A 144,179-nucleotide genomic window follows, 5' to 3' on the forward strand; every position below is an offset into this window, starting at 1 on the left:
ACTTTGTATGAATGACAATGATACATAAAATGAAAAAGGGTATCTTTGAAAGACAAAGAGGAGGTCCCGCACACTGTCAGACACTTGTCAAAAACATGTTGCTCTTTATTAGGTCGACGTTTCGGCCGCTAGACCTTCATCAGGACAGACAATCTGTCTAAAGTGACCGAAACGTGGACCTAATGAAGAGCATCATTTTTTGTGTCTGACAGTGTGCGGGACCTCTTCTTTGTCTTTCAAAGATAGCCTTTGTCATAATATGCTCTATTGCCCTACACACCTGTCACCAGCCTTTTGAAGTGTGCATCGGCCTTTTGCTATAATGATACATAAAATATCATCACTTCTGGTGGAAAGTAACTATAAGTGCATTTAATCAAGTACTGTACTTAAGTACAATATTGAGGTATTCTTACTTTACTGGATTTTCAGTACTTTTCTTCTACTCCACTACATCTCAGTGGCAAATATTGTAGTTTTACTCCACTAGGCAATTATTTGAAAACATTAGTTACTATACTTACTTTGAAGATTTTGATTGTTATTATTACAAAACATACACAGTGATGCAAATAGCCTGCATCCTTAGACGCAATCATGTCACCCTCCCCCTCCAGGGGTCCTGGGATGCAATACTGTACTCAGTACTGTACTAGTAGGACTCATAAAATGTCCCTGGGACCCATCTCTATAAGACCGCCCCTAAGCTGCCGTCCCAGCCAGGACCCATTAGGCTACATTGAAAACCTATTTACATCACTGGCCATTAGCCACTCCAACCTTTTATATAGCCTACATACATATTCAGTAGTCATTTGAAAATAGCCGGTCTACTAGCTCACAGTAATTTTCAAAAGATTGTAATACATTCGAAAAGTTGTGAAATGGGACATTCTGCATAATGAGTACTTTCTGCTTGTAGTACTATAAGTACACGTTTTGAATTGATACCAATATACTTTTGCCACATTTACTCAAAGCCTAAACTCAATGCATCCACATTGCAGCATTGATACTTTTACGTGAGTACTTTCCCCCACCAACCACCACCACCACCACTGATACAATATCATCATTCACTTCTTCATGTTTATAATAAACATCATGGCGGCGGAGGTTTCTTTACAACAACAACAACCACGCCATGTCCACGTATAGGCCTCGAACCAAACCTCCGTGATATCATAAATAACAAAAAAGGGAGTTCATTCATAGAAGTTCTGGACGTGTTTTATATGACAGAACTGGAGTGCTCGCTCCACCGTCCTGTCCTCCTGATATATGTAGACTCACCTATTTTTTCCCCATGCTTTAAACGGGAGACTGATCCTGGAACAGTGTGTCTGCAGAGCTACGACATTTTCTCCCCCTCTCCGCCGCTGCTTCGGCGGGTTGCAAATCAGCTGCTGCCCCCGGTCTGCTTGAAGACCACCAGGGGTCGCTGCTGCGCCCCACCGGTCTGCTGCCGGCATGGCTTAGACCACCAACCAGGGTCCGTTCGCTCCGCGAGCGATGCGCATCCGGTCCGGAGCGGATACGGAAACGGGTCCGTGCGCATGTGTTTATGGAGGATGACTGGCGGATGTGGAAGGCGGGCTCTAGAACCGGATCTGACCGCTGAGAGGTATACCGTGGTGGTGGTGGACCTGGACTATACTAACGCGAGAGGTGTGTAATCCCCCGCCGCTCATTGGTTCCTGGAATGATTCTCGCACGTCGATCTCTTTCCCTGGCGCCGCGTTTTCATTGGACAAAAATGGTGTCCGTCAAGGAAGACTCATTTGTGGAAAAAGAACATTTAATGTCAAATTGTCTAGTCCCCGATTATAATATGACCCCGTTTTTTAGGATATTTCCATTGGATAAAAAGGTAGTCTTATATATTCACTATTCAGGCCAATAATCTTATTTCAGTTTTATAGTATGACCGTATTAGTTAGGAATAGTTTGTTTGGAATGAGAACTATAGCCAAACCATTGTATGTCAATTTGATTGCATTTGTATTGTCTGGGGTGAGTGCGAGGGTGTGATGATTGATTGATTGATTGATTGATTGATTGATTGATTGATTGATTTATGTATTAACAGTTTGCAGAATTACAGTACAATTCAAGTACAACTCAATACAAAAACTGTTAACTGTGAGTGGACGACACCATAAAGCATTACACTTGTTTACAATAGGGCCCACCATTTTCAATTCATCAAACCAATTTGGCTCAGGGTAGCTGGACAGACCAGTAACTTGGGCCTTAAATGTCTTCAAAACCAGGGCCGTGCAGAGAGCACTGAGGTAAGGGGGCAGGGGCTCAAACCCAAGAAAAGGGCATAGAGCGCCGAAGTCCTGCCGTCACTCGCTCATCCCCTGGTTCACGGAAGTAATTTCTCTATGGAGAATAACATGGGGTCATCTTAAAATTGTCTCATATATAAGCATTGTGGTCCAAAAATAAACAAGCTGTCTCGGCGATATTGTCAGGGAGGTGTCTCTGTATCGTTTACGATAGTCAGTCATATGTCTGTTTCTAGTGAAAATCTAACTAATTCAGCAGCAGTAACATTATAGCGTTTTCTCTCTCTCTCTCAGTTGTTTCTTCATATCCATATGAGTGAAACGGCCGGGATGACTATTATTTTTCAATCACAGTTCTTATATGAGGCGATCTAAAATCCCCCTATGGGGATTACAAATCAAATAAAAAGTAGGCTGCATGAACCTGCATGAGCCCCCCCGGGGCCCCCATTGGCCCCCCACATAACAAAAAATCCAGGATTTTGTCTTCTTTTTGTCTTTTCTTTATTATTATTATTATTATTATTATTATTATTATTATTATTATTATTATTATTATTATTATTATTATTATTATTATTATTATTACTTGCGCAAGCAGAGCATGCAAGTAATAGTTTTCGTCCAGTGCTTCGATGCGTATGTCACCGTTTGATGTGTATGCGCCGTGCCAGCGTATGACGTAATGACTACTTGTGCTTGATATGGCAGTGGTGTCAGATTACATACATGTATACATAGGGGCATTACCTTTAATCCTCCCGACACTAAAACATATCGTCATTACGTCACCATCGAAAACCAATTACACCCTGGCATTGGGTAATTTAATCTTTATTACGTCATCATTGAGAGCTAGTTGTACCAGTTATACCCTGACGTCATATACTGCTACGATACATACGCATCAAACGGGGCATACGCAAAGTAACCACAGTATACCGCTAATCAATTTACAAATTACAGTACATATAGAGGCATTTCCTTTAATCCACCCGACACTGATCGACATATACGTCACCATCGACTTTTACCATACTTCACAGTACTACTTTTTTACCTCCAAAAACTAGGTACGTAGCAAATAGCTAAACCTAATAATATTTCAAACGTTCTTTCACAGAGAAGCTGAGATTTGTAGATTTGTTTGTAGCGGTGACAGTACTTGCGCGCTCTGCTTGCGCACTAGTAGGCCGGCCTACTTGTGTGCAACAAGCAAGTAGAGACAGAGTGCAGTTCTAACTATTATTATTATTATTATTATTATTATTATTATTATTATTATTATTATTATTATTATTATTATTATTATTATTATTATTATTATTATTATTATTATTATTATTATTTTGGTGAGGGAAAGTAACCTGACTCCGCCAGATGGGGCAGCAGAGAGTACACTGGGTTCCCCCCCTCCTGGGGGAACCCCCAGTGTACTCTCTGCTGCCCCCAGTGTACTCTCTGCTCCCCCTCCTGGGGGAACCCCCAGTGTACTCTCTGCTGCCCCATCTGGCGGAGTCAGGTTAGAGGGAAAGGGCACTTTGAGGCAAAAGGGCCTCCCTAGACCCTATACGTGGATGTCCAAGATACACATGCAACGTCTGGGATTTGTATCCGGGTCTCCCGCATGGAAAGCCAAAATCTTTTATTTTATTTTTATATTTACAGACAGTAGGCTGACAGGAAATGGGGGAGAGAGATGGGGGGGTGACATGCAGTAAAGGCCGTCAGGATCGGGAGTCGAACCCGCGGCACACTGCCAGACTTGGGCTACCGGCCAGGGTGCCTGGACCGCTGAGCCATGGCCCAGGCCGGAAAGCCAACATCTTAACCACCAGAGTCTAGACTACAGGGTTATCCTTATAATCCGGCCATCCGGGGGAGATATTAGACTTTTAGACTGACCATGGCTGAGGTTGTGAGCCGCTCTGCTACACTAAGGGGATCAGTACGTGTGCCCATGCATGTACATATCTCTCTCTGTCAAACTACTTCAGTAGAGTGCACTAGAGTGAGAGACGCCCATAGGCGTACCTCATACTTCACCAGAGACTGACTGACATCATCCATTAAAAGATGAGAATCACTGGTTACTTTCAAAGCTGGCCTGAAAAGTCATCTACCATGAGACCACAAGGGGAGGTAAATGTAATTTCCCATAGAAAGGAGGTTTCATTCAGTTTGTCATTTTTCTCCTTTGTACATACTGTAGGCCTATAGTGTTTTGCATTTGTTGATGACATAAATTATTGTGATATTTGTATGCAATGTTGATTAGCAATGGAAACAAGTCCCCAGAACTTTTTTTTGTGTTATTTTGTAACTCTCTGAAACCATATTGCATGCACTGGCTTGTGTGCTTTCTTGTAGAACCACCATACACTTCAAAGCCTGGAAACACACCTATACAAACATAGACATGCAATAAACCACAGTGTTCTTATTTTAGAGATCCCCACTTCACAGCCTTCCTAGAAATGCTGTGGAGTACAAAGTCAAATATTTGTATTTGAAATGTAGTGGTACATTTCTGTAGTACAGTACAGGTACTACAGAAATGTGTACTCAAGTACATTACTCAAGTGAATCTTCTCAGTTTCTGTTGACCAGTGAGGGAATGTTAGCCTGGCTTCCAGCCTGATTTGCTGCGTTCCGCGGGTCTGAAATGAAATGTCACTTTGCAAGTAGCCTCGGAAACCCAGACGTTTTATTTCCTGGAAGAAAGAAACTTTGCAAGTGACTTGCGAGTTGCGAAGAGCGAAGTGACATTTCCAGACCCGCGGAACGCAGCGAATCAGGCTGGAACCCATAGGCTAAAGGAATGTTGTTGCAAAAAAGATAAAGCCAAGGTCATTGTGATTTCTCATCCCATCCCCCCACGGGGCGATGGGATGAGAGCACACTGAGAACAAATGACATGCTGTGTAAAGTGTACTGCATGCTGCATGAGGAAGAAAGATATGCTGTTTCTTCCTCTGTTTATAAGCCGCCGGGCTTTATTTTAATTTTCACCCATTATTAAACCGAAATGGATTGTCTCGCTCACACTCTTGTGTTTTTTCTTCTACTGCTGGACTTCTTAGAAGGTAAGTATACTAATTGTGTTCTTTGGAAGGGGCACTGGTCATGGGACAGACAGACAGACAGACAGACAGACAGACAGACAGACAGACAGATTTAGCTCACACACCATTATAGTCTCCCAATTCCTCCTTCATACTCTCAACCTACACAGTACACATCAAAAGTTAAAATGTTTAGCTTGTTTGGGAATTACAGGCTATAATTTGTTTTACTCTTATTCTTTGGAGATATTTAACTTTTAATGAAAAATAAATAATACCATTGGTGTACGCTTGTTGATACAGTAAAAGTAAATTAAATAAATAAATACAGTAAATTCCATAGGGTGTGTGAATAGGGGAAGAGGATCTATGTCATTGTGTGGGAACTGGGAAATGCAAACAATTAAGGTGCCCTTGTGAAGTGAGTGGTGCAACTCCGTGTGGGGGTGAAGGGTTCCAGACCCACAGGAACGCACCCAGGGTGCCGGCCCGGTTCCGGCGAGCCGCCCCGCGTCCGAAACGGTTGAGAAATGACAGAGTTACCGTGTGCCGGTTCCTCTACTGTACCTTCTACTGTACTGTACTTACTGTCACTGTACTGTACTGGCACACCCGATATCATCATATATACAGTTAATATGTACGTGTGTGTTTGTGTGTGTTAGGTTGCGCACAGGTGGTGAAAAACAGCCATGCTGTTTTCGTGCTCATACCCAGCCAGGCAGGCAGGCAGGCACCCACCGGTAACAAGACAACTCACCCCTTTTGCCTCTTTTGGTGAGGACAACTCACCCCGAACGTGAAGACAACTCACCAGGGGTGAGATGTCTTCACTTTCAGGGGTGAGATGTCTTCACTTTCGGCCACTTTCGGGGTGAGTTGTCTTCACTTTCGGGGTGAGTTGTCTGACTGAATATGTAGCCTTTGAGCTCTTTTATATACTTTACTGAATATTGCACAATAATACTGAATATTAGAACTGTGATTGATTGATCATACATTATTATGATGTTATTTCACACTAGGGTACATTTCAAACAAAAGCAGACCAAAAAGCACTAAGACTTGTTTACATTAGGGTCTTTCGGTTTAAATTTATCAGAACATTTACAGACGTAAAGATATACACTTCTATGAAATGAAAACAGGAACTCATCATATAAAGAACTAAATAAATAAAGGGAAAAATGTATCCAGTAATGGAAAAAAGGCGTGAATTTAGAACTAATGGTGACATAGTTCCTATTGGATATTGAAGTAGTCTATTTTCAGAACTTTACAACAACAACAACAATTTCTACAATAATATACAAGTATAATTAAGTCAAGGCATGATAGCATAATCACAATATAGGCTACAGATGTAAATATATTTATGACACAGTAAAATGTCGAAAATGAGTGCTATTCCCCTTTAAGTATGTCAAGGTCAAATTCATTGTATGTAGGCTACCCAGTAGCCTACCCATATGATTAGATCAATGTGCAACATTGTTTCCATCTTCCAAGCATATTCCTGCCAAAATGGGTGTGTGTGTGTGTGTGTGTGTGTGTGTGTGTGTGTGTGTGTGTGTGTGTGTGTGTGTGTGTGTGTGTGTGTGTGTGTGTGTGTGTGTGTTTTTTAAACTTCTGAAGAAATGTGAACTGAACCCCTCCTAATTTGGTTACTCCAGATGGCTGAATGGTTATATAAGGTCACTTGTAATTTCTCACATGCAAATGTATAACTAGCAGTAGCCATATCATCATCGTTGTTGGGGGGGGTCAATATTGCTTTGCTATTCAGATGTAATTCAGTCAGTATAAGTAGGCCTATTAGAACTGTGATTGATTGATCATGCGTGCGTTGGGAGTGCAGTCTAATTAGCAACTTTGTACAGCCGTGAGACTCTGCCTTTGAAGCGCAAACATTATCCACAAACGACCCCCCCCCAACCTCATTGCTGCATAGAGAGTGAGAGACGCTCTACTCCTTACTTAAAAGTGTTTCACCGGATTTTACTTTTAAATAAATAAATAATTAGCCGTGACTGCGCACGTCTGTAGGAACCGATAGTTAGATCCGAAATTGAATTAGGCCTACCGGGTGCCACGGAAAGTACAGACAACTCACCCCGCAATGTCAGAAAGTGAAGACAACTCACCGGGGTGAGTTGTCTGGACTTTCGGGGTGAGCTGTCCGTACTTTCTCGCCCAACTCGCCCCAGCGGAAAGTACAGACAACTCACCCCGACATGTCAGAAAGTGAAGACAACTCACCGGGGTGAGTTGTCCAGTATTCCACCCACCCACACACATAATGAAAAATAAAATATGCAAAACCTTCTGTAGACACTAATCCTTACTTCAGGTGCCCACTCTTGTGCCCGCAAAGTGCCCACATATATGGGCACCCGGAAGGTGCCCACATGTCCCTAGTAGGCTACCCACTCTACCTACTGCACAGTTTCCCCTGTGCCCTCTTCTCCCCAAAGTGCCCACTTTTCTCCTCCCCAAATTGCCTACTCTTCCAGGTGTCCACATTTCCCTCAGTCATGCCCACTATTCCAATGTCCCCAGTTTTCCCTAGTGCCCAGAATGTTGGTACGTATACCCACCTTTCCTGTTACCAGTAAAACTATGCCTATAACCTTAACCATAACCTCAGTAAAACTATGCCTAAACCAAATGCCTTATAGTAGTTTTGCATGTCTATGTCTCTGCCTAGTAGACTACCCCCCCCCCTCTCTCTCTCTTCCCGGTCCAGGACTTGTCCCAGTTGGTTGTCCCCATTCTCAATAGAAGTCTATGTAGGTAGGAGAACCCGTCAACGGAGTTTCCGTAACTCTGTCGAGCCACCAGAGCCTCTGGTGCAGTCTACCATAGACATATATACATAGACGCCTCATTTGCCGCTGCAGTTCATTGGAGCGACGTGTATCCCAATGAAGGCGGAAGTGCAGTGCTGAAGGCTTTTTTTTTTTTTAACAAATCTTTATAACAGTCATGACAATATACATTACAAAACAAGACAAACAAACACAAACAACAAAGTTATTAACAATACAACATCAGAGCCAGGGGGGATTAGATTACTAACAGAAAACATTAAAAGAGTGAACACAAAGCAACAGTTCTCCGCAGCTTTCTTATTTAGAAGTGCTGAAGGCATTTGCTGAAGGCGTCGCTGCCCGAGTGACGTCACTCATGTGAATCCTCCATGTCTCTCGCTGTCACTCAAGTGACTACTGGCCAATCACAGCGCGTCTTTTCCGGGACTTATGTTACGCACGCGGAAGCTTGACAAGCTTCCGCTTTGCTTCCGCTATTCTTCGCAAGGAATGTCGGGAAAATAGTGCCTTCAATTTTGACACACGCCTCAGAGCCGGAAGGGGCGTCTATGTATATATGTCTATGCAGTCTACCACCATGCAAATTTCAACGATGCGTAATTTGCGTATATAATTTGCGTATGTAACAACCTCGCGTCACCAGGCTTTTTAATGTGTAGGCTACGTAGCTCCAAGTCTTTGCATCGTTTCATCTGCCCGTGTGAACGCACCATATATGCCTGCTCCGAAAAACAAAATGATATGGACCTCCCCGACTTCCATTTAAAAAAAACGAATGGATCATCTCGCTAGCATAATTTTGTTTTTTCTACTAGTGGACTTCTCAGAAGGTAGGTTCATTTAATTCAAATACATGTTTGTTAACATGGGCATAATCAGCTAATTCGGGCTTCAGCAGCGGGCTTCTTTTGTTGCCACGTGCCTATTGTGTGCAGCTGTTATGTTAAATTATATCTGAAATAAACGAATTAATCTGTAGCCTACGTCAGTGTACGAACTGGAGAACATAGACAGACAGACAGACAGACAGACAGACAGACAGACTGTTTTGTAGCAATTGCTTAGATTGCTCCATAGTGTTTTCTTGTCCTGACTTGTACCCAGCTGTGTGTGTGTGTGTGTGTGTGTGTGTGTGTGTGTGTGTGTGTGTGTGTGTGTGTGTGCGTGCGTGTGTAATTATAACTGTCCGAATGGAGTGTCCTAGTAAACACCATGCACCCAGAGAAGGTAAACAAGGCTTAAGCCACCTGACCTGCATAGTCTAAAGTTGAACTTTTTGAGGTGATCACTTCGGTTTTCTGCTGTCTGCCTCTCGTGTGATTTAATTATATATTTCGTTTTTAAATTTTATTATTATTTATTTATTTTAACAAAAATGGTTCATATTCTTCTCACACCGTCACACGTAGCCTACTTGTGTTTTTTCCACCTGGTGGACTTCTCAGGCGGTATAGTAGGAGCGCACAGTTGCACACGTAGGCTATAGCCGAATAAAGTGGCAGCGGTGGCCGAACGGATAGCGGCGCGGTCTAGATACCGGAAGGTTCCCAGTTCGAATCAGCCGTCCGACACGTTCAAATTACCACCGCTGAAATGCCCTTGAACAAGGCATCAACCACTACGATGAAATGTGTTCTATGAGCAGGGCCTGGCTGGAAACAAGTTCTTGAGCTTAGCCCAGATACCCTGGGTAAATATAGATTTCATTTCATTTCATTTCATTTCATTTCATTTCAAAGAATGCGCTGGAGCAACTTGGGTGAGTGTAGCCTTTTTACTTTAATAGCAGGGTGCACGCGCGGTTTAAAAAAAGGATAGAGTGGCACCTTTAGGCTTTTGATGGCTGTTGGTATAGGCGTTCCACAATAGGCTATTTGGTGACAGAAATAGTAAAATGCATGCATTCATGTTTTTCCAAATGTTCTCACAACTCACACCCGTTTCTCACTCTTTTGAAGTAGTCTGACAGGTATGTCCACTGTGGTCCCTTGAGTATCTTGAACCACCGTCCACCAGGCCCAGTGCAAGTTGTGGTCCTCTGTCCCCATCCCACCCTAGAGGAGATCCTAGCCCCTTTCGGCACCCTCGGTGAGTCGGTTACCTTTTCTGAATTTTGGACGGCGGTCCAAAATTCAGAAAAGGTAACCGCGGGTCCCGAAAGGGGCTAGAAGAGATCCAAGAGGAGATCCTGTCCAAACATCTTATTCTTTGGTGGACTGATTTAATCAGTTGCAAGTTTTTTCAGTCAGTGTGCACTGTGCAGGGTGAGCTGCACTTTGTTGTTGTTTAATCCCGAGGGCTGTATTGTATCTTGATGGTGTAGTAAAGCACTTTGTAAATACAGTCATTGCCATATTTTGCTTCCCTCCACCCCAACCGAACCGTCGCTGTGTCAAACTTAAGGAAGTGGCCAACCTGACCACTATCATATGTTCACTCACGCGTGAGTCTGTGTGACCTAGTTCGGCGTGACCAACAGGTCACAATGAGTCATTAGATTGAACTGCATGGGAGAACTGCATGCATGGGTACTATTCTTGGGGAATAAACCATAGCGTGGTACAATATACTACTTCCTCTCTTTAAAATAGAAGCAAAGGCTGTTAATATTCAAGGACGAAAGGTCCGTCATCTCTGTCACCTTATGGAACAATAGTGAAACATTTTACTTTGATCTCTGAGTGCGACGCTCCACGTAACCCGTTATGATTTATGGAACCATTTTTTGCACCAGAGTGGTCAGAGCGAGGTGGTAGAGACAATTTAACTATTTTTGGGAAGGAATTGACACAGAAAAAAATGTTTGCCATGGAAATATACAAAATTAATATAGCCAGAAACACATGAATGACCATAACAGACCTGTAACTATGTGTGTACAAAGTACAAAATGTAACCAAATGGAGTCCTTGCAAATAAAATGTTTGAGGACCACTAGTACTAGACTAGTGAAGTGAACTCATACCATAGTGTTATAGTAAATCAGTGCCATACATATCTTGAAGAAAACCTGGAGAGGCTTCCAAACATGGCTAATATTACCTACGCACGTAGCACCGCTAGCACGCGCTTATACACTTGTTCATATACGTCAATGTTATGTACTTATATCTGTCATCTCCTCCACCTCCAGGTGTATCAGAGATGATCCAAACACAGGATCCTGTGAGGACCATGGTGGGAGAGGATGCCCGTTTCACCTGCCAACTCACACAACCCAAGAACGTCCTTCAAGTTACCTGGCAGAGGATGTTACCGGGAGGAACGGAGGACGTTGCCAGCTACAGCAAACGCTTTGGCACCAAGATCAACCCTCCCTTTCTGGGCAAAGTGGAGTTTGAAGACACGGGACTGCAGAACAGCACCATAGTGGTCAGGAATGTGACCAAATCAGACCAGGGCTGTTACAGGTGTTTATTTAATGCCTACCCTGAAGGAGCCATCTATACGAAAACCTGCCTCGTTGTCGAGGGTAAGGTGTGTGTGTGTGTGTGTGTGTGTGTGTGTGTGTGTGTGTGTGTGTGTGTGTGTGTGTGTGTGTGTGTGTGTGTGTGTGTGTGTGTGTGTGTGTGTGTGTGTGTGTGTGTGTGTGTGTGTGTGTGTGTGTGTGTGTGTGTGTGTGTGTGTGTGTGTGTGTGTGTGTGTGTGTGTGTGTGTGTGTGTGTGTGGGTGGTGCAATAGTCCGACACGGCCTATATCACGGCCTAAACCCTAACCACACGCGGAAGCCACAAGTGAGTCTTAACCGGCCACGTATGTCGGACTGTTGGTATGTCGGACGTATGTCGGACGTATGCCCCCCCCCCCCCCCCCCCCCGTGTGTGTGTGTGTGTGTGTGTGTGTGTGTGTGCGTGTGTGTGTTATCTAAATAAAAATAAATACAGTTTTATTATGTATATGTCCTGAATAGAGGGTATGCGCATGCTTAAAGTGAATGGCAAATCGAGTGGCAAAGCAACCTGCAAAGTGAGTTTAACATTGTTTAACGTTGTTTAATGCAATCAAACAGGACTTTTCTGTTTGGATATATGGGCTGCCAAGGCCAGAAAGTATTTTTTTGCCACTCTAACTTCCGGGTTTGATGATGATGTCACGCGCATACCCTCTAAACAAAATACTGTCAATTCAAGTCATTTAAAAGTGAGAAGGGGGGGATATCCGTCTGTCCGTCCGTCCATCCATCCACCCAGCCAAGTAATTTCTTTCCACAGGGTGTGCAAACACTTTCTGTTCAGTTCCATTGTTGACACAATTACGGTTTGTCTTCCAGAGCAACCAGAGCCCACATTACTCGTCACGCGCCCCAACGGCACAGAGCTGACGGTTGTGTCCTGCTCGGCGGTGTCCCGTCCCGCTCTGACAGTAACTCTGGAGGTTCCGTGCACACATTTAGGCTCTTCAAGCTACAGCAGCGTCCACTCAGTCAACGCCGACGGTACCGTCACAGTGAGCAGCACTGTCACACTGGACGGCTTCTGTAGCAGCAACGCTACACAGGTCCACTGTGTGGTCACTCTCTCCTCTGGCCTGGTGAAGGAGGTGACCCGTGTCATTGTCTCTGACAGACAAGGTGAGAGGTGGACAAAGCAGTGTTGATTTCGCCGACTAATACCAAGACGAAAAATGACCGTCAACTACCTTTTTTCACTGACTAAACTAAATAAACTAAGCTACAATGACTAAAACTAAGACTAAATATATTGACAGTTTCTTCAACAAATATGAAAACTAGACAAAAATGTGAAAAAAGGGACTAGTGTACGAGAGATCCAGTATCAAGTCATTTTACACTTTGTTGCATGCTGAAAATAGCTGATCTACAAGCAAACAACGTGTCGCGATGCGACGCGTTGTGAGCTTGTAGATCGGCTATTTTCAGCAAATGTAAAAGCGGTCATTACGACGCCATCAAAGCCCACCAAAATACATTTTAGTCGACTTCACTAAATCAACTAGATTTAGTCGACTAGAATCTTGTGATATTTAGTTGACTAAAACTAGACTAACACTGAAACATTCCAGGTGACTAAAATGTGACTAAAACCAAATGAAAACTATTCTAGATACTATGACAAAAACTAAAAATCTAAATGTGCCGCCAAAAACAACAGTGGGACAAAGTCACAAACAAAAATGATGATTCTTGGACGACCTTGACCTTCTTGGACATGTACTGTAGGTGGATGGATTGTTGGGTGATCGATAGATGATTCTAATGAATTAGAATTACTCTGTGATGCTTTTTTTTATTTATTCCCAGGTGTATTTGAGACGTGTGAAGCAGATCAGAGTGGTCGCAGTAAGTTCTTCAAACACCTAAAAGACTGTCGCCTGTGCTTAACCGATTTGCACTTCACCAACACACTTTTAATGTGTTTTATTTATTTATTTGGGACTTCCATTCGGACTTTCAAGCAACATGATATTGACATGCACAGAACGCACTGCATGATGTGACTTAGGACCTCTTTAAATGACAAGATACTGATTTTAAGTAACATGCTAACAGCTGCTTCCTCGGGCTATCTGTGCTCATCTTGTTTTCCATTCTCTTTACTGCCAATTATTTTCTTTTTGCTCCCTGAGCTGAAAACGTGGAAGCCTGCATAAACGATAGCTTCACCTGTGTTGACAATAAAGTTGATTGATTGATTGAAAGTACCTGTTTGATGCAGAGGGATTTCATAGGGCCCGCAACCATTTTCCCATCTTCTCCGCACAGTTAGCGTGTACATTTGTGCTGCTGCTGTCATTGGCGTTGCAATCATCACAATCGCCGCAGTTGGATTAGTCGTCAGACTTACAAAAAAAGAAGCGAGGTAACATCCTATAATGACTGTTTTCTCTGAACATATACAGATTGAGGACTGTCCTCCTCAAAGCTGACTGTTGGTGTTTCACCTTCTCCTCTAGGCCAAACAATGACCGTGAAATGAAGGGGATGCCCCAAACAACGATACAAGAGTAAGACAGTCAAACACCAGACAACTCTGTCCAACTGTCTGCCTCTCTGTCCGTATCATTGGCATTGGTGTACCTTAGGCATGCTCCATTTTGAATAATGACGCTTCTTTATTTTTTCTCCTAATTTTTCTATAGGACAAATGAGCAATTAGTCTCTCACAACTGATTCTCTAGGGCGGCGGTGGCTCAGGGGTGGGGAGTGGCTGGATGGTAACCGCAAGGTTGCCAGTTCGAACCCGGGCTCCCCCAGAGTTAGTGTCGAAGTGTCCTTGAGCAAGACACTGAACCCCTAATTGCTCCTGATGTGCTGATGTGCCTTGCATGGTTTCCGCTGCCATCGGTGTATGAATGTGTGTGAATGGGTGAATGTAATAATCTATGTAAAGCGCCTTGGATAAAGGCGCTATATAAATGCACCATTTATTTGTATTTATTTTATTATACAACATTGCACTTAGATGACCAGACCTGACCCGAGTTTGATTCCTGCATTGACAGCTTTAAATGCCCTATGAAGGACTGAATGTCTCAGCAGGATGTAAGAAAAGCATGTCCATGCCTTCATCTTCAGTAGACTTGATAAATGTTTAGCAGTGTCTTTACAGATCTATTGAACAGATGAGACTGCAGTCGATTCTTCTCGGGTCTTTTACCAATATGGAGAAAGTAAAGCTATATCACTCCAGTTCACATATCTTTACACTTCATGGCTTCCTGTGTCAAATACTTGTTTTCAAAGTACTACTGTTGGTTTATGAAGCCTGTTTTGGTTTAGGGCCAAAATGCATTGCTGACTACCTTATGATACCTTCTGGGACAGGTCTGCTTTCTGCCCCTGGAATCATAACAAAAGCAGTGGAGAAGCAGTGTTCAGTTTGTAGTATGCACTACAATGTAGTGACTACATATATATATGCAACAAACGTGATATAATACACTTGCCTTGCAAGGCATTAAGTGGTCATTAAGTGGTTTCAGCATGGACATAAATCATGTTTTTATTTTAGTTTTGATAACTCTGGCAGTGTGTTGTCTTACGAACAATTTATGACTGTTCATGGTTTCCCAGTCCCTTTTAGAGTACAATTCCTTGCTTAATGCTAGTGGGTTATTACAATTGGTAAAATGCCACTTGTCTTACGGTTCTCGGGACACTGCTCAAACATCATTAATGCTGGATGTAATTGGTCTCCTGGACAAAAGATGTAACAACAAACATATCCGTCACGTGATGCATAAAGGAAAGACCATGGGGAATGTTTTATTGGAGGTCATAGAGCAGAGCTTATTATGGACATAGAGCAGAAAAAAAGCATGGCTTCTTCCTCACAAATACTGTATTTCAAACAGAGCCAAAGAGGTACATTTCAACTTCAAGCTGCTGCACAACATTTATCCAACTAACAGGATTATTTCTAAATTTGCAAGTTTGACAACTCATGACTCATGTTCATTTTGTGCTCAAGAAGTAGAAACGCCCCCCCCCCCCCCCCCCTTTTATTCCTGTGAGTTTTATCTATTCCTTTACTCTGAATGATATAATGTGCTATTACAGTAATCCAGAAGATGGTGCACTTGAATTTGTTTTAAATTGTATTATTCTATACGTTAAATTATTTATACACAAAGATTCGCTAAAACTTTTCCCACTTCATTTTGGAATTTAAAATGCTCCTCAGATCCTTAGCTCTAGTAAACAAAAAAAAAGTATGAATCGTCATTCCCCGAACCTTGATGTCAGTTTCATTGTATTGTTTATTACTGTAAGTTTGTCTCGTTTGTTTTTATTTTCATTTTTTTGTTGCTTGTGCTGTACAATTTACCTGAATTGTCTATCATATTTTTCTCAATAAGTAAAAAATACCTACTGTACTAGCTAATTTATTAGGTCTCAAAAAAGTAATTATGATACAAATAAATCTAAGTATGTTATTTTACTGTGCTTTATGACATGACATGTCATATTGGGAAAAAAAGTAAAAGTCATGTCATATTGGACACATGCTGTGTGTGTGTGTGTGTGTGTGTGTGTGTGTGTGTGTGTGTGTGTGTGTGTGTGTGTGTGTGTGTGTGTGTGTGTGTGTGTGTGTGTGTGTGTGTGTGTGTGTGTGTGTGTGTGTGTGTGTGTGTGTGTGTGTATAGCGCCATAGCCTTAATGCAAAAGCGACTTAATGTTTTGTCTCTTGGAAAAATAGGCTGTCCTCATTCACTAGGTACTGGTGGCTGGTATTGGAATCAAACTGCTAAACCAAACATTTATCAAAATGGTCTGTTCTATAGTCTACAATCAGGTAAGCCCTGCAACATGCTGATACAGAACAAAAAGTGGTTCAAGTGCACCACCTAGTGGACAGATGTCAGAACATTAAAACTATTCCTTTGCAAAGGTGCGGGCCTGTTATAAACAACAAGTCATGTTGGTTAAAAACAAAACGTTTGTTCTTTTGCTTCGTAATAATTGATATACTGTTTGTTAAGCATTACTGGGGACGGGTTCCCGTGTCTCTCCAGCTCTTTATAAATAAATGTCCATAGTGTCTTGACAATTTCATACAATCTGATTTTGTCAGCTCATCACTTCCAATTTCACTTGTTTATCCTAAATAAGATCTCTCTCCTGATTGGATAACCAGCCAAACAATTGTTCAAAAACAGCACTAACACGTTTATTTTGCACAGTTAATGCTTACCGGTATATCAGTGGTTTTCAAGCCTCAAGGTCCATTATTTATTTGTCATTTGAGCCACGGACCACCATTTGACGATATTTAGCCTCTTCGGAGTCGGACCCAAGACTTATTTACAAACATTTAAGTAGTCGGCTGGGCACAGGGATAAATAACTGGATGTCCAAGTTCTGCTGTCGGACGAGGTTCACATTTATTATGTGTAACACGAACAGCATAGTTTTGTTGTAAACTTAAATAATTCATATTTTGTACCAATTACATTAAAAACATTTACATTCAACTGACAAACATATAAAGTCACCATACCAACTTTGATGAGGCAGTATTGTGTCGTTTAAATACACATTTGTTCCCTCCCCATCTCTGACTAACACCAAATTACATTACAATTATTTTACTGTAACAAAAACTGATTTAGCAAGATTAACTTCTAGAACGTATTTAGCAAAAATACTGTAGCAGTGGCTATACTACAAACATTTAGCTATTAGGCTGGGCACAGGGAATAATAATTCGATGTCCAAACTGAAACTGCTGTCGGATGAGTTTCACATTTATTATCTGTAACATGAACAGCATAGTTTTGTTGTCAACTTAAATAATTCATAGTCACATTATTTACATTCAACTGAAAAACAAGTCACCATACCTACTTTGATGAGGCACTATTGTTTCCTGAAAAGTTAATATTTTGGACATGAACTCTGGTTTCTGCTGAAAGCAGAGATATATATTTTATATTCATTCCTTTTTCTCACTTTCTTTCAATGTATTTACAAAAGTGCAACTCCCACCTTTTGAGGCAACAAATAAAATGTAAAAAAAACAGCATTGAAATTAAATGTATTAAAAGCTCAACTAAAGACAAGGTTTCAGTCACAAGTGAGATTTAGTGGCTTGTTTAATGCCATCTGGGAGCTTTTTCCAGGTCAGCATAGCATCAAGACTGCCGTTCTTCAGGAGAGGGTTAACGCATTAAGTTTTAGACGCCCTAGATGGGAAAACACCAGACTGGAGCGAACCATGTACTATAAAGCCGTGTTTTCACGACAGCACCAGAATCTCTCCAGCAAACAAATTAGCAAAACTTGCTGGAATGGCAACGGAAGAGACCGCTTTCACACGCCCTCCTTATAGTCCGGTAGATTGAGACGAGATTTTAGGTGAATCGGTCACCTTTTCATAAAAGCATGAAACTTGGTACACAGTTTGGGGCCCTAAACCACAGCCGCCTCCTATGCCAGAGGGCCTTTGAAGGCTTCAACACCCTCCTGTTTGCCTACGGGCAAGCCGGCTCGGGAAAGGTGTAGGAACACCAAGAGGGGCTGTGGCGAACAGACAGGTGTCATCCCCAGGTTCTGCCAAGAACTCTTCTCCAGACCGTCTGCTACACAAAACCCAGAGGCGACGGATCACGTGGACAATGAGCTTCTTCGAGTTTTACAACAAAAAGATCAACGACCTGTTGGTGGCCAGGTATGAAAGCCAGAAGAGGATAGCTTTGAAGGTAATATTCGGTATTATCATGTTTAGTTCAGGAGTTATGATGCAAAATACATAATTTGGTAATGGTGGAAAGTAAAATGTGTACCAAGCTTTGTGCTTTTATGAAAAAGTGAATGATTTTCGTCTCAATCTACCGGACTATTAACAGTAACAAAGTTCTGGTATTGCATGATAAGAGATGACTTTAGTCCATCAAAAGAACCATCATTATCACAAGGCTTAACAGGTAGAGTTGGCACTTGGTAGTGCCAACAGTTTGTATCCTCGTCCAAGATAAGACGACAATCATGAAATGTCAACATTGCTCGTTTTCGTTTTAAACTGCCACGTCAAATCGTACATGTGTGCTGCAGTGTGTTGGAACAATTAAGACCGTTTACAACTGTATAAAAAAATACGACATGTTGAAACTTCAAGGCAACTTGTGAACTATTTAAAATTAAGACAATATCTTCAAGTATTTTGTAACCGATGGGATTGAATTGCATAATTGTACATATACCATGTTGGTTGTGGATGATGATGGTGTTCTGTTTGACTGAGGAGTTAAAACATGCATGATACTGTGAATCTCATCATAAAGGATGTAAAATCACATTTGCTTGTATGAAATAAAATGTTTAAAAAATAAAAACATTGCTTAAAACTTCATTATGATTCTTAATGTGGCACATGTGAAGTTGCCCGAACGGCCAAGGCTCCAAAAACAGTCAGTGATGCTTTGTATGGCTTTTATTTCTCCCACTCCAGCTCCAGTGCAGATATTCACAATAACAAAAATATCAAACAGCAAAAATAATACTGGCCAAAAATCCAAAACAAAGAACTCAAAAATACTTAATGGCAAACTTAGGACAAAGGAAAAATAACAAAACTGAACTAGGCTACGCCCATGAAATGGGCCCTAGCAGCTCTCTCACTGGGCTGTCAGCATGTTGCCTGCCCGAGCATAACTGACTAGCTCTGCCTGCAGTCTCCCTTTTATATGAGAGGAACCTACCACTCACAGAGAAGCAATTACATCTAAACAGCTTATCTACAAGCTCACAGATATCCGCTGAACATGACTACATAACCACATAAATAGATGTTCTATTTTAGTCTAAACATCCTTTGGGTTTGCAATCCTCTCCACCGATAATAGTAATACTTTGCTCATCAACACTGTGGAACACCCCTACTCCTCAACAGTACTTGGCCCCTTCCCCCCTGTCTTAAGCTGACTGGCTGAGCCCTGCTCTGGTTCAGCAGTTCAGAGTCTGACAGAAGAGTGCCAGCACTGGAGAGGCCATACCAGTGCCAATGAGCTAACCACAGGTTTCAATAAACAATAAACATTTGTACATCATTATGACACCTGAATATGTTGTGAATAAATAGTGAAATGCATTCATCAACAGTATTGACATTATATCATCTCCCACAGTCTGTGTGGTGTGTGCGTGCGTGCAATGTCCTTAATCAGAGTGTGTGTGTGTATATAGGGCACGGGCTGCCCCGTGACAGGCACTTTGTAACCTATTTTGTATGAATAAAATGTAAAATGTCATGTTGTCCAAACAGTATGGTAGATTCTCTTAGGCTCCATTAGCTCAATGGTAAAGAAATCCACCACTTGCCCAGGAAACCTGGTGGTAGAAGAGGAAAGCTACATGGTGCAGTTTAAAAAAATATATATATATATTTTAAAAAACACCCTGGGGTTTGGCAGTGTGCTCGTCATCTTCGGTGAAGGACAACATCCTGGTCAAGCTGGGGAAGGTTCTGGGTCATAGACGACTTTATAAAAGATCCTGGCAACACATCTAATAGAGATGTAAAAAAGTGTCAGCGAATCATTGTGGTCTTCAGGTTCACATTGCTATTAGAAATACACGATATTGAAATTATGACAGAGTCCGATTATTTGCATATAATACCGAATCCGATACCTATAAAGCCCAAACCACGCCAATGATTCACCTTGCAACTACACGGTTGAAAGTAGTTGCATGAAACCATTATCCCCAATGGCAGTTGCAAGGAGTTGCATTGGTGTGGTGTCCTTAAAACTGTTCTGTTGTGCCTGGGCCGTGGCCAGGCACCTTGGCTGGTAATACAGTCTGGCACCGTCTGTCCCTCCATAAAAGAAAATGTAAAATGAAGGCGAAAGCCAAAAAAAAAAAAAAAAAAGGTTCTGTTGCAAGGAGTTGCTACTAGTTGCATTGGTGTGTTTTGGGCTTTACGCATTATTATATTTAACTCATTGATGATTCTTTATTTATTTAGCTGGTCAAAGTACATGGTGAGCCCTCCCTCCCCACCAACAGACTAGCTGCTCCGTGACTACAAAGCCATTGACGGTCACATTATTATTGCATCATCAGTATCGAAAATTATCTGGATTTGTTTTTTACGATTTGTTTTTGGCTTTTCTTTTACCATTTTAAAGGACCACTTCAACTTATCTTCATATAATAGGTCCTCACTAATAATCATGATAAAATGATTATTAAAACGTTGGCAGTAAATTAAACACTATAAGATGCCAGATCAATAATGACCTGGCATCCGTCTACATAACATGCTATCCAAATGACACATTTTAGCCTTTGCATAAGCCTGCACGGTTGTCGAGACTAGGGCAATTGCTACAGCAATTCCACTTGTTTATGGTGCGTTCCGACTAAAAATGTTATACAGACATGAAAATAGTCTTGGAGAGACAGACCCCTCTTAAGTCTTTAGCAAGGTTTTTAATTAATATGTGAAATGAATATAGAACACTTTAACACACACACACACAAACAAACAAAAAACATACCCTTTTGCGGATTATTTTTCCAACTGCAACGGATCCATATGCCAACAAGATGAGAGCGCCGACTGCGCAGAGAGAGCCAATAACAATCGCTGTGATGTGTCCTGCATTCAGACCTGTAGGAATCGACAAAAATCAAATCACTCTGGTGAACATCTTTGCATGTATACAGACAGCTACAGTAGCAATAAACTCAACATCATGACTGTAGACCAGTGGTTCGGGGGACCACCAGTGGTCCCTTGAGGGGGGTTCCCTTGAGGGGGGTTCCAGGTGGTCCCCAGCAAAATGATGCAAAAGTTGTTAAGTACCAAATGGACCCTTATTCGATCTTTAACTCTTGTGTGAAATTAAACCATTTTACGCTCTCAAGAGTTACATTATTGTTAAACATCTGCATTATTTAATTTGCAAGAATTACACAATTAGAGAATGTAGAATAATTGTTATTTCAATTAATGTTTGCCTGTCATCCCTCCTATGCACATAATCTTATCCAACAACAACATCATATTAGGGCCTGAGAGGCTAAATCTCACCAAATGGTGGTTCGTGGCTCAAATGCAGAATAAATAATGGACCTAGTTATGAAAAAGGTTGAAAAACTACTGCCGTGTAGACAATCACAATGAACAGAAAGAAATAAACCCAACAAATATATGAATATTAGAGATGGACGACGTAAAACATTCAATACCTGGGATCAGTGGGATGTCATGGTGTGCCTCAGTGGTGTGGTTGATGTGCGCAAGGTGAACTCTGCATGTCAACCTGCCGGTTCCCCTCGCTGTCAAGTTGCTCTGGACAGCATAGCAGTGTTCAGAAGGTGTGTATGTCACCGAGGCTTCAGCATCGAGGACGGTGCCCTCACTGTCCAGCCAAGACATCTCGGGCCGTGGATACCAGCACCCAGAATCACACGTCAAAGACAAGCCGCCATCTTTTGGTCCAGCTGAATAGATCTCTGGCTGAGACACATTCCCTGTAAAACAAAAAAAAATCAACATTATCTACACTCAGCTATCGTATTCTATATATGGTTGGGCGTTTGGTTGATTGCCAATATTATATTTGTGCGACAAAAGCAATTAATGTGAGAACAGACATTGGGAGATTGTAGATCAGATTTCCAGTGTGCGACTGCGACCCCGTCGTACGACAAAGTGTACGGCTGTAACGTGTGTGCAGTGCCAGCACCCGGTCAATGAACAAGATGAGACGACGTGACTGGCTTTATACTGCCATGCCCTTCTCATCACTGACCAAAACGTGTTTGTCTTGGGTATAAAATCCTCTTAGCAGACCTTGTGTATCAAACTGTAGTTTCCTGTGCTTTTTTGAAAACAGTGATACAAATAGCCTGCATTCTTAGACTCACTAAATTGAGAAAGGATGCAATCAATGTCACCTTCCAGGGGTCCTGGTATTAGTGCTGCCAGAATTGGCCAAAAATGATATTCGAATAGTCCTTTTAAAACACCACATGTATTCGAACAATTTTCAAATGATTTTGAATGTCGAATGTATATGATTTTAATATGAAAAAAACGTTTTCTTTATCTATATGGTCCGGTCCTGTGCACTCTTGAGTCTTGTGAGATCAAATGAATGATTCATAATTATCTTAATAGCCTAATTTTTGTATAATGATTTAGTTTACGTGGCACAGTCTCGCCAGAACTCACAGCATTTTTATCGTTATTTTCTTAATTCGAATTAGATTATGCTTTTATTTTTTACATTCGAATATTCATTCGAATATGGAATATTCGTTGGCAGCACTACCTGGTATGCAATACTGTACTCGAACATTTTTTAAGTGGGTCTCATAAAATGTCCCTGGAAAACAGTGGTTCTCAAACTTTTTCATGTCAAGGACCCCCAAATTGACACTCATTAGCCTGCGGACCCCCATTAGAAAATATATGCCAAGGACCCCCATGAGAGAAGATTTGTACGGCTCTAGCAGTGATTCTCAACCATTTTAATTTCAAGGACCCCCGGTTTGAGTGTACAAATGGAACAAATGGTTTGAGTTACAGACCCATTTGGTTCGTAACTATCATTTAGCTGGGGACCCCCTGGAACTCCCTCGAGGACCCCTGGGGGTCCCCAGACCCCACTTTGGGAACCACTGATCTTAACAGACTGGTGGCTGAACTGGCCAGGGAGCGTGAGTAAAGTGTGACATGTCTAGACCGGTGGTTCTGAATCTTTTCAAACTGGGACCCCCACACTAGGGTTTAATATTTTCGTTTTTGTTTAAAACGTTTTATTTGAACGAAATATGAACATATAGCCTACAATAAAAAAATATTTTAAAATATTAATAATGTTATAGGCCTACTACGTTATTCAGAAAAGGTGACACTTAAGGAGTTTGCACTATTGTGACTGTCGAAGCACGGAAAACAAATAAAAGACTTTCACAAAAATTAGCTACGGTCTTTCACCCTTTGAAGGTGAAAGGTTCCCCTTCTCCGCTGCAGAGAATGTGATCATCTCGCCTACGGCTATATGATTGACAGGTGCAGCAGCTTTGTGAGTGTGCCTGAAGATTTATGTTCTGGAGAGAGTGACTCCACGGTGCTTGTCCAGCGCAGACAGGAAATGTCTGTTCTCCTCAGACATTCATATTTTGCTAAAGTGTATATAAGCTCTGTATCTAGTTAATTGCGGGAGGATGCAGGATTCGCGGGGTGCCGCTGATTTTATCTTGACCGCCCGTGCCCACCCGCAGGTATTTAAATATCACCCACGACGCCAACATTTACGTTGGGTCCCGCTGGCTCTCGTTCCCGTTGCAGCCCTCGAGTGTGATCCATAATTCCATATATAAATATCAAACAACATGTTTGAAAATGATGGGAGGGTTCAGATTGGACATTTGACCAGGGGAAATAACGTGCACTGTGTGCAAACTCCTTTAGTGTAAGACAAATCAACAACCTCCGGGACGACGGGTCCCGAAGTCATTTCCCGGGCGGGAAATTGCATGCCCTGTACCCGGGAGGCCCGGAATCCCAGGATTAAACCCTACCCCACACTGAGAAGCACTTGGAATTGTAGGACAGTGAGGTATTATTTAGTTTGATAAGTATTGTGAAAACAGCAATATTGTCGCAATGCGAGGCATTGTGAGCGTTGTGAGGTCCAGGGGTCCCAAAAAACCCCATCTAAAAGACCACCCCTGGGTCCTGGGACCCATTACATCAGTATTCAGTCAATCAAGTGGTGATTCTGTGAACCCTTACCAACGTGGAGATTGGTCGAACAGGATCTGCTGTGCAGGTCTGTGTGCAAGTTTGGAGCATTACACTGGTACGTGCCCTCGTCAGAGAGGTGCAGCCCACGCAGCTCCAACGACAGATCACCGCCGGCCAGCTTCTTTTCAGACACGCTGCACCTCTGTCCGCGGTACCGCTCGTTCAGGTTCGGGTCTCCTTCCGCATAGCCGTTCCGGCGGATGTACACGTACTGGGGTTTGAGGTTCTCGGTTCTACTCCACTCCATGGTCAGATCTGTAGCGCTGACGGGCAGCTCAATGCGACAAGGAAGGACCACCGTGTCCCCCACTATGGCCAGCACGGGTTGAGAAGGGCAGACCACCCGACGATGCTCTCCTTAAAGACAAAGCAAAGAAATGTATAGCGATGTTAATATATAATCTTCATTTGGATGGATGCGGGCTATGCCGGTTGCTAGAGGTGTGAATGTTCACTGGCCTCACAAGTTCGACTTGATTACGATTCAGCCGTCCGTGATTTGATTGTACGGCGCATCATAATTTTGTATATTGCTGCTAATGACAAAACGGTCAATACAAGCAGTGAAATTATAATACACACCGTATGACCGTTTTATTTAAGTGCTTTAATGTGATACGTGTATAATCACACTCTTAATTAATTCAAACACAAATGACTTAACATTTAATTAAGAAAAAGCAATGTGTTGCATTTAAGGTTGGGTGATTGGACAAATATATCGCCAATCGTGGATTGGATGAGTCCATCGATTCGCCAAATATTTTGTATTATTTTGGCAAAATAATACTCAACCTTAACGAAAACCCAACTCTTCAAATGTATCCCAGTAAGCCCTCGAGACTGGCAGACCGCAGTGTTCAAACCCCCCAATAGTTAGTCCGTTGCCTAATAGTTGTCTCTGTTGTAAATATCAAGGCAGATTTACGTTGCTAAACGCCTAACCCTGCTGCCCCGTCCCACCTGTCCCACACAAGCGATACTTCTGTCCCTCAAATGAACAGTTTGGATCTGGTCACCCGGCCTGCATCTTTCTAGACCATCGACTGATTCTACACCTTTACACAGAAATGTTAGGCAGTTACCTGTAGCATCACCCTCCTGGCAAGGAGGGTGATGCTACATGCTACCTGCATGCTACCTACATGCTACATGGCTACTGGTACCCATGCTACCCATCGACAAATGTTATACCCAGGCTTTAATTTAAGATATTTGGTTAACTATATACATATTAGGGTTAAAGTTACCTTTCACACACGCGACGTAGCAGATGATCCAACACATTACGCACAAAGACATTGTGAAAACGTACTGGATATGCATTCTGAACGGTAATATTGACGGCTGTGTGACGGCTGTGTGACGGTTGTGTTTACACTCTTGGGTGACGCATAGAGGTTGGGTGGGAGGGGGGAAGGCCTAGCTGGTATCGCGAGGTTAACCTCACACCGGTATGACAGGACGGTCTAAGAGGCAGTGCTATTCCCCACCACTAGGTGGCGGACTGGCGTTGCACAATGCACAGCGAGTGGAAAACTACTAAGAGCCCATGCATGCATGGGCGATGCAGGGCCGGCATGCACGTCGTGACATGCAGCCTAGACTCGGTCCCAGGCTTACCATCAGTCTCCCCGCGGAGTTGGAAATAAAAACTTCTGGGTTTCCGAGGCTACGGAAGGGAGAGGTTCCACATGGGGCTACAGTGTGGTACATAAATACAAATGAGTGTGCACATCGAAACACAAGAGATCAGAAACCTTGTCTTATTTTCTTCTCCCGAATCGATTATCTAACAAAGGTCGCATTTTTCGTTCATTTATTACTATTAATAATTAAATATTATTACTAGAGCGGTGCCCGTCTTTGCAGATGATAAGATGATAATTAAGACTAAGGTTTTTAATAATAGTCGACGAAGACTTCACTAGACCAAGGCTAAAATAAATTAAGACTAAATCGTGTGTTATTCATAAGAATAACTGCTCGAGTCTCGACTCCACAAAACATTTAAAATGTGTAGGGCAGGCAGCTATATGTGATTGATTGATTTATTAACAGTATGTAGAATACAGTACATTTCAAATGAAAGCACATACAACTCAATACAACATTAAAGCTGTTACTACTCGTGGCAGCGGTGGCCGAACGGATAGCGGCGCGGTCTAGATACCGGAAGGTTCCCAGTTCGAACCAGCCGTCCGACACGTTAAAATTACCACCGCTGAAATGCCCTTGAACAAGGCATCAACCACTACGATGAAATGTGTTCTATGAGCAGGGCCTGGCTGGAAACAAGTTCTTGAGCTTAGCCCAGATACCCTGGGTAAATATAGATTTCATTTCATTTCATTTCATTTCACTACTAGTGGACGACACCATCCAGATAAAGCATTACACTCGTTCCACCATCTTGCCTAGTTCTGGTCTACATTGTGTTTGTAATGTTGTACGTTACCTGATATATTGAAGCAGCTGGTCCATGATGTTACCACTACGAGAGCAACGTTGAGATAAATTAATCCACATCATGATTTCAAAAGTGAAAAATACAGGCGTTGACGGTTGCCCGTACGGTCTTCGCGTCTCGTCTTTAGACAGTCCTTGGTGCTTCAAAACGCCACTGAGCAACTTCCACTGACATGAATAGCTGGGGGGCGGAGCTTCGCGCCAGTTCAGCCACTGAGCAACTTCCACTGACATGAATAGCTGGGGGGCGGAGCTTCGCGCCAGTTCAGTCTCTATTATATATATACTCTATGGTCCCAGGTCCCAGGCTTACGAAACCACAACCCGGGCAGGCGGGGCTTATGGGCGGGGCGAGCAGTGTTGCCATGTCCGTCCGCTCATTATGAACGAGTTTGGGCAAGTAAAGTATAAGGTTGCGTTTTTTGGGGGGCCTATTATTGTGCTTGCTTTAAGTGGTCCCCCAGACATTTTCATGTCAAGGACCTCCTAGTCTCGGTACCCAGGCTTAGATTTTCGTTCGCAATGACTTCCAAATGAACATGTGGACCACTCTGTGCTGTGGACCCCAATCTGGAAATATGATGTTGTGCCATACAATATATACATTTAAATGATTCCAAAACATGAACATTTTTAAGAATTTTTTAAAACAAGGCTGATCTTCAAGCTCATGTAGATGCGCTGCGACGGCGTTATAAGCTTCAGCTTGTTACTAATAATCAGATCAGTTACTTTTGAGCCTGTTTTCGTTAGACCTGGCCGCTTGTTTCTCTGGCAACACTCATACAATAACAACAGCTCTGCACACGGCACCTGCGGTGCTCTCTGTGGCACACGCACACACGCACGCGCGCGCACACACACACACACACACACACACACACACACACACACACACACACACACACACACACACACACACACACACACACACACACACACACACACACACACACACACACACACACACGATAACGTAGTAATAGCAAAAGGAAGGAACCCGTTTAAATGATTCATACAATTTAAATACAGGTTATCTAGCTGCACGTTAGAAAAGTTTAACACGTTGTCGCCACCCTGTGGACGGAGATAAAAGGGCACAGACCTTGGGTAGCAACATCATTGTCATGTGTTTATTTGTACATTCTCAGAGTTGCTTTAAGTGATTTTAAAGCAGCAATATGCAACTTTCATCTTCTACCCCGGATTTGAACCTTTTTTCCTGTGCAAGTGCTGGCTTTTGTTTTTGACTTTATTTATGTATTTGTATTTGTATACAAATACATACATTTATTTATTTATTTATTCATGTATTTATTTATTTTTACCATTGAGCCTGTTTGCTTGCAAAATACAAACACCCCAATTGTATACGTTATTGTATTTACATATTTAAAAACAAAAAGTGTTAAATGGCTCTATATCTGTCTACAGTCTACAGTTTTCAGAAAAATAAAAAAAGGAAAGAAAACATAATCTAAAAATTTCAGATTAAAACTATTACCTTTTGTAATTAATATGTTCTACACGTTAGTGTTTGTTAATTATTATTAGTATAATGTCTTTATTTTTAATAATCTGTTCAGGAAAATAAAAGATTCAGGTTTCCAGTCTAGAGGGCCCAGTCACAACATACACTGCTCTTTATTCATATACTTGTCGTCCACCCGGCTCTCATTGACTTCAACATCCAACTCCAGACAGTTGTCCTCCCCAGTGCCTGATGCACCTGTCAGCTGGAGTTGGCAGGTGACATTCCTGTCTTCATACTTGAGTCAAGGGTGAGTCAGACAAAGGTTTCTGGTATGTTAGAGCCGTGTGCAGAGTAAGTCACGTGTTGTCACACAGCTGGATGTGTGTGCCGTGTGCACTCTATGGTGTGCACGGAGAGCACCGCAGGTGCCGTGTGCAGAGCTGTTATTGTCTGAGTGTTGCCAGATTTGGCCAGAGAAACAAGCGGCCAGGTCTAACGAAAACAGGCTCAAAAGTAACTGATCTGATTATTAGTAATTGAAGCTTATAACGACGTCGCAGCGCATCTACATGAGCTTGAAGATCATCCTTGTTTTAATTTCTTAAAAATGTTTATGTTTTGGAATAATTTAAATGTATATATTGTATGGCACAACATCATATTTCCAGATTGGGGTCCACAGCACAGAGTGGTCCACACATGTTCATTTGGAAGTCTTTGCGAACTGGGTACCGAGACAGTGAGGTCCTTGACATGAAAATGTCTGGGGGACCACTAAGCAAGCACAATAATAGGCCCCCCAAAAAACGCAACCTTATACTTTACTTGCCCGAACTCGTTCATAATGAGCGGACGGACATGGCAACACTGCTAACCACATGGCTACACCCAGATATAGCTATGGCTACACCGCCCTTAGAGTATACTCTAAAGAATGCCTTTCACACCACCTCTATTTAATTGCCAAATGTTACGGAGTTTCATAACAGAACATCTCTCTCTCTTTGCTGTACTAATTGGCCAATCAAGTTTTTTTTGCAACATCTATCCAAAAGCTGCCATTGAATTCTGTATGTTGTTTAAGGTTTTGCACTGCATGAATTGCTTGAGCAATGTGAACATAATTCACATTGTCTTTCCATCTACCATCAAAGTCTTTGCTGCCAACAAAAAATGTTACCAAATCGTGTGATAACATTTATAAAGAAAAAATAGAGTAGGGTAGGCCTACCTCTCTGAGTGAGGGAAGTTCCTTTCTGAAGACATGTATCTAATCCCCATTTGAGCAGAGATTCGGTGGTACGCATTTTTTAGATGCTGCTGGTAATCCAAGCTGATGTCCTTCTCGAAATCACACCAGTAATTACCACTGTAATAGTATGACTTTACCCACTTTACACATGTGGTGTATTTTCACACCTAAAACTCACTAAACCGTAGTAAACTCTAGAGAGATGAACTAGGCTAAAGCAAACTTGTAGAGTAGTGAAAAACCTCGTCAAAAAGCATCAGATCGGATCGGAGAAACACAGGCAGAGAGATGAACTGAAGATCCATGTTGACCATTTATTCAATCAAAGACAGAGTCCAGAATGACAAAAATAGCATAGCTTCCCCGTAGGCCTTGGTCGGCCCACGGGAGCTCCCAGCAGACTGACCGTAGCCAGCCCAGACTAGTGATTTTCACATTGACAACATGACATGATATAGTACAGAATTGAATTCAGAGGTGGAGTTAAATTAACATACAGATCAACAGATGGCCTTTTGGTTAGCAGATGGCTGTCCCACTGTGTGTTTTGATTCACACCTGTGAAGCTTCAAGCAGTATAGAACAAAAGCTTTAGCCACAGGGTACTTCATGAGAACCTCTGATGAAGGAAAGCTCCCAGACTAAGCACTTTTGACCAGACAATGAGTCTCCACTTAACCTGCATCAAATTCGCACAGAGACCAAAGTGTAGTCTAATATTATTGACAGAATATTGCATTATGGCCATATGGACTATATTTACGATTCCACACACATACAATGTCTGTTGTTACATAGCAGGGATTTTTGTCCAGCGTCCACTTTAGTTCACTTTAGTCTGGAAATGGGATATTTTTTTACCTGACCTCATGCCAATTTTTTTTCTTTTACACCTCTGCTGCTTAGCGGACGGTGTGGTGTTGTAGAGGAGGTCTCCCCGGACATGTGCGTATGTCACACTAGTCGATACATAGCAGGGATTTTTGTCCAGCGTCCACTTTAGTCTTATATTTGCTAGCTTATATTTGCAAAAAAACAGTGACGTTTCACATCGCTGTATGGCGTGCCAATTTTTGTTTTACACCTCTGCTGCTTAGCGGACGGTGTGGTGTTGTAGAGGAGGTCTCCCCGGACATGTGCATATGTCACACTAGTCGATACATAGAAGGGATTTTTGTCCAGCATCCACTTTATAAAGTCCATGCACTCCAGTGAATGGACTTGGGCACTCCAGTGCATGGACTTTATCCATTTAGATAATTTTTTACGTTATTTCATTACTTATTTTTACACAGAAACATAATGTGTGTCTTCACAATAACTGTAATGTAATAATAATACTAATAATGTAATGTAATAATTATTTAATTAACCACACTTTTATTCTGAAAGCAACCGGATGTCTTAAATTTGCTAGCTCTCAAACAGGAAGCTCTAGATTTGCCAAAAAGACGGAGCCAAAGAAGTATTATGACGTAAAGTTATTTCCGCTCCGACCGGATCAGAAATCCGGAAATGGTATTTACTTTAGTGTCCATTTAGATAAATGTTAGATAAATGTTATTTATATTATGTTATTTAATTACTTATTTTTACACAGAAACATAATGTGTGTCTTATAGCATCGTTTAAATGCTTAATTTATAGTTTTAATGTGCAAATTAATCTTTTTTCAATACTCTAGAGGATACTCTTATTTTGAAGAGATCGTCCACCGGAAGTCTTAATATTTGACTAGCTAAGCTGTGGGCCTGTGTTGTTGTAGCCAGGAGGACACACCCAGGCAATGCAGGAGTAAAAGTTATCCTGTTAAGGTTTAAAACGTGTAAAAGTGAAAATTGCATTGTTTGACGGAATAATTCCTTTGCTGTTTGTGTCCATCTGTTGTGGAGCACTTGGTTCGACTTTGGATTTGTAGGCAGAACAACGAGGTATGTTTATTTGAGTTGTGTTTTTAGTTTTGTTCATGAGTTTGGCGTTATTGTTGTTGACGTTATGTTTGTATCATATGCTGTTGTTGTGAGAGCTTGTTTACAGGCAGACGTTGGATTGAGGCTGATATAAAAATTGGTGTAACAACTAAACTAAATAGCCTATGTGGAAGAAGCAGTGTGTTGTGTTTTTGCCAGGAGGCATTGAGAATGAGATGCGTGATGTGGAAAGATGGAACGATGACACATATTTGATATATTAAACCTAGCCCCTCTTGGGACCCCCGTTTTAGCTCTTGTCAGCGAAAGACAAGAGCTAAACCGGGGGGTTCCGAGAGGGGCTAATATTAAACCTAGCCCTGGTCCAGTGCTTACAGCGAGTCTCAGACAGGTGGCCGAACGGATTGCGGAGCGGTCTTGATACCGGAAGGTCGCCAGTTCGAATCAGCGGTCCGACACGTTAAAATACCACCGCTGAAGTGCCCTTGAGCAAGGCATTGAACCACTACCATGAAATGTTCTATGAGCAGGGCCTGGCTGGAAACAAGTTCTTGAGCTTAGCCCAGATACCCTGGGTAAATATAGTAACTTTGCTTTGCTTTGCTTTGTCCGTGAAGTTGGCACCCGCTGGCAACTGGGCCAGGGCTATATTAAACCCAACACTCAACGTCTGTTTGAATCCATTCCTCCTCATTCATTATTAGATCATTAATGCTGCTAGTGCTTAGATCATGATTAGATAATACCACTACTTTACTAGTACCTCTCCGCCCACGCACCATCCCGCTCCCTCAGGTCCAGCGTAGCCGCAATTTGCAACTCTAGATTTTTTTATAATGGGATGAATCTAGAGTTGCAATACCCTCCATTGACTCCCCACTCATCATTTTGCGTTTGCGATCTGCTTGTCGTAAACGACGTTAAACTCACCAACATTGCAGCTGTAGTCCAAGCTTGAATTATTCTCTTTCAATCTGCAAAGCTTGTTTTTCATAAAAATCCCCCGTAGACATGTTATGAGCTACTTTCTGTCAAGAAATTCTGTGCAAGTGATTATTTTTCTAAGTGCTGGTGTTTGGAAGCGCTCGTCGTAAGTCACTGAACGTCCCTGCATGCATCTGTTTCGCATTTGCACATAATGCAGGAGGCAGCAGCGCGACCCCTTAATACAAACGAGCGCTTCCAAACTCCAACATTTCTTCTTCTTGACAGAAAGTAGCTCATAACATGTCTACGGGGGATTTTTATGAAAAACAAGCTTTGCAGATTGAAAGAGAATAATTCAAGCTTGGACTACAGCTGCAATGTTGGTGAGTTTAACGTCGTTTAAGACAAGCAGATCGCAAACGCAAAATGATGAGTGGGGAGTCAATGGAGGGTATTGCAACTCTAGTTTCATCCCATTATAAAAAAATCTAGAGTTGCAAATTGCGGCTAGGTCCAGCGATGCCGGCCTCCTTGTGGTCCCCAAGAAGATCAGGCTCAAAACCTGGGGTGACAGGGCCTTCTCTGTGGCCGCCCCTACCCTCTGGAACGCCCTCCCCAAACAGATCCGGGATGCCCCCTCACTCCCCACCTTCAAAACCGCACTAAAAACCCACCTGTTCAGACTAGCATTCCCCAGCTGATGTGTTTTTAACTTGTTACATGTAATGTTTTACTGGTTTATTCTTATTTTCTTTCTTCTAATAAAGTTGTCCTCTTCTCTTGTCCCCCCCCCCCCCCCCCCCCCCGGCCCCCACACATGTAAAGCGTCTTTGGGTATTAGAAAAACGCTATAGAAGTCCCAGATATTATTATTATTATTTGTACAAAACGGGTACAAAGCGGGCTACTCCTGAAAAGTTTAGAAGCCAATCGTAGCCAATGAGGGTGGATTATGAGAAATCAAACAAACCTGTCTTGATCACATGACTATGAAGAGCATGTGTACCGATTTGAGTGAAATTTGGATAAAATCTGAAGGATTAATATTAGAAAATGTATTTTACATATGTCGGCCTCCTGGTGGCGCTATAAAGAGCAGATGTGAAAAATTCCAGGCAAAGGTTTTTCCTTGGCCTCTAGGGTGTTGGCATACAAAGTTATCCACAGATCCGTGCAGTTAGAGGGAAAAACACTTTTCGGCCAGTTATAGCGCCACCATGAGGCTGAGTTGAAAATGTTCATGTGGCACAATTTCACGGAAATCACACGATGTGTTCATGATTTGCAACATTTTGTTTGAAACTGAGCAAAGCGAACTTTGGAAGCCAATCTTATCCAATCAGGATGGAGTCTGAGAAATCTGAAAGACCCGCTTCGTTGAATGGCTCTAGAGAGACTGTGTACCAATTTGCGTGATGTTTGGACAAAATCTGTAGGTGTACTGTCCAAAAACTTGTTTTGCACAAAGCTGCCTCCCGGTGGCGCTATAACCGGCCGTTCTCGAAATGTTGGGGCAGAGGTTCATCGTTGGCATCCAGGGAGTGTGTGTGCAAAATTTGGCATCGACCGGGTTAACGGTGCCGGAGATTAGCTGTTCACAGACGGACACACGGACGGACGGAGTGCAAAACATACTCTCTCCCCATGCCTTCGGCCTGGTGGAGACAATGAAGTGTCTGTTCCATCGCTGTGTGCTCATGGTAGGGCATTAAGCAACTTCGACTAGTCGACTAGGAAATCCACTAGTCGACCTTGTTGGTAGTAGGTACTAGTTGACTAAAAAAAGTTTATTTTTTGATTTTTTTCCCGATTTTGTAGGCCTCAAGATCAGGTAGATTATAGTTATAGTCACCAATGTACACAGTTTTTAAATGTACAAATATATATATTTTTTTACACAATAGGTAGTTAAACTAGGCAACTAGTCTCCTTCTATGGAAGCCTGTCATGTCTTGCACCAAAAATAGGCTACCTACAAGCTTACAGCACGTCGCACTGCGACGTGCTGTAAGCTTGTAGGAACTATAGTGGCCCTCCGGAGTGAGTGTGGAACTATAGTGGCCCTCTGGAGTGAGTGTGGAAATATGGTGGCCCTCTGGAGTGATTGTGGAAATATAGTGGCCCTTTGGAGTGAGTGTGGAAATATGGCGGCCCTCTGGAGTGAGTGTGGAACTATAGTGGCCCTCTGGAGTGAGTGTGGAACTATAGTGGCCCTCTGGAGTGAGTGTGGAACTATAGTGGCCCTCTGGAGTGAGTGTGGAAATATGGTGGCCCTCTGGAGAGATTGTGGAACTATAGTGGCCCTCTGGAGTGAGTGTGGAACTATAGTGGCCCTCCGGAGTGAGTGTGGAACTATAGTGGCCCTCTGGAGTGAGTGTGGAACTATGGTGGCCCTCCGGAGTGAGTGTGGAAATATGGTGGCCCTCTGGAGTGAGTGTGGAAATATGGTGGCCCTCTGGAGTGATTGTGGAAATATAGTGGCCCTTTGGAGTGAGTGTGGAAATATAGGGCGGCCCTCTGGAGTGAGAGTGGAAATATGGTGGCCCCCTGGAGTGAGTGTGGAACTATGGTGGCCCTCTGAAGTGAGTGTGGAAATATGGTGGCCCTCTGGAGTGAGTGTGGAAATATGGTGGCCCTCTGGAGTGAGTGTGGAAATATGGTGGCCCTCTGGAGTGAGTGTGGAACTATAGTGGCCCTCTGGAGTGAGTGTGGTAATATGGTGGCCCTCTCCATTGTCAAAGTTGCCCACCCCTGGTGTGTAAATATCCACATGTCTCTGTTCTGTAGGAGTGAGCAGTGAGCCGGCCAGCGCCACCACCACCATGTCGACGGACAAGAGCGGCTTCCCGTTCATGGGAGATTACAACCCACTCCACAACAACATGTACGGGCCTCCGCAGCCGGGCTTCGCCATGCCCCCTCCCAACTACGGCCCGGGCCCCGGGGGGGCGTACCCCTCGGCCACCGCCTTCGGCCAGCCGACCGCGCCACCCTACGAGCAGCCGCCGGCGCCCGCCTACGGGCAGCCGGGCTACGGGCAGCCGGTCATGGGCTTCCAGCCGGGGCCTTACCCCCAGATGCCTTACCAGCAGGGGCCCATGCAGCCCGGCGGCTACCCTGCAGACCCCACGGGTGAGTCTTAACCCATTTCGATTTTTTTTTTGATGGACGACAAGACAGCTACATTACAAATTTTTTTGCACACAAATTATGCAAAAACTTATGCAAATTATTTCTAGTCGTAATAATCCTTATCAATACGCGAAACTTTGATGTCTATGGCCTGCCGCACGGTTTGCCAAAGCCCCGCAATATATACATCAAAACGTGCGGCTCGGCCGGGAATGGTGTGCTTGTGCTTTTCTTTCCGATTCACGTGCCAACGTAATTCGCAATAAACGACGCTAAAAATGCCCATTCAAAGTCAATGGAGAAACGCGTGGAAAAACAGAAAACGACACGTTACTTTGGAGCCACATTACTCTGGCATACTGTTACGTAGAAACACGATTTAAACATCAAACAGCACACGAGGCCATCGACTTTGTCGTGGTTCAGACGGAATTCGAATACGTTGCACGGTTTGCCCACTATCGCAGTTCAAAGTGTGTGTGGTCTGAGCAATAATCTCGACTCAGAGTGTCGCACGCCCAGAGAGAGACCGGGTCAGAGTGAGAAGCCACTGTGAAATATACCGAAATTCTCAGAACAAATCGTCCTCACGGCCAAAATATTCACTTTACACGCATGGGTTTCGGTGATTTTGTAGCCACACTCGTCCTCTTTCACCCAATGTCACAACCATAGCCCAGATACATACAGTACGTGAACTACAGTCCTGAAAGCGACAGGTGTACCATCATAATGTGTCATAAAACTCCATGTTAACTGCCTGAATGAGTCAGCAATTTTTTCATCACAAACACAATTCTTAACTCGCTCTTATAACCACGTTTTTTATCGTACCAATACCACGATCGCACACGGCGTACCTCAATGTCTCGGGTCACTCACGGCGAAAACAAAAATCGCATTCGACTTTTACTTTTTGCTTTTAACTTTCAATAGAGCGTCGCAGTCCCGCCCCCTACCATGGACCAGGAAATGATTCTCCGTTCATTTTCCTCATAGACATTTCAGAAAGTATTTATTTAAAGACGTTTACGTTTACTCGAGTCGTGACAAATCATGACAACAAACACAATTTTTGGGGCCGAAAAAATAATTAGAAAGAAGAAAAAAACTGCACTTTTTTTGTTGTTTTTCTTCTTTGTAATTATTTGTTTGGTCCAAAATATTGTTTGTGTTGTCACGACTCGAGTTGGCTTTGTCCGCGGCGTAACCGTCTTTAAATAAATACTTTATGAAATGTCTATGGGAAAAATGCATTAGGAATTTCCTGGTCCATGGTAGGGGGCGGGACTGCGACGCTCTATAGTGTTTTCATTTGCATAGTAGCCCAGGTGAAAATGATACTTTGTTAATGATTCAAGGTCAAGTTGACCACCTCTCACACACGCACACACGGATGCACGCACATGCACACACGTGCACGCACACACACACATTGAAAGTCAATGGAGAGAAACGGGGAAACACGTAACTCTGTCATTTCTCAACTGTTTCGGACGTGGGGCGGCTCGCCAGAACCGGGTCGTCCCCCTGGGCACATTCCTGTGGGTAACCAAATGGACCCTTACAGGTCTGTCACTGTGAGAGTGTAACACATGTAACCAAATGGACCCTTACAAGTCTGTCACTGTGAGAGTGTAACATGTCATGTATTTTGGTATAATGTTCTGTTACTCCTTTTTTCTTATAGTGTTTGTGACCTTGTAGGTGGTTGTACTGTTAAGTAACTTGAACAATAACCCTGAAAGAATATTGTGATGATATCATGTATCGTAGATTGAAAAAATATCATATTTTATCTTTTCATATCACCCACCCCTAACATGAAGATGTAAATTTTAAACGGGGTGAGAGAGTAACTCCAATACCCGAGTACCACTTTAACAACCTAATATCACTAATGCTCAGCCTGAGTTGAATTAGAACCCTTGTAACGGTCAGATATTTCTATCACTGCTACTAATTATTTAAATCACGGGTTGTGAATGATCTCCTTTTAGGACACAATTGATAAAGTGGAATGCAATGAAAACAGCCTACATGCAAAAAACACAGTCAGAAACAAAGCTCACGTTAACCTTTTATCTAGTCAACACAAAGTGTCAAAATACAGTTATACAGACAGATTAAACAGCGAGTTGAATGAAATGAATGAATGGTCCGAAATGAGTGTCCGTGTCTCACGCACGCACGGCTTTGTTTAGTATAGTTCCGTGGTTGTTTCCAAACAAAGTGACAGAGTCTGTTTCTCCAGAGTTCCCTCCCCAACATAAAACTCCCTCCAAGCAAAGTAGATGAACGAAACTTAATCCATCCCCGTAGCGAACGTAATCCAGCTGAATGCACTCCAAAAGAAGAGGAAGAACTAAACCTCGGATCCTCGCGGGACGGCAAAATAAATAAATAAAAGACGAACGATCTCACCAGTTGCTGAAGAATGTCTCGAGCCTCCTCGAACCGTGAGCGCAATCGTTCTTGTAGCTATAGCTTTGTCTAACGAGGTATTAAAGAGAAAACGTATCCAGGTCCCTCGTAGGCTCCCTGTTTGTTTGTTTGTCTCTCCCGTCAGGCCGGTAACCTCCGCCTACTTTATGGGCGTCCGTCCAACTCCAGACCCGTGTCACTCAAATTATATCAAATCCTAAACATAGTCTTTTAAACCCCCCAAATAATAACAAAATCACAACGTAGACAGCACAGAATATATAGGACCTTACCCTTGACAGATGGCGTTAATTAGAAATATTAAATAATACAACATGCACTTTTAAATGTTGATATTCAAATAAATTCTTCATAACTTGTGTGGCATCGCTACACCCTCTCTGAGTTAAATGAACACTGAGCATTTCACTGTGTAAGCACATGTAACAGTAATGTTGTGTGTTCTCTCTCCACCACTAACCTCCCCTCAGCCATGGCTGACAACATCCTGGATGCTGCCCGCCAGAGAGAATCCCCACAGTCTGCCAAGTGGATGAGAGAGGACACTGACCGTGTGAGTGACTGTTTCCAAGCATCATTTACCAGATCAGCAACATGACTCACAGATGAATAGTAGTTTATTTGTATGCATTTAAATGTCCCTCTGGATGTTGTTGTCGTTGCACTTCAGGGGGACGGAACCAGTGTACCTCTATCCTCCCCGGATGCTGAGGTGTTTGTGGACCCCCAGCATCCCAAAAAGGTGTTCAAGGGTCTCAACAGGCTGCGTCTCAACAGTGTCTTGTGTGATGTGATTCTGTGCTGTGAGGGACAGGAGGTCCCCTGCCATCGTGCTGTACTGGCCTCCTTCAGCCCTTACTTTGAGGTAAATACACACTTTTATTGACCTGCTGGTGTTAAGGCAAGACATTTCAAGTCTGCCTTCGCTTTCACATGACTCAATTTATCATCTACACCAAATTAATTAATCAATTAACAATGTAAATGAGAAAGAAACTACGGACACTCCAAGCCAACCATTCATCTTTTCACTGTGAACAGGCCACGTTTATATCTGGTATGAGGGAGTCCACACAGGACAGAGTGACCATCAGTGGACTCGAACCTCAGATGATTGGTTTGCTGGTGAACTATGCCTACACTTCTAAGGTGTCCATCTCTGCTGATAATGTACAGGTACTGTATAAACCTTATTCATTGTCTAAATTTGTCATATATATCAGGGGTTCTCAACCCGTGGGTCGCGACCCCTCGGGGGGTCGCCAAATAATTTTAGGGGGTCCCCAAATTATTTTCAAAAAAAAAAAAAAAAAGATTTTTTTTACGATTTTTCAAAAATAGCAGACCTACAAGCTCGTAGCGCGCCACTCGGTGGCGCGCTATGAGCTTGTAGATCTGCTATTTTTCAATAGCTAAATTATAACAATGCTTAAAACACCAAAAGGGGTTCCCGCCCAAAATGGTTTAAGGTTATTGTATTGTTGTCAATTTATATTGGGGGTCGGGAGGGGGCGGGGCGGGGGTCCCGAGACATTGCCAAAGCATTTCCGGGGGTCCCCGGCCAAAAACGTTGAGAACCCCTGATATATATAATCAGTCATATATAATATAATATCAGTGCTTAATAAAGACATCCTGCCACCCTGATAGACAGCGCAACACCCCATCCTTTGTCCGCCTTCTCCTACCAAACCACACCGTTTGCACACATCTCACCATGCACAACACCGATAGCATGCCTGTCCAGACATCAACCACTACTTTGCATCCGTGCAACTGTCATATTTACAGTACAATACCCATTTTTATGGGTATTGTACTGGGTACTGGGTATATAACACATTCTTGCGCAACACCACCAGCCTACGTCAAAATCGTCACCACTTCGCCGAGTTACGCCAACTCCGTTCACTTCATGGGGCCAGTCCAATGGTACGGCCTTCATAGTGACACGCGTTATTTCCGACCCTCAATGTCCAATATCGCTACCTCTTCTCTACACCAGCTCATCTTACCTCCGCCCCCTCCCCCTCTGGCTGCTGTGCCGGCCAGGCGAACACTCCACCACGTCGTGTTGACTAGACTACACTAATAAGGACCCATGACGGCCACCGCCAGCAACAACACGCCGGCAACAACCCGACACACACATCTCTCGCCTATCGCACGGCAAACACCACACAACTACACTACGCTTGGTGAACGCGCCTATCACACGGCAAACGCCACACAGCTGTGTGATATTAGTCTGGCTTATTAGCCAGGCTGAACGCAGCTAAAGCAGCTGCTGCCGTACAACCTGGACCTCGCATCAGTGCAACGGCTTCACAACTTCACAGTACACTGTGTGTGTGTGTGTGTGTGTGTGTGTGTGTGTGTGTGTGTGTGTGTGTGTGCACGCTAGGCATGCCGCGGTTTACCGAATTTTGGTAATACCGCGACAGGAACAGCCACGGTGTTGATACCGTGAGATTTCCGAGCTTACGGTATTTTAATACAGCGTTGGTGGGCGGCGCATGCTGCGCGCATGCAGTGCAACTCCACTCCCAGACTAAGGCAAAACATTTATTTTCACCACACAGCTGCAGTAGATTGAAAAGTTGCTTCCTACCTTTGAGTTAGTGTTGCTGAAAGACACCCAGATCCAATTGTATATTCCATATTTCCACATGTACTAAACTAAAAGTGTGAACTGTCAACACAGAGACACGCAGTTGTGACCATGCGCAGATTGCACTACCTGGAGCAGATTGCTCCAGCGTGCAGGGTACAAAACGGCCATTAGGGGGAGCCATAGTACAGTGAAATACAGTGGGGAATAGCTATTGATTCATTGATTGAATACTTTATTGGCAGAAATGTAATCACTATAGGGTACAGTCAAACACATGTCCAAAGGGATCACTGAAAAAAGTCCTTGCAGTCTTGTTTCCATTCGGTCCTGGGTAACCAATTCATAATCATGACAAGTCACATGACAAATAACAAAATTCAAATTATCATAAAGGTAAAAATAAAAAATAAGATATGTAGGCCTACAGGTTTTTTTTTTTTTTTTTAATATAAATACCGTGGAATACCGAGGTATAGGTTTTCAATACCGGCACCGTACCGTACTGTAAAATCTCATACCGTGGCATGCCTAGTGCACGCGCAGTACACCTACTATTTACCCAGGGTTTGCGTGTGTCTAATGCCACGTTCTTCCGCTTATTATTTATTTTCACGTGTGTGTGTGTGTGTGTGTGTGTGTGTGTGTGCGCGCGCGCGCACATAATAATAATTAATAACCCATCCGTTTCTGCACAATACTGGGTATAAACACACAGCTGAAACATGAAGTGGAGTCTGTCAACTCCCGCAATTTCCTTCTCCCCATATTGGGCTGCTACGTAACTCTAGGATGAGCCGCCCAAAGGGCGGCGAAATTCTAGTTTTGTTAATTTTTTCCAGGCCCTGCTAGCAGCATCAGACTTGTTGGAAGTCACGTCTGTTCGAGAGGCCTGCCTTGAGTACATGAAGTGTCACTTGGATACCACCAACTGTGTGGAGTTTTACTGCAGTGCCGACGACCACTCCTGTGGAATGTTGAAGAAACGCAGCTTGAATTTAATTCTGGGACACTTCAGTGTCCTCTACCAGCAGGTCAGTCGTTGAGGATCATACACTTATCACAGTGGTTGTTTTATTAGCATTACTCAATTTCCCACCATCACAACTGACCCACACACCTGCATAGAAACATTCAATCAATCACGTGATTACATACCGGTATATGCATATTAATAAGCTACAGTCAGACTTCACTAAATAAACCATCTATCACCAGTGAACATTTAAGACGAGAAAATGTGACTTCAGTGTGAAGTATGGGAACTTTGGAACAGTGTCTTCATGTATCAGTTAATCACGTTTTTTTGTTTTTTGTTTCCTTCTACCAATAGGAAGCGTTCCTCTCTCTCTCCGTGGAAAGACTGACAGCGGTTCTCTCCAGTGACGATCTGAATGTTCCAGAGGAGGACATGGTGTTTGAGGCTGCCATGCTGTGGTTAGACAAGTGTCCTACCCGCAAGCAGAGCTTTGAACAGGTCAGTCATTTCTTAGTCTCTCACCTTGTAAGACCATCAGAGGTCTCTGTCTATCAATATGTCAGAGGTTTTCTAAATGAAAGGTATTTTCTAGAGTGGCTTTCCACGACATGCTTGGCATCTACTGTATATGTGGTACTGGCATGATTAGTGTGGTTGCCTATAGGAAAGCTATTGTTATTGCATTCCATCGCTGTTTACAAATGTTTAACCCTGCAGGGACCAACGATGCTTTTGGGGAACATTTATATTTTATTTTATTTAGAGTTTAATTTATTTATTTTTAATTTATTGTATTATTTATTTCATCATTGAGTCCTATTGTTTAGTCTTACAATGCCATTGGTCATGATATTTGCATATAAATACCCCCCCACAGAGGCACTGTGCGCTCTCCTGATTGGACAGTATACGGTGACATACCCGACTCAATGAAACTCCTGTCAAACTTTTGCCTACAATAGGTGTGGTTTCCTATAGAGATAGGCAACCACACTCGCATTTGCATCTTTCTAGCTCTTATATAATGTTCCAGTTGGACTAATAAATAATTAGTGTTCTGTGTTCTTTAAGGTGTTGGAGCACATCCGTCTGCCTCTCATCAGTCCCTCCTACCTCCACACTGTGGTTGAGAGTCTGGATGTGGTGAAAGAACAGCAGGGCTGTCAGAGGTTCATCTCTGAGGCCAGGGGGGAGCAGCCATACTCTAACACAGCACGCCCACGCAGCGGCATGACCACAGGTACCCTGCCGAACACATGCATGCATGTTGCACCTGATGATGCTGGAACAAGCTTATCGGCCAATAAAAAAATATGACTGGTTTGCATTTCAGCCTTCATAATGGTTATTGCATCATGATTTAATATTCTTTCTCATTTATTTTTTTGCGCTTTTATACATGTCAAAATGCATACCAATTGTCTCCTGGATTCATTCAGTGACTAATTCTGTGCTGCCTCTCTGGGGAGAGAGTTCCAGAGGTTTGGGGCTAGCCTGGCTAATAAGCCAGACCGAATCAGCCGTTGGCAAAAAGAAATTGCCTGCCGGCGGATTACGGTCTGGAGAGGCTCAATTGTACGCCCATTTCCTACACCAGAGAACTGGTGTGGCCAATTGGGACACGGTATGCAGTATGGGCGGGCTTTGGTACAGTGACGTTGAATGCTTGAGACCTTTGACTGACAGTAGCTCTGACCAATTGGGTCAAAGAGAAAATGTTTGAACCCGCCCCCCGGGAAACAAGATCCATACACAGCATCTCCAGACTCAAATACCACACAACAGTGTGATTTGAGTCTGGCTTATTAGCCAGGCTAGTTTGGGGCAGCCACACTGAAAGCTCAACCAGATACATCTGGTTTCTCCTTCAACTCTTAAATCTACTCTGTCTCACCTGCTCCTTCTCCTCTGCTTATTGAAGTGATCGTGATGCTGGCAGAGACCAAACAAAACGGCATACCTTCCAACGAAACTGGCAACGTTCAGAGCTTTGATCCGCTGACCAATCAGTGGAGGACTCTTGAACGGCTGCCCAAGGCCTTACTCGGGTATGCTGTGTGTGCATCAGGTGAGGATTACCATCATTAGGACCTACTGTATAATGGATCCTACTGTTTTACCTCTGAATAGACAGACCGCTAAGCCCCATCCAACGATGGCGTTTGTTCAGTGCTGCTTAGCAACCATCATGTTGGACAAGCTGCCATTCATAGGAATCAATCATATCTTGCACTTTAGCATTTTTGGTGATTTTTTGGCTTTTTAACAAATGGAACGTTCCGCCAGTTGGAATCCAACCGGCAACTGCTTCTGGCGCGATGTTCCGTCAGATAAGCTTTATTATTGATATAAAACCGGATCGCTGATTTTTTTATTTTATTTTTCCTGCTTTAGTGATCCTTGACGGGTTCGCGCATCCGCATTATTTAATAATAATAATAATAATAATAAATATAGCTGCAAGCAGTGATAAGGTGGGACCAAGCAAGAAGGCAATAAGAACAATATGCACAAATAAGCCATAGAAACATGAGAAAAAGAAGACCATGGAATTGTGACGCGGCCATTTTTTGTATTGTGGGGGGTAGGGTTCTTGAAGACTCATACACTGAGTTGGCGGTGCCATTATGGATTACTACAGTGTGTTCGCTGTTCATGTTTTCACGTACAAACTTCTCTTCAACTGGGATTTCAGATAATGGTCCATAGATTGTGTGTAGAACGTTTCACGCAAATCTCTCGAAGATCCAGGCAGAAAATCAGGTATAAGCATTTTTCAAAATGGTGGAATATCTGAGGGCGGAGCTTACTGGTCAAAGTGACAGATGTGTTCCCCATCAGTCAAGGAACATGTGGAAACAAGTGCCATGACTTTTGGCCAAACGAGGCATGGGTGTGACGGTTTTTTTTTGTTTTGTTTTTTTAGCACTATAGAGCAATACATTAAAGCATGAAAATAAAAAAGGGGAAGTGCCAGGAGGAGGCAAGAATCCTTGGGGGCTTATACGAGGCATCTATCTATATTAAAGACATTATAACAATATATAAATAATTTCCAGTAGATATGATTGCAGTATATAAAATATAGTAGATCTACAACATGATTCAAACATACTTTATAATCTAAGACATGACTAGAGACAAGGAGAGAATACAAAACTATGAAAATTAAGTGATTTGGTCAATCGGAACAACCTTCAGTTTGTTCTTAAACAAGTTCAGAGAAGAAAGTTGTAAACCAGTAGAATATTTGTCCGAAAGTGTAGTTGTCTGTATCTAATCGAAAACGGACCATGACTAGTACGACTAGTACTATGTTGCTCCTGTCCCAGCTTTTCTGGAACGTGTTGCAGGCATCAAATTCAAAATATGTTTTTCAGTTTGAACATTAAATATCTAGTCTTTGTACTGTATTCGATTGAATATAGGTCGAAGAGGATTTGCAAATCGTTGTATTCTGTTTGTATTTACGTTTTACACAACAAAACGTCATTGGAATTGGGGTTTGTAATACACTTTACATTATTCTGAATCTCAAAGTGCTACAAGCATTTCTTTTAACAATCAAGGTATGACTTACTTTAATTCTGCTCTTCTTCCACTATAGGTTCCAGTCTGTATTTGGCCGGAGGCCGATTCTATATTCATGATTACAAGAATGATGATGATGAGGATCAGTACACAGGAAACATGTGGCGCTATGATTTTCACTGTTGTGAATGGTTGTGGATGGCTCCCATGAATGAGCCACGCTATTATTTCAGTAAGATTGTCAAAGTATTTTCTTTTTTTCAATATGTTTTTATCCCACGATTTTGTAACTCATATTTCACCCCTGTGTCAATTATCTATTGTGATCCTGGGCTCTACACACCCTCCGCCAACCTGGGGAGAGCAACGGACTTGAACTCATGCCTCCTTCATGCATGAGTGTCCAGGTTGCTCCTTTACACCTGACAGGGGGAGTTTCCCTGGTTGGACGTAGCGTGTGGAAGGAACACGTTATTCCAACCAGTTCCTTTCCCCTCCATCTGGCGCCCTGGCTGGCCAGGGGGAGGCAGTTTAGTGACCAGGATTACTGCATGTTTTTTGTGAGGGTACCTACCCTAGGGGACACGGGGAAAACATGCAAACTCCACAAATAAGGGCCCTTTCGCCAACCCCGCCTTGGGTATGGGCACTGATGACGCACACGCCACCAGCGCCCACAGCGTCCCGTGCGGGAATCGAACCCAGGACCTTCTAGCTGTGAGGCGACAGCACTACCGACTCCACCGTGCCCCCTAGATTGTCAAAGTATAACATTCAAATTAACCACTTTAATAATAATAAAATAGCTCAAATATATAGCGCTTTTCTAAATACCCAAAGCACTTTAACCCATTGATGCCTGGTGCAACCTATAATTTTATAGTGAAATTCTTTGTTTGACGGGGAGCCAGTGTAGGTTGTGAAGGACAGGTGTAATGTGGTCTCTGGAGCGTGTACTGGTGAGCAGAACGGATTTCCCGTGTGACGTATCCTACTGCTCTGGATCCATTTCTATTGTTAAATAGGAAGAAAATGTATATTGATTATATAAGTGTTTCTGTATTAGTGCAGTGGTGGGGTCGAGCAGCAGTGAGATACTCAGATACGCAGATTCCTGACATCACACAGAATGGGATTTGTGATATTGTGATGTCCAGAGTCACAATTGCCTCATAATTGAATAATTAACAAGCTATCACCAGTCACTTAACAATGATTGATTGATGATTGATGTTCTGAATATCGAATGCCATTTATGTTATTTATCTTTATTGAAAGACAACAACACAGCTTGCCTGCCCAACATGTTATAGGCCTATATCACAGCCCCCTTTCCACGCCCACTTCCGGTAGATAGTGGTGTCATTTAACATTAGGCATTACCACTTTTCTTCTCTGGAGAATCTAAGTATATTTCCTAATGTTAAAATGTCAAAGACCGATAATAATATGAAGAAAACACAATGGTATAACAACTCAAATAAGTAGAGAATAAACCTTACCTTTACAAAACGGTAGTTTGTGGCTTGTGAAAATACCTCTTTTAACATGGAAGCCTATGGACCGCAAAAAAAAATAACACCACTATCGCTAAAAGGGGGCGTAAAAAGGGGGCGGGGAAATGCTGTGAGATAGGCCTATTCCTGGAAACGCCTCTGCCAAGGTCAGTCACTTAAAACACATTTTGTGCCCAAAACGTCTGTGGACGTCATGGGTATTACCGCACGTGCATAGCCCAAGACGTCTGTGGACGTCTTAAAAAAAAAAAAGTTTTTATTTATTTTTATTTTTTTATTATTATTTTTATTAAAAAAAAATCAGAAAAATCAAAACACTTTTTTTTTTTTTTTTTTAACACGTGGTGCCAAAGTTTGTTTTTTTCGCCATTGAAAATGCATTTGGCGTTTAAATTAAATAACTCAGAAACTATAAAACATTTCAAAGTAAAAAGTTCCAGCATGTGTCTCCACAGTCAGCTGAATTATAAAAAATGTGAATGGATTTTCTAGGTGAAAGTGATTTTGGGCAGTTAAGCGTGGGCTCTCAATTAATCAGTTTCATTTTTATTTCCCCCCTGCTCAACCCCACATGTTCCACCAGGCCTGGTGATGCTGGATGGATGTGTGTTTGCAGTGGGAGGCCGGGGGAGTGAGAAGAGTCGAGACTCAATGGAAAAATACGACGCCATCACAGACACCTGGCTGCTGATGGAGTCTGTCGGTGTGGCAGCGCATTACGAGTCTAAATGCTGTAACGTGGTCGCACTGGATGGACATCTCTATTTTATTGGTATGGAACAGATTTATGGACCTGCAGGTTCAACCTGCTGGGTTTCATGAGGTTGTGTTTTTCATGTAGTGTTTGTGTATGTCAAGCATAATGGTTCACAAAAAGATCACACCCGTGTGAAGTGAGGGGCGCTTTTATCATTATACATCATCATGAACAACAGAATGTATGTAATTGGTTGGTTAAATTTACGTCATATTTGGCCTAATTTCTCCTTTCATCGTCAATGGCAAATATTGAGACGTGTGTGTGTACAAATACTTATTATGTATCCATGCTTCTTCTGTTGACATTGAATAATGTTTGGATGTTTATGTCCTCCTGGACTCCAGGTGGTGCTCCAGATGACGACAACACGCCAGGTGGCCAGGTGGCCAAGTACAACCCTAAAACATCTGTGTGGACACAACTCGCTCCTCTGCAGATCCCACGTGATAGTTCAGCAGCTTGTGTTCTGAATGGAAAGATCTACGTTACAGGTATCATACCTCTTCTTAAAGAACTATGTTACAGGTATCATACCTCTTCTTAAAGAACTACGTTACAGGTATCATACCTCTTCTTAAAGAACTATGTTACAGGTATCATACCTCTTCTTAAAGAACTATGTTACAGGTAGTGTTATCGAAAGTCATTTGGGAGACACAGTAGTTGTTGACATCTTCAGTTTATTCAGTGACAGTCAGAAGCAGAGAGCCAACGCCCAGAGTCCAGCTACCATCTCTCACACAGTTCTCGGTGACGTCCTTCTCTCTCTACTCCGCTCTCTCTCCCACTCTCCTCCACTCTCCTCCTCACCACAGAGTGGTCCCAACTTTATATATCCTGTGTTACATAAGTGATCGATCTTTCTGGAAAGTTGCGTAACTCCAACGCTCCCTGTCTATAGCCAAAATATGTGTTTACCAGACTCTCTGTAGCCTAACTAAAGGGCTAGTACACAATATCACGCTGCTTAGCTGCACCAGCTAAGCACCCTAGCCCATGCTGCATGGGTTAGGGTTGTTGGTGGTATTCCCAGACTTTCTTGTTCTTAATAAATTCCAGATGTGGACTGGAACTATACAGCCTCTCTCTCACACAGATAGAAGTATGAATTTGTTCATGATTATCAATACATCTCTTGAACACCAAGCTTGCATAATTATGTCCATATGGTAAACTAAAAACCATGTCAGTATCATACATCTTCTTAAAGAACTATGTTACAGGTATCATACCTCTTCTTAAAGAACTTAATGATTTTTTATTTTATTTTTATGGAGGGACAGACCGTAGGCTGACTGTCTGTCCCTCTGGGAGAGAGATGGGGAGAGAGATGGGGGGGGGGGGGGGGGGGGTGACATGCAGTAAAGGCCGCCGGGATAGGGAGTCGAACCCGCGGCACACTGCCAGACTGGGTTACCAGCCAAGGTGCCTGGACCGCTGAGCCACGGCCCAGGCCGTTAAAGAACTATGTTACAGGTATCATAAATCTTTTGTAATACTGTACATACTGTACAGAACCGCAAAAGGGGTTCCCGCCCAGAATATAGACTCTTAGTCAGTGGTGGAGGAAGTACTTTACTTGAGTAAAAATAACAATACCAGAATATAGGAACACTTTTTCTTTACTGGAGAGAAAGTACAGAAATATACCGGAAATAAGAAATAAGAAAAAAGTGTCACAATAACTATAGTCTGGTTGCCCTTTGGGTCAATCAGTAAGATGCCTGAGGGCGAGAAGTGCACTGGCCATATATGGAGTGTGTCTTGAGTGTACAGGGTTAGATGAGGTGAGATGTGATGAGGTCAGATCAACATATGGAATGTCAGAACAGGTCAGCTCCATATATGGAGATCTAAGGGTGGCAGCGGTGGCCAGTGTCTTGAGTGTACAGGGTTTGATGAGGGCCCAGGTAGGGCCGGGCCTTCATTTTCGGGCCTGTTGAGAATTCTAGTTTTTCGGTTAGTCAGTCAGGGACCAATCAGAAGGCTGACAAAGGGTGAATTGGGGTTGAGCCGTCCACAAACAGTGGCGAAAACCCTTTTCGCAGTATCGTTTCCAAAATGTAAAGGTATGTGGTGCTCAACCTTTTTCATGTCAAGGACTCCCAGAATTCTCTCTATTGGGCCACGGACCCCCATCTGAAAATATGTAGTATAAGGCACCCCCCAGAAGCAAATATTTTAGTTAAAAATGTTCGCTCTGAAATAAATATTCAATGATTTGCGCCACATTTTAACGATTTTTCAAAAATAGCAGACCTACAAGCTCGTAGCGCGCCACTCGGTGGCGCGCTACGAGCTTGTAGATCTGCTATTTTTCAATAGCTAAATTATAACATAATGTTTGAAACACCAAAAGGGGTCCGGTTCCCGCCCAAAATGGGTTAAATAACGATGTAGTCCAGTCAACCCCTGTCCGCATGCACACTTGCGCAGTACTGCTTCCGTAAGATTGCATCGGGAAACATGGTATACTGGCTGACAACTGTATCTCGGTTTCTGATACCTTTTACTTTTTGCGTAAAGGGTTTTTGCCACTCTTTGTGGAAGGCTCAACCCCATTTCTACCCGTGCAGGGTACATAACCTCTTCTCGGAGCTAAGCGTCTATATGAGGTTACAAAGGCAGCTATAGGTTAAATTAATTAATTAATTTCTTACATTTGCGGAGAATGAATTTACCGTGCACTGCGCGTGCGCGTGCCTGACTCTCTGAGCCTATGCTGGTGCAGAAAACCCTGCCCCCGCGAGTGACTGTCTGCTCCTGCACGTGTGAGTGCATAGGGTGCATTTTGTCCCCCTTGAGTATAATAATGATGAGGCACAAAAATAGTTTATATATAAGTTTTCTTTTTTTGAGTGGTGCAACCACTCCCTTACGGAGTTATGTGTATGGGTGGGTGCCTGCCTGGCTGGCTGGGTATGAGCACGAAAACAGCATGATTGTTTTTCACCACCTGTGCGCAACCTAACACACACACACGCACATTTTAACTGTATATATGATGATTTTGGGTGTGCCAGTACAGTACAGTGACAGTACAGTACAGTAGAGGGTACAGTAGAGGGACCAGCACACGGTAACTCTGTCATTTCTCATGTGTTAGGCAGTGTCACTGCCTAACACACATACACACATTAACTGTATATATGATGATTTTGGGTGTGACAGTACAGTACAGTACAGTAGAGGGACCCCCACGCGTCAGTAACTCTGTCATTTCTCAACCGTTTTGGACACAGGGCGGCTCGCCGGAACCGCCCACCCCCCTGGGCGTGTTCCTGGTGGTCTGGATGTTCCGGGATCCCCCTGGCGACCCCCGGGGACCCCCACACGGTAACTCTGTCATTTCTCGACCGTTTCGGACACGGGGCGGCTTGCCGGAACCGGGCCGGCACCCTGGGTACGTTCCTGTGGGTCTGGAAGTTTCGGGGACCCCCCGGGGACGCCCACACTGAGTTGCACCACTTCACACAGGAGTGATCTTTTTTCAGAAAATACTGGATTATTATTTGTTTTACTGTATCGAAACCGAACCGAAACCGTCGGCCCCCGTACCGAGGTACGAAGCAAAACGCGGGCTAACTGCAACCGTGACACCCCTAACCACCACTGTTCTTAGTTCCATAATAGACTCGGTTAAACTTCACCGTAGTTTGGGCTCATAACATAACACACCGACACCGACACTCACTATCCTGTTAATTCTTGTTTTTTTCTATAGGTGGTGACCGTGGTGTGTATTTTGATTCTGATTATGGCAGTGAGATCGGTATAAATACGACGCAGTGCTACAACCCCCAGAACAACCAGTGGACCCTGTGTGCCCCCATGCTTGTGGGACGCCACTCGCATAGCGCGGTTGCAGTGAATGGAAAGATCTACGTTGTAGGAGGGCGGGGCGACGGGTAAGACAGAATGTTTTTTTGTTTTGTTTTTCAGATTTGATTTAGGCTTTTCTGCCTTTATTGATAGTTTCAAGTGAAGATTGACAGGAAAGAGGGAGAGAGAGAAGGGGAGAGACATGCAGCAAAGGTCGTCATGAACGGGACTCGAACACGCGACACACTGTCAGGCCAGAGCCTATATGTGGCATGCTCCTGGACCACTAGGCCACCGGGCGACCCGAAATGTAATGTTTTAACTGATGTAGTGTCCTTTGTGACTGAATTTCCCTCGCAGCATCAATGAAGCTCTTGTCTTGTCTTGTCTTGTCTTGTCTTATCTTATCACACCTGGGGATGGGACGATAATCTTTATTAGCGTTTATCGTGATAAGAAAAACGCTCGCAATAATCGTATCTCGGAGATTTTAATTTATGGTGAAATTGTCCTCCGTCAGACACTACGATGAATTAGCTTTTGTTGAGCTGCAAATTTAGTACCACTTAAAAGTAAACCCTCTATAGTTAACTATTTTATTAGATCGGCTATTTTGGGGTTCAAAAGGGTTAACAAAAGTGGCATTTTAACTTTTACGTATATTTTGATTATGGCGATATCGTTAATCACAATTTGTTTTATTATTTATGTAATTTCTCATGTCGTCCCATCCTCTAATCACACCACACTGATGAAGGCTGCATATCCTGTCATCTCATCCTGATGCAAATGGAACAATGAAGAAAATAAATTTGCTTTTATTTCTGAGTGCTTTGAATTATTTTCCACACCAGACGTTTCTCTCATGGCCGTCTGTCTCTCTTCCTGTAGGACCGTCGATGACATTGAGTGCTACTGTGAAGAGACGGGCACGTGGGAAACCGTGGGCTCGACAATGCGCTACCCACACTTGAGCAGGCTCAGGTGTGTGTCCGTCAGGGTGAGGACACATGATTTACACCTAGCTGATGAAGATGACGAATCCAGTGAATCGGATGAAGATGAAGATGAGGATGAAGATGAGGATGAAGATGGTGAAGGCATTTCAGATTAGCCTGATGATGTAAACTATGAAGATAATGATTACTACTAGGGCAATTCTAGAGCAACGGTTCCCAAACCTTTCAGGCCGTGACCTCCCAAAATAATCATATTTGAACTGGGGACCTCCCCACCCTCAAGCTCTCGGAATTGTAGTCATTACACAGATAAATATTGTGAAAATAGTCAAACTACTACAGTGCGAGGCGTAGTTTGGAATTGTAAAAAAAGGTCTTAAAAGTCATTCATCATCCACCGCTAAATGGCAGTAGCAATAGTTCAGCACAGGCCACCATAGATTTGTTCTATTTTCTAGAACGAGAGTTGTAAGATTTGTCTTAAGTCATGATTATAATGTTATCAATTCAAGCCCCTTTAAAAAGAAGTTAAGAACGTCTTTGGCCTGGAGGCACTTTCAGAAGTCAAATAAGTACTTTGCCTAGAATGAGTTAAAAGTGTCACTGCCAATTGATTGTATATAGTTCTTTATAGTGTCTCCCCCCTGCTCCGCTCCCTGCACTGGCTCCCGGTCGCTGCCCGCACAGAATACAAAACTCTGATGCTGGCATTCAAAGCAACCAAAGGTATGGCTCCCCCATATCTTGCAAGCATGATTGAACCCTACAAACCCTCCCGCGCACTCAGATCAGCCGACGCAGGAAAGCTGGAAGTACCCTCACTAAAAACGCCGGGACAACGCTCCACACGTCCCAAACTCTTCTCCCTTCTGGCCCCAAAACTGTGGAATGCACTTCCCGTTGCAATCAGAACTGCAGCATCACTCCCAATCTTCCGCCGTAGTCTGAAAACCCACCTTTTCAGACTCCATCATGGCCCATAGCACTTACCCTACCCCCTTAGATAGCACTTTTTAGGCTTAGATAGCATTTGAAACAGACTTGTAGCATGTCATGTAGACAGCACAATAATTGTATTGTATGTAGTCATAGCACTTCATAGGACATATGTATAGCATAGTATAGCATATATTATATATAGTTTATATGTATAGAGTCATTATATAGATGTTCTAGTTACGTTCTTAGCTTACGCATGTTTCATGATAAATGCATTTTTATATATGTGATGTATTCCCATGCTTTTTTTGTTCTTGCTTAATGTAAATCGCTCTGGATTAAGAGCGTCTGCTAAATGCCTAAATTGTATATTCACTGTTGCTTGACTGTACATAATATACTGTATGCTGGCTGACCCTGTGCATACATCAGTCTCACTGCTAACAGTCTGTACATATACTGTATATGAAGAGAGAGAAGGCTAACTTCAAATACACCCAAAAGCCTTTGATTACAATTTAGCTGGTTTTGTTTGAGTTGCCTGTTTGTTTTTGTTTTTTTAAATAATGCGGGAGGTGAGATACCTGTATGTGTTCACATGAATGCCATCCAAGTATATATTTCTGTAAGGGCCGATTCATACTCCTATTTTACCGCTGTTTCGGCGCTGTAGTGCCGAAATGATTTCGGCTCGTCAGAAATTTTCAGTAGCACTGAAGAGCCGACTTTAGGACGGTACCCGCCCCCCCCGAACCTCAAATGACGTCACATTGCATATCTCTTGTTTTGGTTATTTTTTTTATTTGCTGGCCCTGAATGACCATAACAGGTCTGTAACAGGTCCTTGCAAGGCGGTCCTTGCTTGATAATTGATAATTGGAAATGCTAAAGATTCCTCATAAGTGCACTTAAATACGATTCTTGCGTAAATGTTGCTTTGCACCACTGCCATTGTCATATTGTTATAACAATAAAGGGGGGGGGGGGGGGGGGGACTAAAATACATTTTAGTCGACTAAATCAACTGTAGATTTAGTCGACTAAAATCCCATGACATTTAGTCGACTAATACTAGATTAACACTAACACATTCCAGGTGACTAAAATGGGACTAAAACAAAATGAAAACTATTCAAAAGACTGACTAAAACCAAAATTTGCTGCCAAAAACAACACTGGTTTGGAAGCATATCCGTCTATTAAATACCTAAATGTCCTCTGTGAAATGTATTCAGATTGTTGTGCATGTGAATACTATCAAATTGTCAACTAGGGTTAATGCAAATTACACTACATTGAAAATTATGAAAGAGTGGCAGCTAGCTAACTAGTCAATGTTATGTATAATTAAATCCTTTATTTATAACATCATACAAAGTAAACAAAGTGCAATTTGTGTCAGATCCTGTGTCTAGCTGAGACATGACCTTGAAAAAAATCTAAATGTTGCAATAGAAGACAAAATACAACCAACAAGCCTGATCGCACAAGTTACATTGCATTAACATACTCTACCATACAGATTGGACGAATTACATTTTATTCATAAAAAAGGTTGTAAGGCTTTAAAATATATTGGATACATAAATGTTTCCATCCTCCTGCCTCGACTAGTGAGTTATATTATTCAAATGATGTCTATAGAGTCAGTGTAGTTTTTGAATGTTTGAGTGTTATTTAGCTGGTGTATTTAAGGTTATTGTTCTAATAACACTGATCTAACAATAACCAACGGGGTGATATACATATACCGTAAGTCCAGTTCTGACATCTGTCCACTAGATGGTGCACTTTATTTTTTCGCCTCCACTCTTCGAAGTTAGACTGGGCCAGCTCTAAACTGACTACGCCGGTGGTTCTTGGATAGGCTATAATAATATCAGCTCTTTTGAAAAGTGTAAATATGTTCCGCGTGTGTGTGTGTGTGTGTGTGTGCGTGCGTGCGTGAATATCCAGGGGGGATATGCATATAAGAAGCAGACATGATGTATCATGTAAACACTGATCTCCAGCTGTAACATGTCTCTCCACATCTCCCGTAACTGTTCGCTGTGTGTCCCTGACTCCCTCGTCACTGCCGCTGTGGACAGACAGATGAGCTACAGCTTCATTCCATGGACTTCAGAATAGCACGGCACAAAACGCCCAGGGCTGGAAGAAGGACAGAACAAGTCGGTGAATTAAAAAGGTAATTTAAAGGGCCACTTAATTGACTTCACCCCTTTTGCAACCAGATCTTATTTGAATGGTGTTTAGAGCACAAGCAACACTTTCTTTCATGTCGTCATGTGTGTTTTTAGATATTTTAGTCATGACGTCATCTTCATGACCAAAATGTGTCATGAAAACGTGGTCTCACTTCCTGGACTACATCAAGGACTGTCTAAAGAGGACGAGACGCGAAGACCGTACGGGCGGCGCCATGTTGCTTATGGTGCTCCATGGAAGGAAAGAAACATGCGCAGTTGAGACCAAGAAAGCTGAACGCGGAAGTGTTGGCTGCATATAGCCCATTGCGCATGTTTCTTTCCTTCCATGGAGCAACATGGCGTCGCCCGTACGACGCCATGTTGTCTTCGCGTCTCGTCCTTCTTACTGTTCTTAGACAGTCCTTGGACTACATGGTATCTCAGTAAGACAGCCCACATTGGGATGTCGCCCCTCCACAAGTGCATATGCATATGTTGAATGGTGATATGGTTCCTGGTTGTTATCAAGTTGTTATCTAGGACAAATAAAGAGGATAGGCAGGAGGTTTGCACATGCTCAGTGTAAACAGGAACTTTTGATTGATTGATTGAAGAATTTATTAACAGTTTGCAGAATTACAGTACATTTCAAGCACAAACTCAATACAAAGGCTGTTAACTGTGAGTGGACGACCCAATTAAGCATTACACTTGTTTCCAATAGGGTCCACCATGTTCAAATCATCAAAACATTTAGAGACGTACAAATAGACACTTCTATAGACAGAACAGGAATTCATCATAAAGGAGGTAAAAAGGGATGAGTGCGATGAGTGTTCCAGCAGAGGTGCTAGATTAGAAAGCTCATAACTTGTGATGTAAATAATGAGATCCAGAACAGTTGAGAATTAAACAGCAGTCACTCTTCCCCTTTCAAATGTGTTATATCTTCCACAGCACTCGAATGAACAGTATCCATGTTCCTTTGTCATTTCACAAAAATAAAAGTTTGACACATGTACTAAAGAACATGGAAATTCCACAAAAGAAAATATACAAAAACATTAACATTTAGTAAATGTACTTGTTTTATCTTTCAGTCTGTTATACACAATCTCATAACTTTTTTCCACAGTTTTTGATTGATGTACTTTTTAAAATAAAAATAAACAACTTTGTACTATTCTCTTTTTTTGATATCCTTTTTATTATTTCAGTTCAGGGTCAGCAACGCATGCACCTCTAGCACCTCTGCTGGAACACTCTAATGTTTCTAGGTTGTTATGTGATGTTTGCTCCCAGCACCACCAGTGGGCTCTGTTATTTATGCTCCCCATGGGGGTTTTATTGTATATCTATCTCCCTGCTCTTAATGTTTTATGATGGTGTTTAATTGCGCCGAGCAGGGAGAAAATGCAGTAGAGCCGAACGCCAAGTCAAATATCATATGCACACTATTCTCATTCTCATTCTACAATAAATATTGGTTCAATCTATTTGTGAGTGCCTTTATTGTTTTGTTTTGTTTTTTGTATTTTTTTTGTTATCTGTGTATGTGTGTGCTATCCTATTCTCTATATACATTTTGTGCATATATAATCTATCCTTGCATCTGTTTGCTGTCTCTGGACGGGGGGAGGGGGGTGCGGTACAGGGGAGGGGGGAAAAAACGGAACTGTTTTGACTGAATTGCCTGTCTGTATTAACCTGTAAAAAAGAATAAAAGTAAACACAAAATCTATTTGTGAGTTGTCTGACTGAATTATGGTCATTGTAGGAATTCAACAATCCAGTCACACACACACACACAGACTTGGTTATTCTTCTGTCCATAGAGTGCAAATTTCTACTTGTGCTACTGCTATATCTACAAATACTACTATTAGCATTGAGTGACTGCAGTTTCTTCCAGTGGTGAAATGCAGTCTTTAATGCTAAACACAGATGCAGAGAAAGGGAGAAGAGAAATGAACACACAGCGACAGTAGACCTAACTTCTGAATGAGATATTAATTTGATGCTGAACTAGAGATCACACATAACATAAACACAACAAAGTCCAGTATAACTGCATTCATATTCACCTCCCGGTCAAATAGCATGGGGTTGGGGGTTCAATGTTGTCAGAGACGAAAGGCGTCTTTGTCCCAGAAATAAACGAGGGAGAAAAACAGGCTGAACACGTCGTCATTCAAAATGGAGCATGATTGCCTAGAAGGTACACCAATGGACAGACAGATGGACAGAGTAGTCTGGTGTTTAACTGTCTTATAACTCTTGGGGAATCTGTTTCATTTCGCCGTCATTGGTTGACCTATACAGGAGAGGTTAAAACATGATCATCAGGTATTATTTCTAATATAAGGAGGAAGAACTTTTTCCAAAAAGTGTACAGTATTTGTTAAAATCATGCTTTTATGTGGACACGCCCACCAGTTTATTAAGTATGCCTGGTTTGACTGGTGGGTGGTGATGGGTGGTGATCCACCTGAACTGAAGCCGCACCCACAGCTGTAGTTGTATGATAAAGGGGGAGGGGTTAAGGGAGGGGCTGATAGTGTGATATCATTATATTACTGTTCATTTCATTGGCCCGTTTGACTGTCAAGGGTTCAGCCTCCAGGAAGAAACCCTAAATACAAAGTTAATACACCATTGCACATAAAAACGACTCCAGGGTGTCTAATGAAGTACTGTCACCTCATAGACACATGAAAAACTGGAAAAATACAAAAATTGTGGCACTCCATCTTTAAACAACAGTCAGTAGGCCTATACTGTCATGTTCAGATGCAGAAAGGCAAAAATAAATCCAAAATAAAGTTTAATTTAATAACTTTATGTCCAACCCACATGGTCTTCTTCATCAGGGTCCAGTGTTTCTCAAACGTTTCAGGCCGGGTTCCCTCCAAAGTAATTATATTTGAACTGGGGGGGTCGACCTCCAACCCTGACAAGCTCGCAGTTGGAATTGTAGGAGTTGAGGCATTACATTTACTTTGACTCAGTTCCACATAATTATATATTTTGAAAATAGCCAATCTACAAGCTCACAACGCCTTGCATTGGGGTTGGAGGTTATTTTCACAATGGTTATTTTACAATTTGGCCAATGTTTGACCAGTTTTACTTTTTATATATAGTTTGTTCATTATGTTTGATGCAGTAATGGTCCCTTTTACATTTCATTTAAAGGTCTTAAAATTCTGATTATTACCTTGTTTCTTTTTTTCTACGTCTGAAGACTAATCCAACTGCGATGGTTGTGATGATTACAGCAACACCAATGGAAATAACCATGATAACTGGTGAGGAAAGATGAGAGAGTTATATGTCCTACAATGATACACTCATGGATCAAACAGGCATGCACTTGATTAAAATAAAATAACTTACTGCAACCTCTCTGATCTGCTTCACATGTCTCATACAGATCTGCAAAACAAAATAATACTAATTAATTAGTAACATATCTACCTATCTACTGTACATAATCAATGAAGGTCAATGACCCCCCCCCCCCCCCCATATACTTTCTTTATATGATGATTTCCTGTTTTTCATAGACGTGTATATATGTATTTAAATGTTCTGATGAATTGAAAGTGGAGGACCCTGATGTAAACACGTCATGGTTTCGTCCTCGTGGCAGTTTTTGTATTGACTTGTGCTTTCGTTTGAAATGCACCCATTCTGTATACTGTGAATAACATTTTCAATCAATCAATCAATGATATAGACTATACGTTGAATAGAAGAAGGGAGCGCTGCCGTGGTCCTTTGTTTGTTGAACTGAATGCAGGTGCTCGTTGGCGAGGTTAAAACATGAAAATAAAGAAGAGGATCCAAGGCACTCTGTTCCAGTGAGGTGAAAAAAGCCTTTATTATAAGTCATGGCAAAGAGCATTACAAAAAGGGAGGACCAATGCGCTTCGGCGTAATGATATAGACTCATTTAAATATACTACGTAATTTGCTCGGGAAAACAATAGTCGAGTACAGCGTCGATATGATTGGACATGCTTATGTGCGTTCTCTCAGTATTTCCCTTTGTCTTAAGCGCTATGCAAACACTGCTGTGGGATCCGACATTCAGGAAACCAGGTTCAAATCCGGGGTAGAGGGGGAAAGTTACATAGTGCTGCGTTAAATCCATCTCTCACAGAGAGTGTTAGAGAGGCAGGGGCTGAAATCCTGTAAGAGGGCACTTTTGGACAAAAATTGTGAAAATAGCAGATCTACAAGCTCACAACGTGAGAGCTTGTATATCAGCTATTTTCGGGGCGCAACCCTGCAATCTTTAGCTACTGGAGATGCGGTGTACGACATGGATTTCGAAACAAATTTGTTCAACGCAAAATGCTACGTTCCAAGTTCAGGAGACTTCGGAAAAAAGCAATTGTCCTGAATGCTGCCTTCCGGTATGGCAGGGTTCCCCAATTAATTTTCCTCAAGGGCCATATTTTTACTAGGGAACCAGGCTGGGGGCCGAGTCCGCACGCGCGGAAAATTGGGTTTTTTATTTTTTCATTAATTAATTAAAATTTGTTCTCAACCAGTGGTCCGGGGACCACCAGTGGTCCTTGGGGGGGTGCCCAGTTTGACATGCATAGGCTACTGACCCCATAGAGTATATATATAATAGAGACTGAACTGGCGCGAAGCTCCGCCCCCCCAGCTATTCATGTCAGTGGAAGTTGCTCAGTGGCGTTTTGAAGCACCCGGAAGACTGCCGGAAGTCCCTCCCAGGACCTCAACTTTGAGGTCCTGAGTGACGTAGGGCAACCGAGCACTCAACGTTAAAGCCCAGCTGCACGGGGTTTCCCGGTCATGAATCCACGGGTCCGCCTGTAGTCCCTCCTCCTACCACTAGGACCTAGAGCTTCAACGTTGAATAGCCTCGCTGGCCCCTTGACTGACCCCCATTTAATGCCATTTATATCTGGGACACCCCCCCCAAAACAAAAAACTTTGTTTTCTTTTCCAGGGGCCACAAGGGGGCGCTCCGCGGGCCGCAAATGGCCCACGGGCCGCCTATTGGGGAACCCTGCGGTATGGCATGGAAAGGAGTGGCATTTCGCATTTCTTTCACCATAGTAAATGCTGCATTCGTGGTCTGGAGAGGGGCAGTTGTTTTACAGACGGGTAAAAGGGCAGGGGCTGAAGCCCCCTTTGATGTCTGTGTGTGCACGTCCCTGTCTCTCACCTTGTCTGTCAGAGTAAATGACACGGGTCACCTCCTTCACCAGGCCAGAGGAGAGAGTGACCACACAGTGGACCTGTGTAGCGTTGCTGCTACAGAAGCCGTCCAGTGTGACAGTGCTGCTCACTGTGATGGTACCGTCGGCGTTGACTGAGTGGACGCTGCTGTAGCTTGAAGAGCCTAAATGTGTGCACGGAACCTCCAGAGTTACTGTCAGAGCGGGACGGGACACCGCCGAGCAGGACACAACCGTCAGCTCTGTGCCGTTGGGGCGCGTGACGAGTAATGTGGGCTCTGGTTGCTCTGGAAGACAAAAAAAACATATCTTTTTTTTCTTTTAGGTTTTCACCTCAATTACACCCAAAAAACCTGAACTTTGAACATTCAGTGGATTTTCTCTGGTCTGACGTTTTCTCTGGGGGTTGGAAGCCTTTTGAGCTGCAATGAAAACAGGCAAAACAGTGACATCTGCTGGCAAATCCCATTGCCATCTATGGGATTTGCAGGCTGTGACAGCACAAACCGCAAAAAACTCTGAGCACTTGTTTGAGCCAAAAAACCACAGACTACTGCATGATAAAAGTTCAGTTTTTTTGGGTGCAATTGAGCTGAGTAAACTTAACAAATTAAGAACATCTCTCTTATGGATAGGGTAAGAATTCAGTCACGCAGGAGAGACTTTGAGCAGAGCCACTTTGTGTGGAAAGGAGTCAATTAACGTGTATTCTGGGGGGTTTTAAGCTATTAGTTTTGTCTGCCTATATTGATAGGACAGTGGATATTTGACATGGGCATGGGGAGGGTGTTCGCTGGGCTTGGGAATGGTACCCATGAGCCCCAGAGCGTATACGGTACGTGCCTTAGCTGCTATAGGCCAGTGGTTCCCAAAGTGGGGTCCGGGGACCCGCAGGGGTCCTTGAGGGAGTTCCAGGGGGTCCTCAGCTAAATGATAGTTTGGAACTCTGACAGTGTACACTCTCAGAGTTAAATTAACATTGATTTTACAATATAAATTGGGGGTCCCAGAGATAGAAATGCCATTAACTGGGGGGTCCTTGAAATTAAACGGTTTGAGAATCACTGCTATAGAGCCATACAAATCTTCTCTTATGGGGGTCCTCTTATGGGGGGTCACTGGCATATCTCTTCAAATGGGGGTCCGCGGGCTAATTAGTGTCAATTTGGGGGTCCTTGACATGAACAAGTTTGGGAACCACTGCACTAGGCCACCACGTACCCCACCACTAAGTTCTGATATTTTTGAGCGGTGCTAGCCACTCCAACACTTGACTGTGTGTGTAGCATTAGTCAATCTAATGTGTGTATGTAATGAGACTGTGTTGTCATGTAGCATGCAAAAATGTCAACATGTCCCACCATTTTCTTATACTTAGGACTACATTATTTCACCAACCTCCAAACTTAACATCTTAAGCCAAAGCCTCAAAGCGTGGCAAACACATTTTTGAACCCTTACCTTCGACAACGAGGCAGGTTTTCGTATAGATGGCTCCTTCGGGGTAGGCATTAAATAAACACCTGTAACAGCCCCGGTCTGATTTGGTCACATTCCTGACCACTATGGTGCTCTTCTGCAGTCCCGTGTCTTCAAACTCCACTTTGCCCAGAAAGGGAGGGTTGATCTTGGTGCCAAAGCGTTTGCTGTAGCTGGCAACGTCCTCCGTTCCTCCCGGTAACATCCTCTGCCAGGTAACTTGAAGGACGTTCTTGGGTTGTGTGAGTTGGCAGGTGAAACGGGCATCCTCTCCCACCATGGTCCTCACAGGATCCTGTGTTTGGATCATCTCTGATACACCTGGAGGTTTGTATTTATTTATTTTTATTTATTTATTTTTATTAAGGATCCCCATTAGCTGGTGCCATAGCAACCAGCTAGTCTTCCTGGGGTCCACATAAGAATAAAAACATTACAGTAGACATACAATTACAAATAAGGTGGAGGAAATGACATGACTTGTGTGGATCACTGGCTTCTTTCAAAACAGGCCTGATCTATCAAGAGGGGATGTATGTACACCTTTTTCCCATAGAACGGAGGTGACATTCACTGCCGACATTTTCCCCCTGTGTTGATATGAATTTTTGTTTTGTTTTAAACCCCTCCAAGGCTCCAACGTCTGGCTTTTGAAATTGCGTCATATGACAGCCAAGTCTATGGACTTTTAAATTAATGTTTGTTTAGGGCACTAAACATGTCATGTGACAGCTAAGGAGTCTACTCTATCGAGTTTTAATGTTTGTTTACAGCAGTTAAACAAACATTGATGTCATGTGGGTGTCTGAGCGGCGCTCCTCACTAAGCACAATTTTTTTCTGCTATGTTGATGAATTGAATACATAGTAGTGTGTGTGTGTGTGTGTGTGTGTGTGTGTGTGTGTGTGTGTGTGTGTGTGTGTGTGTGTGTGTGTGTGCGTGCGTGCGTGCGTGCGTGCGTGCGCGCGTTATGCATGCACTCATTGAAGGAAGATACTGTATGTTTAATGATGTCATCCCGTCATATACAAGAAATGTAGATGGTGAAAAATTGTGCATCAAATGATGTAGCACCTTTTGACCAAAGTGCTTTACATTCACACACAGACACTCAGACAGTGGAGGAAAACATGCAAGTCACCGCTGGGATTTTATCAGGTGCAGTTAGTGGTTAAATGTTTCCCTTTCCGTGATGCGATGGCCGGCTGCCGATTACAGAACGCAACCACACAACCTGCCCAGTGGCCAAAGACACATGGCTGTCTGCCTTCATTCAAAATGTACGCTTTGTGTGCGGGTGTCTCACTCAGATCGCACTGCCACATAGTCACACGTGGCGTTCGATGTGAGACTTTTAATTTTGATGCTCAGGTAGAGCTCTGAGCTACCCTAAAAAGGGTCTAAATATGCCTGTGTCCTCCACATAATTGCACCGAGTGTTAATAGCTGCATAAGGAATACATACAATGTGTTCAATGCATCAGTGGTTCTCAAAGTGGGGGTCGGGGGACCCCCAGAGGTCTTTGAGGGAGTTCCAGGGGGTCCCCAGCTAAATGATAGATATAGTTGCCATATAGTTTTGTACTGTTTTGTGTTTTGTATGTGTCTATGATGGCATAGAGTTATAATATATCAGTCTATGGAGTTAACATTACTCTAATATGCCCCCGCAGGTGTGGTTATATAATATGCAAATATGTCTTCCCTGTGTATTTGGTTTCTTCCTGAAAGCTGAAAGCCTTTGAGTCAAAAGGCACAGTCGAAATACACCGCTTCAGTGACACACTAAAATCAGCCCCTAGCTCCCCTAAGTCCCGTATTATCATATAACAATAGCTGAAAGGTGTATGTGTGTGTGTGTGTGTGTGTGTGTGTGTGTGTGTGTGTGTGTGTGTGTGTGTGCGTGTGTGCGTGCGTGCGTCATTGGCCCGGTTTCCCAAACGCATATGGTGTAAAACTTGTAGTGCTGCACATGCTCAGATGCTCCTCTAGGCCGCACACAGAAGCCTGTGAACATAGACATTTCGTGCATAGATGTGCCACGCAACATGCCATGTATATATATATATTTTTTTTTTAAGAGTAAAGAGAGCCTAATGTCTGCTGTCCAGCAGTCCAAATATTATTAAATTAAATTTCAGAATGGTAGACCTGAGGTCTACCATACCAGGCCTCAGGCCTGAGGCCTACCATACCAGGCCTGAGGCCTACCATTGCATGGCACGTCTATGTACGGAATGTCTATGTTCACAGGCTTCTGTGTGCGGCCTAGAGGAGCATCTGAGCATGTGCAGCACTACAAGTCTTACACCACATATATGCGTTTGGGAAACCGGGCCATTGTCATTGTCATGTTTTTGTGATTAAAAGCTAAATATCTCAAAAGTATTAGATAAAAAAACACACATAATGGCCCATAATTCCCAAGAAAGAATGGATGAGATATAGGGTCCACACTTTGGGCGAGAACAGGCTATGTGACGTGATACTTTTAAATTTATCCAATGATGATGATGAGATATACTTTATTGTCCCACGAGGGGAAATTTGTCTTGGGCAAAAGTGCAGTAGTACATGACGCTTTTTTAAAACAGACAGACAATACACAGTAGACAATACACAATAGCAGCAATGTACAAGTACAGTATCACAAGAGTATCACAAGAACGGTGCAAAATTGCAATCAGAGGAGGTATATAAATATAACAGTTTATAGTATCACAGGTATAAGTGCATTAACTAACTGATGAAGGTCAATAAGTCCCTTCCCCACTAAGAACTATGAACTATGTGGCGGTTGTTTAGTAGGACAATTGAAGTGGGAAGAAAATAAAGTTTAAAGCGGTTGCTCTTGCAACGACATGTAGCGTCTACCAGAGGGTAACAGCTCATACTCTGAAGATAATATATGTGAAGGGTCAGACAACACTCTCTTTGACAGACTGAGCACCGTTTTCTCAAAGATTGTCTGAAGAGATGGAGAATCTTTCCTACCAATTACCTTCATGGCTGTTTTTTCCATTTTTGCTATTCTAGATTTGAGCTGGACAGAGAGTGTCCCAAACCAAGCTGACATGCCATATCTAATAATGCTACCTAGCACTGCATCATAGAAAGTTGACATGACTCCCTTACTCACACCAAAGAGCCTGAGCCTGCGGAGAAAGTGCAAGCGTTGTGCCAATGTATTTTGAGCTGAGAGATTCCTGTCTGTCTCTCTGTCTGTGCCACTAACACCCCCCCCCCCCCCCCCCCCCATCTGAGAAGGTTAGTTACCACACATAGCCTATACACCTAAACACAAATTAGCTAAAGCTGTATTAAACCATGAAACTTCAATTTAATTAACCTACCTTCTGAGAAGTCCGTGACCAGTAGAATAAAGTGTGTGAGCGAAATGAGCCATTTCTCTTTAATAAAAACACCCAAATGCATAGTTTTACACAACAGAACAGCAGCGATCCTTCCATAAATGGGAGAATGTCTGCCGTTGCTGCGCACAGCAGCACAATGAGCCACATTGTAACCTTTACTGCTGTGCCGCAGGTGTGTGTGTGTGTGTGTGTGTGTGTGTGTGTGTGTGTGTGTGTGTGTGTGTGTGTGTGTGTGTGTGCGTGCGTGCGTGCGTGCGTGCGTGTGGTGTGTGTGTGGGCGAGGGGGTCGACTTTCGGTCGTCATAAGCTATAGGGCTTGTGGTCAGTGAGTGAATCAGTTGTTTTCATTGTTTACACAGCAGACTTTGTTCAGTGCAGTTCAGAGGGTAATACCAGAGAACTGGACACTTGAGAGGTTTAGGTTGTCTTCGGCTGAGGCTCTGATGTTAATCAGATGAAACAGTGTTTCTTATGTAGTCTGTGTGAATACAAAACAACTCGCCCCTTTGTCTGTGTCTCTTGGCATAGATAGAGCACAAAAACAGAGTAGCCTGCTTGGCCAGTTTCAGAGAACCCCAGCCAGGCCCTGCACTTTTGTAGTTTGCCAAAAGACCAGATGAGATTGATTGCCGTGTATGTTATTGTCTCCACCAGCCGAAGGCATGGGGAGAGTATGTTTTGCACTCCGTCCGTGTGTGTGTGTCCGTCTGTCCGTCCGTCTGTGTACAGCTAATCTCCGGCCCAGTCGATGCCAAACTGTGCACACGCACTCCCTGGATGCCAACGACGAATCTCTGTCCCAATGTTTTATTCTTTCTTTCTCTAAGGTCAAAAGAAAAGGCCACCTGTGCGCTCCCGTTTCTCTTGTTTCTCTTTTGTTTTACTTCTTACTCCCACACTTGTATTGAAAGAGGTGAGAGTTTAATTATCTTGTGTGACTATTAAAACATTCCAAACAAATACCATCATATCATATCAGCTGCTCTTTACATTAGCATAAAACTAAATATTAGACTAAATAAATAAAACATAAATCGCACATCCCCTAAACAGGCATGGTAAGCAATTAAAGTATGCTGTTTATCTTTCTTATCATTTTAAAGACCTGTCTAGTATTTGAATAATTTATTTCTGGAATTGAGTGACCATAACAAAGCTTGACGGGAGCTCTGGTCAATGAATAATCTAAATTCCTCTATTAGGTAGGTGTGACGAGATCCGATACTTAGCAGCATGCCATACACTCCACAGTTCTCAGTTCACTTCCTTTTCAAACAGTGCCGGCTGCACCCCATATAATCGGCGAAATCATCTGTTATCAGCACGAATGGTGCCAAAATGTCCATACTGGCATCCTCACCACATAGCCTGGTCAAGGTTTCCCCCTGGTGGACGTGTAATTTTGGTGCATGGAACTAGGAGCTACTAATATATACTATTGTGCACCCCATTCGACTGTTATCAGTGCATATAATAGGCGTTATCAACCGTTATTAGGACCATACAATGGGCCCAGTATGGACATTTTCCACATACTCACGGTTTCAGTATGTCATTATCAGCTATTGTGACGGGTGATAAGGGTATTTTCATTATAGAATGCCCATACTGTTGTTTGAACAATGTCACCAGCCGAGTCAGTATGTTGTTATCATGTATTGTATCCGTTGATAATGATATTAGGACCATACAATGGGCCCAGTATGGACATTTTCCACATACTCACGGTTTCAGTATGTCATTATCAGCTATTGTGACGGGTGATAAGGGTATTTTCATTATAGAATGCCCATACTGTTGTTTGAACAATGTCACCAGCCAAGTCAGTATGTTGTTATCATGTATTGTATCCGTTGATAATGATATTAGGACCATACAATGGGCCCAGTATGGACATTTTCCACATACTCACGGTTTCAGTATGTCATTATCAGCTATTGTGACGGGTGATAAGGGTATTTTCATTATAGAATGCCCATACTGTTGTTTGAACAATGTCACCAGCCGAGTCAGTATGTTGTTATCATGTATTGTGGCCAAATGCCATTGTGCAGTACACCAACAACAAGTCTATGTGTGGTGTGCATAGCCATGTGAAACTATTCTCGTGCCGTATTTTGCTCTCCGTTTCATGGTCATGGAGGGAGAGAGAGAGGGTGCAGCGAGAGAGATAGGTGTGAATGCAATCGCATCAAATGGCATGCTTGGTGAAAAGAAAGTATACAGTGGGTCATGTCCAGTCGCAAAGCGCGCCATGAGCATATATGGCACATCTCTCTCCTGTTTAGGTAATAAAGGGTGCACCCTTGACTGCATTCCGTCAATGTGCCTGGAGCTGTGTGTGTGGCTGGCTGGGTGGGTCTGAGCACGAAAACAGCATGGTTGTTTTTCACCACCTGTGCGCAACCTAACACACACAAACGCACACGCACATAATAACACTTTAATTGCCCGGAACTATTTAATCCATTACATTCATGCGCCCAGTCGATTTATAAACACGGACGCCTTTTCCGGACGGACCGGCCGGAAGTTCATGATGTTGTGTAGCAGCTAACAATAGCCACAGCACTTTAGAATCGATCGACAACAACGGGAGACAAGAATAAATCTATCGAGACTAGCGACTGGACCGCGGAGCGCCGTCTAACACAGGATCTTTTTTTCAGAAAAAGACGGGATGATTTAGATCGCGATTTATGAACGTTTTAAGATTTTCGTTTTCATCAGCTAAACAGAGGAGGGAGTTTTTTGATGACGTCTCAGTCTTGCGCGTCACCGAGGAGAGCCCAGCAGGCGCGCCTGGGCTATACAGCCAGGCGATCTGTTCTCGTATCAATAAACTTCGTCTTTAGGACAATACTTCGTCCTGAGCGTCGGGCGTTACTAATAGAAAGGACAAAGAACTTCGTCCTGGGCGATTAATCTGTTAACTGTATATATGATGATTTCGGGTGTGCCAGTACAGTACAGTGACAGTACAGTACAGTAGAGGGTACAGTAGAGGGACCCCCACACGGTCATTTCTCAACCGTTTTGGACGTGGGGCAGCTCGCCGGAATCAGCCCGGCCCCCTGGGCGCGTTCCTGGGGGTCTGGATGTTCCGGAGACCCCCCCAGGGACTCCCCGGGGACCCCCACATGGTAACTCTCTCATTTCTCGTGGGGCGGCTCACCGGAACCGGGCCGGCATCCTGTAGGTCTGGAACTCCCAACACGGAGTTGCACCACTCACTTCACACGGGTGGTCACTTCCCTGTTCTTTCATTGCTGACGAGTAGAGAGACATGCTCCGCCCCTTCTGTGTTTTTGTTAGCTTCCCTCTTCGTCTCGAAACAGACATTTCTCAGCCAAAATCAACGCGCATGTAATCTAATTCATCCAATTGTCTGACGGAGGACAAATTCAAGACAAATTAAGAACTCTGATTATTGTGAGCGTTTTTTTTATCACGATAATAGATAACGTTTATTGTCCATTCACTAGGTGTGATTTACATAATTCAGATAAGACCTCCATTGATCCTGCAAGGGACATTTGGTCACCAAGCAAGTACAACAGTTAAACAAATAACCCTTTCCTTTGTCTTATTCATGTCATTCATGTCTTACCTGTCGCCCATCCCTCCTAAAACGTAGATCTTTCCATTCACTGTAACCGCGCTATGCGAGTAGCGTCCCACATGCATGGGGGCACACAGGGTCCACTGGTTGGTCTGGGGGTTGTAGCACTGCATCGTATTTGCACCGATCTCTTCCATATAATAATCATCATAATACACACCACCTGTAGACAAACAAGAATTAACAGGATAGTGTGTTTTATTACACGGCTTGGTTGAATGCTTGATTCCGATTGGTCAAAAGTTATTTCTGTATAATGACCGTTCTGCTCTATAACAGACCGATGCCTAATCATACCCTCGGAGCACCTGCTGTGCTTGATTTACTGCAGTTTCCAGTAAATCATGATTTGTCACAACTCGAGTTGGCTTTGTACAACGCTTAAAAAGGTGAAGAATCGTAAGAATGCGGCACAAATCTTTGAATATATATTCTTCCAGAGCGAACATTTTTTTAATTTCGACGTCAGGCCTAAATGGGTTGAATAAATACTTTTTGAAATGTCAATGGGGAAAATGCATTGGGAATTATTTCCTGGGCCTGGCGTCGTCATGAATGGGGGCGGGACTGCGACGCTCTATATTCTGGTATTATTATTTTTACTCAAGTAAAGTACTTCCTCCAAGACTGACTAAGGGTCTTTAAGAAGACTTATGATACCTGTAGCATAGATCTTTCCATTCAAAACACTAGAAGCTGAACATGGAATCTCCATAGCAGCGACTTCTGTCCACACAGATGTTTTAGGGTTGTACTTTGACTTCCGTACATCTGTAGCACCACCTAGAGTCCAGGAGTACACACACGGCAAAACATTATTCACTGTCAACAGGAGAAGCATGAATACATAATAAAACCAGTATTTGTACATTTTCAGTGAACCATTATGCTTGACATTCACTAACACCTCATGAAACCCAGCAGGTTCTGCAGGTCCATTAGCCTGGCCAGTGCTTTCTGGTCTAGAGGGGCGGGTTTCGCTGGAGAATATTGGTTCACCGATCTGAGCCCCCACCCCTGCCCCCCTCGGCCCCTCCCGTCCCTGGTAGAAATCAGCGGAGGAAAGTGACGCCCCTCTGCACTGCAGTTCACTCCTACTCTCCTAGACCAGGAAATGTGCCACATTATTTGAGCCGAACGCAAACGAAAATAAAAGCCTGGGTACAGAGGCTACAGGTCCATTAATCTGTTTCATACCAATACAATAGAGATGTCCATCCAGGGAGACCACATTGTGCTTGTGAGACTCGTAATGCGCTGCCACACCGACAGACTCCATCAGCTGCCAGGAGTCTGTGTGCGGGTCATATTTTTCCATCGAGTCTTCACTCTTCTCACTCCCCCGGCCTCCCACTGCAAACACACATCCATCCAGCATCACCAGGCCTGTGGAACATGTGGGGTTGAGCAGGGGGAAAAGATAAATTAAACTGATGAAGTGATGACCTTGGGCCACATGCACTATCTCATTGGGCAACCGCTAACACTTAGCGGTTAATCCATAACAAAGATTGTGATTCATGTGAAAAAACGGTATAATGTTATAATTTGGCATTCCCGTCAACAATACATTCTGGTAATTAATCATGTTTGAAGAGCTGCTAAATCCACCCTGCCTCCAACATTTCCCATTCTGTGTGATGTCAGGAATGGAAGTAGTATTTACTGACTGCTGCCTGACCACACTACTGCACTAGCACAGTAATGTATATGACCATTCATATTTAACAATATAAATGGATCCAGAGAATTGCAATTAAAAGTAGTTTTGAATGCTACATATATAGATCAATATTGCAGTCAGTACAGTATTTACAATTATCAACTGGATCCACTTGTGATGTCATTGTTCTGCAGTTGGAACTGATACATTTTGCTACCTGTACAGATGCATCTGCTAGTGTTAATTAATGTCCATATAATTTGATATTAGATATAAAAGCAACTGATATCGTCTCTATTTAACCACTTTTTCCCACCTCATGTCATTTATACTTTGGCTATTTAGAAATAGATCTACTAGCTGATGTGACAGTTATTTTTTTAAGAAAACAATACTAACTAGAAAAAGTGCCCTTCTGGGCACAGGTCTCCACCAGTGTGTGTGATGTTTTGCAAAATGTTTAGGAGTAATATATAAACGTGTGTGTGTGTGTGTGTGTGTGTGTGTGTGTGTGTGTGTGTGAGACGCGGCTTGGCCTGTTGTAGCGCCACCATGAGGCTGATTTGAAAACTGTCAAGTGGCATTTCTTCCTCAGCCTAGTGGGAATATGCATGCACAGTTTCACCGCAATCGAACGCTGCGTTGAGTAGTTGTGGCGATTTGTACAAAACGGGTACAAAGCGGGCTACTCCTGAAAGGTTTAGAAGCCAATCGTAGCCAATGAGGGTGGATTATGAGAAATCAAACAAACCTGTCTTGATCACATGACTATGGAGAGCATGTGTACTGATTTGCGTGAAATTTGGATACAATCTGAAGGAGTAATATTAGAAAATGTGTTTTACATATGTCGGCCTCCTGGTGGCGCTATAAAGAGCAGATGTGAAAAATTCCAGGCAAAGGTTTTTCCTTGGCCTCTAGGGAGTGTGCATACATGGTTTTACACAGATCGGTGCAGTTATAGGTAAAAACCGGCCAGTTATAGCGCCACCATGAGGCTGAGTTGAAAATAGTCAAGTGGCATTTCTTCCTCGGCCTAGTGGGAATGTGCGTGCAAAATTTCACGGAAATCACACAATGTGTTCATGATTTGCAGCATTTTGTTTAAAACGGAGCACTCCTGCGAACTTTGGAAGCCAATCGTAGCCAATCAGGATGGAGTCTGAAAAATCTGAAAGACCCGTTTCGTTGAATGGCTCTAGAGAGACTGTGTACCAATTTGCGTAATGTTTGGACCAAATCTGTAGGTGTACTGTCAAAACATTTGTTTTGCACAAAGCGGCCTCCTGGTGGCGCTATAACAGGCCAATGTGAAAACTTTGGAGCAGAGGTTCAGCTCTGGCATCCAGGGAGTGTGTGTGCAGAGTATGGCTGCGATCAAGCCAACGGTGCCAGAGATTAGCTGTTCACAGACGGACACACGGACGGACACACGGACGGACACACGGACGGACGGAGTGCAAAACATACTCTCTCCCCATGCCTTCGGCCTGGTGGAGACAAAAATAAATATATATATATATATATATATATATATATAACCTGCCCAAATTAGAGACACCAGGGTTAGAGTCATTAATTTGAATGTGATAGTTTAGTTTGACAATCTTACTGAAAAAAAAGCGTGGCTCATTCATGGGAGCCATCTTCAGCCATGAGTTATGGTTAACATCATAGCGCCACATCTCTCTACTGAGAACATCTTTATGCTCAGCTTTATCAGAGACTCTACCTCCGGCCAAATACAGACTGGAACCTATGGTGGAGAAAGAGCAGAATTAAAACAAGTTATACTGTGATTGTTAAAATAAATGCTTTCAGACCTTGTAGCACTTTGAGATTCAGAATGATAAATTATGTTATAACTTATAAAATGCATTATTATTATTATATAAAATTTGAATATGCATACACAACTTTACATTTCTTCACATATCTTCATTCTTTTTGTGATGGTTTACTTAAAAAGCCAAGAAATTCACCTAAAATAAGCCAGTGTATAAATAGTGGGCTATATACCAACCTCACTACTGACTGCAGTACGTAACATTTAGACAACATTCTGCCTGTGATGCATCAGCAATTAAAATGGTCAAAAATCACTGTCCCCTAGGGGCGAAAATTGCTAGGTACCTGGTGACGCTATTACATATCCATTCAGAGGGTAATGATTCGATTAAACCCGATTAAGTGGGCTACGCTATGATTCGATTAATCCCAATTGTAATCATTTAATCACTCACTGGTAATGACATAAGATGCCAATATTAACATATAAAGAAATACATGGGCAGGATTTTGGTTGAGGTCAGCACTCTGAATTGTCTTTATTCTTTATAATAATATATATATAATATATAATATAAATTGTGCCTTTTCTTTCGTTTCGTTATTCAGGGATTTAATTTTCAGTTACTGAAGTGTCATTAAGGAAGCGTTGGGTCAGTTCTTGAGGATATATACGTTGCACTTTTCTGTTTGTTTGCACACATTAACACTCTAGCCACTAGCATTTATTGAAAAATTAGGATAGCATTTGGTTGGTTTTCAAAACCAAGTGTCACTGTTGTGCAGCCTAACACAGACATACACATATGTCTTAAGCATTTAAAGGTAATTATTGACTGGGCAGCTCGGTCACCCTTTGTTCTATTGCCAGCCCCTGTATTGCTCACGTGCATGTGTTAATTATCTTGTATGTGTGCAAGATTACATTGATTCCTATGAATGGCAGCTTGTCCAACATGATGGTTGCTAAGCAGCACTGAACAAACGCTATCGTTGGATGGGGCTTAGCGGTCGGCCTATTCAGAGGTAAAACACTAGGATCCATTAAAGGTCCTAAATTGATTCACTGTGATGGTATTCCTCACCTGAGGCACACACAGCATACGAGTTTATTTTCGAGGGCAGACATCCAAGAGTCTTCCGCTGACTGGTCAGTGGATTAAAGCTCTCAACTTTGTGAAAGGGGTTGTAGGTTTCAGTCCCTCCCAGCATCACAATCACTTCTACAAGCAGAGGAGAAGGAGCAGGTGAGACAGAGCAGATTTAAGAGTTGAAGGAGAAACCAAACGTATCTGGTTGAGCTTTCAGTGTGGCAGCCCCAACCCCCTGGAACTCTCTCCCCAGAGAGGAAGGACAGAATTAGTCACTGAATGAATCCAGGAGACAATTGGTATGCATTTTGACATACAAGCGCAAGAAATGTAATAAGATAAATTATTAAATCATGAAGCCTGAATAGAAAAGGCAGATAAGTGTTTTCCATAAGCTTTTTCCATCATCATCAGGTGCAACACGCATGCATGCGTTCAGCAGGGTACCTGTGGTCCTGCGTGGGTGTGCTGTGTTAGAGTATGGCTGCTCCCCCTTGGCCTCAGAGATGAACCTCTGACAGCCCTGCTGTTCTTTCACCACATCCAGACTCTCAACCACAGTGTGGAGGTAGGAGGGACTGATGAGAGGCAGACGGATGTGCTCTAACACCTTCAGGAACACACAGAACACCATGGATTAGTACTATTGGGTGATCAACATCACATAATAATCATGCATATTACCAGCCAGTACCACGTATACAGCCATGTAGTGGAAAGCGACTCTAGAAACTACCTTGCATTTAGAAGACCTTTGACATACTAATATTGATCTGGTGGTCTTACAAGGTGAGAAAATAAGAAATGTTGAAAGCTCTGCTTGCGGGTAGGACACTTGTTTAAAAGACTGACCTGTCTAAAGCTCTGCTTGCGGGTAGGACACTTGTCTAACCACAGCATGGAAGCCTCAAACACCATGTCCTCCTCTGGAACATTCAGATGGTCACTGGAGAGAACCTCTGTCAGTCTTTCCATGGAGAGAGAGAGGAACGCTTCCTATTGGTAGAAGGAAAGAAAAAAACAACACGATTATCTGAGATAAATCAAGACACTGTTCCCAAATTCCCATACTTGAAGTGAAGTCACATGTTCTCGTCTGAAGTGTTCACTGGTGATAGATGGTTTGTTTAGTGGAGCCTGACAGAGCCCTATGCTTTTCTGGGCGGAACAAACTAGCATTGGAAACCGATGCCGACTTCCTATTGGTTCACCAACCTATGAGCCCGCCTCCCCTCCCTCCGCTACACCCCTCACCTCCCCACATTTGGAGCGCCGCCCCAGTGCACTGTTATTGATTTAGCAAAATGCAAGGTTCACTCCCACTTCTGTGCCACTTTTCCTGGTGGGCTCGCACAGGCTTTTTTCCCCCCATTTGAAAACAAATGCATGTGGTTTCGGAGGCTAGTTTACTGCAATGTGACAGTAACGTATTCATATACAGTATGTATATCTAATCACGATGACTGATTGAATGTTTCTACCCAGATGGTCTGGGTCAGTTGTGAAAGGTTGAGTCATAGTAATAAAACAAATGTATTAGGGAAAAAAAGGCAACAACAGACAACACCTTTGTAAATGTATGATCCTCAACCACTGACCTTCTGGTAGAGGACACTGAAGTGTTCCAGAATGTGATCCAAGCTGTGTTTCTTCAACATTTCACAGGAGTGGTCATCGGCAAAGCAGTAAACTTCCACACAGTTATTTACATCCATGTGACGCTTCATGTAGTCACAGCAGGCGTCTTGAACAGCCGTTACTTCCAACAAGTCTGATGCTGCTAGCAGGGCCTAGAACAAATGTTTTTATTAAGCACTGGTATTGTATTGTATATGATTGATTATATATGACAAATGTAGACAATGAACAAGGTTTATGATGTTTATACAGTACCTGTACATTATCAGCAGAGATGGACACCTTAGAAGTGTAGGCGTAGTCCACCAGCAAACCAATCATCTGAGGTTCCAGTCCACTGATGGTCACTCTGTCCTGTGTGGACTCCCTCATACCAGATATAAACGTGGCCTGTTCACAGTAAAAAGATGAATTGGCTTGGAGTGGAGTGTCCGTAGTTTCCTTCTCATTTGCATTGTTAATTGATTAATTAATTTGGTGTAGATGATAAATTGTCATGTGAAAGCGAAGGCAGACTTGAAATGTCATTGCCTTAACCCATTCTGGGCGGGAACCCCTTTTGGTGTTCTAACCCTTCTGGACGGGAATGTACAGAATTAAAAAATTTAAAAAAACTTTGATGCTGCTATATAAATATTTGAAGTTTTTCAGAAAGCTTAGATCAGATTTTAGAATCGGCCTCAGTCCAAAATGGGTTAACACCAGCAGGTCAATAAAAGTGTGTATTTACCTCAAAGTAAGGGCTGAAGGAGGCCAGTACAACACGGTGGCAGGGGACCTCCTGTCCCTCACAGCACAGAATCACATCACACAAGACACTGTTGAGACGCAGCCTGTTGAGAACCTCAAACACGTCGTTCGGATGCTGGGGGTCCACAAACACCTCAGCATCCAGGGAGGATGGAGGTGCACTGGTGCCGTCCTCCTGGAATGCAACAACAACATCATCCAGAGGGACATTTATAATCAGACAAATAAACTACTATTCATCTGTGAGTCATGTTGCTGATCTGGTAATGATGATTGGAAGCAGTCACTCACACGGTCAGTGTCCAGTCTCATCCTCTTGGCAGACTGCGGTGATTCTCTCTGGCAGGCAGCATCCAGGATGTTGTCAGCCATGGCTGAGGTGAGGTGTGGTGGAGAGAGAAAACACACAACATTACCACCCTGGGCAAGACCTACGCTGAAAAGACTATCAGCGGAAGTTGCGGGATTTTAGCGGAAGTATCGCCCAAGGAAATGACGTTGATGCTTTACAAATCAGTTTACATTCTCCACGAATGAAAGTGTTGTGATTGGTCGGAAAAAATATCGTATCCGGGGGAAATACATCTGACTGATGTTCCGGAGGATACATCCACCGATAGCTTCTCTGCCTTATGTTGTGACCAGGCTCTTCTTTTCTCAAAAAAGTAAGCCTGGGACCGAGGCTACAACATTACTGTTACATGTGCTCACACCAAGCCCACAGAGTGGCTGGAAAACGTTGAAGCTGCCTAACCCTACTGGCGAAAGATGGGACTGCAGGCGGGCGTGCGCAGCTGGGGTGTAACACAGAGCGATCGTTCATTAACCGATTGAGGCACGCACAGGCGAGTTAGCACTTCCGCATTTAACCAGAAAATGCGGAAGTAGAGCGTTCTTCCGGGTCCTTCAAATGCCACTGAGCAACTTCCTTTGAAATGAATAGTGGGGGTGGGGCACAGTGAAACCTAATGAATGAATTAATGCATATATGTTATCCCTAGTCCTGGCTACTACACTCTGTTCAGTTAAACAAGCATTTGTATCCGAGTACAGCCGGTATTCTATGGCTGACCACCAGAGCAGTCTGAGATTCTTTCTCTTTTCTTCTTTTCCTTTTTTAAACTTGACTTTTCTGTGTGGAGTTTGCATGTTCTCCCCGTGTCCCCTAGGGTAGGTACCCTAACAAAAAACATGCAGTAATCCTGGTCTCTAAAACTGCCTCCCCCTGGCCAGCCGGGGCACCTGATGGAGGGGAAAGGAACTGGTTAGAATAACGTGTTCCTTCCACCATAATATCTACACACCCTCCGCCAACCTAGTCCCCATATATGGGGGACATGGGGAGAGCAACGAACTTGAACTCATGCTTCCTTCATGCCTGAGTGTCCAAGTTTCTCCTTTACACCTGAGCCAAATTCCAATACCCAAAATCTCGGCCACTCGGTCACTCCAGCATGGCAAATGATGGTGAAATTGATGAGCTTCCAAAATATGATACCATCTTGTGGACTTCACACAACTTACATGGAGTTTTTTAAATGTGTGGCCTGAATACCGCTAGGTTGAACTCTGCTAATGAACAAACTGCAACGATTTGCATTCGGATACTGACATTATGTGATTGTCTACAACTCTACACGATTGTCACATATTTCAGCAGGTCACCAATTTCACAATGACACCGCCATGCTGGAGTGACCAAGTTTGAGTGAGTGAGTCGCTGAGAATTGGGTATTGGAATTTGGCTCAGGTGTAAAGGAGAAACTTGGACACTCAGGCATGAAGGAAGCATGAGTTCAAGTCTGTTGCTCTCCCCATGTCCCTCATATATGGGGACTAGGTTGGCGGAGGGTGTGTAGAGCCCAGGATCACATTAGATAATTGACACAGGGGTGAAAAATGGGTTACAAAATCGTGGGATAAAAAAGAAAATGTTTTTTTAGGATGACTACATGTTGTGTTTTTTATATGTGATATCATTGTTATTTGATATGTTATTGTTTGTTGTGGACCCCACGAAGAGTACCCACATGATCCAAATGAATGAAGAATAAGAAATAGATATGAAATAGATTTAAATGTGTCTGTTTGCAAAGTTTTTCCAAAATATCAAAAACAGATCTACAAAGCACACAGGCTGTGACACGTTGTGGGCTTGTAGACCAGCTTTGTACCAAGTATAACTACAGTATAGCTACTGTAGAGGTCCCCTTCACACAAATCCACTCCACCAAGTGTACTGAATATTAAATGAAATGTATGTGTGTGTGCAATCATTTCATTTGCTATATCCTACTACTACCCTCTTTCAATCCACCAACCTCATAGAGTATAGTCCATGTGCAAACACATGTGGCAACAAGCAGAATTTTGATTCTGTCTTAGCCTGTAGTAGTATTATCTAATTATGGTCTAATCAGCATTAGTAGTGGAAAGCTGGTGACGTATGGTTACATTAGTAGTAACCACCAGGTGATCAAATAATGAATGAGGAGGAATGGATTCCAACAGACGTTGAGTGTTGGGTTTATACTTTATAATATATCAAACTTGTCTTTGTCCCATCTTTACACATCTCACTGCTGGAAAAAACACAACAGTAGCCTACACTGCTTCTTCCTGTACTCAAAGCAAAGCAAAGCAAAGCAAAGCAAAGTTACTATATTTACCCAGGGTATCTGGGCTAAGCTCAAGAACTTGTTTCCAGCCAGGCCCTGCTCATAGAACATTTCATGGTAGTGGTTCAATGCCTTGCTCAAGGGCACTTCAGCGGTGGTAATTTTAACGTGTCGGACTGCTGATTCGAACTGGCGACCTTCCGGTATCAAGACCGCTCCGCAATCCGTTCGGCCACCGCTGCTCACATTTATTTAGCTTAGTCTTTACACCATTCTAATATCAGCCTCAATCCAACGTCCAACTATAAAAAAATCTCTCACAACAACACGCATATAAATGACACGCTTATTAGGCACCATTTCATGGTAGTGGTTCAATGCCACCAGAGGGAGTGCAACGAATCATGTTCAACCCAGATTCGGCACAAACAAGGGACTAAATTATTTTCGCTCCTATGCCACCAAAATGTGGAACGCCCTACCAACAGTCATTAAGACATGCGAATCCCTTGACTCCTTCAAAACCTCTCTCAAAGGGCACCTACGGATGGCTGCAATTCGAAACTGGCCCCCGTAAAATCTGAATCGCCCCCCCCCCCCTTTTTTTCCCTCACTGTATATGTTTCTTTTCCCTTTTTACCTCCATTATGATGAATTCCTGTACTGTTCTTTGTCTATATAGAAGTGTCTATTTGTACGTCTCTAAATGTTTTGATGATTTGAACATGGTGGACCCTGTTGTAAACAAGTGTAATGCTTAATTGGGTCGTCCACTCACAGTTAACAGCCTTTGTATTGAGTTTGTGCTTGAAATGTACTGTAATTCTGCAAACTGTTAATACAATTTTCAATCAATCAATCAATCAGGCTACAAACATAACGTAAACAAAAACTCATGAATAAAACAAAAAACACAACTCAAATAAACATACCTCGTTGTTCTGCCTACAATCAAAAGTCCAACCAAGTGTTCCACAAGAGACGGACAGCCGTACACAAACAACAATGGAATGTGTCCGTCGAACAATGTAATTTTTACTTTTAGACGATTTAAACTTTAACAACAAGATAACTTCACTCCTGCATGCCTTCTTTCTTCAAAGAGACGACGTGTTACCACTAAATGTGTCCTCCGGACAACACACCACAGAAGAACAGTTCCGGATTCCGGACACTAAAGTAAATAACATGGACTTTGAACATGGTGGACCCTATTGGAAACAAGTGTAATGCTTAATTGGGTCGTCCACTCACAGTTAACAGCCTTTGTATTGAGTTTGTGCTTGAAATGTACTGTAATTCTTTCTTTTCAAAATCTTTTTATTCAGGTTTTTCGACAGTAGCCCAGGGGCAAGTATTAGACAGACATATAAAACATAAAAATAAAACTCAATCCCCTATCCCACCCTCCCCCCACCCACAATCCCAAGGATAGTCGGAACAGTCTGGAGGAAATAAAATAAATATATATATATACACACATACACAAAATACATCCATACATAATTACAAAAAATAAAAATATAATACAATAAAAAAGCAGATTTTTCATAGAGCAGATTTTGTTTCTGTTGTGGTTTGGCGTTGGCCGAGGCATAGGCACGGCACACTATGCAGTTTGTGTGTTGTGGTAGAATGTCATAAATGGGCCCCAGGTCTTGTAAAACTTTTTCTCAGAGCCGGCAATTGAAAACCTTAACATCTCCAACTCGAGACAGGACATTATATCACGAAGCCACTGACGGAGCACGGGCGGGGCAGCATCCTTCCATTTGAGCAGAATGGCACGCCTAGCGAGCAACAAGGCAAAGTCGACCATACGACACTCTATGCGTGTTAGAGGAAGGTCATCCCTTCCAGCAGTGCCAAGGAGAGCCACTAAGGGATCTGGGTCTAGATTTTGATGTAGAATGTTGGATAGAGTATTGAACACATTCCCCCAAAATGGTTGTAATTTAGGACACATCCAATACTGAAAATGTACTGTAATTCTGCAAACTGTTAATACATTCTTCAATCAATCAATCAATACCATTTCCGGGTTTATGATCCGGTCGGAGCGGAAATAACCTACGTCATAATAATTCGGCCGGAACTCACTTCTAGAGTTTAGTTTGTGTTTGCGAAGTTTAGGTCAACTAGGAGTTTTTTAATGGATTTGTTTTAAACCTGCAGGGCAGCTATAATAGGCCTAGGCCCATGCTAGGCCTACCAACATTCCAAGAAAGCATGACTGAGGGAATCTTGTGTTTTGATTGATTGATTGATGGAAATATTTATTAACAGTTTGCAGAAATACAGTACATTTCAAGCACAAACTCAAAACAGCTTCATAAAGATTTGCTTTAACCCTCATTGATAAAGCTGCAGGACAGTTGCAACGACCTCCTGTCCATAAATACAGTGGTGAATGATTTATACTAGCATTCCAGTGAAAATATGCAAACATTTGGTAGAAATAGCTGATCTACAAGCTCTCGTGAAATGATATACTGCACACAAAGGTTTGAGAGTGGAACTCAAGCCAAATACTGATCCATTGAACTATTTCAAAAAAATAATAGGCTAATCAAAAAGCAGACATATTTCAGTGTCACTCTTAATCTACTTGAGACCCTGTTTGTCCACTTCTATAACCTGTCTTTATGACCTATGACCTCTTGTCTTTATGAACTAAGTATCTCTGCACTTATTCTCATTGAGCCTATATATGCCTACTTTACCTTCATACCAAACCGGTATGCATTTGTCATGGAATGCTGAATCAGCATATGTTGGTATTTTCCCTTTGTGTAGAAATACATGCTCATTAACTGACAAGAAAATAATATAAATCTTTATTTTAGATGTTGTATCTGTGTGTATGTGAATACATAAAGACACAAGTAGCTTTATGAATGTGAGGGAAATAAGTCCTTTCCACCACTAGATGGCAGCGTAGGTCTGCTAAAGATAATAAGATAACAGGTTATTCTGACTCCCATCATCCTACAAACCTCTGGTCCATATGGTATTAGAACCACGGAAGGTTTCATAAATACCATCACATAAAATGTTAATATTTTATGAATGTGATACTTTCTACACCCATGTTCAGGTCATCGGATGGTGTGTACAACAAAGTGTAAATCATGTTCTATTTTCTTCTTTACATTCACACTTAAGTCAAACTGGTGTAATCAGTCTCAGTCAGACCAATATTTAAAACGTAATGCCAAGGAAGTGGAGCATATCACTCCAATTAACCCATACGGTCTCCCTCATGTGTGTCAAATAATTTCTTTCAAAATACCGTAGGCCTATAAAGCTTTGAATGGTTTTACTTTTAGGGCCAAAATACATGTCTGATCTTGTACGATATCATGAACCATCCAGACCTCTCAGAAACTCTGCTACAGTGTCTCTGTGCTGTAGCCCATGTTGAAATGATGAATGATTTATGACCACCGTCTTTCATGCAGGAGTGTGGGGGGGGGGGGGGGGGGGGGGTTATTTATTGTAGGCCTATAATCCTTCTAACCCTGCCCTGACCAAGACCCATGTGGGTCCAAAATAAATCCTTATAGTCTACTGCATGGCCCTTATTTTAATTTGTTACATTATGCCCTAGACACATTAGGCTACATTCTTTTTTTTTTAGAACATATGTTTATTTGGTTTTCTGCATCATCAATATATACATATTGTACAGCAAAATAAACAAAAATAACAAAAAAAAGAGAACTATACTTACAAATATATACTGTATACTCGGATGACAATCATGTAAACACATACAGGTAACTTAACACCTCCCGCATTATCAGTCAGATAATAAAAAAAACGGCAACTCAAAACAACTGAGGCTAAATTGTAATAAAAGGCTTAGGCTCATTTTGAGCGTACTTGAAGTTAGCCTGAGGGCTTCTCTGTCTTCATATATCTACAGATATGTACAGACTGTTAGCAGTGAGACTGATGTATACACAGGGTCACTCAACAGAAAACAAACCAACATATAGTATGCAGGCTATCCGCACATTTCTAAAGTTACAATTGAATGACCTTTAAGATCTTTTGTATAACTCCAAATTGGCCAAACTGTCAAATATTCCATAAGAAATGGGTGAAAATAGCCAATCTACCAAGCTCACAACGTCTCGCACTGTAGTTTGACTAGTATTTTCACAAGATGTAAGATGTAATGCCTACAATTCCAAGAGCTTGTGAGGGTGGGGAGGTCCCCAGTTCAAATATGATTATTTTGGGAGGTCACGGCCTGAAAGGTTTGGGAACCGTTGCTCTAGAATTGCCCTAGTAGTAGCCTAATCATCATCTTCATAATCTGAAATGCCTTCACCATCTTCATCTCATTCAGTGGATTCGTCGTCTTCATCACTTGGAACCTATGGTGGAGAAAGAGCATTATGCTAATTACAGCTATAATTTCAATAAACATGGTTATGACATGGCGTTGTAGACACTAGGGGCCCTATTATGCGTGTCTTAAGTACCAGGTCTTATGACTTAACTTAAGACCTGGAGGCGTGGTCAATGCTGTTTGGCCACTCAGAATAGCCAAATGGCATTGATCACGCCTCCAGGTCTTAAGTTAAGTCATAAGACCTGGTACTTAAGACATGCATAATAGGGCCCTAGGGGCTGTATTTTGCGTGTCTTAAGTACCAGGTCTTATTACTTAACTTAAGACCTGTAGGCGTGATCAATGCCATTTGGCTATTCTGAGTGGCCAAAGAGCATTGACCACGCCTCCAGGTCTTAAGTTAAGTAATAAGACCTGGTACTTAAGACACGCAAAATACAGCCCTAGGTGTAAGTGTAGGTTCTGCCATAGTAGAAAGGGCTGTGACAGAGAGAAGGTTTATGTATCGACAGATAAAGTTTAAAATAATGGTTAAAGTGGTTAAAAGATAAGGAGACACAGATGTGTTCCAGGTCTTAATGGTGTTAACTAGGGGTGTAACGATACATTTTAACAGAGATACGATACGTATCACGATACATGGTTGACGATACGATACATGAACGATATTGGTTCATTATGGCGATACGATATGATTCAATAGTTTGAAATCGATACAGTAACAGTTTAGCAAATACATTAAATATGTGTGAGACTTCACACTGCAGGCTTTTTAAAGTTAATATGTATTAATATGGATAGGCCTATACAGAAAATAAGTAAACACAGTGATTTAACACATTATGGACAAACCCACGCCTTGACATGAACACAGAGAATACACACATTTATCCATAGACCAAATGTAGCGATATGGAATGGAAAAGTAATTAAACCCATATTTTTATTCTTAAAATTGCTAAATATGATGCACAACTTAAGGGGGAACAAACAAACAAACCTGTTCTGGAGCGTTTCTTCTTGCTGTAGAATAACAATGAGAACCATCAGATTATCCAGTGGAAACATTACAGTTGTATAGAATATATAAACAGTCATGTTTTGTGAATGTAAACTTACCATATATTCTCTCACACCAACTGTCTAGGTGTTTTTTTTTAATCCACAGCAGAATCACCAGCCCGACAACAATACCGACCCAAAGAACCCCACCAACAACAAGACTAGTAATAACATCAGGACCAGCAACAAGACCAGCATTAACATCAGGACCAGCAACAAGACCAGCACCAACACCAACCATATAACCACCGAAAACAGCATATGATGAAATTGCTATAATTTTCCAAGCGTCATCAAACCAAACGCCGACAAGAAGAAGAACAATGAAACAAACAAGCCAAAAAACCCCACAAAAGACAACACCAAAAACAAGAGTGTAAACACCACCAACAACTCCACCAGCAACACCGACAGCAGCAACACCAACAACAAATGTAGGATTATCAGTAACATAATAATCACCACCAAGACATGCAATAACGACACCAATACCAACAAAACCGACACCAATACCAGCTACAAAACAACCAGCAACACCAACACCAGGAAGGCCAACACCAAACACAAGACCTGCACCACCACCAACACCAACACCACCACCAACAACACCAATCACACCAATAACAAAACCAAGAAAAATCTCACCATCGGAAAAAAAACCCAAAACAGCACTTAGAGCAGCAGTGACAGCTCCACCACCACCACCACCAACCAAAACACCAGCACATTTAACCAAATAACGAGTCCAACCACCATCAACAGGATCAACCAAACCACCGGCACGTCCAACCAAATAACGAGTCCAACCACCAACAGCACCAATCAAAAACCGACCCACAGCACCACCAACCCTGGCGACACCGTCATAAACACCAAAAGCTTCAGCAGCAGCACCTCCAACACCAACACCAACAACAACGCCGACACTAACAACAACAGCGACCACCACTCGAACAACACCACCGGGGATTGTTTCTTTTGGATGATCAGAGCTGGAATGACAGAGAAAAGACATTTTAATTGGTTCATGTTCATCTTAAAAGGATCCCTGGCTAATGAGACAAATATGTGTTAAAACATTATTATTAATGTAAAAAATTACTAAAAAAATAAAATAAAAACACCTTCAATATTTTATTTCTTTCATAAAGAGAGACTCTTTCACTCAATAGGGACTGCTCCTGTCACAAGTTGATGATGTCAGATGTTCATGTGTGCCCTATGCCCTGTGCCCTATGGAATTATGGAATGCACGTGCTAATACAAACATTTTAAATATGGGCAAGTATAATATTTAAAGGCATATTTGTCTTATTAGCCAGGGATCCTTTGAATTTGCATGATGGTCCAGGATTTTATTTGATGAAGGCTGGACTCTGCTCCTCTCTAAATGACACTCACTCTGTCTGTGGTTGAGAAGTTGTAAATGCATCGGCTGCACACTTTGTATCTTCAGATGACGTTCCTGTAGGAAAAATACAAAAACAGTCACATGACAGAAAGAGAACATAATTTTTATTTCCAGTAAATACAGTATTCTAGGCCAGTGGTTCTCAACCAGTGGTCCGGGGACCACCAGTGGTCCTTCCATTCTGGGCAGGAACCCCTTTTTGTGTTCTAAGCATTTATGTTATAGTTTTAGCTATTGAAAAATAGCAGATCTACAAGCTCATAGATCTACAAGCTACGAGCTTGTAGATCTGCTATTTTTTTTTAATCGTGAAAATGTGGCGCAAATCTTCGAATACCGTATATATTCTTTCCGAGCGAACGTTTTTAACTTGTTTTTAATGCCCTGTGCATATCGTCACGTAATTATTGTAATAAGAAACTCACTGAAATGATGTGCGCGTGTGTGTGGATACAGTATATACACCGGTAACATCTAGCTAAACAAGTGTCTGACGTGAGTATTTTCATTGCATCCAGTGTGAATGCACCTTTAAGGCTCATACATAGTCTGGATTTTCAGTGGTTAGGTGACCACCGAACTACAATATGACGTCACGAGCCGCGGTGAAGAGCAAACCACCGCCACCGCTCCAGCCCTTCTCTCTGTTTTTACTCACCACCGCTCAACGTTATTTCAGCTCCGGTGGTCACCTCACCACCGGAGCGGTGGTCACCTCACCACCGAAAATCCAGACTATGAATAGGCCTTTAGTCTTGTTAAGACGGTTCATTTCTGCATTCATTTTTCCTGTGTCATGATAAATCATTTCTTTAATCCTGTGTGTCTTGGCTGGGCTATCATTTTAAAAGAATTACACTAACCTCTCTGAACAACATATTGACCAGGACTGTGTCCAATTATTTTAAACCAAGTATACTAACCCTTTTTATCAACATGTTGACCAGGACTGTGTCCTATCATTTTAAACCAAGTATACTAACCCTTTTTATCAACATGTTGACCAGGACTGTGTCCTATCATTTTAAAAGAAGTAGACTAACCCTTTTTAACAACATGTTGACCAGGAGGGCAGCTGCTGTGTGTCTCTGCCTTCAAACATCCATCGTTTCTTTGGTCTACACAGTAGAATCCGTCTGATGGTTCACACACTGCATTAGACATGGTTGTACATGGACTCTGGTCTCTCCGACCAGGACCTGTGGATTACATGGAGTTGAGTTTAAAGGACAATTTACCAGCTAGCTGCAGTAAGTACAGTTTTAATAGAAGTCGGTCATATCTGCCCATTGTGTACTAATAAGTAATTATAATATTCACAGATAATGCACCTGCAGAACTGGTGTTAGTATATAAGACAGTTTGTCCGTCCTTTAATTATATAATAATGTACCAGAACAGGTGTCACACAGAGGACAGAAGGTCATTAATGATATAATAATGTACCAGAACAGGTGTCACACGGAGGACAGAAGGTCATTAATGATATAATAATGTACCAGAACAGGTGTCACACGGAGGACAGAAGGTCATTAATGATATAATAATGTACCAGAACAGGTGTCACACGGAGGACAGAAGGTCATTAATGATATAATAATGTACCAGAACAGGTGTCACACGTAGGACAGAAGGTCATTAATGATATAATAATGTACCAGAACAGGTGTCACACGGAGGACAGAAGGTCATTAATGATATAATAATGTACCAGAACAGGTGTCACACGGAGGACAGAAGGTCATTAATGATATAATAATGTACCAGAACAGGTGTCACACGGAGGACAGAAGGTCATTAATGATATAATAATGTACCAGAACAGGTGTCACACGTAGGACAGAAGGTCATTAATGATATAATAATGTACCAGAACAGGTGTCACACGGAGGACAGAAGGTCATTAATGATATAATAATGTACCAGAACAGGTGTCACACGGAGGACAGAAGGTCATTAATGATATAATAATGTACCAGAACAGGTGTCACACGTAGGACACCTGGTCATGAATGTGGGCTGATCCATGTAGGTTCCGTCAGGGCAGTGTATGCAGGATGAGACAGTATGGTTCTCTTTGCAATGATTAGAAACATAGAATCCTGTTGGGACACAGAATCACATTGACATTCATGCTGTTAAAATAAAACGCATATATAAGTAGGAGCTAAAAATACAATTAATGAACGTTAGTGATGCACCGAAGTATCGGCCACTTAATCGGTATCGGTCGATATTTGCTGTCATCGGTCAGTGTTGGTATCGGCAAATAAAACTGATATTAACCAATGGCAGTAGGCGATGATTATCTGTTGTTGATAAACATACATTTAGCATTGACTGTTGGTGTGTTGGTTATCTGTAGTCTACCAAGCTGTAGATTCTATGTTGGTGTGTTGGTTATCTGCAGTCTACCAAGCTGTAGATTCTATGTTGGTGTGTTGGTTATCTGCAGTCTACCAAGCTGTAGATTCTATGTTGGTGTGTTGGTTATCTGCAGTCTACCAAGCTGTAGATTCTATGTTGGTGTGTTGGTTATCTGCAGTCTACCAAGCTGTAGATTCTATGTTGGTGTGTTGGTTATCTGCAGTCTACCAAGCTGTAGATTCTATGTTGGTGTGTTTGTTTATCTGCAGTCTACCAAGCTGTAGATTATATGTTGGTGTGTTTGTTTATCTGCAGTCTACCAAGCTGTAGATTCTATGTTGGTGTGTTGGTTATCTGTAGTAGGGCATTAAGCAACTAGTCGACTAGTTTACTAGTCGACTAGTAAATCCACTAGTCGACCTTGCTGGTACTAGTCGACTAGTTGATAAGAAAACATTTTTTTGTAGGCCTCAATATCAGGTAGATTATAGTTATAGTCACCAATGTACACAGTTTTTAAATGTACAAATATTATTTCCCAAAAAAAACCAAAAAGAAAAAAAAAGTTTTTTTTTTGTTGTTTTTTTAAACATAAAAGGTGGTTTAACAACTAGTCGACTATTCGACTAGTAAACTAGGCAACTAGTAAAAATGACTAGAAGTGAATGCCCTAATCTGTAGTCTACCAAGCTGTAGATTCTATGTTGGTGTGTTGGTTATCTTTGGCATCAAGGCCCACCAAAATACATATTAGTCGACTAAATCAACTGAGGATTTAGTCTACTAAAATCTTATGATACACTACACTACAACACTAAAACATTCCAGGTGACTAAAACGAAATGAAAACTATTCAGCACTAAAATCAAAAATCAACACTGCATGGTTTATCAATGCAGTGCTTAAAAATAATATAGCCTGGTCTCTAAACTGCCTCCCCCTGGCCAGCCGGGTCGCCTGATGGAGGGGAAAGGAACTGGTTGGAATAACATGTTCCTTCCACGCGCTACGTCCAACCGGGGAAACTCCCCCCTGTCAGGTGTAAAGGAGCAACTTGGACACTCAGGCATGAAGGAAGCATGAGTTCAAGTCCGTTGCCATTCCAACCAGTTCCTTTCCCCTCCATCAGGCGACCCGGCTGGCCAGGGGGAGGCAGTTTAGAGACCAGGCTATATTATTTTTAAGCACTGCATTGATAATCCATGCAGTGTTGATTTTTGATTTTAGTGCTGAATAGTTTTCATTTCGTTTTAGTCACCTGGAATGTTTTAGTGTTGTAGTGTAGTGTATGTCCCCCATATATGGGGACTAGGTTGGCGGAGGGTGTGTGTAGAGCCCAGGATCACATTAGATAATTGACACAGGGGTGAAAAATGGGTTACAAAATCGTGGGATAAAAATGTAAGAAAAGAAAATAATAATAATAATAATAATATAGCCTACTAATTAATGCAAAACATGCTAATTAAATTCCGTACCAGCATCACACAGGTGGCAGCATCTCCCATCAGGTGATACTGGATACTCTCCACTGGAACAAGTGACAGCAGGTCCAACATGACCCAGAAACACCTGCTGAAACAATGACATCATCATTAGTTATCCAACATCAGAAACACCTGTTGAAACAATGACATCATCATTAGTTATCCAACATCAGAAACACCTGTTGAAACAATGACATCATCATTAGTTATCCAATATGAATTATCTGGGTGATCAGTGTTGACAAACGTACCTCTGTTTAACGTCATCAAAGCCCCCCTTGCAAGTTGAAATGCTCCCAGACCCCTGGTTAGGATGTTTAGACATTTATTCTAATTTAAAGATCTATGTGGGCCTGAAAGTGTTTTATTGTATTTGTGTAACATGGACATTATTATATACGTATAATACGTATAGGCCTAATTGACATATCGTGAGATTGCAAGCAATATCCACCACTATCGCGAATTATTTCATTTTCATGTCAAGGACCTAGAAAATTATATGTATTTGGCTGCCGACCCCCATCTCAAAATATGTGGTACCGCCCAGAAGCAAAGATATGAGTTAAAAACGTCCTCTGTGATAGAACATACAGTATATTCAAAGATTTGCACCACTATTTTTCAAAAATAGCAGATCTACAAGCTCCTGCTATTTTTCGATAGCTAAAGTATAACATGATGCTAAAATCCCCAAAAGGGTTTCGCGTCCTGAATGGGTTAAGATGTTGCTTAGTGCCTTTTCAAAAAGCTATCAATGGTTTTCATTAATTAATGATAAATGTGGTAGGTTCATTCCAGGTGTGTGTGATGTATAGGTGCATTTGGTAGGTACATTCCAGGTGTGTGTGATGTATAGGTGCATTTGGTAGGTTCATTCCAGGTGTGTGTGATGTATAGGTACATGTGTGAGTGAAAGGCTAGTTGTACCAATAAGACAAATGAACCAGTGACACAAAGTTGTCTCTCCATCTCAGATCAGATCGATGGTTTTCATCAACAACGAGAACGTCAAGGCCTGTGCAACACGAAGGAGGATGTCTGGAAGGAAAACAGAAAAGGAAAACGTATTTCATGACAAACATTATTACGCTGCACGGTTATTATAGTGGTTATTCACAAGACATCTTGCCTTAAATAGAGGAGGAAATGCTACGGGTCTGCTCTACAACTAAGATCCACTACACCACCAAGATACACATGTACCCGTCTAAATACTACCTAAATGTCAACACTACACCACCAAGATACCCATGTACCCGTCTAAATACTACCTAAATGTCAACACTACACCACCAAGATACCCATGTACCTGTCTAAATACTACCTACTGTAAATGTCAACACTACACCACCAAGATACCCATGTACCTGTCTAAATACTACCTAAATGTCAACACTACACCACCAAGATACCCATGTACCTGTCTAAATACTACCTACTGTAAATGTCAACACTACACCACCAAGATACCCATGTACCTGTCTAAATACTACCTACTGTAAATGTCAACACTACACCACCAAGATACCCATGTACCCGTCTAAATACTACCTACTGTAAATGTCAACACTACACCACCAAGATACCCATGTAACAGCCATTAAGACATGTGAATCCCTTGACTCCTTCAAAACGGCTCTCAAAGGGTCGGCTGCCATTCGAAACTGGCCCTCGTAAATAGCTCTGGGCCATTGCCGACCAGAGCTACCCCGTAATAAAGTCCACCCCCCCCCCCGCAAAGTGCTTAACAGGGCAATAGGAGATAAAAACACAAACGTAGAGTAGCAAGAAAGCTAGCAAAAACACTTAATTAAGACAATGAAAAACAATAACAAAGAGCATAAAATCAACAATAAAAAGCAATAGCAAAGAGCAAAAAGCAGCAGTGAAAAAAGGTAGTCGACGAAAAAATGTCGTCTTAGTTTTAGTCGACGAAATCAACACCGCATCAGTCAGAGGCTCTCAGCCAATCTGCTACACGAGGGGTCCAACTTTTTGCACTATTTTTGTCATTAAATGAAAATGCATCCAACTGGATCGGCACACGGAAATGTGTAGCCCTGATCCAGAGCGTTAGCCAGTATAAAACAAATAAGACAATAAGTAAGTAATAAGACAGAGTTCTTACAACTCACTTCATGGGGCTTCAGTCCAATGGCGCCTCTTCTACATTTAGGAACAAGTCCTGGACCAGAATTAGGCAGAAATGCATTGGACTCAGAGTCGGATTTACCTTGCTGAGGGCCCCCGGGCTGGAGCAAATTTGAGGGCCCCCCTTGAAAAAAAATTGGGCTATTTTGTTTTAATTTTGGGGTACCCAGGCCCCTAAAAAGAGAGGCAGGCAGGCAGGCAGGCAGGCAGGCAGGCAGGCAGGCAGGCAGGCAGGCAGGCAGGCAGGCAGGCAGGCAGGCAGGCAGGCAGAAGCTCTCAATGGTTTAACCATAATACAACTAAATACAATAACTATACATACATTTCACTTGAATTGGATTTCAATACTTTACAATCTTATAATTTAAGATGGGGGGGGGGGGGGGGGGGGCTAGTCGGGGGGCCCCGGGCTGCAGCCCACCCTAGCCCAACAGTAAGTCCGGCTCTCATTAAAGCTGGGCTGTTGCCTGAGTCACTCAGGCAACAGCTTAATGATCTTAAATCCCTTTATTGTCTCCACCAGGCCGAAGGCATGGGGAGAGAGTATGTTTTGCACTCCGTCCGTGTGTGTGTCCGTCCGTCCGTCTGTGAACAGCTAATCTCCGGCACCGTTAACCTGGTCGATGCCAAACTTTGCACACACACTCCCTGGATGCCAACGATGAACCTCTGCCCCACATTTTACAGAACGGCCTGTTATAGCGCCACCATGAGGCAGCTTTTCACATTTTTTACCTAAAACTGCACCGATCTGCGTGAAACGTTCCATGCACACTCCCTAGAGGCCAAGGATAAACCTTTGACCTGCATTTTCCGCATCTGCCTTTTATAGCGCCACCAGGAGGCCGACTTTTGTAAAACACATTTTTTTATATTACTCCTCCAGATTCTGTCCAAAAATCTCACAAATCGTTACACAGTATCTCTATGGTCATGTGCTCAAGTCGGATCTGTCCGATATTTCATATTCCATCCTAATTGGCTATAATTGGCTTTCACAGTTTGCAAGATTGCCCCGTTTTGAACAAAAGCCTCAAATCATCAACGCAGCATGCAATTTACGTGAAATCTTTCACACATTTTCTTACTAGGCTGAGGAATATATCCCACCCTTTTCACATTGGCCTGTTATAGCGCCACCAACAGGTTGATTTTTGCAAAACACATTTTTGGAACAAAATGCCTCAAATCATCCAATTGCCATCAAAGGCGTATGAAGAAATGGCACCCTTTTCACATTGGCCTATTATAGCACCACCAGGAGGCCACAACCTGACCTGCCCTGGTGGAGACCTGTGCCCCGAGGGGCACTTTTTCTAGTTTTAGATAGTTTTTTAGTAATAATACAACATAAACATTACAGAGAGTTTAGTTGTTACCGTGCAACACTTTAAAACAGTTGTCATGTTGCACACATGCCTAAAATTGCCGCTCCTCTCCTCTCCTCTCTCCCTGCCGCCCTGTGGGGACCTCCTCGCTCCTCTCCCTGCCGTCCTGTGGGGACCTCCTCCCTCCTCTCCTCTCTCACTGCCTCCCTGTGGGGACCTCCTCCCTCCTCTCCTCTCTCACTGCCTCCCTGTGGGGACCTCCTCCCTCCTCCTCCTCTCTCACTGCCTCCCTGTGGGGACCTCCTCCCTCCTCTCCTCTCTCACTGCCTCCCTGTGGGGACCTCCTCCCTCCCCCTCTCTCACTGCCTCCCTATGGGGACCTCCTCCCTCCTCTCTCACTGCCTCCCTGTGGGGACCTCCTCCCTCCTCCTCTCTCACTGCCTCCCTGTGGGGACCTCCTCCCTCCTCTCTCACTGCCTCCCTGTGGGGACCTCCTCCTCCTCCTCTCTCACTGCCTCCCTGTGGGGACCTCCTCCCTCCTCTCCCCTCTAGCAAACTGTCCCACTGTCGTGGGGGGTTTAGAATGTCCCGAAAATAAACACAACCAGGTAGCCAGTCCTACAGTACTCACCGAAACAAAGCCTGCTCAGATTCTAATCTCCAGGCTGGGAAGCGTCTCAGGTCCCCAGCTTCTCTCTAAAATGCATTTTGTCAAACATGAAACATGTAGAGAAACAAATGTGGAAAGAAAATGTATTCATGTTGCAAGGAATTGTACATGTGATTGACTCAATAAAGTAAACAAAATAATAAAATAAAATGCATTTTGTCCCATATTGCGCCGATCCACTTTGGATGCATTTTTATTTCATGACAAAAATAGTGCATTTTAGAGAGAAGCTGTGGAGCTGAGACGCTTCCCAGCCTGGAGAATAGACTTTCACCAACACTAAACCGGCTGTGTTTTCATTGATTAGCAGGAGTACTTTAGTTTATTTTCGGTATAAAAGTTGCACCTCTCGCACAGCAGTGGGAATGACTCGGTAACGTTTTGGTCCTCAACGTTAGTTCAGTAACAGTTATATTGACCTGTAGTTTGAAATGTAGCCTTTCTACAAACTGTGAAATAAAAACATAAACATGTGTTTACTAACCTGCGGTGTTAGGATCCTTTATGAGACATTTTCACCACGAGACACGACGACACGTCTCTGTTCAACAACTTCACCGTGGAAATATAAAAACTACACCCAAGAGTTCGGCACAGTTTTTTTTGGCAAATCTTGTTTTTTTGGCAGGGCACTGTTTTTTTGGCAAATCTAAGGGAGCAAATATAAGACTTCCGGTGGACGATCTCTTCAAAATAAGAGTACCCTCTAAGTATTGAAAAAAAGATTAATTTGCACATTAAAACTACAAATGAAGCATTTAAATGATGCTATATGATGCTATAAGACACACATTATGTTTCTGTGTAAAAATAAGTAATTAAATAACGTAAAAAGGTTATCTAAATGGATAAATGCTATTCACTGGAGTGCATGGACTTTATAAAGTGGACACTGGACAAAAGACGGCTCCGCGAGGCAACTGTTGTGACATATGCACGCGTTCAGGGAGATGTCATAATCTTAGATGTTGTTCTAATGGATTCAGTCCATAAGTATGAACAAGACCTGGTTAATGTATTTTGTCCACTGCAAAAATACTTAGCCTTACAGTACTTTGCAATGCATGGTAGGGGTATGGCTATCACATTTAGATATGAGTGTTATGACAGTTGCCCTCATTTCATAACACAAACTGATAACAATAGCTGTGGTCTCTACACTTGTTTGTTTTCCAAAGCTGTTCTGTTTGATGTGAGTCTCAACACTTACCAAACAGAGCCTGAAAAGCGAGATTGTGTATTGTATGAGCTGACAGGAAAAAATGTATTGCTCTGAGTACATAGTTTAAGTACTGCACTGCACTAAAAGGCTCTGTTTTGTCTATGTTGTAGGAGAACTTCGCCGCCAATGGAGGATGCGAGGGACCCCAAATGACACGTCCCCAAGTCCTTGGGTTGTGATTTAATCCAATAGTATTTTATTGTGCTGTATTTTACCTTTTTAGTCTTTGTGCTTACTGTGATCATCTAAAAAACAAACGTTTGAAATGTTTGGACTGAGCTGGGTTTGCTTTATATACGTACATCTAACTTTTGATCAATTTATGCGTGTGTGTGTGTGTGTGTGTGTGTGTGTGTGTGTGTGTGTGTGTGTGTGTGTGTGTGTGTGTGTGTGTGTGTGTGTGTGTGCAATGTTTGCACTTTATGTTTGCAGTGATGTTTTGCACTATAGGTACTTACTGCATGTTGTACCTTTTTATACATTTGAGTGATGTGTGCACTTATAGGTACATTGCATGTTGTACCTATACTTTTGAGTAACGTTTGCACTTGGTACATTGCACGTCTTACCTTTTTATACATTTGAGTAATGTATGCACTTATAGGTACGTTGCACTTATAGTACCATTTTGTACTTTTGAGTGATCTTTGCACTGATTGACGTTTATAGTTTTTGCATGTTTTGCATGTGTTTGAATAATGCTGTATTAACACAGATGCACACACATACAGTAAATTGTTGGACAAAAATCCCTGCTATGTTTCGACTAGTGTGACATACACACGCGTCCGGGGAGACCTCCTCTACAACACCACACCGTCCGCTAAGCAGCAGAGGTGTAAAACAAATATTGGCACCAGGTCAGAGGTCAAAAGAATTCCCATTTCCAGACTACAGTGGACTAAAGTGGACGCTGGACAAAAATCCCTGCTATGTTTCGACTAGTGTGACATACGCACGCGTCCGGGGAGACCTCCTCTACAACACCACACCGTCCGCTAAGCAGCAGAGGTGTAAAACAAAAATTGGCACCAGGTCAGAGGTCAAAATCACTCCCATTTCCAGACTACAGTGGACTAAAGTGGACGCTGGACAAAAGTCCCTGCTATGTTTCGACTAGTGTGACATACGCATGCGTCCGGGGAGACCTCCTCTACAACACTACACCTTCCGCTGAGCAGCAGAGGTGTAAAACAAAAATTGGCACCAGGTCAGAGGTCAAAATAATTCCCATTTCCAGACTACAGTGGACTAAAGTGGACGCTGGACAAAAACCCCTACTATGTTTCGACTAGTGTGACATACGCACGCATCCGGGGAGACCTCCTCTACAACACCACACCGTCCGCTAAGCAGCAGAGGTGTAATACAAATATTGGCACCAGGTCAGAGGTCAAAAGAATTCCCATTTCCAGACTACAGTGGACTAAAGTGGACGCTGGACAAAAATCCCTGCTATGTTTCGACTAGTGTGTAAAACAAAAATTAGCACCAGGTCAGAGGTCAGAGGTGTAAAAAATAAAATCACACCCGTGTGAACTGAGTGGTGCAACTACACATTTATTGTTATAGTTACGTCATAGCAACCATGCTCGTTTTTTTGGTTGCTAACCATAGCAACCATGCTCGTTTTTTTGGTACGAACAAACACGGGTACACGGGTACACGGGTACAAAGCCAGTTGTTGGAGTGGTTTGCACCACTCAAAAACTCAACAAAACATGTTGAGCTTGTAGATCGGACGCGGACGCGTGCGTATGTCACACTAGTCGAAACATAGTCTCCCCGGACGCGTGCGTATGTCACACTAGTCGAAACATAGCAGGGATTTTTGTCCAGCGTCCACTTTATAAAGTCCATGCTCTCCAGTGAATAGCATTTATCCATTTAGATAACTTTTTAATTACTTATCTTTACACAGAAACATTACTTATTACTTATTTTTACACAGAAACATAATGTGTGTCCTATAGCAGGGGTTCTATGTCACACAACCCGAAAATTGGGTTTTTTATGCCTGTTGACACTATTTTCTGATTTGTGGAGTAGATATCTAAAATCCCTTCTGTAATTTTCTTTGTCTCTAATATGTCAACAAAATGAAACAATCATTTTGAACCTGGCTTTATCCGATCTTCAGATTTATGGATTTACTATATTTAACTTTTATAGTTTAGGTAGACCTTTCACCTCGCTGTATGGCGTGCCAATTTTTGTTTTACACCTCTGCTGCTTAGCGGACGGTGTGGTGTTGTAGAGGAGGTCTCCCCGGACATGTGCATATGTCACACTAGTCGAAACATAGCAGAGATTTTTGTCCAGTGTCCACTTTAGTCCACTGTAGTCTGGAAATGGGAGGTTTTTTTACATCTGACCTGGTGCCAATTTTTGTTTTACACCTCTGCTGCTTAGCGGACGGTGTGGTGTTGTAGAGGAGGTCTCCCCGGACATGTGCGTATATCATACTAGTCGATACATAGCAGGGATTTTTGTCCAGCGTCCACTTTAGTCTTATATTTGCTAGCTTAGATTTGCCAAAAAAACAGTGACCTTTCACCTCGCTGTATGGCGTGCCAATTTTTGTTTTACACCTCTGCTGCTTAGCGGACGGTGTGGTGTTGTAGAGGAGGTCTCCCCGGACATGTGCATATGTCACACTAGTCGAAACATAGCAGAGATTTTTGTCCAGTGTCCACTTTAGTCCACTGTAGTCTGGAAATGGGAAGTTTCTTTTTACATCTGACCTCGCTGTATGGCATGCCATTTTTTTTTACACCTCTGCTGCTTAGCGGACGGTGTGGTGTTGTAGAGGAGGTCTCCCCGGACATGTGCATATGTCACACTAGTCGAAACATAGCAGAGTTTTTTGTCCAGTGTCCACTTTAGTCCACTGTAGTCTGGAAATGGGAGGTTTTTTTACATCTGACCTGGTGCCAATTTTTGTTTTACACCTCTGCTGCTTAGCGGACGGTGTGGTGTTGTAGAGGAGGTCTCCCCGGACATGTGCGTATATCATACTAGTCGATACATAGCAGGGATTTTTGTCCAGCGTCCACTTTAGTCTTATATTTGCTAGCTTAGATTTGCCAAAAAAACAGTGACCTTTCACCTCGCTGTATGGCGTGCCAATTTTTGTTTTACACCTCTGCTGCTTAGCGGACGGTGTGGTGTTGTAGAGGAGGTCTCCCCGGACATGTGCATATGTCACACTAGTCGAAACATAGCAGAGATTTTTGTCCAGTGTCCACTTTAGTCCACTGTAGTCTGGAAATGGGAAGTTTTTTTTACATCTGACCTCGCTGTATGGCATGCCATTTTTTTTTACACCTCTGCTGCTTAGCGGACGGTGTGGTGTTGTAGAGGAGGTCTCCCCGGACATGTGCATATGTCACACTAGTCGAAACATAGCAGAGTTTTTTGTCCAGTGTCCACTTTAGTCCACTGTAGTCTGGAAATGGGAAGTTTTTTTACATCTGCCCTGGTGCCAATTCTTGTTTTACACCTCTGCTGCTTAGCGGACGGTGTGGTGTTGTAGAGGAGGTCTCCCCGGACATGTGCGTATGTCACACTAGTCGATACATAGCAGGGACTTTTGTCCAGCGTCCACTTTAGTCTTATATTTGCTAGCTTAGATTTGCCAAAAAAACAGTGACCTTTCACCTCGCTGTATGGCGTGCCAATTTTTGTTTTACACCTCTGCTGCTTAGCGGAGGGTGTGGTGTTGTAGAGGAGGTCTCCCCGGACGCGTGCATATGTCACACTAGTCGAAACATAGCAGAGATTTTTGTCCAGTGTCCACTTTAGTCCACTGTAGTCTGGAAATGGGAAGTTTTTTTACATCTGACCTGGTGCCAATTTTTGAGTGGTGCAAACCACTCCAACAACCAGCTTTGTCTGTATCTATGTTTGTGTCTATGTATGTGTGTACCTGTACGTGTGTGTACCTGTACGTGGGACCCAAAAAAATGAGCATGGTTACTATGGTCACTGACATTACGTCAGACCACAGCTGATCAGGTTATATAAGACCTTGCACCACTCAGTTCACACGGGTGTGATCTTTTTTTTTACACCTCTGCTGCTTAGCGGAGGGTGTGGTGTTGTAGAGGAGGTCTCCCCGGACGCTAGTTTTTTATTCCTAGGGTGGCTCAGGTTTAGGAGCGCTCGTTTTACCGCTCCGCCACATCTTTTACTACCGCGGATTTTTTAATAGTTTTTGGATTAAGGTTGGTGAGGGGTACGTTAATAGTTTTTGGATTAAGGTTGGTGAGGGATGCGTTGCTCCCCTGCTTGCGGTTATGTTTAGGTTAGAGTTAGAGATAGGGTTAGTACTAGTCATAGAGTACTAGTAGGCATAAACACTTGTGTGCGGTCCAAAACACAGACCCAGCGCTTCCTACTCCACTGACAACCAATCACAGCGCTCCAAATTCCCTCCCATCATAGGAATAAAAAACTCGCTTCCCTCTGCTTTCCTTCAAAGGGACGATGTGTTACAAGTGTGTAATCCTGACAACAACACACTACAGAAGAACCGTTCCGGACACTATACCATTTCCGGGTTTCTGATCCGGTCGGAGCGGAAATAACTTGACGTAATCAAGCGGACAGAACACACATCATACAATTATTTCAATGTTTAGTTTGTACGGTGATTGGTGGTGACACGGTTTTTCATGTTTTTTTTTAAACCAGCTATAATTCCATAATTTCAAGAAAGCAGGACTGAGGAGAGATTTTGTAAAACAGCTTTATACATAAATGCTTAGCTTAACCCTCATTGATAAGCTGCAGGACAGTTGTAAGCAATAACCTGTCCCATAACTACCTCCAGTGGTGATTTATACTATAAAATATATATGTTATAGCATTCAATTGAAAATATGCAAAAATTCTGCAGAAATAGCTGTTCTGCAAGCTCTTGGTGTGAAGTGGATGACCCTGATGTAAACAAGTAGTGCTTTTCCTTGTAGCAGTTTTTGTATATACCTGTAACTTCATTGAAATGTATCCATTCTACATACTGTGAATAAAAATCAAGCAGGCTATATGGTTGTCAAATGATATACTGCACACAAAGGTTTGAGAGGGACCTCAAGCTTAAATATCTGTGTATGCAATAAAAAGAAAGCAATATTTATTCATCCAATTAAGAAAGAACAGATCAACCTTTATTGCAGATGTTGTATGGTGGGAAGGAAGTTAGGCACAAGTAAAGTGGCTTTATGAATGTGCGGGCAATGAGTCGTTTCCACCACTAGATGGCAGCGTAGGTCTGCTAACGATAAAAGACAGGTTCTGACCCCATCAAGTCATGCAAACTAATACTAATGTGGTATTAGAACCACGCGGATGGTTTAGTACAGTGGTTTTCAACCAGTGGTCCTTGGGGCTCTGCCTCCAGCAGGTGGTCCCCAGCTAATAGCTAGTTGGTTACCAAATGGACCCTATAGAAGTTAACTCTTGAGAGCGTACAGGTCCATTAAGAGTTACCTACTTAATTTACAAATGTAGAAGAATTGTTATTTTGATCAACGTTTGCCTGTTGTCTCTTATTGTGGACAAAATCTTAAACAAGTCAATAAAATGTTTTGGGAACGTCTGAGAGGCTAAATGTCATCATGGTCCGTGGCTCAAATGCCAAATAAATAATGGGCCTTGATGTGAAAAGGGTTGAAACCCACTGGTTTAGGCCGGTAACAGGTCATCTCGCCCCTTTGCCAAATCACCCCAGCTTTTTTCCGCCGACCTCACGCCGACAGCTCGGTGCGGCGGTTCTTGTATTCTTTATTTTGTTTTACTGAGAATAAGGTTAGAAATAAGTTTAGGGTTAGGCATAGTTTTACTGGGGTTAAGTTTAGGAATAGGGTTAGGTGTAGGCATCGTTTTACTGAGGTTGAGGTTAGGAATAAGGTTAGGTTTTACCGTTTAAGCATCATTTACTTAGATTACTTTAGGAATACCAGGCCGCGCTGTTCCGCCGGCTGTACGCCCGGGGCGAGTTGGTAAAGGGGCGAGCAGTCTCGTATTCTTTAGGCCCCATTCATAAGACACAGCTGACACACAGCGAACACACCAAGGAGACAGCTCGCAATGCATTTCCAATGGGAGTCACATGATTTGACGGCACAACCTTGTTGCAGGTTAATTGTGTCATCAAACCACCATTGGAAATTCATTGCATTGCAGAAGACAGAGCAACAGACAACTGATTTTACTCTCTCACGTGTTCAGAGTTAAATTATCACTCTTTACTGTGTACCTGCATATATTTCCATTTGCTACCATTCAGTCCAGTAATAGATAATTGGTAGTGTAGACCCATTAGTATTTGTCTTGGGGATGACAAAAAAAGAGAATAAGACAACAGTATGTCATTGACTCCTGGGTTAGGTGCACAGGGGACTACTGGGACAATGCTCTTTATGCATTTGACGTTGACACCCACACATGGTTAAAGATCAAGATTTCTGGCGTTGTTCCAGAGGGGAGATCTGGCCACTCAGCCTGTACCTTGGGGAGCATAATGTATGTCTTTGGAGGAAATAGCGAGACTGGATTACACTTGTGGTATATTTTGGAACCACATTTCATCAATATAGTAGTCCATATGGCCATAATGCTATATTTGCAATAATTAGACTAGATACATTTGGTCATTGTGCTAGTGTGATGGTTAGTGAGCTAGGAGACGGCCGGTCTAGACTCAGAGCAATCACTCAGCCTGAGTACCATGCTTTGTTCTATACTGTTTGAAGCCGTCTGAGGTGTTGGAGAGATATTTAGTATTCTATTGTCCTTCAGGAACCGTTTGGGACACCAAATGTGTATGTAAATCTCCACCCTTCTTGGGTGTTAACGACTGTCTGTTTCAAATGTGTATAAAACGCCACTCAAATGTTAAATCTGTAGTAGTGTGTCCTGCCGTCAGGCTGGGTGCATGCATGGCTCCGGCCATGCATCTGAGCTGTACTTTGTCTCTGAAATAAACCTGGACTTCGAAACCTTCATTCATCTGTCTGCCTCCGCGTTTATCCTGAGTATACCTTTGCCTAAGTATTAGAGGTTTGTTCATGGGCTTTATAGAGAGAAAAGCAGTCTCTCTTTGGAGTTTTTATACTTCAATTGGTGCGACGTAACCGGTGTCTTTGATGCATTTTTTGCGTCAGGCAGAAGAGAGCCGGCGGGGCTTTTTGGATATTTCAGTCTAATTTTGGCGGTTGGGGGTTTGTTTGTTTTTCGGCGAAACGGCGTTCAGTCTACGGTGAGAAGAGGTGATCTTCTCTTCGGCGAGAATGGACGACGACGGCGCAAACGGTGCGCTCCGGAGCTCTGGTGATCGGCGGACTGGACTCGGCGACGAGGCGGGGGGCAGCGGATCTCCTACCGGAGGAGCGGCGATGCTCAGCGGCGATTCGAGGGGGATCCTTGGCTTCATCTGCTCGGCGATCAGCGGTCTAAGGGAGGCGGAGGGCCCGCTTCATCGGCTCTGCTCTGCTTGGCGAGGCGAGGCAGTTGCTCTGCGGGCTACGGTCTGCTTTGGGGGCCGACGCGGTTCTCGTGAATTCGCTTTGTCAGTCATGTGTTGTGAGTCATGACTGAAGGGAGGAGGAGGTGTGTAGAATTCATTTCGAAATGGACAAGAGGACAGTGTCAAACAGCGGCCGTGTAATATGCAATGTACTGATCACACATTATACACGACACGGGCCGAAGAAGGACACATCTCCGTGGCGGTGCGTCAAGGAACTGTACAGCCTTGCTGCCCGTGCGTGGTGACTGATGGACAAAGAGGTTATAGGTATTGTTGTGAAAGTGTTTTTAATTGCATACTAGACAAATTGGAAGAGAAAGATGTATTGTTTTCAACATGAATTAGTAGGCATTATGTTGATTGTATGTTTTTGTCGTATAATTTGATAAGTTGAGTCATGAGTAGCCTACTTATGGAACAATGAGGTAATTTCCTAGAGACATGTAGAGAATATTAGTTGAATATTGCTTAGACTCTGGCCTGTTAACGTATTGTTATACCTGAACTGCCTTTAGTAGAGCAGAGTTTTATTTAAAGCATTATAAACGTATATGTTATAGCATGTCCTAAATTAAGCAGTGTAGTATAGGATGTTTTTTCGCTTTATAGTGGTGTCTAATATTTAATGTGTTGATTAGCAGGGTTGGGCCTGGCGGTCCCAAGCCATAAACACGCCCGATCTCGCTTATTTGTAATCAATCAACATTTCAGATTAGATTTTAATAGAACACTAAAAGATTCTACTGATGCTGAACCGAAATTTAGTTATGTGTAAAGTATGTAATGAGGATTGCCTGAAGAAGTTATGTAACCTTGATTCCGTTTGTCTCTGTAACCATTTGAATTCTAATGTAATTGTTTGTTTGTCTTAGGCCTATCTGTTGTTTTTAATTTGATCTTTTCTTAGTGTCAAGGGAGGAGGTCCAAATGTGGTTCCTTTTATTTTGTGATAAACGTGTAGTACGTTTAGCAAGGGAGGAATGTGGTATATTTTGGAACCACATTTCATCAATATAGTAGTCCATATGGCCATAATGCTATATTTGCAATAATTAGACTAGATACATTTGGTCATTGTGCTAGTGTGATGGTTAGTGAGCTAGGAGACGGCCGGTCTAGACTCAGAGCAATCACTCAGCCTGAGTACCATGCTTTGTTCTATACTGTTTGAAGCCGTCTGAGGTGTTGGAGAGATATTTAGTATTCTATTGTCCTTCAGGAACCGTTTGGGACACCAAATGTGTATGTAAATCTCCACCCTTCTTGGGTGTTAACGACTGTCTGTTTCAAATGTGTATAAAACGCCACTCAAATGTTAAATCTGTAGTAGTGTGTCCTGCCGTCAGGCTGGGTGCATGCATGGCTCCGGCCATGCATCTGAGCTGTACTTTGTCTCTGAAATAAACCTGGACTTCGAAACCTTCATTCATCTGTCTGCCTCCGCGTTTATCCTGAGTATACCTTTGCCTAAGTATTAGAGGTTTGTTCATGGGCTTTATAGAGAGAAAAGCAGTCTCTCTTTGGAGTTTTTATACTTCACACTGAATGACGTCAACAAGTTGGACACAACCACAATGCTCTGGGCTTTAATTACCACCAGGGGTACTCCACCACCTGTTTCAGAACTTCACTCTTCCACTGTCATCGGGACAAAGATGTTTGTTTTTGGGGGCGGTGCAGTGATGACCTACAACAACTACAACTACAACAACATCAGTGTGTTTGACACAGAGAACAACTCCTGGTTGAGCACACCTTCTGCAAAGCTTCGTCCAGAAGGACGCTCGGGTCATTCAGCCTTTGCCTACAAGGAAGAGCTGCACATAGTTGGTGGTAACATCAACAGTAATAAGTATCAGGTCAATGATGTATGGAAGTTAAATCCCGACACACTCTGCTGGAAGAAGGTTCGGCCCAAGCGGAAATCAGAAACTTGGCGCTCTGCCATATGTTTTTCCCTGTTGGGAGATCGTATCATCCTCTTTGGAGCATACACAGCCCATTCACAGCCCATCATACATATCTTAGACAGACTTGAGTCCTAGTCTGAAGACGTTGTGCAAGCTAGCACTTACTCAGTATGGTCTGGAAATTAAGGGACTCCCACACAACAGCAGGTGGGAACTGGCAGCCGTGACACCAGGAAGAAAAAGAAAACAGTGAACACCGTAAAATAATTTGTAGCAACTAATTCAAACCTTTGAGTATGCATTTAACGGTAGTGGAAAGTCCTTGGGCAGTGGCAAACGTCTGTGGAGAATGTGTGGAGAAAGAGCAAACTGAAAAGTCGACTGACTAAGTAATCAAATGGCAGGTGTAGTTACTGGCTGGGAATTCTACAGGTGTGGTGACTTAAGCTCATTAGATCCACTGGAAGACCCTGAGCAGAGCCTTTTTTTCTTGTGGTTCTGACAACTGTGTATCCGACACTCTGGCACTGCACTCCCTGTGGTGGTGTGGCACGAGTGTGTCGAATTTGAGACGAACACACATTCCTACACAGACGTGGTGCATTTATTGTAAGATTATGCATCCGGCTTTGTCGGGCGTCTACACAAACACAATTAGCCCGTGGTCGGGGGAGGGTGATAATAAATGGTCATTGCACATATACTCCTACGGGCTGGGGCGGCAAATGTCAGCAGGCTTCCGTCATCCCAGTGGGGGCTCCTCACTGGCAGGTGAGTCAGTCGGATACAACAGCATTGACAACACAAATGTGTGTGGGGAGGAATCAGTTGGCATGAAGACAAAAATTGAGGAAAAAGGGGTTAAAGTAAAAATAAATAAATCTAATGATGTTGATTTAATGTACGTTACTGATTGGTCAATATTTTTGGCCTGTCTGTCCAAGCAGCAGTCTTATATGTCCTTGCCCTTCATTGGAGTTACTCAGCTCCGCCCCCTGTTGGCATTGGCCAATAAAGAAAACCCATGGGCCATTTTTATTTTTTTCAACAGAAAACCTCTGTCCTCTAATAATAATAATAATAATGGATTTTTATTTATAACGCACTTTACATTCGTTAGAATCTCAAAGTGCTGGCCTGGGCCGTGGCTCAGCGGTCCAGGCACCTTGGCTGGTAATCCAATCTGGCAGTGTGCCGCGGGTTCGACTCCCGATCCCGACGACCGTTCAGGAGGATGAAACGGAGCAGAGAGGGGAGAAAGGAGGACAGCAAATCAATATGTTTGTCCTTTGAAGGAGAGTTGCCGGAGAGAGTATGTGTGGACTATATGTATATGCTACAGAGTGAGGCCGTTCGAGGAAGCTCCACTGCGATGCTTCTGTTGCCAAGAGTATGGGCATGTGGCCGCAGTGTGCAGGGGGAAAAGCAGATGCAGAAAGTGTGGAGAGATAAACTGTGAGGGAAAATGTGAAGAACAGCATCAGGGTCAACCAAAGTGTGTCAACTGTGAAGGGAGACATCATACAGGAGCAGTGCAGTGCCCTAAGAGAGTGAAGGAAGTGGCAGTGAGTAGGATACGGAGGAATACGCCGATGCTGTCAAGAGACTGGAGGGGGAGGAATGAGCGGCAGAGCAATAAGAACCAGTGGAGGTGAGGAATGGAGATGAGAGGACCATGTGCATGGACAAAAGGAGTTTCCTGGCTTTTATAGCTATGGTGGTGAACTGTGCCGTTGAAATACGAAGCAAGTCTGAAAGGATTAAAATGGTGCTTGACGCAGCTAGGAGGTTTTTGAAGGTGGAAGACATCAGTGCTGAAGAGCTGGACAGTACCTTGAGAGAGGGGTTCGCACCAACTCAGCCATTTGGCTGAGTAACAGAAGGGAAATGACGGGAAAGGGATAATTCGGGTGGGCACTGTTTATTGTCTCCACCAGGCCGAAGGCATGGGGAGAGAGTATGTTTTGCACTCCGTCCGTCCGTCCGTCCGTCCGTCCGTCCGTCCGTCCGTCCGTCCGTCCGTCCGTCCGTGTGTCCGTGTGTCTGTCCGTCTGTGAACAGCTAATCTCCGGCACCGTTAACCCGGTCGATGCCAAATTTTGCACACACACTCCCTGGATGCCAACGATGAACCTCTGCCCCAGAATTTCCAGAACGGACGGTTATAGCGCCACCAGGAGGCCGCTTTGTGCAAAACAAGTTTTTGGACAGTACACCTACAGATTTTGTCCAAACATCACGCAAATTGGTACACAGTCTCTCTAGAGCCATTCAACGAAACGGGTCTTTCAGATTTCTCAGACTCCATCCCGATTGGCTAAGATTGGCTTCCAAAGTTCGCAGGAGTGCTCAGTTTCAAACAAGATACTGCAAATTATGAACACATTGTGTGATTTCCGTGAAATTGTGCACGCACATTCCCACTAGGCCGAGGAAGAAATGCTACGGGAACATTTTCAACTCAGCCTCATGGTGGCGCTATAACTGGCCGAAAAGTGTTTTTACCTCCAACTGCACAGATCTGTCTAAAACTTGTATGCACACTCCCTAGAGGCCAAGGAAAAACCTTTGCCTGGAATTTTTCACATCTGCTCTTTATAGCGCCACCAGGAGGCCGACATATGTAAAACACATTTTCTAATATTACTCCTTCATATTTTATCCAAATTTCACGCAAATCGGTACACATGCTCTCCATAGTCATGTGATCAAGACGGGTTTGTTTGATTTCTCATAATCCACCTTCATTGCCTAAGATTGGCTTCTAAACTTTTCAGGAGTAGCCCGCTTTGTACCCGTTTTGTACAAATCGCCACAACTACTCAACGCAGCGTCCGATCACGGTGAAACTGTGCATGCATATTCCCACTAGGCTGAGGAAGAAATGCCACTTGACAGTTTTCAAATCAGCCTCATGGTGGCGCTACAACAGGCCAAGCCGCCTTTCTCACACACACACACACACACACACACACACACACACACACACACACACACACACACACACACACACACACACACACACACACACACACACACACACACACACACACACACAAACATGATTATATTACTCCTAAACATTTTTCCAAACATCACACACATTCCTATCCTCCTGGTGGAGACCTGTTAGCCTGGGTAAACCCCTCCCCCCTCGCCAGATTTGCATTCCTAGTTTCTCACTGAGGAGAACACCAAAGGGGATATAATCCCAACCTGCGGAGGGCAGCAATGTGCCGGAAAGCATCCAGTCTGCCGGAAACCACACGAAGAAGAAGAATATGCTATTGCGCATGCGTGAACCACGTTGTTTGTTGTGCATGCGTGCATGCTTGTTGTTTCTCATGGCGGCGAGGAACAAATCAGCGTGGTCAAAAATGTCTGGAAAACGAAGTAGAATGTGTCAAACGGACTCTCTAAGGCTGAGGCTGTCGATAAATGAACACCTGACGTCGGTGGGAGAGGAGATATTGTGTGTTTTGGAAAAACAGGCTGAGCAGAGTGATGATGTTGGTCAGCTGAAGCTTGTCAGAGTGTTTGTGTTGGAGTGCCTCAGCACTGCTGCAGGATTCATGTTCAGCCTCTTCCAGAGAGAGATGGAGACACTAGAAACTCTGCTGAAGAGACAAGACAAACTTCTGGACGTCCTTTTACAGCCACAAGTCATATTATACAGACCAGGTTTGTTAAGCTGACAAATCAACAAATAGGATAATAAATGTCATATGTTTAGAAAAGCACGTTGAGTAGTTGTGCTGATGCTATAGCTCTTCTCTCCTCCTTGTGTCTGTGTGTAAAGAGGTTTCCCCTGAACATGAGGAGAGGAGGTCCAGTCTGGTCCAGGAGGAACCACAACCCTCACAACATGAGGAGAGGACGTCCAGTCTGGTCAAGGAGGAACCACAACCTACACACATTAAAGAGGAAAACATGGAAGAGGAGGCTGATGTGTCAACATTGACATTACTACATGGGAAGACAAGGTGCCACACTCTCTCAGGTAAAAAATAAAAATCACACCCGTGTGAAGTGAGGGGCGCTAATAGGCCTATAAACTAGAACTGCACTCTGTCGAGTGCCTACTGCCATAAATGGCCTACTAGTGCGCAAGCAGAGCGTGCAAGTACTGTAGACCGCTACAAACTTTCAAATCTCAGCCTCTATGTGAAAGAACGTTTGCAATATTTAATTATTAGGTTTAGCTATTTGCTACGTAGGCCTACCTTGCTTTTGGAGGAAAAAAGTAGTATTTTGAAGTATGGTAATGATTACTTATGCCTGTTATGGCAGTGGTGTCAGATTACATAAATGTATACATAGGGACATTACCTTTAGTCCACCCGACACTGAAACATGTCATCGTTACGTCACCATCGATAACGAATTATACCCTGGCATTGGTACATATATTCATCACGTCATATGCTCATATGTCTATATATATATATATGTATATGTCTATATGTATGTATATGTAATTTCTGAGTTGATTAGTGGTATAATGTGGTTACTAGGGTGGTTTGATGCGTATGTCCCTTTAATCCACCCGACACTGAAACATATCATCATTACGTCACCATCGTAAACCAATTATACCCTGGCATTGGTACATATCTTCATCACGTCATGGGACATACGCTTCGTAGCATGACGGAAAACATACCTGCACGGTCTGCTTCCGTATGTCCCGTGCCAGCATATGACATCATATGCTGCTAAGGGACATTGGTACATATCTTCATCACGTCATGGGACATACGCTTCGTAGCATGACGGAAAACATACCTGCACGGGCTGCTTCCGTATGTACCGTGCCGGTGTATATGACGTCATATCATATGCTGCTAAGGGACATACGCATCGTAGCACCTGACTGATAACATCACTTGCACGCTCTGCTTGCGCAAGTAATAAAGTCTAACTCATGTTGGACGGTGATGTAATGGTGATGTAAAACAAACGGTGCCAACACAAGCATTAAATGCCATTAACGAGACAATATGATGTAATGAGGGACAATATGATCCCTTCATTTTCAATGGCGTTTTTAAAACAAACGTTTAACTAAAAACAAACATTAAACCTGTATATAGCGCCCCTCAAAAATAAGCATCACTAATTAATTCAAGTCTAAAAATCATACTATAGCAGCCCATACATTTTTCTAGGTCAGCCCCTACATTTTTCTAGGTCAGTGTGTGTGTGTGTGTGTGTGTGTGTGTGTGTGTGTGTGTGTGTGTGTGTGTGTGTGTGTGTGTGTGTGTGTGTGTGTGTGTGTGTGTGTGTGTGTGTGTGTGTGTGTGTGTGTGTGTGTGTGTGTGCGCGCGCGCGCGTGCGGTGATTAGTGTAAACTTTTATGATAGAAATGTTATCGCTTAAAGCTGCTATAAGCAATAATATGTCAAAATGTTAATGTTATTTTTTGGTATTCAGACAGCCAGCAATGGGTAGAACGCTCCGAAAAAAAACTAGACTCTGTGACACATCTAGGGGCCGCAATCTGCATTCAAAGATGTTCCTAGAAGCTTCTAAAAATAAAATAAATAAAAATGTCATTAATATTTTTGACATATTATTGCTTATAGCAGCTTTAATGGATGAAATTAAATTCAGCTTGGTTGCTAAAAGTTGGATGTTGAGTAATTAGCATAATATGTGACCATACCATTAACAACCTGTATAAGGCAAAAAAATATATAAATCTAAATGTCATCATTCTTTAAAGGAGCATTCAGTGATTTGAGTGATTTGGAAAACCACCCAGTCCGCCCCGGTAACAAAATGTGCACATGCACGCTCTACAGTGGGGGGGAAGTGCAACAGGCCAACAGCATGGGCACCAAGGCCCGGCCCCACTCGATCATGATTGGAGGAAGGCCCCTCTCATCCTGATTGGATGAAGGCTTTGCCACCCGCCACCAAAACTGAAACTAGGGTTTTTTGACCCCAGGGGCTCACTGGGGACAGGGAGGAGCTCCTTATATGGTCAGCACACTCTGTAGTAGGGAGGATTATCCAGAAAAAAAGAAAAAATAAGTGATATTTAGATTAAGTCAAATCACTGAATATACCTTTAAGTAGCATGTGACATGTCAAACTAGGGGGGTTTCATCATTCTGAATCCATTCCAAGCATTAGTTTTGCAAAAAAAAAGACACTCCTTGGGCTAAAAGCGGCCATAGCCGTCATCACATGTGATGAGGTCAGCACATTTGGGCTATGGCTTGAGCTTGTAGATCGGCTATTTTCAGCATGCAACCAAAAATGACTTGTCTTACTTATACTGGATCTCTAGTCTTGTCCACTAGTCCCTTGCAAACATTTTAGTCTAGTTTTTATTAGTTGACGAAATTATCAATATATTTAGTCTTACTTTTAGTCATCTTAGCTTAGATTTCATGTAGTTTCCATTTAGTTTTCGACAGTGAAAAATAGTAGTCGACGAACATTTTTCATCAGTTTTAGTCGACGAAATCAACACTGGCTTGTGTGCGCTTCATGTTACATGTTACTTTTTTTTTTGCAGTGAATTGATGTTACTAAATAACTGTATAGTCTCACAGAGAACCTAGTTCAGGTTTTGTATTTTGCATTGACGTAGTTCATTAATTCAATTGTATACCATATTTGTCAGTTAAGATTATGACATGATTCTTTTTCTGTTTTCACACTTTTGATTCTTAATAAATGGACATAACGGTTTGTGTTCAAATGAAGAGGATGAGTGTTTGTGCTGTCTGGTGGTGCGTACACGTGCTCAGGTGCCAGAATGATTATAAATGATCTGCAGCTATTCTTATCACACCATGTCACAAGATGAAACTATTATACATATAGGCTATTTCTCAGGCATTCCACGTTTCATATTTTTACTGTCTTTATGTTTAAGTCCTTCACTTCCTTCATTCCAATCCAGACCAGTGTGTGGAGTCCAGCCTGCAGGTGAACATGAGTTCTCCACAACCAGCCTGCACTGTACAGAAACAGGAACCAGACGACCACCTGGAAACCAGTACGTTTTATTTTATTCTGCTATGTTGTAGGTAGGCATGCCGCGGTTTACCGAATTTCGGTAATACCGCGACAGGAACAGCCACGGTGTTGATACCGTGAGATTTCCGAGCTTACGGTATTTTAATACAGCGTTGGTGGGCGGCGCATGCTGCGCGCATGCAGTGCAACTCCACTCCCAGACTAAGGTAAAACATTTATTTTCACCACACAGCTGCAGTAGATTGAAAAGTTGCTTCCTACCTTTGAGTTAGTGTTGCTGAAAGACACCCAGATCCAATTGTATATTCCATATTTCCACATGTACTAACTAAACTAAAAGTGTGAACTGTCAAGTGTCAACAACAGTCAACACAGAGGCACGCAGTTGTGAGCATGCGCAGATTGCACTACAGCGTGCAGGGTACAAAACGGCCATTAGGGGGAGCCATAGTACAGTGAAATACAGTGGTGAATAGCTATTGATTCATTGATTGAATACTTTATTGGCAGAAATGTAATCAGTATAGGGTACAGTCAAACACATGTCCAAAGGGATCACTGAAAAAAGTCCTTGCAGTCTTGTTTCCATTCGGTCCTGGTTAATCAATTCATAATCATGACAAGTCACATGACAAATAACAAAATTTACACCTGACGGGGGGAGTTTCCCTGGTTGGACTTAGTGCGTGGAAGGAACACGTTATTCCAACCAGTTCCTTTCTGTACTGATTTCTATTGACTGTATTGTATGACAGACAGCTGGAAGTAGTATTCAGATCAGTGCAGTAAAATGAACGTAAATAATAACTTTATTTATATAGCACCTTTCCAAAAACGTTTACAAAGTGCTTTACAGATAATAATAGCAGTAAAAATACAATAAGAATAAAACAAAACAAAAGAAACACGATTAAAACATTTCATAAAAAGTCTGTGCAATAAAGGTGAGTTTTTAACCGTGATTTAAAAGAGGATACTGAGATTGCCAGCCTGAGATCCTGAGTAAATATGTTGCGCCGCATTGAAGAACCTCCTTCATTACTTAAAGGAGAATTCCATGCTAGAAGGCTTTCTTACCTTTCGTTGCAGTTGTTAGGTTGCACTAAAGTGGTCCAGGTGTTCTATCCGAGTGTTCTCTCCGAGAGCCATATTACAGTACAGTGTAGTGTACAGTACAGAGTACAGTCGTTAGCGATAATGCATCTAATATTGTTGTGTGCCTCGCTACACTGAAAGGAGAAGAGAGTTGGGAGAATGTCAAGGGGGTCCGTTGCTCGGGGCACACACTGCAGCTTTGCATTAATGCAGCACTAAAACACCACGACCCAGTAACCCGTACCGTGGGATTTGGAAGGCGACTGGTGTCCTTTATCAGAATGAACATTGCCTCATTCAAGATGTTGCAACACGCTGGAACTCCACGTATTCTATGCTAGAGCGTCTCTGTGAACAAAGGGGGCCAATCTACGCTGTCCTGTCTGATCCAAACATCACCAGAAGAGCGGACCGGAGTCTGGAGCAGTGGGCCATCGCAGAGGATACAGCTGCCGTCCTGGGGCCCTCTGTCACTCTGACTGAACTACTGACTGAACCAAATGTGTCCATATCAGGAGTAATGCCAATGCTGTCAAATATTTAAAAAATATATCTCACAGTGGGAGCTGACGACAGTCCCGCCACAAAAGCTCTGAAACGTAAACTGACGGAGGAAATTAATAGGAGGTGGGAATTCTCAACCCGACTGATGCTGCTGTTCAAGAGGTTAAAGTGGCTATCTGACGAGGAAAAGCAACTCGTGCGCACGTAGGTCTAACTACGTTGGCTGAGAGCCTGAGACCAGCCAGTCCAGTGGCAGTGACACGGCTTTACCGGCTAAGAGGGCTAAAACGGACCGAGAGAGAACACGTCAACTCCTCTCAATGGACAATGATGATGATGGATCCGAGGGAGATCAGGACGAGGGGCCGACTGCAGAGAGAGAACTGAATGACTTTATTAGAGACAAATCCAAAGCACGTTCCGGACCACTGTCGTGGTGGAAAGACAATATGCCACGTTATCCCAAATTGTCAGCTGTAGCGAAGAGGATTCTCTCCATCCCTGCCACTTCAACCCCGTCTGAGCGCATCTTCTCCAAAGCGGGATTTATTGTCAACAAAAAATAGAAGTTCCCTGACACATTGGGTTTTTTGGCACACAACGAAAGTCGGGTTCAAAACAGCAGTGAGTAGAGTCGGACTCGTAATTGTGTCAATCAGTAGGCCTATAGCTAAAGGCAAGCTCAGGTATTGTAGCCTATTAAGCCTAATTATTGTTTTCTTTAGTTTTTAATTATACTATACTTTTTATTTTTGTTCATTCAACAGAAGCAATGAATGCCATTTGTTTTATTTAGTTATACGGTATTTAGCCTCAAATGAAGGTACAGCACCCAGGTCGGCACTTTGTTTTCGTTTATTTATGTTAAGAGAAGTAATGCCTCTGTTAATATTTTCTGCACTAGTGATAACTATAGTATTGCACTGATACTATTGTGTTTAATTCCTCAAAAAGCGGCCTCTTTGGTCTGCGAGCCATGCGTGCGCCTCGCAGAAAGCACCGCGTCATTGCTGCTGTCATAAGGCCTCGATTAAATGACTGATCATTTTATGGCAAGAGAAGAAAAATGCCGTTCGTTTACACTTGACAGCGTGTGCTGTTTTGAATGCTATTGTTATTGTTAAATCAAATAATTGAGACCAATCCAAGCATGCATTTCTATATCGTTTTATTTTAAGCCTAATTCATTGTGCGTCACTGCTCGCCTCCCGCCTCGCAGGAATTGTTTGTCTGAAGTGTTTACTTGGTAAATGGTGCATTTATATAGCACCTTTATCCAACGCGCTGTACATAGATTGTGCATCAATTCACCCATTCACACACACATTCATACACCGATGGCGGCAGTAACCATGCAAGGCACTAGCCAGCACATCGGTAGCAATTTGGGGTTCAGTGTCTTGCTCAAGGACACTTCGACACTAAATCTGGGGGAGCCCGGGTTTGAGCAGGCAACCTTGCGGTTACCATCCAGCCACTCTACCCCTGAGCCACCGCCGCCCTACTTCATTGTAGTACAACAGAGGAAACACTGCATGGAAAATGTTAAGTTCAACATTTAATGGATTTCTTTCATTTCTTTTGCCTAAAGAAGAGCTTTCCCCTGAACATCAGGAGAGGAGGTCCAGTCTGGTCCAGGAGGAACCAGAGTCTGTACAGATTAAACAGAAGCTACTTCAAAGATCAGTGGAGGATGACGGGTTAACATTGACATTACATGCAGTGCAAAGTGATGATGATAATGATGAAGGCAGAGAGCCTCTAGCCAGCACTTCAACTCAACACATGAATACACAAGCTGATGTAGAGGACTGTGGGACATCACAACCAACTGGTGATAACCACCTCCTCTCTTTACACTCTTCTGAATCGGACAATGCATCTGACAGTGATGAGTGGGAGCCAACTAGTGATAACCAGCTCCTGTCTTTAAACTCTTCTGAATCAGACAATAAATCTGACACTGAAGACAGTGATGAGTTAGAGGAGACCAGGGAAGGTCCATCAGATTTAAACACACCAACATCACACAAGACACAAAATGTGAAAGGTCAAGCCTGGTCGTTGAGCAACAAGCTGTCCCAGGACCTGAAAACAACAAAACAAACTGATTCCATTAGGAGTCACACAGGGAAGAAAAGGTTTAGTTGTTGTGGCAAAATGTGTAATACGAAGGCACATCTTAACCAGCACATGAGGTCTCATACAAGGGAAAAGCCCTTTACTTGTAAAGTTTGTAGCAAAGGCTTTGGTAACAAGTGTAATCTAACTTACCACATGACCACTCATATGGGGGAAAAAACATTTACTTGCAAAGTTTGTAGCAAAGGCTTTGGTGATAAGCGTGGTCTAACTTACCACATGACCACTCATATGGGGGAAATGGAAAAACCATTTACTTGTAAAGTTTGTAGCAAAGGCTTTGGTGTTAAGCGTGGTCTAACTTACCATATGACCACTCATATGGGGGAAATGGAAAAAACATTTACTTGTAAAGTTTGTAGCAAAGGCTTTGGTCGGGAAAGTTATCTAAAAGTGCACATGAGGACTCATACAGGAGAAAAGCCCTTTACATGTGAAGTTTGTGGGAAAGGCCTGTCTCAAATGGGTGGTCTAAAAGCTCACATGAGGAGTCATACAGGGGAAAAGCCCTTTGCTTGTAACGTTTGTAACAAAGGCTTTGGTAGAGTGCTCACTCTAAGAGAGCACATGAGGACTCATACAGGGGAAAGGCCCTTTACTTGTAAAGTTTGTAACAAAAGCTTTACAGCTGTGGGTACTCTTAAGACACACATGAGGATGCATACAGGGGACAAGCCCTTTACTTGTATAGTTTGTGGCAAATGCTTTGTTAACAAATTTAAACTAAGAGACCACATGAGGACTCATACAGGGGAAAGGCCCTTTACTTGTAATGTTTGTAGCAAAGGCTTTAAGATAAACAGTCTAAAAGAGCACATGAGGACTCATAAAGGGGAAAAGCCCTTTACTTGTAAAGTTTGTAACAAAAGCTTTGGTCGTGTAAGTTATCTAAAAGTGCACATGAGGACTCATACAGGAGAAAAGCCCTTTACATGTGAAGTTTGTGGGAAAGGCCTGTCTCAAATGGGTGGTCTAAAAGCTCACATGAGGAGTCATACAGGGGAAAAACCCTTTGATTGTAACGTTTGTAGCAAAGGCTTTGTTAACAAATTTAAACTAAGAGACCACATGAGGACTCATACAGGGGAAAGGCCCTTTACTTGTAAAGATTGTAACAAAAGCTTTTCTTCAGTGGTTACTCTTAAGTCACACATGAGGATGCATACAGGGGACATGCCCTTTACTTGTATAGTTTGTGGCAAATGCTTTGTTAACAAATTTAAACTAAGAGACCACATGAGGACTCATACAGGGGAAAGGCCCTTTACTTGTAATGTTTGTAGCAAAGGCTTTAAAATAAACAGTCATCTAAAAGGGCACATGAGGACTCATCCAGGGACTCATCCAGGGGAAAAGCCTTTTCTGTAAAGTTTGTGGCAAAGGCTTTAGGTTAAAGAGTCATCTAACTTACCACATGAGGACTCATACAGGGGAAAAGCCTGTTACTTGTAAAGTTTGTAGCAAAGGCTTTCAATTAAGCCACACATATATGACAAATCATAGATACTGAAGCATATACAGTAGGAGTCACACAAAATGACAATTACCACATGTTAAACTTTGTCAATTTACCAATTAGACATTTAGAAGATTTACTCAAAGCTAATTCAAATAAGCAAGATAAATAATCACTTAGAATGCAGAGAGATGGTGTAGGTAGGGCCTCAATGAACTAGGACACCAGGTGAACCATGAACCTTGTTGGGCCTCAAGAAAGTCAGACACCGGGTAATGGTGGTCCTCCACTGCTGACCTGATCGATGTACCTAAAAAAGTGTCAACTAAAAATCAAGGTAAAGCAGCTTTCTGCTTCTACGGGCCGACGGCGTGGAATAAACTTCCACTATACCAGCCTCTGTAGACATTTTTGCTCAAGACCTATTTCTACACTCTTGCTTTCAGTTGAGCTTTTAACATTAAAAGTTGTTATTCATGTCCTCACTGTATTGCATAACTGCTATTATTTTAATGTTTTTTGTCTTTAATTTTCTTCATTTCTCTATTGCTTTGTAAAGCACTTTGAGCTGCATTTCGATGAAAAGGTGCTATACAAATAAAGTTTATTATTATCATTATTATGTATATTATATTCGTATCATTTGTGGTCAGGAAAAAACCTGGCCAGAAAACAAACATGGCTATGAGTGATCAAAGATATGTACCCCTTTCTTGGTCAATCACTTGCAACAATGAACTTAAGACCTATGAAAATAGCCGATATTCGCTTATTTCCTTCATGAATAGATACTACTAGTGCTGTCTATACTGTCCTCCCTGGGGTGTAGCAACCACATACAGCAAGCCAAACTGCTTCAAAATCCAAAATATTTATTGCAGTCTCCAAGTGCATGTAGTGAAAACAGAGTGAAACTGCGAAGACACAATAAAAATAACAATTACGTTAGTGTTGCTTGCATGAAGTAAGAGGTATAAATGGAGGTTACATTAAAGGTTCTGGTAAGTGTACCATATATGTAAATATTTCACTATGAACTGTACCAAATGCCATGCAACAATCTATAAAGACTCACACCACTGATTAAACAGCTACAGTAAGACGCCTGAGGGCGAGAAGCGACCTCGCCCTTGCATGCATCCGCCTCGTTGACGGCAGACTGTTGGGCGAATGCTGGCGTTTTGGCATGGGGGGTGCCGTGGCACTCTAGACTCCTAGAGTGCCAAGGCACCCACTTTGAGGGGCTGTTTTCCAGCTTGTAGATGGGCTGTTTTCCAGGGTGCGCGGCGGCCGCGCGGCGCGTTACCCAAACAAACTCATAACGCCAGCCTGCTCTGAGAAGGTGGACTCGAGTCGGGATGCCAACCTGCTCTGAAGGTGGACTTGGGATGCACGTTTCAGTTTAAAACAGCAGTTTTAAACTGAAATGAGGTCGAGGGAGGGAGCCAAAATATGTCCAAAATGTTCAGTGAAAGGAGAGGGAGGCGGTCGACGAAATTGTGAACTAAAGGAGCTCGCTTGCTCGCTCTGCGGGGCAGAGGGAGAGAGAGAGGCAGTGCCGTATAGGATGTCTATGTTACTGCGTTGGCGCCTCAGATTTGTCACCTCAGATATTACATGACGATACATATCATAGAGTGCTATTTAAGTTTACAACAGGAACATGAACGTGAGCTATAAGTGGTTTTCAACCAGTGGTCCAGGGAGTGGGACCACCAGTGGTCCTTGAGAGGGTTCCAGGTGGTCCCCAGCTGACCGATGGAGAGTTTGTAACCAAATGGACCCTTAGATTTGTATCTCTTGAGAGTGTAAAATGAAACCAAATGGTCCATTTTGTGTCAGTTTACGCTCTCAAGAGTTACATTATTGTTAAACATCTGCATTACTTTATTTACAAGAAGTCTACACAATTAGTGAATGTAGAAGAATTGTTATTTTGATAAACGTTTGCCAAAAGTATGGAATTGTAGACAAAATCTAATCCAACGACGACAAAACATTCTTTCGTTTTGGGTCTGAGAGGCTAAATGTCATCAAATGTTGGTCCTTGGCTCAAAAGCCGAATAAATAATGGGCCTTGAAATGAAACGCGTTGAAAACCACTGACACAGGTGAATTAAACCACAATTGATTAATGGATTTATCCATATAAATTTGGCATCTAAAAGTGTTGTTAATGGGTTTTTTATGTCCAATAATGTACGGTATTTGTATTTATAATAATGTACGGTATTTGTATTTAAGTTCATAAAGTTAACATAAGTATAACTCGATGCATTTGAAATTAAATAAAAATTATAATTTTCAGGATTATAATTCAAAAATAGCAAAAAACTATTTCAGGATTTCAATTCATATAATATGGGCTTGTAGATCGGCTATTTTGCTACAATAACTAAAAATACATCGCATGGATGCACTCATGCACCTGGGACGTATCCTCAGTGATGTTTCCTGAGGTCAACGGGGTTTCGTGTCTCAACATCATACCCCTCACTCAGGCGACCCAGCCAGGGTTGATCAAATCCCGATTTACGTCCCAGTAGCTACCCTCGATCAGTCCATCAGGGAATGAGCAAGGCCACACAATCCGTTGCTCCGGAACTACTGGCACGTGGAAGGACTAGGCTCTGTGGGTTGACTCCTGGCCGGGCCCCTTCTACTCACCAGGTCCACTCCTGCTCTCACCAGGCCCAGGACCTGTGCCTTGCACCAGACTCCCAGCACCAGGCACTTCATTCAGGAGTGGTGGATTATAATGGCCCTCCTAAAGGCCTCACCGAGGTTTGTTGGGCTTCCTCCTCACGGAGGACACAGGCGCTAAACCATACTGTTCACAGTGTTCACAACAGTATGCAATGTTCTAGCTGGTAAGAGTGTGTGTGTGTGTGTGTGTGTGTGTGTGTGTGTGTGTGTGTGTGTGTGTGTGTGTGTGTGTGTGTGTGTGTGTGTGTGTGTGTGTGTGTGTGTGTGTGTGTGTGTGTGTGTGTCGTGCGCATCGCTGTACCCACACTGTACATCATTTGGTGTTCATATATTTAACAGGTAGGACTAGTTATCATATTTTTGAGCAGTGCCATTAACCACGTAGGCTATTGGTTGGAAGAGGGATTTAATTTGAAAGATTTTCGGTCGATCCAAGATTTGCGTCACAAGGTGGCGGTAATGCACCAAAAACTGGTTGCCATGGTTGCCATCTTCCGTAAAGCAAATCAGAAGCTGCTGCTATTGCGCATGCTTGAACCACGTTGTTGCGCATGTGTGTTGTTTTTCATGGCGGCGAGGAACAAATCAGCGTGGTGAAACATTTCGCAAGTTTCTCAAGTAGAATGTGTCAAACGGAGTCTCTAAGGCTGAGGCTGTCGATAAATGAACACCTGACGTCGGTGGGAGAGGAGATATTGTGTGTTTTGGAAAAACAGCAGAGTGATGATGTTGGTCAGCTGAAGCTTGTCAGAGTGTTTGTGTTGGAGCGCCTCAGCACTGCTGCAGGATTCATGTTCAACCTCTTCCAGAGAGAGATGGAGACACTAGAAACTCTGCTGAAGAGACAAGACAAACTTCTGGAGGTCCTTTTACAGCCACAAGTCATATTATACAGACCAGGTTTGTTAAAGCTGACAAATCAACAAATAGGAGAATAAATATGCTATAGCTCTTCTCTCCTCCTTGTGTCTGTGTGTAAAGAGGTTTCTTCTCTCCTCCTTGTGTCTGTGTGTAAAGAGGTTTCCCCTGAACATGAGGAGAGGAGGTCCAGTCTGGTCAAGGAGGAACCACAACCCTCACAACATGAGGAGAGGAGGTCCAGTCTGGTCAAGGAGGAACCACAACCCTCACAACATGAGGAGAGGAGGTCCAGTCTGGTCAAGGAGGAACCACAACATGAGGAGAGGAGGTCAAGTCTGGTCAAGGAGGAACCACAACCTCCACACATTAAAGAGGAGAACATGGAAGAGGAGGTTGATGTGTCAACATTGACATTACTACATGGGAAGACAACTCTCTCAGGTAAATAAAAACTAAATAAATAAATACAAATAAGCATCACTAATTAATTTGAGTCTAATAGTCATACTATAGCAGCCCATAGCCTACATTCTTCTAGGTCAGATGGGGGTGGGTTCAGAAACAAAACAAAATGTTTTGGAGTGAGTGAGTGGCAATGTGAGTTTAATGCAATCATATAGGACTTTTTGTTTTGGATGTTTGGGCTGTCAAGGCCAGAAAGGTTGTTTTTTTTTTGTTTTGCTATTGCTCTTTTTTGCCAGTGCTCTGATCAGGTTTTGTTTTTGGGACCGATTCCAATCACAGATTGTTTTTTCTCACGATCGACCGATACCGATCTTATGCGTAAGGGGATTTGAATATTTCTAAAATTATTATATGTCAACCCACGTCCAAACGGTTCCTGCGTACGCACACGTGCTCAGGTGCCAGAATATAGGGTGCTAAGATGATTATATATATATATATATATATATATATATATATATATATATATATATATTATCAGACCATATCACAAGATGACACTATTATACATGTAGGCTATTTCTCAGGCATTCCACGTTTCATATTTTTACTTTCTTTATGTTTAAGTCCTTCAATTCCTTCATTCCAGACCAGTGTGTGGAGTCCAGCCTGCAGGTGAACATGAGTTCTCCACAACCAGCCTGCACTGTACAGAAATGGGAACCTGACGACCACCTGGAAACCAGTACGTTTTATTTTATTCTGCTGTGTTTGTGTTTATAACTATTGGAATGGTGCATTTAGACAGATAAAGATTATTTTACTCTTTACAGTTACTGTACTGATTTCTATTGACTGTATTGTATGACAGACAGCTGGAAGTAGTATTCAGATCAGTGCAGTAAAATTAACGTAAATGTGTTGCACCGCATTGAAGAACCTCCTTCATTACTTAACCCATTTTGGGCGGGAACCCCTTTTGGTGTAAGCATTGTTATGCTTTAGCTATTGAAAAATAGCAGATCTACAAGCTCATAGCGCGCCACCGAGTGGCACGCTACGAGCTTGTAGGTCTGCTATTTTTGAAAAATCAAAGAAAGACTGACATAGAAACATAGCTTTTTCAGAAAACTGTCAGGATGTAGAAGACATTTTTAGAATCTGATCTCAGGCCTAAATGGGTTAAAGGAGAATTCCATGCTAGAAGGCTTTCTTACCTTTCGTTGCAGTTGTTAGGTCTGCACCAAAGTGGTCCAGGTGTTCTCTCCGAGAGCCTTGTATAGTACAGTACAGTGTAGTGTACAGCACAGAGTACAGTAGAATACAGATCGTGGATGAATGAGAATGACGTTAAAGTTGATCGAGTTGTAGTTGTAGTTTCTCCTAGCCCTGAAACGTGACGGCGCTACTGCAGCCTGTTCTGGGCACCTTGCTACATTTACAACATTTAAGTCTACATAAACATTCAGATTTCAAATATAAAGTGCTCACCTCGGAACCCTCGTAAAAGGTTTCTGACATTTGGATGTTTACCTTTTACGGAGGGTCCCTTCTCAGTTGTCGCCCGCAACATGGCGATTCTGGGATACACACAGACTTGGCCTTTCTGCGCTATTTGAGTGATGGTTATATGTCTCTAAAGAAGCATATATCTGCAATAGGAGACAACGGAGACAACGGAAACCTCAGCGAACGGCGCAGAAGCCGTTAAGTATTTTGAATCTTTGTTGGACCGTTTTGGCAGCTCTGAAATTCTCTCTTCCTCACTTCCCATGTCCCGCCTCCCGAGCGGTGGCTGGCTAGCTGCACGTCCTAGTTACTGCCTCCGATTGGCCGACCGCATACATGCAGGATGTTTTTCAGAGCTGCCAAAACGGTCTAACAAAGATAAAAAAATACTTAACTGCTTCTGCGCCGTTCGCTGAGGTTTCCGTTGTCTCTCAAATAGCGCAGAAAGGACATATGCGAGGCCAAGTCCGTGTGTATCCCAGAATCGCCATGTTGCGGGCGACAACTGAGAAGGGACCCTCCGTAAAAGGTAAACATCCAAATGTCAGAAACCTTTTACGAGGGTTCTGAGAGGGGCTAGAATTTTGCTACGGTGGGTATTAGCTAGCCTGGCGCAGCCACACTTCACCCGCCCCTATTGCATATGTATATGCCCCGAGGCGGATTTAGTCTGGTGGTTTTCACTTCTGAAAAAAGTCTGCCGAGCCTGAAAAGGCTTCGGCCAACCAGAGTCCAGTATGCAATATGGGCGGGCTTTGGTACAGTGACGTTCAATGCTTGAGACTGTAGTTCTTTTCACAAACATGGCTGCGCCCTGCTCCCACAGCCTCCGTACATAAACGAGTTGGAAAATATATCTTATCTACAAGGAACAAAACAATTGCATAAACAGGACACTCCAATAGACCTATACCTTTTCTAAAATAACACATTTGTGCAATTCAAGCTTCTTTACAATAGAGGTTATGCGCGTGTCATCATCAAACCTGGAAGTTATGCAGGAATGCCTACTGAGTGGCAAAAAACTACTTTCTGGCCCTGACAGCCCATACATGCAAACAGAAAAGTCCTATCTGATTGCATTAAACAACATTAAACAATGTTAAACTCACTTTGCCTATTGCTTTGCCACTCGATGTGCCATTCACTTTAAGCATGCGCATACCCTCTATACCGTGGCTGGCTGGTGGCCGCTCTCAGAGGAACTCAGAACAGAACTGGATTTGTGAATCACTGTCCGGAGATTGTGCTTACCCGCAGCACCCAAGGCTACAGTATTTACCAGGTTTCGAGTTCAACAACGGCCACAAACCATTGGATTGTTGTGGATTAACTTCACGCTAACTACAGTTGGTAAGTTTGGCTACTAATAAATCATGCCATGCCAAACGTTTGTGTATTATATTTAACTAGCTCTGGTCCATAGTGTTAGAAGGATGCTACTATTTAACTAAAAACAATATAAATGTAATGTTGGAACTTGGAACTATAGGAGCCTATAAGAGTTACATGGTTACATAGCTGGGCCAGAGCTAGGGTACAACACAATTTACTCTCTATACAGTCTACACACAGTTGACTATAACACAGTAAAATCTTCCATTTAAATGTAAGTACTGTACCAATGTGTCTAGGAGCCATATTACTAAATTAAATATTCAATGTATGTCTGCAAATGTAACCGTTAAGTCCGTTATTTGCACACTATTATATTAGAGTAAAATCTCAATGTACATTTAAATCAGAGTGTAAAAATGTAACCTTGCATGTCAGTTTGGTTGCATTTGTACAGTAGTTATATTAAAATGGAAGATTTCACGGTGTACTAATCTGACCCTACACTGAATTTTATACTTTACTTTCCTTACCAAGTCCAGTCTAACATTGCAAAATCATAGCTACAGTAACAGTATACATTATGCCTACCTGTTCTTCCCATACATAAAATACATGTAATATACATCGTCTTGGGTGCATTTATTTTTGTTTCAGAATCAGTGATGACATCAGCCCAGCGTTCAGGATGCAGCAGCTTCAGATCAGCATCAGATTTGGAGAATTCAACCAATGCTCAAAAAATGTTCTCTGTTGACTGTTTGGTCCATCTCACACACACACATTTAAACCAAGACACTTTCACAATATTTGACTTTACAATAGCCAGGCCTACATTATTCAATTCCATTTCCCTAAAATACAAGACGCTACATAGAGTACTATACATTCTATTGTTTCCTGGTGACACAATTAACATATTAAAGCCAACACTTACATCTGCAGTTTCGGTAGGCTAATGTGTGGCTATTGTTCTCAGGTTTCACCACCAAGAGTTAACAATTCATCCAGTTCACACTTCACCCTTTACCTGACTGTCAGTAGTGTGAAAAATGTAAGAGCATTTTACCCTGATGGATGGTTAGAGGTTTAACAACATTCAAACAAGCACTTGAAAGCTTACATTCTGTGAGTAGTTTCATAATCTGCAAAAAGATGAAAAAGACCAATGTGTCCTAAAGCACTGTACTTTGTCACAAATAAATACATTGCTAATTACATGTGAGATATTTACATGTGAGGTATTACCTGTATTGTCTGAATGTATTAATAAAGATGACAATAAAGACAATCATGGGTTTTAATTGAAAAGATGAACATTACTGCAGAATATATGTAAAAGTTGAAAACAAATAGCAAAAGCAGCACAATTAATTCTTCTTGATGTACACCCTTGTCCGTGATTACCTGAAATAGTGAGACAAAGCAGAATGTTATTTTTTCCATTGAAAGATTGTGATGAAATATGACTGACATGTTCTGGTATGTTAGCTCTATCATTACCAAGTTGTCTATACCAACAGGAATAGTGGGCACTTAAACATTGTGGGCACCTCAATGTTAAATTGGCAAAGTGCAATCTTGACCATTTGACATTTAAGGGGCCAAGGGCTATAAATATTTCTACATTCAATTTGGAAGTTGAGGGAAACATTTAGGTCTGATAATGATGTACTGTGGATGTTTATATCATCATGTATAGCCTACTTTATTACTTAATGCCATTTTCATATATTGACCAGATTCCTAGCTCTCTACAGCACATCCACGTGATTCAGAATAGCCTTTAAAGCTTAATCTATTGTATGGTATACATATATCCGACTGGAGCAGATGGTTTTTTGGGGAAAACACTGTAACGCAGCCTGTTGCAAAAATAAATAAAGGCCACTTCCTACTTGTCGCCTGCGTGTTACGTAGCAGGCTGCGTACCTCTGACTGACTGTAGGTCTAACCAATTGCGTCAAAGAGAAATAGGCCTATCTCACAGCCCGCTTTCCACGCCCACTTCCGGTAAATAGTGGTGTCTTTAACATGAGCATTTACACGTTTTTTTCTCTGGAGAATCTAAGTACATTTTCTAATGTAAAAATGTGACGGACCAATATTATTATGAAGCAAACAAGATGGTAAATCAGGTCGAACAGACCTTACCTTGAGAAAACAAAAGTTGTAGACTTCTTAAATTACCTCTGTTAACATGTAGTGTCTATGGAGTGACGTCACGCTATCACCACTAACCCCGAAAGGGGGCGTATTTAGGGGGGCGGGGAAATTATGTGAGATAGGCTTATTGTTTGAACCCGCCCCCCGGGAAACAAGATTGACAGAGAGCATCCCCAGACTAATATCCCGCGACAGTGTTGTATGATATTAGTCTGGCTTATTAGCCAGGCTAGGTATTAGCAACCTTGTATTATGCGTTCAATAAAAAATAAAAAATAAAATCCCACCGCCGGCCAGTTTCTCAGTCTTTCACCATGCTTCCAACTACACACCCCTATCGGTTGGGAGTTCTATTGCACTCTGATACATAACTTGAGAAAATGGCCACAGATCGGATTAAAATGCTTTTTATTGAAGATTACGGGATGCACTACCCATCTGTGAAATTCTAACATCCGTGGCCCCGGAGGTGAGCTTTTTAGATTTGTACACGTTAGCTTTGTAAATGTAGCAAGGCGCTCAAAACAGTGGGAAGGTGTGCCATCATGCTCGTTAAGAACAAGCATCACCATGGCTAACATTTCCCGTGGTAGTTGGAGGAAATGTTTGTCTGAAGTGTTTACTTCCTTGTAGTACAACCGAGGAAACACTGCATGGAAAATGTTAAGTTCAACATTTAATGGATTTCTTTCATTTTATCTTTTGCCTAAAGAAGAGCTTTCCCCTGAACATCAGGAGAGGAGGTCCAGTCTGGTCCAGGAGGAACCAGAGTCTTTACAGATTAAACAGAAGCTACTTCAAAGATCAGTGGAGGATGACGGGTCAACATTGACATTACATGCAGTGCAAAGTGATGATGATGATGATGATGAAGGCAGAGAGACAGAGCCTTTAGCCAGCACTTCAACTCAACACATGAATACACAAGCTGATGTAGAGGACTGTGGAACATTACAACCAACTGGTGATAACCAGCTCCTCTCTTTACACTCTTCTGAATCGGACAATGCATCTGACAGTGAGTGGGAGCCAACTAGTGATAACCAGCTCCTGTCTTTAAACTCTTCTGAATCAGACAATAAATCTGACACTGAAGACATTGGTGAGTTAGAGGAGATCAGGAAAGGTCCATCAGATTTAAACACACCAACATCACACAAGACACAAAATGTGAAAGGTCAAGCCTGGTCGTTGAGCAAGCTGTCCCAAGACCTGAAAACAACAAAACAAACTGATTCCATGAGGAGTCACACAGGGAAGAAAAGGTTTAGTTGTACAGAGTGTGGCAAAATGTGTAATAGGAAGGCAGATCTTAACCAGCACATGAGGACTCATACAGAGGAAAAGCCCTTTAATTGTAATGTTTGTAGCAAAGGCTTTAGTCAAAAGGGTGCTCTAACTTACCACATGAGGATTCATACAGGGGAAAAACCATTTACTTGTGAAGTTTGTAGCAAAGGCTTTGGTTTAAAGGGTGCTCTAACTTACCACATGAAGACTCATACAGGGGAAAAACCATTTACCTGTGACGTTTGTAGCAAAGGCTTTAGGCAAAAGGGTGCTCTAACATACCACATGAGGACTCATACAGGGGAAAAAACATTTACCTGCAAAGTTTGTAGCAAAGGCTTTATTCAAAAAAGTAATCTAAAAGTTCACATGAGAAGTCATACAGGAGAAAAGCCCTTTACTTGTAATGTTTGTAGCAAAGGCTTTAGAATAAAGTCTACTTTAATAGAGCATGTGAGGACTCATACAGGGGAAAAGCCCTTTACTTGTAAGGTTTGTAGCAAAAGCTTTAGTCAAAATAGTTCTCTAATTTACCACATGAGGACTCATGCATGGGCCATTTAATTGTAAAGTTTGTAAAAAGCTTTGCTGCAGTGGATACTCTTAAGACACACATGAGGATGCATACAGGGGACAGGCCCTTTCCTTGTACAGTTTGTGGCAAATGCTTTGGTAACAACCTATGTCTAGTGACTACCCCCACCTCCTTATAAGCCCTTCTTTGTTCCCCAACCTGTAGGCCCACATATCTTATTTCTTTATTTTTACCTTTTATGATAATTTGAATTTTGTTTTTTGTCATGTGACTTGTCATGATTATGAATTGATTACCCAGGACCGAATGGAAACAAGACTGCAAGGACTTTTCTCAGTGATCCCGTTGGACATGTGTTTGACTGTACCCTATACTGATTACATTTCTGCCAATAAAGTATTCAATCAATGAATCAATAGCTATTCCCAACTGTATTTCTTTGTACTATGGCTCCCCCTAATGGCCGTTTTGTACCCTGCACGCTGTAGTGCAATCTGCGCATGCTCACAACTGCGTGCCTCTGTGTTGACACTTGACAGTTCACACTTTTAGTTTAGTACATGTGGAAATATGGAATATACAATTGGATCTGGGTGTCTTTCAGCAACACTAACTCAAAGGTAGGAAGCAACTTTTCAATCTACTGCAGCTGTGTGGTGAAAATAAATGTTTTGCCTTAGTCTGGGAGTGGAGTTGCACTGCATGTGCGCAGCATGCGCCGCCCACCAACGCTGTATTAAAATACCGTAAGCTCGGAAATCTCACGGTATCAACACCGTGGCTGTTCCTGTCGCGGTATTACCGAAATTCGGTAAACCGCGGCATGCCTAGCGCTCATACAGGGGAAAAACCCTTTACTTGTACAGTTAGTGGCAAATGCTTTAGGAAGATAAAAACACCTAAAACACACATGGGGAGTCACACAGGGGAAGAACCACTTTAGTTAGAGCTTTTGGCAAATGCATTGGTCAATTTCACCTCTGATTCATACAGGGGAGACACTGTCAGAAACAGTAATACTGATTATTTTTTTCTCCCTTTCAAGTACGTTCTCCTACACATTTGACAAATCATAGATACTGAAGCACACATTGTCACACTGACAATTACCACATGTTAAACTCTGTCAATTTACCAATTGGACATTTAGCAGACAATCTTATTCAGAGCTAATTAAAATAAGCAGGGTAAATAATCAACATTCGTGCATAAAAAATATACTTTGGAATTCTGTTGTATAGGCTACTTATAACTTTACAGAATCTACAGTATGCATAGCAAACTTTTTGTAGCCTACAAATAAAGTAGGCCCAAATATTCGTTCAAAAACATACAACATTCGTTCATAAAAACATTTAGGCCTATGTTTTTATTTCAATTCACATGCTTGTCTGTCTAATCAACTGTATTGAATGTTGTTATAAGTTCTGTAAAGTAGGCCCAAAGCATTATTTTGTATGTGAATTGATTTCTGATTGGGCTACTCTGAATGTATGCAAGTCACATTCCTGCTCTTGTCACCTTGCGGGGAAACCCCCCCTCTACAAATGCATTGGAATTATGTTGTAATAGCCCAATCAGAAATCAATTGACATTGAAATTAGCCTATACAACTTTGATGCAAAAAATGTGTATAAAGGCCTAGTCACTGGTCATTTCAGAAACACAACCGTCAGACGACATGATGAGAAGGACAAGGGAAAGACGTTGCACTGCAGCAGAAGCAGCCAGCATCCTTCTAGGGCAGACTGCTTTCGGCGACGTAGACAGCGATGAGGAGACGCACCACAGGCTGAAGTGTACTACCCGCCATCTTCAGATAGTGAGTCTGAATGTGAGGCAGATGACACAGAGGACTTACCTGAAACATCTCAGCCCGAGTCTACCACGACTGAGACAAATAAAGATGGAACCATATGGTCATCTATGCAAACCGGGGCTGGCCGCGGCAGAGCGCCCATGCGTAATATCTTCACAGCCAGACCAGGTCCTACTGCTTTTGCCAAGGTCAGAATCTACGACGAGCTGAGCAGTTTTCTGTGTATGTTTGACCCCGACATGTTGGAAACCGTCAAAGACTGCACAGTGAAGTTTGCCCGCAGTGATGGACAGAATCAAGATTGGGATTTGTCTGTTACAGAACTGAAAGCATTCATCAGCGTGTTTTTCATTCGTGCGATGTCGACATGTGGTTATCCATTGAATCAACTGTGGGCCAAAGAATGGGGAAATGAGATGGTAAAAGGAACAATGTCTCGTGACCGTTTCAAATCCATCATGCGCTACCTGTGCTTTGATGACAAGAACACCAGACTCACCCGCAAAGAAGCAGACAAGTTTGCGGCAATAACGGACATTTGGAATCAGTTCACAGACAACTGCAAATCTTGCTATGTGCCTGGAGTGAACATCACGGTTGATGAGCAGCTCTTCCCCTCAAAGGCAAGATGTGGGTTTACGCAATACATGGCCAATAAACCAGACAAGTTTGGAATTAAGTTCTGGATTGCTGCTGACCTGGACAGCAAATACTTCCTAAATGGATTTCCCTACCTTGGAAAGGGCCAGTACCGCAGCAGGTAATTTATTTTCCTTTTCTAATAATCATGTATTTAAAATGTCTTTACATCAAAATGTATATTTTTTGCGTTGTAATAACCATTACACCTTCTCCCTGTCATTTGCAGTGATGGCGTGCCGCTGTCTCAAGATGTTGTCCAGAGGCTGGTAGAGCCATTCCTCGACAAATGGCGAAACATCACAATGGATAACTTTTTCACTTCGATGAAGTTGGGGCAGTATCTCCTAGCAAGAAACACAACGATACTTGGAACTGTGAACAGACAGAGGCGAGAGTTGCCTCCATGCGCACGTGGAAAAGAAAGGCTATTCCACACGCAACTGATGAAGAGCAATGATGCCACTCTCACCGTCTACCAAAGCAAACCCAACAAAAACGTTTGCATCCTGAGCACCATGCACCGTTCCATCGTGATTGGTACAGACCCCAAAGAAAAGCCAGAGTCTGTAACGGATTACAACAACACCAAGTGGGGAGTGGATATTTTGGTTCAGATGGCACGAAACTACAGCGTGAGAGTTGGCACCAGTCGCTGGCCAGTGGCTGTCTTTTACAACATGCTGGACCTGGCTGCCATCAATGCCTATGTATTGTTCAAACAGTGCTTGGACAAACCGCAGCTCACCAGGAGGGAGTTCCTACAGGCCTTGGCACTACAGCTCCGTAAGGAACACGTGGATGAAAAGGACTCTGCGTCAGTGCCACCACGCACACCTCGGCAGGTAATTTGATATTTTTATAGTAGCCAATTATCCAATATAGGTTATCATGACACAGTCTAATGAGGATATGTATTGTGCATTACACATGTACTAATTCCCTCTCTCTCTCTGTCCCCCAGCCGCTGCCGACCACACCACAGAACCAGCCTACCACACCAAGAGCTGCCAAGAGGGCCCAGAATGGTCCACAGACACCAGACACCCCTACCCCCACCAAGAAGAGAAGGCAGTGTCAGCTTGACAGATGTAGTGGAAACAAGACACTAGACAGCTGCCATAAGTGTGACAAAAGGGCGTGTGGAACATGCACTGGCACATTTACTATGACATGTTACAAGTGTCTCTAAGCGAAAGAAGAGAAAGACAACATTTTGTGTTGAACCTGCCATCCAGATAAATGTATAGCAACAGAAACTAATGCGTACATGTAGGATTTGTGTTTTTCCTGATTTGATTTCACACCTGCATGCTTTATATTGTGATGTAACAATAAGAAACAATAAACATTGTTGAATTAACACAAATTATTAATTATTTATACTGATTGATTCAATACAGTTGATTAGACAGACAAGCAATATTTATAGGCTTCAAAACATTTCATGATGTACATGATGGTAATATTCGTTCAAAAACATATTAGGGCTCCAGCGTGCGACTTAATAGGTCGCATATGATACTTAATTTCTCAACGTGCGAGTTAAATTTAATAAGGTCGCACCAGTGCGACTTGCAGGGAGGAAGAAAAAAAACATCCCGCAGTGCCTGCCCGTCCCATTGATAAAAACATTGGACGGTCGCCTGACGCCCAGTGTTGTCCCTGAACGCGTTCAAAGAACGATCGTTCACGACCCACCAACGGAAATAAGCCCTTATCCGACACAAATGAACTCAGAGGCTGGGTACACGAGGACGTCGCGGGCTGTTCCCCGCCTAAGTTAGCGAACGATATAAAACTTTACTGCGTCTACATTGCGGTTATGTTAATTATGTTTGCTGTACACACAAGACCGGTAAACTGCTCTGTTTTCAAGATAAAGATGCAGTACACATCTACAGCCTGTAGATGGCCACAAAAAAAGAAAAAGCTTATTCTAAAAGTAGGCTATATGAAAGCGTTGGTATTTCACACAGGTGTTGCCAAATAACTAATTATCTTGATCAGATGCGCATATGACATATCTAGGTCATATCAATTGAATGAGCAGAGCAGTGCTGCTTCTCTCTCTGAGTCTGCACACACTGACTGACCAGCTAAAGTGTATGCCTACTAAACCATAATATGACAAACCTTGGATTAATTCTTCTGAAAACAGCAGCAAGCACAAAGTAAGTGTGAGAGAGAGAGAGAGAGAGAGAGTGTGAGAGAGAGAGAGAGAGAGAGCGTGCGCACCCCTTCTCTCGCTCAGATCATCATACACAGCTCACAACGAGGAGCGGCATGGTACATTGTGAATTTATGAGTTTGACTTTGGAGATTGAAATATATATATTCGCTGGTGCGCAACACCTCTGAATGTCAGATAATTGCTCGTTTATTGCTCGCCTATTTTTTAACACGCAGCATCTCTCTCTCTCTCTCTCTGTGAGACTGACACAGACGCGGTCAATAATATATAGCATAAATAATAGGCCAAATATAACACTTTCCCTCTATCTGTGATCAGCTCCTCACACACAACTCCTCTCTCGTGCATGCCTGCTCAATCTCAGCATCTGTTTGCGTGCGTGCGGGCTGCAGATCGGCTATTTTTGGAGAAGAGCTTTATAGACATTATGTGCAAATATAAAATAGCTGTGATACTATACACACGGAGACGAGAAAGTCGCGTCTCCAAACTTTCCCACTCTGGAAGGTAGTTTCAAAATTAGCCGTTAAAGTCCCCCAAAACGCCGTCTCCGTGTGACAAAAAGGGCAGATCGGCTAATTACTTGCCCGAGAAACACCGAAATCGTCCTCGTCTGTACACCACCTAATACTTCTCAGCTGTACAATTTCACTGGAGCGCGCAGCGCGCATGTAACTGCATGCAGTCATCTATGCAGACAGCCGACTCCCGACCCAAACACTGAGTGAGGAGGTAAACTTGTTGTTGTTTGATTAAACATAATGTGCCACGAGAAATAGCTTCCAATAGCTTGTTATTTTTCCATCGAGGAGGTATGTGTCCATACGATCGGCCAACCAAAGACAATCTCACTCCACAGTGAGTGAAGCGCACTGATGCCTGATTTATTCTTCGTCATACAACGTGTTCCGTGCTGAAAATAGCTGATCTACAAGCTCACAAAGCGTTGCGTCCACGACGCGCTGTGAGCTTGTAGATCAGCCATTTTCAGCACGCAGAGATATGCAGGCACGGAGAACATTCAGAAACTTTTGCCTTCACAATAAAAGCATGCAGCTTTCACAAGTTGGGCCATGAAGACAAGGAAAATGATTAAGAATTCGGTGGCATTTCACATTGCAAAAGAGCAATTATTAGAGCAATTATACAAATATTAATTAATTTTAGGAATTAATTTGGATAATAGAGCACCGAAGTCCTGACGTCACTGCCCTCTACGTCCACAGGTTCATGTACTTTTTATTTGCATTGTAATCTCCATAGGGGGATTTTAGATCGCCTCATATAAGAACTGTGTTTGAAAAATAAACCGATCACCCCGGCCTTTTCACTCATATGGATATGAAGCATCGACTGAAGGTGGAAATGTACAAATATATCCAAAGAGTAACAAAATATGCATTAGAAACGAGTCAAACAACCCAGAGACTACATTTCCGGGTACACGGGTGGCTGCATCTGCCCGTCGCACAACAGAAACTGAATGTCAATTATGTTTATTTTTATTTTATTGATATTTAATGTTTCGTGGTTAGTACGAGTCGAGTCACCACCAGCTGAGCTTACGTCAATGAGGAATCTCAGGAACGCAATGTGTTGACAGCTGGGCGTGACGTATATTAGCAGCGACATTGCCTTCATATGTAGTTTCAAGGCTTTTGCGGCCACATTAATTCCATTTTCTCCAGAAACTGGCTGTATCAAATATGAATGGAAATCATTAAAGACGCACAGCCACTCCCCTGACAGAAAGGCCGGGGTGGTCGGTTTATTTTTCAAACAACAGTTCTTATATGAAGCGACCTAAAATCCCCATATGGAGATTTCAATGCAAATAAAAAAATACATGAACCTGTGTGTTAGTGTCCTCTACTGAAAGTGATGTCAGACTTCGGTGCTCTATGGTAATGGAGATATTGTAAAAGTATTGCCTTTATTGACTTTGAGTGAATTGTTGGGTTGAAACCAACAGTGTTTTGAAGTATAACCAGGTAGGGTGCTGTTTTTTACACAGTGACCTTTGTAGGGGGTTTTATGATTAAAACCTTTAATGGTGGAAACCACTACATAACTAAATGGCGCCCGATTTGGAGGCATGATAAGGACATGTATTAATATCACGCTAATGACGCTATATAAAGAAAAAAATCACACCCGTGTGAACTGAGTGGTGCAAGGTCTTATATAGCCTGATCAGCTGTGGTCTGACGTAATGTCAGTGACCATAGTAACCATGCTCATTTTTTTGGTACGAACACGGGTACACGGGTACAAAGCCAGTTGGTTTACACCACTCAAAAATGGTGCTACCTAATTTGCGGTGGCGCTACCAAATGAAAAGGGAGGTGGCACCAGTGCTACCTGTGAAAAAGTTAGTCTGGAGCTTAGGCCTATATTTTTATGCTACGAAAAGTTTGTTCATACTGTAGATTCTGTAAATTTACAAGTAGCCTATACAACTGAATTCCAAAGCATTATTTTGTAGAGGGGGGTTTCCCCGCAAGGTGACTTGCAGTATACATGCAGAGTAGCCTTTCAATTCACATTGAAATAGTAATCAGACTTTATTTCAGGCTGTTTCCAAGCCTTCTAAACTTACAGAAACTATGCATAGCCTACGGTACAAAATAAACATTTGATTGATTCAATACAGTTGATTAGACAGACAAGCAATATTTATAGTGCTGGATCACAGAAACGACTCCGAGACGGTAAGATGCGCTGATATGAAATGAATATGCGCAACATAGGAACGTATGGCATGGTGTGGTATGGTACAGAAACTATGCACAATGTAGGATGTAGCATTAATTCATATGGTACACAAGTAATTTAATTGAAAACAGCCTTTGACTAAGAAAGGACAGAGGTCGCACAGCTCGTCACGATGCTATAAACGTTATTATTCCAACGTTTCGGCAAACCGGTTGCCTTCTGCAGGGTATATTGAAAACGGCCTGGAGAAGAAAAAAAAACAGGATCCGGATTAGAAAGAGCTGGCGATATTTATATGCCAGAATAGGCTGTGGAACATCCACAGCAGGCTATAATGTCGCTTTTAGCATGCCCTCCGAATTGATTTATTTTTATCGTCGCCACCTTACATATTTATGCTATAAAGATGGCGTGTATAGTCAACATTTATTTATATCTATTGAGCTATGCGCTTGGTGGAAACAATACGCCAGTCAGTCAACACACCATATTTCACCATATTTTTTTTCCGTTTCGGGAGAAATAAAGTCAAACATTGTTATTTCTGCAAACTGCATATATGAATATAACCTAAAACAACATTTAGTCTACATAATAATAATAATAATAACTAGAAACAAATCGCTGCAAGCAGCGATAAGGCAGGACCAAGCAGGAAGGCAATAAGGAAGACTAAACTTGAGAAAAAGACCATGGAATTGTGACGGTTGGTTTTTTATAGTGGGGGGCAGGTACGGGTTCTTGAAGACTCATACACAGAGTTGGCGGTGCCCAGATTTTAACCCATGGCCTTGAGTTGCAAAGGCAAGAGCTCTACCTACCGAGCTAACATGCAAAATCATTCAGTGTTTTTGTAGCAAGTTGCACAAGGATAACTAATGATAAGGTGGGTATAAAGATTTATGAATTGACTGTGTATAAACCAGAAAATATACCAGATTCGGATGAGGAGCTCAATGAGTGAAAACCAATGAAATTAGTCTGAAACAGGGATTAAAGGTTAACTGAAAAATTATTATTAAACTTCAGAGAAAATAAACAGCTTTGAACATTCATGAAAAAACAAATGGGGCCCACTTTAAGTTGCTGACTTGAAAAGTCCCAGTTCAGTTCCTATTCAGTTCAGGGAAAGCAGTCTCTTTCTCCAATTTGGAGAACCAGATTACCACATTTGTGGGTGAAGGGGGGTTCAGAGTTCCGGGTCGGCTCGCCAGGTCTGGGTACCATCCGGTACCAGAACCATCCATGCAAGGGAATCCTTTCAGGACACAAAAAACCTGAACTGAAAGGCCAGGTGTCCAAATCAGTCTTTGTTTCAAAATCACTGTTGTACAACATCAAATAATCTATCAATTCATGAGTAAAGAACCTGATTTGATCAGGATCAAGTTCTTTATACATGTTTCCGACTAAACAAATCAGTTTCTAGCATTGTTACGGCCCTTTAAACTTGGCTCAACCAAGGGCTAACATAAAAGGACACAAAGTCAGATCAAAAGTTGACAAAGATATTACACATTTATTTAAAATCATGCATTGCAAAACAGGGACTGATGGACAAGAATACTTATGACCAGCCCATCTGAAACTTAACTAATAACGGCAACAAAAAGGGAACACAACTGTTCAGTTTGGGTGTTTGGGAGACAATGAGCTGCTGGTCTCAAGTCCTCTTATATAGCCTGCAACTAATCAAGAACAGCTGACACAGGGTGTGGCAGCCAGAACTCTCAGGTGATTGACAGGTGAGGTACTTTAGACCAACAGAGGTCAGCAAAGCCACAGGCACTACAACAGAACAAAGTAAAGACAACATTTCACAAAACGGCAATTTTCATTGGCTCATAAAACCTTCATTCTTTCACTTAAAAAAGGTTTTCGTGCATTTTGATCAAAGATCCTGGGAGGAGATGCATTTTAATTGATTTTCATATAATTCAAAATGGCGGGTGATCTAGAGGTCAGAGGTCAAAAGTAAGAGTTCTTGTTCGGCATGAGGAGACGCATATGTGTGTCGAGGTTTCATTGCTGACGGTCAAACGTTTCATGAGCTATGCGTGGTCAAAGTTTGCATTTTCAATATAGCGCCACCCTTTGGCCAATGATTGTGGGCTTCACATCCTCACCGTTTGGCATGGCCCTCTACCATATCTCCAAATTTCGCGAAAACCGACTGCACGGTTCAGCCAGAACTGCTATTTTTGGCGGAAGAAAAATAACTACAAATCCAATAAAGGACCAAGTCCTTTCAGGACTGCTTGGTCCTTTAATAAACTTTATTTATATAGCACCTTTCATACATAAATGCAGCTCAAAGTGCTTTACAGAGCAGAAAAGATAATAAAAACAAAAGAAAGAAAAAACAGCATTAAAACAGGCATGCAGTTAAAACAATAGGACAATAACGCAGTGTCAAATCAGGTAAAGGCAGTGGTACAAAGATAAGAACAGATATTTTAAAACTCAACTAAAAGCAAGAGTAAAAAGGTGAGTCTTGAAATGAAACGGGTTGAAAACCAGTGACACAGGTGAATAAAACCATGATTGATTCATGGATTTATTTCATATAAATTTGGCATCTATTGATAATTATAATCTGTTAGATGCTCTAAAAGTGTCGTTTCATGACGTCTTTTAATCTGATCCTCAAACCCACTTCCTCCTCCACATCAGGGGTGTAGTGGAAGGGATGCGCGTGGGAGCAGTGTTGATTTCGTCGACTAAAGGTTATTACACACTGGCGAATTAGCGACGCGATTTATTCGTGCGAATAATTCGCCTTTTTTTAAAACCAATTGAAGTCAATGCAAGCTTCCACATCAGTGGCGAATGTGCGAATGTGCGAAAATGCGACCGTTTTCGCTCTTTATTTGTTCGCTCCGGTGTTCGCTCCGGTGTCGAATTTTTAAGTCGCGTCGCTAATTCGCCAGTGTGTAATGACCTTAAAACTGACGAAAAATGTTCGTTGACTACCTTTTTTCACTGACGAAAACTAAATTAAAACTATGCTATAGACTGATATAGACTAAATATATGGACAATTTCGTCAGCAAATAAAAGCTATACTAAAATGTTAGGAACGGACTAGTGGACAAGAGATCCAGTAAAAGTCATTTTACACTTGGTTGCATGCTGAAAATAGCTGATCTACAAGCTCACAACATGTAGCAGCACAAGTTGTGAGCTTGTAGATCGGCTATTTTCAGCAAGTGTAAAATCAGTCATTACGACGGCATCAAGGCCCGACCAAATGTATTTTAGTCGACTAAAACTCAGTCGACTCAACTTTAGTTTCGACTAAAACTAGTCTAACACTAAAACATTCCAGGTGACTAAAATGTGACTAAAACTAAAGTTTTATTCCAAAGACTATGACTAAACTAAATGTGCTGCCAAAAACGTGTGTGTGCGCCTGCCTGCCTGTCTAGGTGTATCGCTGTACCCACACTGTACATCATTTAGTGTTCATATATTTGAACAGGTAGGACTAGTTATCATATTTTTTTGAGCAGTGCATTAACCGCGTATTTGTTGGAAGAGGGATTTAATTTGATAGAAGATAGATTTTAGGTTGATCCTAGATTTGGGTCACAAGGTGGCGGTAATGCACCAAAAACTGGTTGCCATGGTTGCCATCTTCCGTAAAGCAAGGAAGAAGCTGCTGCTATTGCGCATGCTTGAACCACGTTGTTGTGAATGCGTGTTGTTTTTCATGGCGGCGAGGAACAAATCAGCGTGGTGAAAAATGTCTCAAAAACGAGGTAGAATGTGTCAAAAGGACTCGCTGAGGCTGTCGATAAATGAACACATGACGTCGTTGGGAGAGGAGATATTGTGTGTTTTGAAAAAACAGCAGAGTGATGTTGGTCAGCTGAAGCTTGTCAGAGTGTTTGTGTTGGAGCGCCTCAGCACTGCTGCAGGATTCATGTTCAACCTCTTCCAGAGAGAGATGGAGACACTAGAAACTCTGCTGAAGAGACAAGACAAACTTCTGGAGGTCCTTTTACAGCCACAAGTCATATTATACAGACCAGGTTTGTTAAAGCTGACAAATCAACAAATAGGAGAATACATTTGCTATAGCTCTTCTCTCCTCCTTGTGTCTGTGTGTAAAGAGGTTTCTTCTCTCCTCCTTGTGTCTGTGTGTAAAGAGGTTTCCCCTGAACATGAGGAGAGGAGGTCCAGTCTGGTCAAGGAGGAACCACAACCCTCACAACATGAGGAGAGGAGGTCCAGTCTGGTCAAGGAGGAACCACAACCCTCACAACATGAGGAGAGGAGGTCCAGTCTGGTCAAGGAGGAACCACAACATGAGGAGAGGAGGTCAAGTCTGGTCAAGGAGGAACCACAACCTCCACACATTAAAGAGGAGAACATGGAAGAGGAGGTTGATGTGTCAACATTGACATTACTACATGGGAAGACAACTCTCTCAGGTAAATAAAAACTAAATAAATAAATACAAATAAGCATCACTAATTAATTTGAGTCTAATAGTCATACTATAGCAGCCCATAGCCTACATTCTTCTAGGTCAGATGGGGGTGGGTTCAGAAACAAAACAAAATGTTTTGGAGTGAGTGAGTGGCAATGTGAGTTTAATGCAATCATATAGGACTTTTTGTTTTGGATGTTTGGGCTGTCAAGGCCAGAAAGGTTTTTTTTTTTTTTTTTTTTGCTATTGCTCTTTTTTGCCAGTGCTCTGATCAGGTTTTGTTTTTGGGACCGATTCCAATCACAGATTGTTTTTTCTCACGATCGACCGATACCGATCTTATGCGTAAGGGGATTTGAATATTTCTAAAATTATTATATGTCAACCCACGTCCAAACGGTTCCTGCGTACGCACACGTGCTCAGGTGCCAGAATATAGGGTGCTAAGATGATTATATATATATATATATATATATTCTTATCAGACCATATCACAAGATGACACTATTATACATGTAGGCTATTTCTCAGGCATTCCACGTTTCATATTTTTACTTTCTTTATGTTTAAGTCCTTCAATTCCTTCATTCCAGACCAGTGTGTGGAGTCCAGCCTGCAGGTGAACATGAGTTCTCCACAACCAGCCTGCACTGTACAGAAACGGGAACCTGACGACCACCTGGAAACCAGTACGTTTTATTTTATTCTGCTGTGTTTGTGTTTATAACTATTGGAATGGTGCATTTAGACAGATAAAGATTATTTTACTCTTTACAGTTACTGTACTGATTTCTATTGACTGTATTGTATGACAGACAGCTGGAAGTAGTATTCAGATCAGTGCAGTAAAATGAACGTAAATGTGTTGCACCGCATTGAAGAACCTCCTTCATTACTTAACCCATTTTGGGCGGGAACCCCTTTTGGTGTAAGCATTGTTATGCTTTAGCTATTGAAAAATAGCAGATCTACAAGCTCATAGCGCGCCACCGAGTGGCACGCTACGAGCTTGTAGGTCTGCTATTTTTGAAAAATCAAAGAACGACTGACATAGAAACATAGCTTTTTCAGAAAACTGTCAGGATGTAGAAGACATTTTTAGAATCTGATCTCAGGTCAAAATGGGTTAAAGGATAATTCCATGCTAGAAGGCTTTCTTACCTTTCGTTGCAGTTGTTAGGTCTGCACCAAAGTGGTCGAGGTGTTCTCTCCGAGAGCCTTGTATAGTACAGTACAGTGTAGTGTACAGCACAGAGTACAGTAGAATACAGATCGTGGATGAATGAGAATGACGTTAAAGTTGATCGAGTTGTAGTTGTAGTTTCTCCTAGCCCTGAAACGTGACTGTCATGGCGCTACTGCCGCCTGTTCTGGGCACCTTGCTACATTTACAACATTTAAGTCTACATAAACATTCAGATTTCAAATATAAAGTGCTCACCCTGGTGCCACGCATGTTAGAATTGTGCTAGCCCCTCTCGGAACCCTCGTAAAAGGTTTCTGACATTTGGATGTTTACCTTTTACGGAGGGTCCCTTCTCAGTTGTCGCCCGCAACATGGCGATTCTGGGATACACACAGACTTGGCCTCGCATATGTCCTTTCTGCGCTATTTGAGTGATGGTTATATGTCTCTAAAGAAGCATATATCTGCAATAGGAGACAACGGAGACAACGGAAACCTCAGCGAACGGCGCAGAAGCCGTTAAGTATTTTTAATCTTTGTTGGACCGTTTTGGCAGCTCTGAAATTCTCTCTTCCTCACTTCCCATGTCCCGCCTCCCGAGCGGTGGCTGGCTAGCTGCACGTCCTAGTTACTGCCTCCGATTGGCCGACCGCATACATGCAGGATGTTTTTCAGAGTTGCCAAAACGGTCTAACAAAGATTAAAAAATACTTAACTGCTTCTGCGCCGTTCGCTGAGGTTTCCGTTGTCTCTCAAATAGCGCAGAAAGGACATATGCGAGGCCAAGTCCGTGTGTATCCCAGAATCGCCATGTTGCGGGCGACAACTGAGAAGGGACCCTCCGTAAAAGGTAAACATCCAAATGTCAGAAACCTTTTACGAGGGTTCCGAGAGGGGCTAGAATTTTGCTAGGGTGGGTATTAGCTAGCCTGGCGCAGCCACACTTCACCCGCCCCTATTGCATATGTATATGCCCCGAGGCGGATTTAGTCTGGTGGTTTTCACTTCTGAAAAAAGTCTGCCGAGCCTGAAAAGGCTTCGGCCAACCAGAGTCCAGTATGCAATATGGGCGGGCTTTGGTACAGTGACGTTCAATGCTTGAGACTGTAGTTCTTTTCACAAACAGGGCTGCGCCCTGCTCCCACAGCCTCCGTACATAAACGAGTTGGAAAATATATCTTATCTACAAGGAACAAAACAATTGCATAAACAGGACACTCCAATAGACCTATACCTTTTCTAAAATAACACATTTGTGCAATTCAAGCTTCTTTACAATAGAGGTTATGCGCGTGTCATCATCAAACCTGGAAGTTATGCAGGAATGCCTACTGAGTGGCAAAAAACTACTTTCTGGCCCTGACAGCCCATACATGCAAACAGAAAAGTCCTATCTGATTGCATTAAACAACATTAAACAATGTTAAACTCACTTTGCCTATTGCTTTGCCACTCGATGTGCCATTCACTTTAAGCATGCGCATACCCTCTATACCGTGGCTGGCTGGTGGCCGCTCTCAGAGGAACTCAGAACAGAACTGGGTTTGTGAATCACTGTCCGGAGATTGTGCTTACCCGCAGCACCCAAGGCTACAGTATTTACCAGGTTTCGAGTTCAACAACGGCCACAAACCATTGGATTGTTGTGGATTAACTTCACGCTAACTACAGTTGGTAAGTTTGGCTACTAATAAATCATGCCATGCCAAACGTTTGTGTATTATATTTACCTAGCTCTGGTCCATAGTGTTAGAAGGATGCTACTATTTAACTAAAAACAATATAAATGTAATGTTGGAACTTGGAACTATAGGAGCCTATAAGAGTTACGTGGTTACATAGCTGGGCCAGAGCTAGGGTACAACACAATTTACTCTCTATACAGTCTACACACAGTTGACTATAACACAGTAAAATCTTCCATTTAAATGTAAGTACTGTACCAATGTGTCTAGGAGCCATATTACTAAATTAAATATTCAATGTATGTCTGCAAATGTAACCGTTAAGTCCGTTATTTGCACACTATTATATTAGAGTAAAATCTCAATGTACATTTAAATCAGAGTGTAAAAATGTAACCTTGCATGTCAGTTTGGTTGCATTTGTACAGTAGTTATATTAAAATGGAAGATTTCACGGTGTACTAATCTGACCCTACACTGAATTTTATACTTTACTTTCCTTACCAAGTCCAGTCTAACATTGCAAAATCATAGCTACAGTAACAGTATACATTATGCCTACCTGTTCTTCCCATACATAAAATACATGTAATATACATCGTCTTGGGTGCATTTATTTTTGTTTCAGAATCAGTGATGACATCAGCCCAGCGTTCAGGATGCAGCAGCTTCAGATCAGCATCAGATTTGGAGAATTCAACCAATGCTCAAAAAATGTTCTCTGTTGACTGTTTGGTCCATCTCACACACACACATTTAAACCAAGACACTTTCACAATATTTGACTTTACAATAGCCAGGCCTACATTATTCAATTCCATTTCCCTAAAATACAAGACGCTACATAGAGTACTATACATTCTATTGTTTCCTGGTGACACAATTAACATATTAAAGCCAACACTTACATCTGCAGTTTCGGTAGGCTAATGTGTGGCTATTGTTCTCAGGTTTCACCACCAAGAGTTAACAATTCATCCAGTTCACACTTCACCCTTTACCTGACTGTCAGTAGTGTGAAAAATGTAAGAGCATTTTACCCTGATGGATGGTTAGAGGTTTAACAACATTCAAACAAGCACTTGAAAGCTTACATTCTGTGAGTAGTTTCATAATCTGCAAAAAGATGAAAAAGACCAATGTGTCCTAAAGCACTGTACTTTGTCACAAATAAATACATTGCTAATTACATGTGAGATATTTACATGTGAGGTATTACCTGTATTGTCTGAATGTATTAATAAAGATGACAATAAAGACAATCATGGGTTTTAATTGAAAAGATGAACATTACTGCAGAATATATGTAAAAGTTGAAAACAAATAGCAAAAGCAGCACAATTAATTCTTCTTGATGTACACCCTTGTCCGTGATTACCTGAAATAGTGAGACAAAGCAGAATGTTATTTTTTCCATTGAAAGATTGTGATGAAATATGACTGACATGTTCTGGTATGTTAGCTCTATCATTACCAAGTTGTCTATACCAACAGGAATAGTGGGCACTTAAACATTGTGGGCACCTCAATGTTAAATTGGCAAAGTGCAATCTTGACCATTTGACATTTAAGGGGCCAAGGGCTATAAATATTTCTACATTCAATTTGGAAGTTGAGGGAAACATTTATGTCTGATAATGATGTACTGTGGATGTTTATATCATCATGTATAGCCTACTTTATTACTTAATGCCATTTTCATATATTGACCAGATTCCTAGCTCTCTACAGCACATCCACGTGATTCAGAATAGCCTTTAAAGCTTAATCTATTGTATGGTATACATATATCCGACTGGAGCAGATTTCCACGCCCACTTCCGGTAAATAGTGGTGTCTTTAACATGAGCATTTACACGTTTTTTTTCTCTGGAGAATCTAAGTACATTTTCTAATGTAAAAATGTGACGGACCAATATTATTATGAAGCAAACAAGATGGTAAATCAGGTCGAACAGACCTTACCTTGAGAAAACAAAAGTTGTAGACTTCTTAAATTACCTCTGTTAACATGTAGTGTCTATGGAGTGACGTCACGCTATCACCACTAACCCCGAAAGGGGGCGTATTTAGGGGGGCGGGGAAATTATGTGAGATAGGCTTATTGTTTGAACCCGCCCCCCGGGAAACAAGATTGACAGAGAGCATCCCCAGACTAATATCCCGCGACAGTGTTGTATGATATTAGTCTGGCTTATTAGCCAGGCTAGGTATTAGCAACCTTGTATTATGCGTTCAATAAAAAATAAAAATAAATATCCCACCGCCGGCCAGTTTCTCAGTCTTTCACCATGCTTCCAACTACACACCCCTATCGGTTGGGAGTTCTATTGCACTCTGATACATAACTTGAGAAAATGGCCACAGATCGGATTAAAATGCTTTTTATTGAAGATTACGGGATGC

At 42.5% G+C, this 144,179-nt stretch overlaps 7 protein-coding genes and 1 long non-coding RNA gene across 14 annotated transcripts in view; 3 read left to right on the forward strand and 5 right to left on the reverse strand.

Moving 5' to 3' along the window:
* LOC306919539 overlaps positions 1-1,435 on the reverse strand; it is a 5,654-nt gene extending 4,219 nt beyond the window's left edge. Inside the window, exon 1 of the long non-coding RNA XR_013789572.1 lies at positions 1,294-1,435. This is a non-coding gene — a long non-coding RNA (uncharacterized lncRNA). The remainder of the gene's footprint in view (positions 1-1,293) is intronic.
* A 3,821-nt stretch (positions 1,436-5,256) lies between these two features.
* On the forward strand, positions 5,257-16,008 carry LOC306919520 (OX-2 membrane glycoprotein-like). 2 transcript variants are annotated; one of them, XM_079532281.1, is made up of 7 exons: positions 5,257-5,380; positions 11,324-11,662; positions 12,461-12,760; positions 13,451-13,489; positions 13,913-14,009; positions 14,104-14,154; positions 14,290-16,008. In XM_079532281.1, exons 1-7 carry the CDS (start codon positions 5,323-5,325, stop codon positions 14,318-14,320), a joined length of 915 nt encoding a protein of 304 aa, XP_079388407.1. In that variant the 5' UTR covers positions 5,257-5,322; the 3' UTR covers positions 14,321-16,008. The 2 variants fall into 2 exon arrangements, with proteins under 2 accessions (XP_079388407.1, XP_079388408.1); XM_079532282.1 differs by lacking the exon at positions 5,257-5,380 and adding an exon at positions 8,883-9,020.
* A 3,853-nt stretch (positions 16,009-19,861) lies between these two features.
* Positions 19,862-26,908, reverse strand: LOC306919521 (butyrophilin-like protein 10). The gene is made up of 5 exons (XM_079532283.1): positions 26,875-26,908; positions 24,405-24,770; positions 21,848-22,132; positions 21,154-21,266; positions 19,862-20,155 (listed from the first exon to the last, which is right to left on the reverse strand). The coding sequence occupies exons 2-5, from the start codon at positions 24,661-24,663 to the stop codon at positions 20,132-20,134; spliced, it is 681 nt and encodes a 226-aa protein (XP_079388409.1). The 5' UTR covers positions 24,664-24,770; positions 26,875-26,908; the 3' UTR covers positions 19,862-20,131.
* A 4,479-nt stretch (positions 26,909-31,387) lies between these two features.
* LOC306919547 (kelch-like protein 24) lies at positions 31,388-53,186 on the forward strand. 2 transcript variants are annotated; one of them, XM_079532311.1, is made up of 14 exons: positions 31,388-31,542; positions 35,257-35,601; positions 38,517-38,599; positions 38,717-38,911; positions 39,088-39,222; positions 41,500-41,691; positions 41,991-42,134; positions 42,708-42,876; positions 43,558-43,704; positions 45,244-45,399; positions 47,268-47,456; positions 47,789-47,935; positions 51,169-51,352; positions 52,158-53,186. In XM_079532311.1, exons 2-14 carry the CDS (start codon positions 35,292-35,294, stop codon positions 52,378-52,380), a joined length of 2,274 nt encoding a protein of 757 aa, XP_079388437.1. In that variant the 5' UTR covers positions 31,388-31,542; positions 35,257-35,291; the 3' UTR covers positions 52,381-53,186. The 2 variants fall into 2 exon arrangements, with proteins under 2 accessions (XP_079388437.1, XP_079388438.1); XM_079532312.1 differs by lacking the exon at positions 35,257-35,601 and having other exon boundaries at positions 52,158-53,184.
* A 4,458-nt stretch (positions 53,187-57,644) lies between these two features.
* LOC306919548 (OX-2 membrane glycoprotein-like) lies at positions 57,645-65,551 on the reverse strand (the record flags this gene model as incomplete). The annotated part of the gene is made up of 6 exons (XM_079532313.1): positions 65,405-65,551; positions 62,034-62,372; positions 60,560-60,859; positions 58,750-58,788; positions 58,590-58,658; positions 57,645-57,667 (listed from the first exon to the last, which is right to left on the reverse strand). The coding sequence occupies exons 1-6, from the start codon at positions 65,484-65,486 to the stop codon at positions 57,645-57,647; spliced, it is 852 nt and encodes a 283-aa protein (XP_079388439.1). The 5' UTR covers positions 65,487-65,551.
* A 3,375-nt stretch (positions 65,552-68,926) lies between these two features.
* On the reverse strand, positions 68,927-79,702 carry LOC306919549 (kelch-like protein 24; the record flags this gene model as incomplete). The annotated part of the gene is made up of 13 exons (XM_079532314.1): positions 79,528-79,702; positions 76,269-76,351; positions 75,958-76,152; positions 75,483-75,617; positions 75,188-75,379; positions 74,442-74,585; positions 74,037-74,199; positions 73,584-73,721; positions 72,323-72,466; positions 70,245-70,433; positions 69,708-69,830; positions 69,036-69,210; positions 68,927-68,948 (listed from the first exon to the last, which is right to left on the reverse strand). Exons 2-13 carry the CDS (start codon positions 76,347-76,349, stop codon positions 68,927-68,929), a joined length of 1,701 nt encoding a protein of 566 aa, XP_079388440.1. The 5' UTR covers positions 76,350-76,351; positions 79,528-79,702.
* Positions 79,703-82,248: 2,546 nt separating this feature from the next.
* On the reverse strand, positions 82,249-94,060 carry LOC306919545 (uncharacterized protein). Of its 4 annotated transcripts, none has more exons than XM_079532310.1 (10): positions 93,922-94,059; positions 93,399-93,463; positions 90,216-90,326; positions 89,277-89,370; positions 87,408-87,533; positions 86,475-86,630; positions 85,422-85,485; positions 84,078-85,012; positions 83,959-83,981; positions 82,249-82,980 (listed from the first exon to the last, which is right to left on the reverse strand). In XM_079532310.1, exons 3-10 carry the CDS (start codon positions 90,255-90,257, stop codon positions 82,945-82,947), a joined length of 1,476 nt encoding a protein of 491 aa, XP_079388436.1. In that variant the 5' UTR covers positions 90,258-90,326; positions 93,399-93,463; positions 93,922-94,059; the 3' UTR covers positions 82,249-82,944. The 4 variants fall into 4 exon arrangements, with proteins under 4 accessions (XP_079388436.1, XP_079388434.1, XP_079388435.1 ...); XM_079532308.1 differs by having other exon boundaries at positions 89,277-89,373; XM_079532309.1 differs by lacking the exon at positions 93,399-93,463 and having other exon boundaries at positions 93,922-94,060.
* Positions 94,061-107,978: 13,918 nt separating this feature from the next.
* LOC306919541 (uncharacterized protein) lies at positions 107,979-127,462 on the forward strand. 2 transcript variants are annotated; one of them, XM_079532304.1, is made up of 5 exons: positions 107,979-108,103; positions 111,020-111,115; positions 120,017-120,301; positions 120,915-121,010; positions 125,988-127,462. In XM_079532304.1, the coding sequence occupies exons 1-5, from the start codon at positions 108,034-108,036 to the stop codon at positions 127,127-127,129; spliced, it is 1,689 nt and encodes a 562-aa protein (XP_079388430.1). In that variant the 5' UTR covers positions 107,979-108,033; the 3' UTR covers positions 127,130-127,462. The 2 variants fall into 2 exon arrangements, with proteins under 2 accessions (XP_079388430.1, XP_079388431.1); XM_079532305.1 differs by having other exon boundaries at positions 125,991-127,462.
* Positions 127,463-144,179: the final 16,717 nt, after the last annotated feature.

This window comes from Electrona antarctica, assembly GCF_951216825.1.
Source record: "Electrona antarctica genome assembly, contig: scaffold_26, whole genome shotgun sequence".
NCBI lineage: Eukaryota > Metazoa > Chordata > Actinopteri > Myctophiformes > Myctophidae > Electrona > Electrona antarctica.

Excerpts from the sequence above, each read along its gene's own strand:
- LOC306919520 (XM_079532281.1), top strand. The coding sequence starts at position 5,323 with ATGGATTGTCTCGCTCACACTCTTGTGTTTTTTCTTCTACTGCTGGAC. Across the intron at positions 13,490-13,912 it reads AGCAGATCAGAGTGGTCGCA|TTAGCGTGTACATTTGTGCT; the intron begins GTAAGTTCTTCA and ends TTCTCCGCACAG. Across the intron at positions 14,155-14,289 it reads CCCCAAACAACGATACAAGA|GACAAATGAGCAATTAGTCT; the intron begins GTAAGACAGTCA and ends ATTTTTCTATAG.
- LOC306919521 (XM_079532283.1), bottom strand. The coding sequence starts at position 24,663 with ATGGAGTGGAGTAGAACCGAGAACCTCAAACCCCAGTACGTGTACATC. Across the intron at positions 22,133-24,404 it reads TTCGACCAATCTCCACGTTG|GGAATGTGTCTCAGCCAGAG; the intron begins GTAAGGGTTCAC and ends TTTGTTTTACAG. Across the intron at positions 21,267-21,847 it reads TGACATCCCACTGATCCCAG|GTCTGAATGCAGGACACATC; the intron begins GTATTGAATGTT and ends CGATTCCTACAG.
- LOC306919547 (XM_079532311.1), top strand. The coding sequence starts at position 35,292 with ATGTCGACGGACAAGAGCGGCTTCCCGTTCATGGGAGATTACAACCCA. Across the intron at positions 35,602-38,516 it reads CTACCCTGCAGACCCCACGG|CCATGGCTGACAACATCCTG; the intron begins GTGAGTCTTAAC and ends ACCTCCCCTCAG. Across the intron at positions 45,400-47,267 it reads TGAGCCACGCTATTATTTCA|GCCTGGTGATGCTGGATGGA; the intron begins GTAAGATTGTCA and ends ATGTTCCACCAG.
- LOC306919545 (XM_079532307.1), bottom strand. The coding sequence starts at position 90,257 with ATGGAGAGACAACTTTGTGTCACTGGTTCATTTGTCTTATTG. Across the intron at positions 87,534-89,276 it reads CTGCCACCTGTGTGATGCTG|GATTCTATGTTTCTAATCAT; the intron begins GTACGGAATTTA and ends GTGTCCCAACAG. Across the intron at positions 85,486-86,474 it reads TCAACATGTTGTTAAAAAGG|GAACGTCATCTGAAGATACA; the intron begins GTTAGTCTACTT and ends TTTTTCCTACAG.
- LOC306919541 (XM_079532304.1), top strand. The coding sequence starts at position 108,034 with ATGGAAGAGGAGGCTGATGTGTCAACATTGACATTACTACATGGGAAG. Across the intron at positions 111,116-120,016 it reads AGACGACCACCTGGAAACCA|AGGTTTCCCCTGAACATGAG; the intron begins GTACGTTTTATT and ends CTGTGTGTAAAG. Across the intron at positions 120,302-120,914 it reads TGGGAAGACAACTCTCTCAG|ACCAGTGTGTGGAGTCCAGC; the intron begins GTAAATAAAAAC and ends CCTTCATTCCAG.